The 125,086-nt window shown below is 41.7% G+C and overlaps 4 protein-coding genes across 7 annotated transcripts; 1 reads left to right on the top strand and 3 right to left on the bottom strand.

Moving 5' to 3' along the window:
* Positions 1–5,449: 5,449 nt before the first annotated feature.
* Positions 5,450–48,715, bottom strand: psmd1 (proteasome 26S subunit, non-ATPase 1). Its single transcript, XM_022740654.1, has 25 exons — positions 48,550–48,715; positions 47,002–47,045; positions 46,350–46,423; positions 45,690–45,859; positions 45,176–45,384; positions 44,704–44,847; positions 44,055–44,281; positions 43,499–43,559; positions 43,239–43,367; positions 42,973–43,061; positions 42,785–42,863; positions 42,504–42,677; positions 42,221–42,332; positions 41,719–41,915; positions 41,162–41,257; positions 40,627–40,691; positions 25,081–25,195; positions 21,475–21,591; positions 20,126–20,228; positions 15,447–15,616; positions 12,050–12,142; positions 11,609–11,695; positions 9,785–9,958; positions 7,612–7,777; positions 5,450–5,533 (listed from the first exon to the last, which is right to left on the bottom strand). The coding sequence occupies exons 1-24, from the start codon at positions 48,563–48,565 to the stop codon at positions 7,631–7,633; spliced, it is 2,892 nt and encodes a 963-aa protein (XP_022596375.1). The 5' UTR covers positions 48,566–48,715; the 3' UTR covers positions 5,450–5,533; positions 7,612–7,630.
* Positions 30,344–39,075, top strand: htr2b (5-hydroxytryptamine receptor 2B). Of its 4 annotated transcripts, none has more exons than XM_022740859.1 (4): positions 30,344–30,775; positions 31,258–31,854; positions 35,584–35,721; positions 37,149–39,075. In XM_022740859.1, exons 2-4 carry the CDS (start codon positions 31,593–31,595, stop codon positions 38,105–38,107), a joined length of 1,359 nt encoding a protein of 452 aa, XP_022596580.1. In that variant the 5' UTR covers positions 30,344–30,775; positions 31,258–31,592; the 3' UTR covers positions 38,108–39,075. The 4 variants fall into 4 exon arrangements, with proteins under 4 accessions (XP_022596580.1, XP_022596499.1, XP_022596741.1 ...); XM_022740778.1 differs by having other exon boundaries at positions 35,584–35,784; XM_022741020.1 differs by having other exon boundaries at positions 35,584–35,765; positions 37,149–37,283.
* Positions 48,716–49,864: 1,149 nt separating the features above from the next.
* On the bottom strand, positions 49,865–53,615 carry LOC111240316. The gene is made up of 3 exons (XM_022770283.1): positions 52,790–53,615; positions 52,012–52,125; positions 49,865–51,257 (listed from the first exon to the last, which is right to left on the bottom strand). Exons 1-3 carry the CDS (start codon positions 53,565–53,567, stop codon positions 51,160–51,162), a joined length of 990 nt encoding a protein of 329 aa, XP_022626004.1. The 5' UTR covers positions 53,568–53,615; the 3' UTR covers positions 49,865–51,159.
* Positions 53,616–107,682: 54,067 nt separating this feature from the next.
* Positions 107,683–109,502, bottom strand: hes1 (hes family bHLH transcription factor 1). The gene is made up of 4 exons (XM_022768833.1): positions 109,208–109,502; positions 108,921–109,016; positions 108,709–108,796; positions 107,683–108,515 (listed from the first exon to the last, which is right to left on the bottom strand). Exons 1-4 carry the CDS (start codon positions 109,313–109,315, stop codon positions 107,974–107,976), a joined length of 834 nt encoding a protein of 277 aa, XP_022624554.1. The 5' UTR covers positions 109,316–109,502; the 3' UTR covers positions 107,683–107,973.
* Positions 109,503–125,086: the final 15,584 nt, after the last annotated feature.

Here is a 125,086-nt window from a genome sequence, read left to right as displayed (position 1 = left end):
AAGGTAAGGCATGTCATAGCATGAAAAGAACATAGTAGTCATAAAAACGACATAGTAAGGCATAAAAAGTCATAAAAATAACATAGTATAGTAAGGCATTAAAACACATAAAAATGACAGTATACTTAGGCTTAAAAAGTCATGAAAATTACATAGGTACAGGCATAAAGATGTTACAGTATATCAAGGCATAAAAGGTCATAAAAATGTCATTGTACAGTATGTCATAAAAACTCATAAAAACGTCATAGTAGAGTAACGTTAAAAATGTGATAGAACTGACATAGTACAGGAAGGCGTGAACACGTCATAGTAAATTAAGTCATAAAAACGACATAGTATAGTAAGGCATAAAATATGATAGAACTGACGTAGTATAGTAAGTTGTGAAAATGTCACAGTATAGTAAGCCATGAAAACAACATAGTATAGTAAGGTATAAAAATTCATAAAAACAATATAGTATAGTAAGGCATAAAAATTCATAAAAACAACATAGTATTGTAAGGCATAAAAAGTCATAAAAACGACAGTTTATTATGGCATCAATAGTCATAAAAATGACAGTAAAGTAAGGCATAAACACATCATAGTATAGCAAGGCATAAAAAGTCATAAAAACATCATAGTATATAGTAAGGCATAAAAAAATCATAAAAAATGTTATAGTATAGTAAGGCATGAAAACTTCATATTACAGAAAGGAAGAAAAATGTCACAGTATAGTAAGGCATAAAAATTTCATTATATAGTAAGGCAGTATGTAAGGCATAAAATGTGATAGAACCAACATAGTATAGTAAGCCATAAAAATGACATAGTATAGTAAGGCATAAAAAGTCATAAAAACGACATAGTATAGTAAGGCACAAATGGTCACTAAACAACATAATATAGTAAGGCATAAAAAGTCAAAAAACAAATACATGTTAAAGAAAACAAATATTGGCTGATATTCCATTATCAGACTTTTTCTTTAAACTCTCAAGAGGTATTGGCTACAAAAATCTAATACTGTAATCCAAATATTTGTGAAGCTTGAAACAATGAATGTTTAGCAATTTGTTTTATAAACGACTTAAACATAAATCATAAATCCATTTTTTGGTTGAAAAAGTTTCCACTGATAAACTAATTAATTAATTGCCTGAGTAACTTTTAAAGAAGTGAACCTGTGGCATATCAACACACTGGCTAAGAAGAAACAAGTAATGACAATACAAAAAATACTCAATGTGTGTATAAAAGTCAGCTGGGATTATTATCCCAAGAACTGTTTATATCAACTGTCCTCCAAGTTGCTTCAAAGTCTGCTGCTTTCCTTGTAGGAGGTCTATCTTTTCATCATCGAAGATAGAAGGAAATTTACAAGCTGCAGGTCACTGGGCCAAAATCCACAACATCCTGAGTTTGTTCAGTGTGAACCTCCATCCAGAGGAGACAGAACAGTCTGCCTCGTCCAGAGCTCCATCATGGACCAACGGCACATCACTCGCTGGTCCTTGAGTCCAGCCAAGAACTCTCTGGGACCTGTCTGCAGGCCACACACTCACTGACCTGACCAATGAGCTCTCTGGTGGGTCTGCTTGTTTGCTTCAACGGACAGCTGACCCTCCATGCTTTCATCGACACCGTCACCATCACTGCATCCACAGACGGTGACTACATGCTCTGACTGCTCACACAAACCATCACCCCTCTCCCCTTCCTCTGCCTTCCTTGATGTTTGCTTTTTCAGGTTACTGACAGACGTTAGTCGCTGCTGGTCCACTGCCTGCCTCCAGCTCCCTCTCGACAGCTTAGTCTGCACGATTGGACGCAACCAGGAGGCAATCCTTTCGCCTTGTATGGTGCTTTGCACTTGTGCTCATTGGGGAATTTCGAGTGACAATCTTTCACACATCCTAAAATGCACAAATCCAAGCTCAGAGGTAAGTCATGGATTTGTAAGCACAAGGTCACAGGTTTGATGTGATTAATGGTGGTATTGAAGGAAAAATTATGTCATTAGGATTCATCATCTCTGAACCATGGATATCTGAGCCAAATTGCAGAGCAATCTATCCAATATTCATTGCGATATTTGGACCAAAGGTGTGGACTGGCCCATAAACATAGTCACACAGCAAACACAGCTAAAACAGGGCTACAGGCCTGTGTTGAAAACTTGTGGAGAAGAAAAATATCTAAATTATTTCAAATTTCTTACAACTGTATTTTTAGTTTTTCTAGAATTGCTGCCTCGCAATTGTATTCCTCCACCGGCCACTCAAGTTGCAGGAAATATGGCTGAATTACAGCATTGAATAATGGCCAGAAGGGCTTTTGGAGAACATTATGATGTCACAGTGAAGTTGACCTTAGACCGTTTAGATATTAAATGTCATCACTTCATCATTTTATCCTTTTAGACATTTGTGTTACATTGTGTCATAATTAGAGTATGAATTCTTGTGTTATGGCCAACCATGTTTTGTGAGGTGACCTTTGATCTTCAAATTCTAACCAGTTCATCCTTGAGTCCAATTGAACATTTGTGCCAAATTTGAAAACATTCCTTCTGAGATATCACGTTCACAAGTATGTACAGACTGATGGAAGGGCAACCCGAATGCTTCGTTTCTGCATAGCTCCGTATGGGTCTTTCAAAGTCCATTCATTCCTATGGGAAACTTTGTGATCTCTTTTTTTCATTCTGGCTTTGTCCTGAGTATTTTAAAAACTTTGAACTTTAGTGGCGGACTCTTCATTTGACTATGAAATTCTGTAATTGTAGAATTAACTAATTAACTATTAACTATTACTATAACTAATGAATTAACTATTTCAGTTAGTTTAACTATTAGTTTAACATTTCTATACGTTTTGATCCACCTGTAAAGAAATACATTCCCTTACGTTGAACACTAGAGGGCGTATTTTGTGAATTATATGGAATTATGGACACATGTGGAAATGAGGCAGTAAACTTAATGCCTTCGGTCACTGTCGTGGAGGCATAAAAACTGCTGAGGGGTCTGAATAAGAGTTTGCATAGAGCACCAACACATCCAGGACCTCTACCAGGACATTCATCTAAAAGGATACTGGCATCTTAGATGTAGCAGAATGGCGCTAATGGAGGATACAGAGCTGCAAAACTGCTTTCCTGTAAGAAACCTGAAAATGATGGAAAGCTTTGCAAGGTTCTTTGGTGGATGAATGGCTCCTCTCACCTGTTAGTTTGCCAGGCAGAGAAACAGAGGAATGAGGATGATGTCCACTCCATCATAGAAAAATGTGTGTAGTGTACAAGTCTTCAGTATGGGACATGGCTATGTGGAGAGGGAGATTTTCCACACCCAGACAGATAAATCTAGATCCCACCCGGGTTTCACAGGGACATACGGGAAATGAAGGCTGCAGCAGACCTCATCTCATTTTAGCTGGAAAAGAGTGTGGAAAAGGAAGGAGGGCTTTCAGTATGACTAAACATTCCCTCCTATGGGGACTACATGGTGTTACAGCATCTTCAGGAATGTGATCCTGTAATACAAAATTCTTCCATGTGGACTCAGAAGTCTCTATATTTAGGATGTGTGGAATCAGATGTGGACCTGCTTGATGAGGGTCAAGCTCTGCATCAGTCAAACAGCAGATGCTTCTTCTTCTTCTTCCTCCCTGCATCACATGCTGAGTGATAATGATGATGGATTTGTTTGTTAGGTTCAAAGTCAGAGACCTGAGACAATCTCATTCCTAGACGACCAAGATGAGGAAAGATTCGGAAAGACTGTGGAGTTGTTAAACTGCCCTACATGACCAAATATCTGGGAATGTGAAGGGAGGAATTGATTAGACTAAATGTCTGGCCAAAATGTACATACGCTGGTTTTCTGATGGGAATCAACTAGCAGCAAATCATCTTTGACGACCACTTACTTCACAGCAGAGACGTTTTTCCACCAGTCTTACGCATTAAGAATCAAACGAGAGGCATTCCAACACATTTCATGCAGAAAGCAACTGCCTGTGTTATCATTTGCTGATCACCTCCCAAACCACTTTTCCACATGAAGCTTCATTTACCAAATATAATCATACTTAGGTTGAGGAAACTGGTCACTTGAAGAGGATAAACTTGATCTCGGGTTAAAGACCAAAAACCACAAGAAAATAAAGTAATTTCTCCTGCAGACTTGAGTCTATTTATAAGGAAGATGTTTGGATTGAAGTTTTTACTGGTGGTGAATTTTTCGATCTATATACCCAAACTAACACCTCAGCTTAGCCCTCTGTTAAGCTTCTGTTCTCTTATAAAGGGCATTGTGATAAGGCCGCACAACTTCAGTTGCAAAGAAACAAAGGAGTTAAGCATTAGGTTCAGAAAATAATTCTATGAAAGGAAAGAGAAAAAAATAAATTTGACGATGAGCCAGTTTAATGAAGACATTATCATTATAGAGCACTGAAAACACCACCTCAACTGAAAAGAAACTTTGGCACTGAAAACACTTAATAATTTCAATTTAGTAATTGAAAAAAATTGAATTGGCAACAAAGAAAAAGCTGCACTGAAAAATACAACAATCTTATCTTATTTTGTTTTGATTTTGTGTTTTTCAGTGACGATCTTCTTTTTTTCTAAGATAATATAACTACCAATAATAAATCAGATAAATCAATTAAAAAATTTAATGTAATTCATTTTTTTTTTATTGAAAGTTTTTTTTTTTTTTTAACACCTGTGTTTTTATTAAGTCTTCCAATGCCAATGTGTTCTTTTTTCTTTTATGATAAAAATTACTCTGTGGCAATTGCTTACACAATTAAGTCTTTATACTTAAAACTGAACTGGTTTTAAATACTATACTCCTTAATTTGATTTCAAATTAAAATCTTTTCAAAGGTTTCAGACAGAAGGGCTCACATAGAATAACTCACTGAATTAATCTAAAGTAGAAGTAAACAAAAGACAAAATTAATGTTCAAACAGAGAAAGTGTCTTGAAGTTTTTCTTTATGTCTCACTGGAATGCATTTCATACATTTTAGTAGCACAATTTTAAAACTTGTAAAAACAATTGTTTTCTTGACTTTTGACCTTCAAGATTCCCAGAGAGTTATTTTCCTGGAGGCACCCCCCCTCACCACCACCACTTCCCAGGGTTGTTTAGTATATATACAGTAGACTAAGCTCACTGTACAGAGAGAGACTGCTGGGTGGACTGCAGCAGCTGCTGCTGAGTGCAGAAAATGTAAACCAGTCTAAATGTATGGGATTAGAAAGATTCCCTCACCGCATGCCTGTTGAAATATCTACTCAAATAAACACATACTCTCCAGTCTCTCCAATATATATCATTTTTATTTTACGGACAGAAAATTTTACAATTTGAGAATGTAAAACATTCCTCGTCTGGCAAATGAGGAGCCAGAACAGGAAAGAAACGTGTAAAAGAGAAAGTAAAGTGTGGGGTGGGGTGGGGTGGATAGATGGATGCACAGAGGGGAGACGCTGGACCAACATGCTGAGATCTCACTTCTTCTTATGCCTGAGGAGGAAAAGAAAACATGCTGATTAGAGGTGATTTACTCTATTTGAATAATAAAAAACCCAGAAAAAAATATTAAAATTTAAAGCAAACATTTGATTATTAATGATGACCATGTCAAAAAAGAAAATGTTCCATCCCTTATTGTGAATTTAAGCCATTTGACATTTTTGTTGGAACAAAATTTTCTGAATAGATGACAAAAGTGGGACCTGTTACCTTGGCTAACATGAGGATTTCATGTTTGTTTGGTCTTCAGACACTTGGACCATTAATGGGCATTAAGTCAGGAAGCTTTCAGAAAAATCTGAGTTTTCCAGTTATAATAAAAATTTCCACTTGGGATGGATGGGACATATCCCACTCACTTTTCAAAATTCCATTTCATTAACAAACTAAAACAGCGCTAACCATGTCCTCTTAACAGTCTAACCACCAAGAAAAATCTCTGAGTTGATCATAATGTTCAAATGCTTATCTGAGTTGCCTTCAGTTATTACTCACAGCATTTAAACTTTACACGGAGAACTGAGTGATTTACACAATTTTTTTGTCCTGGACTTGGCTTTTAAGCAATATACAAATTGCTCTAGCTTTTTAGTGGAGGTTTTTCAGTGGAGGTTGTTGGGGCTGTATGCAGCTTATCAGGAAGACCGCAGACTACTATTACTACTATTACTCAAAAAAAAAGGCTCCCAATTCCAGGTAAAAAATTTTAAATATTCAATTATTTAATATATAAAAATTCTCCTAAAAAGATACCAATACTGATCATCAATCAAAGATAATGCAGTAAAAGACAGTGCTCTTTGTGGTAAAAATAGAAATAAAAACATTATTTATAGCTTAATATAATAACATTTATGAATTATAATATTTATTAATACGTATTTATTGAGTTAGTGAATTATAATGCAGCAATTTCTTTGGCATGTTGTATACTATAAATAATTTATTGTTTACCAAATGACAAACTTATATTAATGAAGAAAATAATATTTGTTGAATCTGCAGAGTTGATGTGATTGTTGAAAAATATAAGAGCTGAAAACACCACGACTGTGTAGGGGCTTAAGAACCAGAAAACATTTGTGCAAGGGCACTGTGACTGGATATATTTGGACTCTGGGCATCAAACCTGTGACCTTCTAACAATGACTCGGTCACTCTAACCACCCGCTGTGCTGCCTAACCCATAAAGTCAGCCTAACACTGATATCTGCAGTGTTTAATCTGTCACACAGCACTCGAACCTCATAAAGAGATGACATAGTGTGCTCAGAGGCCCTTTTTTGGTCATTGACACCTCATCGGTCTCATCACACACCATAGCAAGTTCCTTCACAGGAGGCAGGCTGCAGCCAATCCAACACAAACTTGATAAGCAGCCAGGAATCATTAAGCACCCAGCTTCATTGGTGAGTGCAGTGAGAAGGTTTGCCTTGTGAGCTGGTGTTTTGAGATGGCAGAGGCGTTTACATTCCTTAGTCAGTGAAGGGTGAAACTGGGTTAGGCTTAGAACCAGCAGGACAGACTTGCATTATGTGTTATCACGTAGAATTACTTCCTAAGAAAAATGTCTGACAGCTATATGGGAGTGTCTTCAAGCCAGAACAGTATTTGGAGATCAGTGACACACCATACACACTCTGATTGGTTTCATTTGCTTATTGTGAAGCTCATGCTGTTGTAAAACTCTGGCTCTGCAAGTCTCAGCTTTAATGTATGACTGAAGTAATGAATAAATGGAAAATTAAGTCAGATTCAGGTTAACCTATATCAGCTGACATTTGACTGGGATGGAAAACTGTCTCTGAACCACCAAATTTTAAAAACAAAACGTTATATGTAACTGTGCTAAAAAGCTTTAAAGACCTTCAGTTAAGATCAAATGATTTCAAACTAAAAATGTAAGACATTTTGGATCTTTTTTTAAGATTATCCAAACACAGTGATGCAACAGGTGGGACAGACAAATGTGGAAAAACAAAACCAGTGTGGTTAACATCAGCCGACACTTCTTGTTGCTTAAGTTATGAATGAATAACAAGGCTTGGGAATGGTTTCTGTGAACATACCTTCACTGTGAGAACATTTCTACTCGTCAATGTACTCGAAAGGCTCAGGGGGCTCTGGCTCCTGCTCTTCCTCTTCGATTTTGGGGCCGTGAGCCGAGACGGGCTCCACCAGCTCCTCCTCCTCCTCACTGGTGTCTTTCATGATGATGATCCCGCCTGTATGGAGCTGGTGACAAAAGTACCAATCAGCATCGAGCAAAAGGACCAGATAGGCTGATATATAATTTTGATATTTATGTTTAAAGTATCCTCGCTCAAAGTCAGAAGTAATTGTTTACATCTCACTTTTCACTGTTGGTAAGTTATTTCATGGTTATGTAATAGCTGGAAAGAAATTTAACTCAGCCTTTTACAGTTTGCTGTGCTACAGTCTGGCTAAATTACAATGACTAAGCAGAAAGCAGGTGATGCAGCACACAAAAAGGTAAAGTGGAGAAATTTGTCACAGCCGTAAGAATTTCCTCTTAAAGTATTAACATTGTTTAAAACCCTGGCCCAGACTAATCTTCAACGAGGCACAGAACCAAAATGAGCTATAAACTACTGTAACAAGAAATGTAACGATGCATAATCCACAGTATATACAATATTTCAATTTAATATAATAGTACAACCATAAAGCAGGTAAACAAATGTGGACAAATGAAAAATACTGACAAAAAAAGGATTTGGGAGGATTACTTCATTCAAAAGTAAAGGTCATAAATATGTGTACTGAGTGGTTTTGAGGGCAGTTTGTTCTGAATGAAACTCTAAAGTGGAGTATAAAAATAACAATTTGTGAAGTCTTTCAGCTCCAATGAAGAATCAAAGACAGGAAACTTTATATTAATTGAAGTTGATTCACATAATAGGCTTTCAATAAACCTCTTGACATTGACCAGATTTCAAGATAAGTCTGTAAAACCTCTTCACTTCCTAAATCCGTCTTTGAGTGTAAAAACAAAGCCTTAAAAGGAGTACGGCATTACAAAACTTTAGTCAAGCAAAGATACCATTTTGGCACTTGATACAAAAGTCGCACAATGTAATACTCTGAGCAAAGCTTACTGGACACAAAATCAAACAGTACTTCCTTTTTACAGGACTGGGGTGAGTGCTCATTGGGTGACTGCACGTCGTTCTGCCATTTACTACGGAAAACTGTTAACATTTACAGCAGGACGGCAGTGGTCTGGTTTATAGGCCTGAGGACAGCGGAGTTTCTAGACTTGTAGATACTTGGCAGAGGCCAAAACCAACCAACAGGCTTGATCGTGATCTGAATGATTAATTTTAAAAGGGATAACGCCTCTCAGAGATAATTTTACATTGTTAAATATCATTAAACTCATGTTAAGTACATTCTGGTTGTTATTGTGTCTAAATGTTTTAATTCAGGTGCCTCCCCTAGAATTCTCAGATATAATGGTGCTATGCATAATAATAAAAAAGGTGGTAGAGAAGTAGTAAAAAGTAGAATAAGTACATTTAACACCTTATTTGGGAAAGCCATGGTATTGTACTTTAATTAAATTCTGAGATGATTTCTCCATAGATGATTGCTGTAAGTCATTGTTACATGCTGATTCTTTTGAGAAGCATTTTCTCTTTGATGCAGAAAGTTTGGCATTGTCAAAATTTGACATTTACTGTTGACATATTAGAAGTCGGTTTTATAATATAAGGTATATTATAAAACCAAGTTAGTGGACCTAGATATTAACAAGACAAAAAAATGCCAAGTTCTTTAAAAATTCAAAAGCTAAATGACAATTAAATCTATCTGCTGGTTGATGTCTTTTAGTACTTATTCTTTATGAGCAGGTTAATTTACACATACAAGTTCTTTAAAGAGCAACTCCAAAAGTCTTTAGTCTAGATCACGTGAACCAAACTACAGGTATGAAATCGTCCTTTCTGGGGCCTTTTTCAAAATTAAATTAGAAATAACGTCTTTGTTCAACTAAAAGTTATTCTGATAAGGTGTTTAAATGTTCTAAGATAGCCATTTAAGTCAAATCGACAAGCTCTTGGTGGTGACACGTTATTTCATTAACTTTTTATTCGAACAACGTTTAAAAACCATTACTGTCTCATTTGAAGCACTCTTGGTGAGAGACTTTTTCTAAGGCCACTTAAATAATTTTTAGCTGGGAACACAAACACATTGGCAAACAAAGAGTGCTGTTACCGGTTTGAAGGGCTGGTATCGGCAGGTCTCTGGCATGTTGAGGACTTTGAGCTGAGCTGGCATCACTCTGGCCGGATTTTCCAGGAGCTGGAAGTTTGGTTCTGCTTCTTTCTTCTTCTCTTTTTCCTTCTCTTCATCCTTCTTCTCCTTCTCCTTCTCACCCTCCAGGACCTCCTGTGGCAGAAAATCAGCATTCTGCATCAGGGCTACAGTGCTTACTTGTACTGTTCTTGTCCCTGTTGACTCTGCAGCTGTATTGCCCATTTCTGTGGTTTATATATACATTTTATTTTTTACATTTCTCTCTTTTAAAATATTTTATAATTTGTATATATTTGTGTACAAAATACCCAAATCAATTTCATTGACGAGTATAAATCCACCATACTTACACCACAATGAGAATCTATTTTTCTAGTATAAATTTGACATTATTTGCAGGAGTTATGAGCAATAAATTCTGGTTCATGTTGTGATTCAGTCTTTTCCTGCGCCCTGGTGCCCTTGATGGCCGGTGATTTGTTGGATTATCAGGTCAACACTGGAAACCCATAAACAAGACAATGAAGGAGATGAAATGCCACGGGAGGTAGTGATAAAAAAAAAAATAAAAAAAAAGTTTTGTATTTCAAGACCAAACTACATCATCTCCTGCAGATGTTGTGAGACAATGACACTGTCTTTTCTCCTCTGACTGACATTTTAAGGCTTCAGACTGGACAGTAAGTGTACTGATTAAATCTGTGTTTCAACAGGTCTGTCTGGCCTTTTATTATTCTCACTACCACCAGCCGTGTGTTACTAGATCACTTATTTTATTAGAATATTCTGATCCTCAGACGAGTACATGTCATATGTTGTTATAAATTGTGTACATACATTTTTTTTATTTTATTTAAAATGAATGTACAATATTCATTTTAATACTGTGTATACCACATACGATCGGTATCCTACATTTTTCTTTCTCTTTCCATCTCGACCATTGTATTGAATATATTTTAGTGTTGATAAAGCGAGTGTAGAAATAAGAGAAGAAACAAGAGAGAAATGTAGAAATGACAGTCAGCTTTATAAAACCATCCAGAAAAATAACAACCAGTGAATTGTGAACTGTTTGACCCAAGTTTGAAAAGGCAGCTGAAGGAGAGGCTAACGCTCAATGAGTTAAGCCAAATAAAATCAAAAGCCTGAGATGTGAGCACGCTGGACATTTCCAGGATTGTCTCTCAGCACCAGAGCTGAGATGTAGCGTGGCAGAGTAGATCAAACAGGCTGCTAACGCCCAGAGAAAATCCCAATGAAAGTAACACTGGCTCTGGACTGACAGAGTCTGTCGTAACACTGGGCGTAGGGGAGTGAAAAGATTAAGACAGACTTTGAGAAAAGAAATAAAGATAGGTGTATGTATGGTGTCGAAGAGCAAAAAAAGACTGTAAAAAGTGCATGTCATTTACCTACGATACCCCATTAGGTATTCAGATAGTTGTGATTTTATCTGAACCAGAAGAATGATTTTTTGCACTCAAGACAAGGTATGTGGTGAGAAAATAATGCTGTGGCACACAACGCTTAAATAAAAAACACCACCTTTAGACACAAACAAACAAAATAAAATTAATGACTTTGAATATTACTAACAATGGACAGTGTTCAGATCAGGACTCTTATCAAACATATACAGTTTGTGGAAGTTTGGACAGTATGTGCTGGAGTTATGAAAATGTCATAAAATGGAATGAGAGAAAACAAATAAAGAAATAAAATAGGATCATTAGTACTGAGAGAGAAGAGGGTTTTTGAGTGTTGGGCATTTTCACTCACCACTTCCATCTTCTCCTCCTCCTTTTCTTTCTTTTCCTTCTCCTTCTTCTTGGCTTTGGCTGTGATGGAGAGAACAGCAGTGGATACCTGCCATGCAGAGAGAGTGTGGAGACATTTCCACAATGTAAGACAATATCATAGACACTCAGAGCTTCTACAAACATGGCTTAAAATGTACAAAACTAGTCAACCACAAAATAAACGCTGCTTGGTCTTTCATTACTTTCTTCAAGAGCATCTACGATTGTGAAATGAAGCTGAGAAAAATAGGCCAGAGATGCTAAAATAATAAACATAATGGGCAAGAAAATGATGAGTCTGACAGGAAGGGTTTGAAATTATTCACAAATCAATATGAGGCAAGATCAACTTTCCTCAACTAATAATTTCAGTAAAAGGAAAGCAAAACAAGCTGATCTGTTGTGGCGCCTCAGTTCTCACCTTCTCCTTCTCTTTCTCCTTGGGAACCTCCAGGGCTGGTGGGTAGGCGAAGGTGGAGGGTTTACAGTTGGAGCGGTACTGCACCTTGGGCATCTGAACAGGAAGACAAAAAGATGGTCACACTGTCCTATGCACTTTAGGGGGGATGGACCTCTAACATCCTTTCAGGGAGTGAACTGATATAACTTCTGTGGCGATTTTTAGCCACACTTCCATCCCTGGTGCAGCTTTGGGGTTGGAAGTGTTGGTTGGTCTAACACTTTTGTCAAAAGTGAAATCTCTCTGAAGCTATTGGATGGATTGCCATGAAAACTTGTTCAGACATACACAGTTTGTTCACCAGAGAATAAATTCTGAAGACAGGGTAATCCCCTGATTTTTAGTCTCGTAGCCACATGAGATTGACGTGTTGTTTGAAGGGAAATGTTTAAACTAGCATGGTGAATGTGATAAAAAATTATTCCTGCTAAACATCAACATGTACAGCTGAAACTAAGGACCATTTTCATTATCAATGAATCTGCTGATTATTTATTTTATTAAGTGAAAATTGTCCATCACAAAGGTGACCTCTTTAAAAATGTTCAGCGTGATAGCACAGATGACAGAGAAAAGCAACAAGTCTTCACAATGGAGAAGCTGAAATTGGTAAATGTTTGTCATTTTTGATTGAAAAATGATTAACTGATTTAAAAATAGTTGCTGATTATTCATCTATTGATTGATTTGACCGATTAATAGACTAATCCTTTCAGCTGTAATTTTACACATTGTTATTGTAAGTATGTTTATCATGCTAATTTTGAAGGGTTAGCCTTGGGGAGTTTTCTTGTAAACGACAAACAAACAATAAAAAAAGATATGTTTACTTTCAGTGTTACTCCTCAAAACACACCATGTGCATCCTTGAGATATAACATGAAGAATGCATTTCCTTCCTAATGAAACATTTGCAAAAATTTTTAAAGAATTTTAAATCATTTCCATCCCTGATTACTTGCTAACAAGGCGGGGACTGTAGAAAAACTGCTCCGTAGTGATACTGGAGGTCAAAATCTCCATGGGGAATCTTAAGCTAAGACAGACTAAGACAGATCTAATGATCAGTGCTGTCTGGAAACAATCATGTAAATAAACCTTAGTGTCCATTTAGAGGCTAAATGGTCCTTGAGGTGAGACTGTTTTGTCAAGTACCGTTTCCATTGTCAAGAATGAACTCTCAAACTCAACCAGAAAGACTTGTTTGTCTTTTTTTGTAACCTTAACACAACTTTACTAAACACTGAAATAAACACAGAGCTGAGGTATGGCCTCCTCTCCTAGCTAGCTTAATTAACTTCCTTGTTCCGTGTTATTTTCCATAGTTTAAATGACGATGCAGCACAATAGGAAACACACATTTACTGGAGATGAGGATATGTGCAGAATCATATTTCAGCTTTACAAAAAGTCTGATGAGAGAAATTCTCAAAGAGAAAACCCACTGAGTTATAGACAGTAGTGGGACACAGGCAAGCTGGGAAAGGGGGTAGGACCTCAGCTCTAGAGTCGAACTGAATACTAAAGTTAAATGTGAATTGAAAAAAGCACAATAATAGACAGTAGTTCTCTTTCATTTTTGTATTTTGTAGCAGAAAATGTCACATCAAAACCTGCTCTAAAATTTGGCATGTCATATTTCAGTGCTGATTTGATCTTATTTTTGCTTATTCTGGTCACACAGTCTATTTTTGTTACATTACAAAGGACCAGTAAAACTGTATGCTTCTTTCATATCCATTCAGTATTGGCTGAGCTAATGTTTTCTGTTCTCTAGTACCATCTATCCAAAAGGTTTTTGCTTTTTTTTCCTCTTTACACAAGAGTTTTACCTGCCTACATAAGTCTGCTGTGACCATCAGAACAGGAATGAAACAATGAGACAGTGATAATTATTTTGTCTTGTCATGGAATGGAATGTGTCTTGTCTAGACAAGACTTGGCACTTCTTGCTCCTGTAGTTTGTGAGAAATTGAATTAATTAAAATAAATTTAATTTAATGGTGAATTAAGTGTTAAAGGAAAGGTTGGAGAAGGAGATACCCTGGCTTTGTTTAGTTGGGTTTTTTAAATTATATTTACATTTTAACTGTTTAACCAGCTAGGCAAAAGAGTTACAATGCTTTTCTTCTAATAGCTGCAACCTTATGTACAAATGAAAAAGGGCTTTGTCAACTTTACCTAGACAAACATGAAAGAAGATCTCCAGCCACAGCAATACCAGATGCCTTCTGTTTAGTGTGAGCCTTCAAATTATAACAGTTCACTGAAACTAAGTGATTTAAACTGTCTCTGAGGTCTAACAGAGAAGCAGTGCAGCACCATGTGTGACCAGGGGGACGTCTTATTTTATATTCCCTCATAACTCAGCTGTTTCACTGCATTACGGAGGCTGAATAGCAGCAAAGGGATTTTGCTTGTATAGCAAGGGTCTGGAGGCTAAGGTACATGTTTTTTGCCAAAAAAGAACAATTGGTAAATGGCAAAGATGTTCTTTGTAAGGTAGTGACAGTTAAAGTCTGTGAAGGCTCGTCCTGTGTAGTTAAACAGGTGCTGACGAGCCTTGGCAGGATGCAGCACAAGGTCTGTTAAAACCTGTTGCAACCCCACCCCCTACTTTCCTTCTGCACACTATCTCTGGTGTATTTATGTTGGGCTTTACACCAAGTATATTCTTCAGTGCCTTGTTAAATTAGGGATGCACAATACACAAAAAGGTGTGCATGTGTCCGTGATGATGGGTGCTGCTGATTCGGGTAGTAATGAAGAGATAATGCCCAGCTTATGCCAGTTTAAGACCCTAATATGTCACACTGATCCCTTGGCATGAGTGTGCGAGTGGCGGGGGGCCAGAACAGGCCCACAGTCAGGACGGCCTCATTATGGATAGGCTGCTGGTGACTGTTGTTATCAAGACAAGAAGCTAAATATTTTCTGCAACAAAGGCAGGTGCCAAATACAAATTCAGTAGCCAAATTTAGCAGCCATATTTTTACCCCTCAGGTCAACTGTAGTTATGTAGTTTACACGGTACAAATGCATATTATTATGTATCAACTGCTGCTATCTGACAAATCTACAGTACATGCAGGATAATCTGCTCCACCCTGTGCCATTACTGAAAATAAAGCACAATGTAGAGGCTTGCCTCTGTTGAGAGCTTGTCATAAACTTTCCTTACATAACATGTTTACTGTAGTTTCTACAGACATTCATTTTAGCTTGATATTTTGAAGCTCTGAGAATGAAAATTATCTCGTGTTAGAAAACAAAGGTGAGGTTTTATGGTTGCTTTTACACACACATACAGACATTCCTTCTGACAAATCTATCACAACAAATCTAGACGCTTCAGTACCTTGAGGTCCTTGTTGAGGCCGATTATAGCAGTTGGTGTAAAGGCCAATGACAGGAAGTGGGAGAGCGGGAACCAGAACCAGAACTGGGTGAAGACCAGCAGACCGACCACTGATGGCATGTGAGTGTGACCTGTCCTGGACTGCAGAGAGATGGTCACGTTACGTCCACCTGGACAACAGAAAGCATGAAGGTTAGAGAGGGTTTGACAGCTATATGATGGTCAATTGCCACATGAAACTCTACAACGGCCCTACATTCATACGGTCATACTTCTTACATCCCAGGAAGACATTCTTATCCGTCAGTCCATAAATAAAATGGCTATCCAATACTAGAGTTGCTTGTACAATTTCTTTTTTTAAACTAAGATGAAACAACTATGTAGTTCTGAGCCACAACTTCAGTGAACATGAAGCTAATTTTCACTTCACTTTATCTGCACAAATTGTGTCATACACTTGTGTTGTGATATTTGCACTTTTTTGCTGAAACATTTTAAGAAGCTTTGTACTTGTTTCAATGCGCACCACTTGTCTGCTACCATCTTTCCATTGACTTGGTAAACAACCACATGTTCTCTACAATTCCAATAACTGCAACAGAAGATTAACAATTTAATCTTTGTCAACCAGTCGAGGCGGACGGCCACCCACCCTGAGTCTGGTTCTGTCAGAAGTTTTATCCTGTTAAAAGGGAGTTTTTCCTCTCTACTGCCAGCAAGTGCTTGCTCATTGTGGGAACTGTTGGCTTTCTCTCTATCATATTGTAAGGCCTTGTGATAATGTATGCTATGATTTGGTGCTATACAATTAAAATTGAATTAAATTTAATTGAACTTAAGCCTATACACAAAATGATCCACAATGCTGGTGCCAAACTAAGAGGGTGATCAAAATGGATTAAACACATTGCAAGATATGTATGAGCCTTAGTGGTGATCAGTTAAATCTTTAAATTCTAAAATTTGCGAGCACCCAGTTTAGAGAAGCTGTGCAGTAGTGTTACCTTTTTGACACAACAGACTTGCTGCTGCATTATGTACCAACAACTGATGAGAGAATTTTGACAAATTGCAGGGTTTTGTACAAAATGTGAATGAGGTCAGGGTTGAAAAGGAGCATGCATACTCAGCAAACCTCAAGCAAGCTGTACGTATCCCTGATATACAAAAGTTAAAACATACTGCTCAGATGTCGACAGTTTCATCATAGGGGCAAAATGTACTCAATTTTTACTTTTTAGTTTGGTCACATGTGAACTGTGGGTGAAATCATTGCTAGGGTTTACACAATGAGTCCCAGTGGAAATCAGCATCTAAAAAAATGTAATGGTTAAAACAGCTTTTTCTTTGATGTGACAATCATTACTGACATGAACTGTTTGCAACTTGGCACAAGAATTGTGCGATGAGGAATTTGGAGCTTAATCACAGTGTAGACCAGGATGGTCACCACCCTGTTAAGGTTGTCTTTTGGCTTCAACTTGTCTGATATATTGATCCCAAGACAGGAGTTAAATTACAGACACACGCTGGCAAGCCAATTAAACCCAGGAATGCATTGTCTACAACATCCTGCATTTTTAAATTTAAAAAATAGGATCTATTCGTTATCACTAGATTGGAGTTACACAGGAGATTCATAATTTATCTAGATCACAAGAGGTGTGTCAGCTGTCCCAAAAATAACAGATGCCTTTCACAGCTGCGGTGAAGGAGTTACAGACTATATAGCACTCCCGTTCAGCTTGATATTTAACAAAAAGTCTTTTTCCCCCAAAAAAGGTAAATCTAATTTTCAGTCATGTTTATTTAGACTTTGGACCAAGGTCAGAGAGGAAGTCTTGTGGTTGGAACTAAGCATAGAACTAAGACCTAAGCATACTTTATTAGGTATTTATTTACATTTATTAGGTACACCTCACTGAGATGAATGCAGTCAAAAAATAGTCCTGCAATAAAAGCTACCATGAAGGTCATAATGTTCGGTTTTGTTGAAACTTTTAAAAGAGGCATTCTTTCAACTGTACGGTCATTCTTAAGACTGCAGTTTGTGGTATTAAATTATGGTATATTTAGAAGTGTTTCAAGTGTTATGCATACTCCATTGATATCAATGCGAGTAAACTAAATTAACTAAATTTGTTAAAGGTGTACCTGATGGTTTGTTTCACATGAAGAACACATGTAGTTTGCAAAGTCTCTTATCATTATGTCTTATCATTCCAGAGAAATAAAAGGCATCCTTTGGGATTACTGCAACAGTGTTTCCAGATGCAGATGTTAGATTAGGATTTGATTAATAAATTTACCAACGAACTAAAAAAACAAAAATTTCTTGGGGTTTCTGTACAATAGTTAACTTCTTACCGTGGCCGTGACTCATGGTGGAAGTGTGTGCTCTACCAAATAAGAACTTGGGTCAATTAACGTCTGACAGTGGAGCAGACTAAAAAGACAGTGATAAACAGGGGTCAAGGGCCCCTTGAAGCAGTACAAAAGAGTAACACACACCTCCGTTGGTTTTCTGGGACAAACAGAAGGGAGGAACCGCAAAAGGGAAGACAGAGGGAGGAGGAGGAAGAGAAGATAGCATCTATGGCCAATCTGTCATTTCTAGGGGGATAAAAGGAAACGTTCCTTTAAAAAGGGCTAGGTGACTAGGGAGTAGTCGTTCTGACTAAAAATGAAATCAGCCTAAACAATACCAGTTTCATCATCTGCCATTGTCTTGCTTTGCACCCACTCTTTTCTGAGGTCACCGAGATGATTTAATAATGGGGCCTTATCTCAACATCTGAGGCAGTGTTGAAACCATTCCAGCCAGACAAACTGAATGTTGGCCAAAATGAGTCATGAGGTCTGCTCGCTGGACTACAACTGGGCGCTTAAGAGTCTCTTAAAAACTTGAGAAGAGGTTGAGAGCACTTGACTTGCAGGTTCCCCCCACCCACTGTTTTTGCCAACTCTTATTTTGGTGGAGCAATTTTCATTCCAAGGAGTTGGTGAGGGAGGCACAGGGATAGCAGTGATTCCTCAAAGCGGTAATGGGACAACATCAGCAACTGGCCTACTTGTTGTTTTAGTTTCAAAAGATGAAACAATGGGACATGTTTTACTAAATGGATGAGAGAAAAAAACTCTAATTAAAGCTAATTAATGGACTGTATCAATCAGTGAGGGAAAATCTATAAAATCTATAAAAGGGGGATGGACATGCAATGGTGAGAGAGAGATTGATACAGAGAGTGTGAGAGAATGAGCAGTGCCTGACATTTCCTTGGTAATGAGCACCAGAGATCATGAAACTGCTCTCTAATGGCTTCCGCCCATCAAATTAAATACAATTACCTTTGCACCTCAAATGCTCCTAACTCCCTACAAGAACCAGAATACTAAAACATTCACACTGCATGAGCTTGAGCATGTCTGACATTGAAAACCAGAGTGTTGAGTTTCCTGCTCAAATGTAATTATTAAGCTGTAAGCTACACACTGAGCTGAAGTTTGGCTTTGAGAGCAGGAGGGAGAGCTGGGAGTGCACCTACAGCCTGAAAAAATGACACAGGTGGTAAAGGCTTGTCTGGATGGTCTCACACAGAGTTATCTTGGCATGTTGGCCTGAGTTTATTGCAGTTAATGTGCCTGATGTGATATATGATTGATGTCCTGTCTGTCATGAAGACGGCTAATCTGCTCAGAACCAAATCATCATCAAATAGTGCTGCAGGAGGGGCGGAGTTATTCAAGAGGCAATTTCATGAGTGCTGAAAAACAGTGATGAGTCACAACATTGCAAAAACAAATACACTGCACTTACCCCTTCAAGTTGTAGTGCAAATACTTGAGATTGTTATTTGAGAAGCCTATCAGGTCCTAGAACTACCACAAGGTTGCAACACCTGATAGTGTATTTAGACAGAAGTGTGTAAATAGAGCTGGTTTCTTTCTGGCTTAGCACACAGGGTCTTATGTTGGTGCTAGAAAATGGGTTTCTGCTTCTGCCCGCATTGAAGGTTTGTGTACACATGAGAATATGGGTGTGCTCTCTGTGTATGTGAGTGTGCAGCGCTCCATGTGATGATGTGCAGCTCTCTGGGACCCCACACACACACACAAACGTGTGCTTGTGTCCACAAACACCCGCACAGACACACAAACACAGAGACTATCAGACAAACAGTAATCACCAGGGGGAGACCAACAGGCCATATGGGCTGAGAGCTGAGCAGAGCTGAGGTAGGACCGCCAGGCACTAATGCACCTTAGCATGATCTGTTCCAGAGACACAGTGCACGGGTGGGCAGCCAAAGAAGGTTACGCTGTATTTGCTTGAGCATAAGGAGCTTGCGGACACACACACACACACACACACACACACACACACACACACACACACACACACAACCAGAAAACCCACATTACAGTTAGGGCAGTTCACTTGATTTACTGTGTAATTAAGAATGTGGGACTTTTGGGATACTCATGATGAGTGAAAGCACAGGGACAGGAAGCAGAACCACATACCATTCTGATCTCTTGGTCAATGACATAAAATGATAGACCCAAGCCTTCTGATGAGATCCAACTAGTGTCTTTCCAGTTATCAGTCCATATTTCTAACTACCAGTCTGTATAAACAGGTAAATGTGTCTTGTTGTTACCGTTCGGCTACTAACCTGCATCGAGGATTCCCTGGGCCAAGATGGCGCCGAACTTGGCCATAACATCATCATGTTTGTCATTGATCACCTTTGCATAAAGCTGCCTGAACTGGTTCACCTAAAAAAATGCAGGGATGGAGAACATGTTGATGAAAAGCCCATAGCTGCTGGTGTGACACTAGTGGCTGACCACAACATTTTATTTGTGTTATGCTACTCTGGATCAACAATAGTTTGCTTTCTTTGAATTCAAGAATTGGAGTACATAATAGGGACTTGAATTTCTCGAAATACATCAATAAAAAATAATATATTTGCTAACTAGCAACATTTCAATCTAAACAAAAAACACTGACTTTAAACCTTGACTCTGGGGAATCCTATGCAACACAGCTCTACCAAGTAAACCTAGCTTTTTAGAGTGAATTTTTTTAATGCAATTAATATTTAAGAATTCCCTCATGCTTTTAAAAACTACAGAAATAGTATATGGTTGGGTTTTTTAAATGTCAAATCAGTCTGTGCCATGTTGTCAGGGGTTTCCAAATAAAAGGGGAAGTTATATGTTTAAATGTGTAATGTAATTTGCACACTAACAGCAGAACATTCACGACACAGCCATGACACCATTGCAACACCCATGACGATGGTGTAGTACCCATGACAACATAACTCAATAGTCTGAGTGACACTTAGTAAACACTGTGCTGGTTCATTGTCAGTCAAATAGACCAATTTACCACCCTCAAACTAGAGATCTAAGACTGTTGTCTACAACTGCTAAACAGAGTTGGAAATTACAAAGACTGGCACTTTGAAATAAACAGTCATGGATGTAATACCTCTTGATGTTCCACAGTTTGAACAAAAAAGTGTCTCTTGCACAATCCTGCATACCGCCTTGAGCTTTAAGGAATGTTGCTTTGCAGATGAGAGTCTTTGAAGATGTTCATGGCATATCTTCTCTATGACAAAGTATGAGGCACTTCAACGGTCAGTGCATAAATTTATGCCTGGACTAGTCACTGGCCGTTCTGTCTTCACAATTCTGATGCTTTCTGCTTTTAGTCAAACCTTTCTTTACCCTCACTCTTTACTCAGGTCTCAGTGGTACTGAGCATCACTCTCAGAGACACTGAGGCAGGCTTGTTTATTTTGCAGATAACCAACACGTCACCAAGACATAAAACAGGGTAGTATTGTTTGTACTCCATACCTTTTTCATAAACTGGGTCACATTCAAAAAGGAAATCCTCTAGTGTTTTATATTTATACACTACATTAAATCTTTGACCAACTCTGTTATCGCTATGATAACTGAGAAGCATGTCAGACAAATCTTCACCAACAAAATACACACATACCTTTGGACATGTGACTTCAGTCTGTTGGATCATGATGAGGGCAGAGGCAATAAGGGCACCCTGTCTCACATAATTTACTGGGTCATTGGTCATGGGCTCCAGCAGATTGATGGCCTCCTGTGGATTGAAAGGCATAACATTAAAAAAAGATCAAAATTTTAATAAAATGAGTTTCCTATGTAGGGGTTTCAAGAAAGGATAAGGCCCAGCTCCTTGAAGGTGGAGTGGATAAAGAAACTGATCTGTCAAGACTCTGCCGTATTCATTTGACATCTTCGCTGAAAATTAGGACCAGCAATGGAGAGCAAAAAGGAGAGCTGTGCACTTGGCTAAAGTTTTCTTATTACAAAATAGACGAGGCAATTTCACTGGCCAAGTGCACATAACTCTTTAAATTTACTTTACTCTAGAATGTACTTCAGACAAAGATCTAGAGTAATTGCAGACCTAATGTGCCACACTAGAAACTATGTCATCTAAAAACCTGCTTGAGGGCGAACAGGCACAGATTATCTAAATATAAAAGAAAGCATTTTATATGAATGGGTCATCAGCTGGAAAAAACCTTTGTGAGATAAATAAGTGAATGATGATCATCCTCTGACTACCAGTGACACAGTGTAGGAAATGGGACGTAGGGCTGTGTTAAGAATGATATATTAATGGCTGAACAGCTTTTAGAAGTTTTAGAACTGGTTGCCTGGCTGAAAACCAGCATTTGGTTGCTAAAAGCTTAAGGCAAAATGGCTCCATATTTTTATGTTGTAATCTTAGAGTGATATTTCAGAGGTGAATGGTTCATTTGTTTTTGTCACTCACAAACACACTGAGGAAGAAATAAGTAATTATAATACTAATTAGTATAACTTTACAACAACAGAATAATGAGCTATGTTAAATCATCTGTAGTCTTGTAGTAGTGGTAGCCACTCCCAACAGAGCAGATCAGTGCAACAGGGGCACTTCTGTTTGGTTAAATACAGGAAAGGGATTATCAACAGAGGCAACCAGACCATGCAAATTAATGACATTAGTGTCATCCATATCTGGTTGCCTGGGACAACAGTAACAACAGTTACGAAAAGCCCTGCCTTCTTCAATTTCCTCCCATGATCGCTGTGAATGAAGAAGTGAGTGAGGACCACCTACTCTTTTCCCTTGTAATTCTGCTCTTTCCTCTGCTCTTGCTGAGCAGTAATGGCTGTAACTCATACCACTAGACTCAGAGGGGGGCGTCAGCTCCACAGAGGAAAGAGAAACAAACTAGGATGATGACAGTGGAGGTAAAATAAACCATGTTTCATCAATGCTCTCGACTCAGCTGGCTGAGAAAGCCTCGTACAGGGATGATAAGTCAGAGTGTAAAGCCAACACCAGTCCACCACATCCTGTTCCTGATAGGTTGTCAGGGGGTTTAATTGAGGGTATTTACTGTCAGGGCCAATCAGCAGAGCAGGTCGACACAAAATGTGGTTGCTTAAGATCCTCTTAATCCATGTACAGTTGTCGACCGTTTTCTACAGACTTTTGCCTCAATGAGAGTTGAGTCTTTTCATAGGTTTCAATTCAGTACTGCTAAAAACTGGCTAGAGGCTTGTGTAAATAAATAGAACCGTGCAGAACATGCTTTACCACCACATAATTTCCATTTCAATACATATTTATAAAACCATATCACATGACAGTGTACTGAAATGGTTCCTGCGAGTCTGTTTGGTGTTTAACATAAAATTTACAATGGTGAAAAATGTTTCCATCTAATTCAGCGAACAAGCTGAACTGTTCAGTGAAAGGCCAAAATCGCTTTCCTGTGCAGTTTTTTTTTTTTTTTTTTACGTATACAACAGATAAGGACCACTTGTCTAGTAAAAATATCCAAAGCCCAAGGTGTAGAAATGATGGCAAAGGAATATGCTCCATCTAAATAGGTGACCCACTTCTCCTGCCACAACATCATTACTCTCACCAAGGACCTAATGTGCTTATGGTCTTATTCCGGAAAAACCAAGCAGTAGAGCTTTGGAGCTGATCAGCTCTGTAGAACGCCTCTGTCTGATCTGGTCCAAAACACTCAATCTAGTGCTCCAAGGCTCAGGGTGCAATGAGCCATAACTCTACTTGGGCTAAGCCACCTGAGACTCATCAACCCACATAGTTAAACAACTCAGCAACTGGCAGCACGCAACACTTCTGTCTTCTTCACTCTCCTTTTCAGACTCCAATGAACCCATACATGATGACAAGATACAGCCTGACGACTGTGAGCCAATTTAGGCCATTTTATCAGCAAATGTTACAAGAACTTTCCACAATTTATAAGTTCCTCTGTGCTGACCCTCTATGCAAATCCTTGCAAATTCCAGTAGATTTAAAGTAAAGTAGGTGCTTTCTTTACTTTGTAATGGTTGAAGCATTAAAAAGGCAAAGGCTTCACCCTAAATGTGCCAGGATTTGAAAATTGATTTGAGGTAGGTCAGCTTCAAAAGCAGTTCATATGCTGTGTCTCAGATCGAATACTTGAGTCAGTACACTCACATGTAGTACATTGTACACACAGTATACTCGCTGGCGTAGTGTGTGAATTTCAACAGGATAGTGCTGTCCCAAATCAAACACTGCCACACTTTAGCACAATGTCGATGTGTTCTCCTTCCGCAGTCGCTGTTTTCACAAGTGTCAAAATACAGCTTGTCCCTCCCATTCCACCACATAGCCAAGATGGCGACTGTGGAGGGTGCGAGTGTGAGTATGGAAGTATGTGAATTGAGACAGCAATAGTCTTGTAGGATCATCTGGGGATAATTACAACCTGTATTTGAGCCACACTCTCACACCCAGTTCATGGTTTCTAGTTTTTGTACAGAATTATTTGTTCTGAATGCATCACTACATCTGACAAGAGAAAAGTAACAATCTTTTCTCAGCCAATTCTGCAGGGGCTAAATAAAGTGAGTCCCCTAACAGAGGAGTTTGTGCAGAATAGGTGATCTTTGCATCAGTGATGCACATATTAAGCCAAAAGACAAAGAAAGCACATAATAAATGAGGACAGCAGGGCCAATACTGCTTTTGTGGATGAAAAAAAAAAGCTATCTAAGCATTTCTGGTACACAGCCTTACACTGATTCCAACAGGAGTATGCTCTTGTGCAGACATGTTATTAAATAAGAACTCATTATTTATAACTTGGAAGAGATTACTAGCAAAACAGGCTTAAGGCTATTTGTGTGGTAATGTGATGCAACGTTTTTTTCCGTACAGCTCACTCTTGTGTATTGTGTCTTTAATGGGAGCTGAAAGATCACAGACATCATAAATTCTCAAATAGTGGCCAGGCCTTTTGAACCTCAACTAACTAGAGAACCACCGCTTTATTAGAAATATGCTTTTATTATAGAAAGGTCACTAATTTTATTTCACCTTTCTTTGTGTGATACCAATGTGAAGCTGCTGGCAAAACTCAGAAGTTCCTGACTTTAATTGTGAGACACTTTAACGTTGAGTTGGAATAAAGGCAGCTGAATACCATGAGAGATAAAGGTAAGGTAAGGTAACCAAGTTAAGTAAAGGGGGGTGGGGGGGGGGGATTAAGGAGGAGGCACTCACCTTGTTGCCTGTCCCAGCGCAGCAGATGCCCAGAGCCATGGCAGCACCACAGCGAACATGAGGGTTGTAGCTCTCTGACAGCAGAGACACCACACTGGGACACTGCTCTGGGGTCCTGAAGAGAGACAGAGAAACATAGAAAAATTGAGGCTTCAGGATTTGAGGAGAGAGGACAAGAGCATGGGCTTCATCTTACCCTGTGATCACTATATAAAACATGAAAAGGGGAAAAAAAGAAGATACAACCAGCACTGATACCTTGGATTAAGATAAAACAGTTAAAAAAAACTTTTCTAACAAAATATTACTGCAATTTGGAGAATAAATGTTTGGAGGATAAATGTAGTTTTTAATTAATCACAACATATGTTTGAATGTGGTACAACACGTGGAGGATGCTTTTATAAATTAAGCTGATTGTGCCCACAATGATGAGGATGTGGGTTGCATGCTTGGGCAGGCTTTGAAATGCCTGGGATTGGTATCAATATGGTGCTAATTTGTACAACATATTAAAACATATAACATATAGAAGTGCCAATAACGAAATACAATAAACACATACATTTTAATTCCACAGCTGCATTCACCCTCAGATCTATAGGCTCACTGTTATTTTTGCTGTATTCAGAAGGTCTACAGGTAATATATGTCCAAATGGAACTGTATGAGACAGAGATAGAAAATGTAATGTTTTTGGGAAAGAACTAGACAAAGTGTAGAGAAAAGAGAGAAAGAGGAAAAGGACAGCGAAAGAGTTGGATATGAAATATGCAGCTTTGATTTTTGTCTCTGAAAAAGTCCTTATGCCTTTTCTCCCAGTGGTGCTGCTGTTGTCGAATAAAGAGAACCGAAATCACACAGCCAAACTATTTCAGCCAAATCTTTGGCTCGAGATATAATTGCATGCATATTTTATACCATATATATATATGTGGATACTTAAGTGAACTTGATGGTGCTAAATGATATTCTTGAGCACAGTGCAAACACAAACACTCAAATTTAAACTGCCCTGTTTTTGCTCTCCAGTCACAATGAGAGACTCTTCAATCAGCAACACTGAAGTTAAGTCCTGTTGTATCAGCTTTGAGTCACTAGGGGAAAAGGCCAAGCACCCATTAGGTGGTGTCCTGATTTCAGAAAAGGATGAATACATCAATCATTTTAGGATAACCCTACTACAATGTGTTGCATTTTATAATTGCTAGAAACTTTTAGCCATGTTGTGGGTTTTTCTGTTAGTCCTATAGAGATATTTCATTTGAAAGCAAAGGAAAAAAACAAGTATGTGGATGACGTAAACTGTTTTTTACCACCAACCTTATCTGACAATTCACTTGTGAAAGCTTGTGCTGATAACACTGACTGGGCCTGACAGACGAGTTGATTGGTGAGATTACTCAGTGCCTTTGAATTTCACAGAAAGGTTTTATCTGCCTCAAACGACCAGAGGAAGTGAATCAACAAACTTGTAATCATATCTAAAATTTGTAGTTTCAGTCAGAAAGCCTGCATCATAGTCCATCTCAAAGATCACCAACAGTTGAATCGCAGTGTGGATCTGGATCCAGATACCATCCTATCTGGATTGAGATGTCTAATGTATAGATTACTGAGAATTATTACATTTTGTTGGTGCGCTTCCATTTAACCAGTGCAGCTCTTCTAGCCTTTTCAGCACGGGTCATATGATGCTTCTACACCAATCATTGTGACTCAAGTCATTCAGTCAGTGAGATACACACACACACAGGTTGAGAGATAACTTTGGAGAAATAAGTGGGGAAAGTGAGGTAGAACAGGGAAAGAAAGAGAAAACGATGTGTTAAAGCTGTTCAGTTGTTAAGATGTGTTGAGATTGTTTATTGTAAAAATGGTTGAGACTGTTGGTTAAGTGTTGGAGTTTGCCATAAAGAAAAATGGAAAATCGAGCTACACTTTATTTCATTTTGTAAAATTAAACACTTCATTATAATTTTTCAAAAGCCCTCTGTTGTGTAGTCACTACTTATTACAGCCGTTATTTACCTTGAAATGCTACAACTAACATTTCTGACCTTTGGCTGAGGAAACTTTGTATAACTTGATCTATTTGAATTGATAACCCCCCCTATCTGGTTTCCTTTGCCATGTTACTAAAATGTCACAATGTACCAAGTGTTCAAACACTTTGCTCCAACTAAAAGTGCTGCCTTTGGTTCTTACAAAGAACTAAAAGCTCATTCATCTAATGAAGGAAAAACAAGAGATGGATAAATCACCTAGCTGCGTTTAGAATAACTGGTTTATGAGCAAAATGAAAGGACTTTTAGAGTGACAGCTTTAGTAAAGACATTAGCTTCTACTTGCTATTTGATTTCACGTAACTGGGCCAGATTACTAAAAACCAAATAAAAAGATAAACATACTACAGAACAAAAATAAATGCAATATTTTAAGAGCTACAGCTACCTTATAGTGACCCATCAATTGTTCATGAAAGAATAGAAGGTGGCCAAGATGTTCACATCTTTCTGTCTACATTCAACTTTAGAGACAGTTGCCTAAATGTAGACAATGTCCAATAAACAGATACTACTAGGATTTAAGTTAACCCTCCACCAGTTCTGAACCAATAAATACCCTCAATAAAGTCCTGAAAATGATGTCCTAATAAGTAAAAACTTTCCTGTGGTTTGTATTTGACTTGTATGTGTCATGTTCTCAAAGCATGGTTTGTTTGGAATTCAAGGCTTGGCTCAACCACTACATGAGGATTTAACTAGATCACAAATGGCAATCATGGCAACATCTAGCCTGCCTTTCAATTTCACCTGCACGGATTGAGTTTATTCTATTATGGTAGTCAGATGATTCCCTTCAATCCATACCTGGATGCTGACAAGATTGTAAGGCCCTCAGAGACAAATTTGTGATTTTGAGCAACATAAATAAATCTGGCTTGACCTGACCAATATGTAGGTTGTGAGTTGAGACTGTGAATTCTCTGATCCCAGCATTTGCAGCAAAAGTACAGCATGCTGTGTATCCATTATAGAAATAAAAATGTATGGCACGGGCCATCAAAAGTTTAAGCACTTTTGATACACTGAGAACTTATGATAAATTTTGAATGCGATAGGGGACTACAGTAGCTTGAGACACAATTGAAAAAACTTCGCTGTGGCTTTTGCAAATAGTTTAAGCTAAAGCCTTTTCAACCTTTTCAAAGTTAAAGATAGGCCAATTACCTTCAACCACCAGCAAAAATGGAAGAAGAAATCAATATCCAGCATTTGTTTCATCCGAAAAAGCAGTGAAGCAATGATGTCTGTATTTCAAGCCACACTTAAATATCCTCTTAATGTGTTATGGCCTTACAAACCTCAGAATGAATTGCAATACTATTGAAAAAAGGAGAGATAAAAAGAGAAAGAATAATAAAAACTGAAATATCTATCAAAGACACTTGTTAAATGTAACAGCAGACAATTAAACTTTCAGCAGTGCGCAGTGATGCGGCTGTACTCAAAGACCATTGTATAAAAGCGCAAAGACTTTATTGGTCATATGCAGTAGGATTAGAAAAATAAATATTTACTTAAAAAGGTCACAAAAATGCAATAGGCTTTTACTCCACTGATTAATTTTTCTCTATGATCATATGTCCATACCTCACATTTATTATGGTGTGAGTGACAGGTTGATAAAGGTTTAACTCCCCCTAAGAAGCAACATACATATTGAAAGGTCAGCGAAAGACGCAGGAATACAGCTTAGCCAAACAAATTACTGATAGGTTTTTCCACGTGAAATGTGATCTTGGCAGTTATTAATGCACTCTAACTGCAAGAGAGCAGATCTGATTAGCTTGCTTCCCGTCTGTTACAACCAGTCAGCCAAATAAATCATGAAAGCACCTGGACAATGTTAATATTAGACAAATTAAGAAGCTGTGTGGCTTTTATACATGCAGTTGACACTTATAAAAAAAAATTAAAAAATCAAGCAATGTATGGCAAATGGGAAAAGGGGAAGAAAAAAGCTGTGAGTAACAACAAATGTGCTGATCATAAAAGGGAAAGGGAACTGATTATATTGTTGAAGTGATAAGCCATTGAGAAAATAGAAATCATTGTATGATTAAAACAATTATCTGCTATGATATATGGTGTTCAAATAATAATAATTTCACAAGAACAAGAACTGCTGATTGTTACAGCAAATAAGGTTGCAAGCTGAGCCAGCAAGATTGGATGTCATTCTTAAAATGTGCCTGCGTGGCAAGTATTTCATGTGATGGCAGAGGTCAGCATACCTTTAGCAGTACACCAAAAGCTGCCGCTGGCATCACAAAAATCAAGAAATTAACAGAAAAATGAGAAAAATCAGTAGATGTTAGATAGGTGACATCAGATCTTTCCTGTAATAATTGTGGGTCAGCTTAGAGTCTGGTTGTTAACACTAGCTGCCTCAAATTAGACATGCACTTGCTTTCTTCTGAGACATTAGAATTTTAACACCACTCCATCTAGATCCAAAACTTAACTAATTTGAAAAAGATGATCAAAGGGAGCCTATGCAGGACAGTACCATATGAGGATAATAGCATTGTAAGTGAATTAGGGAGATTGATTCAGCTAAAACATTTGCTCTTTGGACAGTTCTTCACTGGGAGACGTAAGGATATACAGATCCAAGTGGGGGGGTTACTGGCCGTATTTCTCACATTTTCTTGTAAGAATCACTCAGCATCATCTGGTTACTGTAAACTCAAGAGCTTGTTTATTTCTACATGTTTTAATGTCTTGCATCTGCTTTTAAAAGTATAACAATGAGTGCACACAGAGAATACACATTTTGACTTGTTAAGGCAGGGAGATCAAAGGAAAAAAACAAATATGGTCTAAATTTCAAATTTAATCATCTAAATGAAATTAGGATTGTATTTAAATGACTTTTGCAGCCTGAAAATGTGAGCTCATTGAGGACAAAATGGAAAATCTACGGTGTACATGCACCTCACCAAAACCCCAAAGGTTTCTCCCCATAAGCCACTACTACCTCCCCCAGCACTGCTTGCTTCAAATAGAGGAGAGAACAGAAAGTGACAAATATAAACAGTGGGACGGCTGTGTTGAAGGAAATTACCTCCCAGAACCACTGGCATGTTGCCAGCATGAAGACATTCATCTGTTTTGTACAGAGTCTGACTCACGGGCACGACAGAGAGGAGGGAGGGGAGAGTGAGAGAGCGAACAAGACGGGAGAGAGTGCGAGCTGATCACAGGCTGTGAACAAGAGGCAGCGAGTGGGAGAGAGGCAGACGAGCCACAACATCTGAAAGTTTTAAACCTGTGATCGCGGTAGGTGATGCGAAACAAGACTGGGGGTTCCTCCAGCATGTGGAAGGAAAACAAATTCCACATCATGGACTACTTCAGACAGAGACAGATTTAGGTTTTGCTGCTGAGGGAGGGCAGTCTTTGTCACATTCTTATTTAAGGAGAGTGGAAATATAAAGATGAGATAGGGGATGTTAAAAAAGATAGTAAACTAAGTGGTGTACAAACACCGAAACGCATTAGGTGTCTGGCTGCACTGTGTTCCAGCGCAAAATGCTGCTTTAATGTTTATGAAAGACGTAGCGGCTTGGGAAAACACTTCAAGAATTGAAACGTCAGAGACCAACAAACTTTACCCTCAGGAGCAGGTAAGCAACTTTTGCAAAATCACGATTAATGGCAATTGACACTGTGTTGTATTTTGTTATTGCTTAAGTGTAATATTGTGTAATCCATTCCAGATAAAGGTGTGTACATTTTTTAATAGATGCACATGCTTAGACTGTCGACAGCGAGACAAGTCTTGTACCTTTAATATAAAATCTGACGGAGGTTTTTAAGTAATTTTAAAACCAACCTCTGTTTTTAAAACTTTTATAAATTTGTTTTATAATTACTTTAAACTACTGAGTAACACAGCAGAAATGGAAAAAACATGTAAACTACTATATCCTATATTTTCCAGCTTGGTACATTTCTTTTCCATAATGCGGAAACAGTAATAATCACCACACAGGAAAGACCCTCTTCATTTGTAAACATAAACATCTCATTATTATGTCCACATTCAGACAATTAAAGCAAATGGGTAACAAGGTATCCTTTAACTGACCTGTTTGTCCTTTTTAAGGGATGCACCGGATGTCAGAGTTTCAAATGCCTGGGAAAGTGAGGACCCCTGCTATCATTTCACTGTGGAATTACTAATCGTGTTGGGATTACTGCCAGCACTGGAAGCCGTAGTGTTGGACCCGTTTTCGGTGGATCCTCTACTAATTGTCAGCTATTGCTTTTGGTTTGTACACTAAACAAGGGATGACATACCCTGTTCACTGGCCCTGAGCTGTCCCACCCTACCCTCTGCCCTTGCCTGTGGGACCCAGTGACCATGCTGACCGAGTGTCCAACACCAGGAAGATCAGAGCCCCGATCCACGCTCAGGCCTGCTGTAACCTCTGCAGCAACATGTCTCAGGCAGTCGCGGCTCTACTCGGGACTAACAGCTCACGGTCAGGAGAAGAGTCCGGGGTTGAGCTGAAATGGGCTGCCCTGCTTATTGTCATGGTCATCATCCCCACTATCGGAGGTAACATCCTGGTCATTCTTGCTGTGTCCCTTGAAAGGAAGCTGCAGAACGCCACCAACTATTTTCTGATGTCACTTGCTGTGGCTGATCTGCTGGTGGGACTCCTAGTGATGCCCATTGCCCTCGTCACTGTTCTCTACAGTAAGTTTAGACTGGGGCCTTTGCGTTTGAAAACCTGATTTTATCTCTAATCTTTGAAACAAGTCTTAGCCATACAAAAGCAATAAATACTTGACTCTGCTGGGAGAGAAATGTTCAATGCTCAGATCAATTCCTTGACACCATTCTGATGAAATGTTAAAACAAATGATGAACCTTAACCTAACACCTTGCTATGTTTGAACTGTTTTTAATCCCTATTGGCTACAGAAGTGAGTGTGTCTGTGGGATGGGGACATAAGCAGCTGCAGAGATTTTAAAATTTTCGATTTCATCTGAAAATTGTATGTAACTTTAATTAGCCTTAATAATCTACCAAGAAAAACAAGCCAACATGCGTGGGGGTAGCAAAAGTGGATAAAAATAGTAGGTGAGGACACTAGATACAATCACAACGCTCTAAACAAATTACTCTAGATGAAATATAACAAGAGATAGTGGGCAATAAACATGCTACTTCCTCTGGCAGTGCTAGGGCAGCAGTTGCACAGCTTGGATTAAACTACTGGTCTGGGGATCATTACACAAAGACAAAACATGAAAATGATAACCATTTTATTTTAATTCCAGTGAAAGTGCTGTTTAAAAACAGCTGCAAAGAAATTTATTCAAATTCCTATTGTCTATGTTTTTATACTACTACAAAATACAAGCATTTATTCCCCAGTAATTCAAATGGAGGATGATGAGCCAGATCATAATTATGTCTCACACACACTGAGAATATGGTGCGAAACTGGACTGATTGTTGTCTATGCATGTTATCCATGAGAACTGATGTGTTACACTGATAGGCCTGCACAAGTCAAACTGTGCATCTTATCTTAATGCAGAAGTTACATAAGCAAGAGCCATACAATTAATTTACTATCATATCTATACTAAAAAAGGACCACAACTGACAGGGTTTCGACATAACATAGTGAATATATTTAACCTAAATAATAGAAAAAGGAATAAACTCCGCTCTTCAGTTTCATGACTCCTTAAATTTTTTCCCTTTTAAAGATGCTTAAATTGAAGGGGCTATGAAGGCTGAGGGATTAAAACGTGCCCTGTATATCATTTGAAGAAACATAAAGCTCAAAAGACAAATATGGAAAAAAAAAGGTAATATGAAGTCCTGATCTGTAGGTTGGGAACCAACGCAGTGAGATGTAAAAGCATTCATGCCTATCTCTGTGACTGAGAGAAGCGCATGAGCACAGTTTCATTAAAAGCATAAGAGTACAGCTTTATTAAAAAATAGAGCAGTTTAAATTTTTTGGGTTGGTAGAGGGCCAGTGCAGAATTTGTTAAAAACTTAAAAAGTTTGAAAGTGATTATATTCTCTTACATGTAATAATTAAAAACAATATTGTATAATAATATGATGTATGATAATATATATTATCATACCTAATGACATTTAAACATAATGATTCACTGTATCAATGCAATAATTATGTCGGCTAATGTATTTGGGGGAAAAAAATCTTGGAAATATATTCTTCAGTAGGCAAATATTTTGTCAGACTCAAGCAGCTGTCATTACTCTCCTTTTTAGGGAGATGAAGCTCACAGTACTGAGGTGAGAAAGGAGAGGTCATGGGGACATAAACATGCACAAACAGTGTTTGTGTGAAAGGCTGGTGTGAAGCATAGCAGGGCTATCAACAGTATGGACATTCAAACTGCCAGACAGGATCAGTTTCTCTTGAGAAGCACAGAGTAATTCAGTGCAGGACAGGGTATACTGTCTATGGTTAACCAGCAGAACATCACTGATTTACGGCCCCAATTCCCAAAACTGGCAGAGAATGGCTTTAGATAAAAGATCAAGGTTATTGCAAGGCCACAAAGCATTCAATATTTAATGGTAGTGTAAACAGGGTTAAAGAAAATGCTTCAATTTAACCTGAAAAGCCAAGACAAGAAAGTGACTGGATTACAGTTACACACCTGTAAGAACTGCCAGGCATTTTCCACATCTGCTAGACAGATGACTTCGATGCATACAGGCAAACCTGATATTTAAAATGTGAGCAGTGTAAAATATTGTACTGGGTGACAAAAAACTATCAACAAGAATTTTTTTGAATTGACAAATGATTTGGTTCTCTACCTCTGTAATTGCTTCTCTTTTATTTAAAGAGCTGTGGATCAGAGGATTTTTTTGTCTGTGTAATGCACTACACTAATTATATGACTATAAGTATAACTATAAGTGACTATGAGTTGATAAACAAGCCACAAAAAAGAAAATACATCAAACCAATATATCAGAACAAAAATACTACAAAAAAAATAAATTGTTTGCTTATAAACCTGAGCCTATTCCTTTCAAAAGGTCTGCACAATAATGTCATTATTTTGAGTGTGACTTATCTTATTGTGACACAAGAACATGAAACTAATACCTCCCACGCATTGGAGCAAGTGAGGTTGTGAAATTTACATGTGAAATAGATTTTTGCAGAGGACGTCTCAATTTAATTAAACAGAATAAAAAGATGTCCATTTCTATAGCTATTTGGACCTTGCAAGCTACAGTGTTAATTAAATTAGGTATGGGACTAAACTCTTGTGTGTGTGTGTGTGTGTGTGTGTGTGTGTGTGTGTGTGTGTGTGTGTGTGTGTGTGTGTGTGTGTGTGTGCTGTGTGTGTCTACTTTGAAAGTGGTGCAAAGTATTTATCAATGAATAAGCTAACCAGATGAAACCTAATCAAAACTATGACTCAAGAATTCCCCCAAAAGTGACAAGAAAGTGGTGGAAGGAAAGGAAGGGGAGGGTGGCATAACAAAAGAAAATTATGTAAAGGAATATTTCCAATAGCAGTCTTTTGCAATGTTAATGGGTGACAGGACAAAAGCCAGAACAATTACTTGCCAATTTTATGCCTGGAACAGAAAATAAACACTACTGTTGAGCATAGTCTCCACATCTACATAAAGAGCTTGTAGCTCCATAAACAGTCAGTGAACCCTCCTTTTTCCAGTAAAGTTCTTCCTCACAGAGATAAACAAACACCAATCTTTTGCATGAGTGTTACTTCTAATCTCTTGCCATTGTGGTACATCTCCCATAACCAGCAGTGTGCAAAACTCAAGTTCTTTTTGGAATGGAGATGGGTTACACATTGTAGTTGCACATCATGAGTTACTAAATGTAGAGACACTAACACAGATAACCGATGATACAAATGATATATAAAAAAAACTAGATACTAGGTTGTGTGCCTCCCAGTTGCAGGAAATATGGTCACAATCTCCACATCTGTGTGAGTGTTGAATAACAGCCAAAAGCATTTATACAGAACATTGTGATGTTACAGTGCAGTTGACTGGTGACCATTTGGATATAAACTGTCATCATTTCATCCTATTTGACATTTGTGTTAAATTGTGTCAAAGTAGTATATGAGTTTGTGAGTTGGGGCCAAGAATGTGTTTTGTGAGGCCACCATGACTTTGAACTTTGACCTTTGCCCACCAAAATCTAATCAGTTCATCTTTGAGTCCAAGTGAATGTTTGTGCCAAATCTGAAGAAATTCCCTCAAGGCATTACTGAGATATCGCGTTTATGACAATGTGGGGGACAGACGTACGGACAACCCAAAAACATAATGCCACTGGCCCTGGCTGTCACAGGTGCAGAGGCATAAAAAACAACTGCAAGACAACAGTTTAAAATCTTACAGGATTCATTTCCTTCTCATCTTCTCTTTAGACTCTGGCTGGCCTCTTCCGGAGTTCCTCTGCCCCATATGGCTCTTCCTTGATGTGCTGTTTTCTACTGCATCCATCATGCACCTATGCGCCATTTCACTGGATCGCTACATTGCCATCAAGAAGCCAATCCAACACAGTCAGTACAAATCCAGAGCCAAAGCGATGGTGAAGATCGCACTGGTGTGGCTCATATCCATTTGTAAGCACATAAATTCAGATTTAATTTAACTCCAATTCCTTGACATAAAATCAATGGGCAGACCTTGTTTATAGACTCAGAAATATTTGCCAGATGCAATTAAAGGAGATACTATACAAACAGCAACCTGTAAGCTACAACATACATGGGAAATAATTATGGTGGGTGAGGGGCATCTGTGACAGTGAACCTTAGAGATGTTACTGATAATATCCTAAGGTGACATCCCAGTCAATTTTCATGACATTGGAGTTTTTCCAAAGGTCAATGTAGTTTGTGCAGCCAAAGCAAGCTGCACTATTGTGGGTAATTAGGTGTAAAAATTAAAGTACCAACAATAAACTAACAAAACCAAACAGCACAATATGGTTACCTGCAAACCTGACAAAATGGCTCACATTTAGCAACAGCTAAAATGTTTGGGTGGTGTTTATTTCTGGCTCTATCCAAGTGGCCTAAAAAGCTGAAGGAATTGAGTTATTTCAAAACGAGGGAAATTAAAAAATAATTAAAAAAAAGTTCATATCTACACTCCTGCATACAAACAAAAGCTACAAAAAAGAGACTCTACAATCTGTATAGACTGGGTCGCCACAGGCTTGCACAGAAAATTAAATGTGTCGCTTTATAGTTTTGAGAATGAAAGTTTTAAGAATAGAAAGCATTCCTCCTTTATAGTCCTTTTGATCATCAAAACTCATAGCAAGTTAAGCATTTTTCTGCATTTATCCTCCATAGATCTCTCTCTTGAGTGTTAAGGTTCATTATTCAAGATTGGCTAATCGTTTTAGCTTTCCCATAAGAAACTAAAGAGTAAAAATTTTGGCCATTTCACTGAGGCGTTACTGCTCTGCGCTCAGTGCCCAGTTCTCAGACCACTAAAAGCGCAGTCCGTTTGGCTGTCGGGTTTGGTTTCATTTGAGCTGCATTTCATGAGTAAAACCAGAAGATCAGATGGAATGAAGGGAGCAGCACTTAACACTGCTGACAGCAGAAGAGCTTTTACCCTGACTGTATACTGGTGCTCTGTTTAAGAGGCATCATGGCAGGCCATGGATGATTGCTTTACTTGATTTTAAAAAAACAAAAGGAATTTCTGCAACCAGAACTTGCCTTGGTATTCGTTACATTAACCTTTTATTAAAACATCAATCTTTTTTTCAATTACTGCTACTACCATATTTATGAAATGAAAAATGAATCACCGGAACATTTTTCCCTCAGATGAAAAACAAACATAAATGTAGCTGGTGTTGAGAATATCAAAAGTAAAATAATTCAACTGTTCGTAGCTCATTAGCAGTTCATCATTGTTATAACAAGTGCCAATTGTTGCAATACTAACTGTTGTTGTCATATTACAGGTATCGCAATCCCGATTCCAATTAAGGGGCTTAAGGACTACCATCTAACCAAAAATGTCACCTTCAACAGTAACCACACATGCCTGCTGAAAACAGACACCTTCCGGGAGTTTATCATGTTTGGCTCCTTGGCAGCATTTTTCATCCCTTTGACCATCATGATGGTCATCTACCTGCTTACTGTCCAAGTGTTACGCAAAAAGGTTTATTTGCTCAAGTCAAAGGTGAGCCAGCGCTTTAGCTACCCGACAGTCTCCACAGTTTTTCAAAGGGAACATGGTGTGACCTCACCTCAAGCAGAGCAACTGAAAATGCTAGACAGCAGACTTCCCAGGACGCAAGAAAAATCAAACACGGTAACAACGAACTCTCCTACAGGAGATGAAATGTCCTTTCGCAGAATGTCAACAATGGGCAAGAAGTCAATGCAGACTCTGAGCAATGAGCAGCGTGCCTCAAAGGTGCTAGGCATAGTCTTCCTTTTGTTCGTGGTAATGTGGTGCCCTTTCTTCATCACTAATATTACCTCAGTGCTGTGCACCAGCTGTGATGTTAATGTAATCGCTCGCCTCATGGAGATCTTTGTTTGGGTTGGTTATGTGTCATCAGGTATCAACCCACTTGTCTACACCTTATTCAACAAAACCTTCAGACAGGCATTCGCACGTTATATTACCTGTAATTACAAAAGCTGTGCAAGTCATAGGCCAGGAAGGCACCCAAGGGCCTCAAATGCAGATCGGACCTTTACACGAATTTCATTCAGGTCTTCTATGGCAGAAAACTCTAAACTGTTCATGAAACGGGGAATGAAGAATGGCATTGGAGCAGTGAGCTACCAAAGTCCACTAAGGTGCCGGCAAACACCTGCACAGTCATCCACTGGTGTTGTGTTAGACACAATCCTTCTGACTGAAAATGAAGATGGTAAGCAGGAGGAACACGTTAGCTGTGTATAGAGCTATTTGGAAAAATTATCCAATTAAAAAGGGAGCACTTGAAGTGGATCAGATCTACGGTGCAAACTTTACATCTCTTTAAAGACAAAATGCTAGCTCTATCATCATAATTCAAAATGCATGATTGGAAGCTGCTGTTGCACTCACTTTGATATAAGGTCAGGACTTACAACAAAATCTAACCCGTTGGTGTCTGATGTTGCTGCTGTTTGTTTATATCAGCAATGTTTTTTTTAATAACAAAAGCAGGAAAAGGCAATATTTTCAAGTATGTCATTCTGGAAAAACACACAAAATGTTACTTTTCATCCATAATTAAAATTGCTCCATTATATCTATGAATATATATGGGGAAAATATCACTCGGTGGGTTTTTAAAAACAGGCTACTTCAACACTGTGAATTTTCAAAGACAGCGTTCATAGACCGTTCATAGCGCACACAAACAGAGTTTGAGGATGTGAAAGGTCTATGAAAGGTCTAGATTCAACAAAGTTCAGGCCACCAGACAAAAATGTGAGGAATGAAGACATTATGACAAGCCGTAAACCCTATGACAGTATACAATATATTCCTTTGCTGATCCTTTCAACTTGGGCTAACTAAATAAATATGCGGTAAACCATTGCAGACTACATGCTTATATTTTCAGACAGCCACAACTATACGTTTCAAATCTCTTTTGCAACAGACACATGCATTGCACAATGCATTGTTCTCTTGATATGATTTATTTTATTACTTACTTATTTTATTTGCTGGACCTATGGGAAGCGCTTTTGTATGAGTATTGCAGCCTGATGTTTTAACATGCTAAAAGATTTCCATGTTAAAGACTGTATATAAGAATGAACAAAATCCAGAATAAATGGAAACCTAAATGTGTTCAATAAAGTATTTTCTGTGTCGATGAACTGAAAGAAAACTGTACCAATTTTGAGTATGTGTTCTTTCACTGTTAATGTCTACAGTCTTATACTATTTCAATTTAAGTACAAATGCCTCACTCGTGAACCACATTGATCAAAGCGCAATGAGAGATAACCATACTGCCTTAGAAGGCAAATACTGTTACTTAAAAATGACTCAATACAGCTGAATATATTTTTTTCTATAAACGCCAGCAGATATTATTTAATGAAAGACTACTATAACATATCCCTGGGATTGTAGATTTAAATGGGCAAGTAGGAAAAGTGTATGAATGTGTATTCAGCAGCAATTTTTCCAGTCCCTTTACCCTTATCAATAACAGATTGTAGTATTTTTTTTTTTTAAGCAAGAGCACTTCCAAATACATAATAATTAAATGGCCCAAATTCAACCTAGTAAACAAAGTATGAACTAAGTGTGTGATTAATGCTGCAAGAAATACGAACTTTAGATAGGGCTCCTTGCATTTGGTATGTGAGTTTGGAGAGTGTCACTGTTCTATTTTTACATAGAGCACACCTGTCTCATTGTTAACAAACAGGAACTGTGTTGATTTAGACTGAAAAGAAGAAACGTAAGACATTTACATATGGAGGTGTCCTGCTTCTGTGCAAGTGAGCATGTTTGAAGAGTGGAGGGAGTTATCCTTGAGCCATTAGGGTGGGAAGCTGGAGAAGAGGAGGCCAACTGAATTGTTCTGGTTCAGAAGTCTTTCTAAACACTGCGAAGATTTACACAAGGTTTATCTAGCGGCCAATTGATCACAGAATATCACATAGCCTTTTTTGGGCTTAAAAATGTACACCAAGATATTTGTGCACTGGCTAGGCTCTCTGTTTAACACTACTCTAGTCTCTGATGGCTAAATCCCTATAAATAGTCAGGGAAGAAAATGTGTGAGTGACAATGACAAGAACGTCCAGCCTCCGCTGACAGAGGAATACCTTCCATAAAGACCAGGAAGTTATTACAAATTCTAGACAACAGTGTAACAAAACTAAAAATGTGTTTGATCCTGGCCCACAGAAATCATAATAAAGAACAAATAAATGCTTCATTTAAAAATAAAAACAGGATTACAAAGGTTCCTGAATAAGCAGTGCTGTGTCCACAGTGTGCTTATGTCCAGTCTTGAGTGTAGCCAGTGTTTTTACCAGTTCTAATCAAATAAGGTTAAATGAGTTTGTTTAAGTTTTTTATGGAAAGCAGAAACTGTAAAAAAAAAAAAAAAATTACAGTGGTATATTTGTGATAAACTCATTAGACAACCTAGGAGATTACACTGAATATTGTACAATGGAGTCTATTTCAGAAGTAAATCTTTAATAAAAAGGTTCCTCTATTGCTAGTCGTTTCCATGCTTTACCAACATGAAGCGAATTTTTCACAAAACTGTTTTTTTTTTCACAAAGTGAGCCAAACTACACAAATGCATCAGCATTCGCTCAACAAAGTGGTGTGTGTTAGTATAGGAATAAGAACTGCAATTTTGGCCAAGACCTTGAGGTTTCAAAAAGAGAGGCCTCTGGTGGATGTAAAGAAACTAAGCAGTGTTCATAGTTCAAGTCATTCAGTCTGAATCTTACCTGAACAGGATGAAGCCGATGGACTCGACAGCAGCCCTTCTGACGTCATCATTCACATCACTCACCTTAATTGAGATAAGCAAAGCAGTCAAACAACCAAAGTAGATACTAACAGTCATCAATTCCTGCAAGTAGCCTTCATGATACAGCTCCCTTTTAGCTCACAGTATGAGGCACATGTGCCACTATCTAATAGCTTTAGCTTGTATAAAGGCACCACCTACAGGACAACAGGCTGAACTGTTCACACCTCTCAAGTACCATATGTTGTGTTTGCAAATATAGCCACTGAAAGCACACTGAATGACACATACATGAATCCTTAAATTAATCCTTAATCATTTAAGGATAATCAAATCTTTCCCTTCCAACAGAAGATAGTATCAATTGTATTTAATAAACATAAAGTAATATGAATTATGATGCCAGCTACAGTTACACAGGCCTGGTCATTGCGCTTGGCATCTGTTTCACTACCAGCATGATAAACCTGTCTTTCACTCAGTGAAATACTGTGTTGTGAAGAAAGACTCACAGCGACATGTAGCAGGCGTCGAATGGCCTTGTTGTTCCCGGAGCCGCAATAGGCCATTCCCACAGTGTACATACCAGAGCGCCGCAGGATGGGGTCCTATCATAGACAGTGAAAGGAAGCAGAGCTTTGAGTCTTTGTGTGTGACTTTGTAATGTACAACTAAAATAAACATAATTTGAGTCATTTCCCATATCCAGCTCTTATAGAAGGGCTTCTGGCACACAGTACAGAGGAAGAGCCTCCCATATGACATGAAATACACAAACAAAACCTGGGGTTGTATGAGTACGTGCAGGACTCAGTGCATCAAACATTAGAACTTGTCACTGCAAGGTTATGAAGTGCAATGACCTTATAAGACACTGAGTTTTTTTTTTTTGTAATACCCTCCCACCTACATTTTCTTTTTGAATTAATCCAGCCATTCCACATGTATCGTGCTACTATAGGCATAAACTGTGCCACAAAAATAAAGAAAATCTTCATTGTTGTTGGAAAATAAAGCAACTCTGACCTTATGGTGTACATGATTTGCTCTGAGTGCATTCCAGCCTTACCTTGTCCCTGCAAAGGCTTTCAATGAGGGCATCAGCCTCCTCCATACGTCCATACATGACGAGGGCAATTCCCACTGCCAGGCCACGTAAGATCTTCTCGTGCTGTGTCTCCTGAGCATAGCCTACCATGTCCTCAATGGCCTGGGCTGACTTGGAGCCCAGCATGACCAGACCCAGAGCCAGGCCTGCAGCTTCACCTGGGAGGTTACATGATATTGTCAGAATTGCTCAATCAACAGATATTTCTTAGTGTACATTACTACACTAGATTAAACAGCTATGCACATTATAGACATGTGGCAAAATCACTAGCCGTAGTATACAGGATAAAGGAGTTTGTTAGTTCTTGTTTTTATCTGTTTGACCACACATCATTCATTTCAGTTATTAACAATCTGGTCGAGACGAGCAGGAAGTAAAAATGCTTATAATAGATTTTTGTTAAAAGGTTATTTTTAGTAAGCACAATGGTGAAGACCAGAACTGTCGACTGCCTACATACCGGTGACAGCATCATCCTGGTACAGGTTGGACTTAAGGAGGTCGTAAACATCCTGTCTGGCTGTGCCCAATGCAGCCAATCCAAGGCCAAGGGCACCACCATGGCGAACAATCTGTGCAAAAGAAGAAAGCAGACCATGAGAGATGGAACACAAAACATAAAACCAACCAGCTGACAGAGTGATTTCAACTAGCTGCAGGTCTCAGCTAATCACTTTGTGACTCACATTCAAGTATATATTTGACAATAAACCAGCATTCAAAGTAAACATCAAAATACTCACATCATTGCTGGCGTTCTTGAGCTGACTGAGCAGGTAGTCAATAATGTCCCCACCATGGTTGGCATGAATGAGTCCCAAAGCGTACAGGCCTCCTCCCTCCTGGTAGGCTGAGCCAGGGGAGGTGTCTTTGGGCAAGTAGGTGGCCATTAACTGGAGCGCCTCTTTCTCATGGCCCTGAAAAACACAACATGTTATGTTCAAAATTAAATACAGAATCTGGAATAAAATTAATTATGTTTTTTGATTCGCAATATATTCTCATCATTGTGACATAAATTTACCTTGTGGATGACACCCAGACTTGCTGTAGCTGTGAACTTTGCCCAGTTGGTGGCTCTTGCAAGCCATTCCAAGTTTTCTCTGTTAAGTACAAGCAAAAGTTTTAGTCTAAATGTCACTTGGAGTAAGTATGTTTTATGTCTCTCTATTCAAGCTATGGAATAAGATTGTTGTGTTCTGACACAGTTACCTCAGGAACTGGTCACTTGTGGTTCCCGTGTGCATGAAAGAGTTAGCTATTACTGTGGCTGTGTGGCAAACTGAATTTCGGACTGCATCCTGGAATGATGAAGAAAAGAAAAAAAAAAAAAAGCTCACATGGAAGCTGTAACAACACATTCAGTGACACAATCTGCAGTTCATCAGATCAAGCAAACAATAGTTTGTTATGTTTATTTATAGTTTATAATCAATTATATTCTCTAACCATTTCATCTTGTTGCTAGCCTACATTACCTTTGTGTTTTTGAGGATCATTAGATCTGTGTTGTTATTTCGGATTAGGAACTGCAGGTGCAGCTCAATGGCCATCTCCCCGCTAAGGATTTTGATCATCTTGGCATTCTGGTCTTTGGGCTCATCTTTCTACAAAAACACAGGAAAGCAATATGATGATCTGTCAAATAAATCAAAGTTGCTCTATTTTGACAGAAAAATGACAACTGGCACCTGGTATCACAAAAGTGCTGCAACACAAAACAATCTTAAGGGCTTACTGTTTCTGCTGGCTTCCCAGCGGGGGAGCTACCAGCCTTGTCATCTGTCTCCATTGCATCACTGCAACACACAAAAAACAACTTAATCAGTGCTGACAAGTAAAAATAAACTAAAATATTTGCCTAAAATAAGCCCAGTCGAGTTTAAGTTAGTACCTCAGGTCCCATATATTTCCTGTACTTGACCTCTTGGGCCATTTAAGTTCATTTCAGCAAGTATAACTCGATGATGTACGAAAAGGCTACACACCAAAGCATAAAGCCTGTGGGGCTAAATATTCTGACTGATTATCTTAACTTGTGTACTGAATCTTTCTACTCGTATGTTCAATGTTCTGCATACTGCCTGATGACTTTTGGTACCTTACTAGTGTCCTCATTTACTGTATTCACTGTTGTGACTAATTATGAGCAACACCATATAGGTTTGCAGACTCACAGAGAGTCTAAACAGAACCATAAGCAGTGAAAAAGCCCTAAGCTCTTTTGACGGGAACCATAGACACAGTGCATCAACCTAGGTACTAGAGTGTTGTTGTTATTTTCCCCTTCCCACCTGTCTTTGTCAGGCGTGGGCACAGTTCCTGTATTTGTAGAGCCAGGAACTGCGGGAATAGGCGTTCCAACAGTCCGCAGGTTCTGGATGACAGAGGAGAGGAACTGCTGGCTGGCACTCTCATACAGGTCAAAACAGATCTGATAAGCCATCAGCAGGTTGTCCTCCTTCACTAGTTTCTCCAGGATGTCACTCACAGCCTGCGGGTCATCCAGGAATATCAGGCACTACAGAGGTGAGGAGAAAAAAGGATTGGAGATGGATTTTAGGTTAACATTTTTTGGAAAAAAGAAGAAGAAGAAGAAGTGGAGCAATACACAAGATTAGTACCTATAACTGCTAAATAATGCATGAAATATATGCCGTTGGTATGACTCAGGACTATAGTAGCCTTAGCTAACAAAGAGAAATAATATTTTATATGTTGAGCATCAAGCTCATGATAATATACAAATTATAATATAGCAGCATCAGTACAATAGATGCTCATCAAAAATACTGCAAGTAATCAAAGAATTCAGTAAGTTAATAAGTAAAAAGTGTAAAAGTATATGTTAAAATTCCCCAACAACCAACGATTAATTGAAAAAGCACCAAATATAATTACATAATTACAATAATTCTGAATTTCTTTACACTTTATGTTTACCTGGCAGACATTGATGAAATCAGGCTTTTCCAAATTCATGTAGAGTTTGACCAGCACTCGCAACACCTCGTTACGGAATTTCTTATTCTGCATCAGGGACATGCACACCTTCAGGCTGTAAGCAAGGAGGCCACTCACATCATTCTGCATGAGAAGATAAAGAAAAAAGTAACAGTTATCAATGTGTTTTGTGACATGGAGGGAGTACTTCTAGACAGTCACCTGCAGTAATCAAAATCTAGACTCTTGTATGAGAATAATGCTCGTACTAGTAATGTAGACCAATTCTAAGCCATCTATTGTATTAGAATAAACTGATTCTCATAAGCTCTATCAAGGTTTATAGGGTATTATCGTGCATAGTGTGCTACACTCTCGTAAAAGACTTAGAGCTATTATGTTCAGTATTAAAGCTAGCAGGAGATATTCCAAACTAATGTCAAATCAGCTGTGAGTAATAATAGCTGCTGACCGATTCTAAGATGGTCTTCTCAAACATGTCAAGGCGCCTGGTCTCCAGGGCAATGCCAATGGCCTGCTTGTACTTGTGATCGTCAAGGCAACGCAGGAACATCTTGTTGACAATGCCCTCAAGGCGAGGGTCAATGCTTTTCTTCTCCTCATCCTCTGGCAGCTCTGCATTCTCCACCCGCAGCTTGGTATAGTGGTCAATGCATTTGGCTATGAGACACAAAAAAGGGATGAAAAGAGGGTCCATTTCACTCCTGGAATCAGCAATGTAGTTCAAGTCAACATCTTATTCCGTATGTCATTTATTAGCTTTCTCTACCAGAAAACCCTGTCAGTTTTGTAAGCTGATGGCAAGAAAGAATTTGTTTATTTTTCCATTTAAGTTACTTTTTTTACTTCACGCTAGCAGAGGATCAGGATCACGGCAGTCTCCAAGCAACAGAAATGTCACGAGATCACTAAACAAGCAGGTAAGTTAGGTAAATGAGGTCAAGTGTTTTTGTTTTATCACTCACCAATAATGGTCTCCACATATTCCGAGTCATCTGTGACATTGAAGAGATCTCCAGCACCAAGAGCATAGTTCAGAGACTCCTCAAAGGCTCCGAGGTGGTAGAAAACCTTCGAGGCCACCAGGGCAGCAAATTCCCTGCTCCGGAATGTTTCATCCTCATACAAGACCTCACTGTGAGTGAACAAATGGTTAGATAAGACTGAAAATTTACACTAATATGAGATATTTTTCGGTTACAAATTAATACAAATACATAAATTACATGTATTACAAAAGCTACACAAGCTGTGTTTTCTATGACCCACAGAGCAGTTTGTGCCATAGAGCAGTAACCTCTTACATTCGGAAGGAGTAAGAGATCTGCTCGAGAAACCCTCTCAATCATACCCACCACAGGGATATTCAGCACTCTGCTTCTGAAAATGAGGCACATTGCAAACTGCACTGCCCTGCTACATTTGTCTGCATCTGCTGTTGTGTGCTAATACTGTGTTTAATGTGTCACCACTGACAAGGCAGGTGATTTTGGCAAGCACTTGGTGTGTTTTGATTTAAAGTAAATCCTTCTCCCTATTGCAAACACTGAAATAAAGAAGGTATGAGCCTAATGTAACATTCTCAAGTCAGTTTTACTTTCCAAGCTCATAGTATTGGTACTTACATTTTATCTACTGATCCTGAAATCTCAGCCCAGAAGTCATTCACGATGGAGTCTAGCTTGTGCAGAGCAAACTCCTGCAAATGAAATAGATGTTGCATTCACATAATTTAATACATTTACATATTAGCTTGTGTGAGATTGAAACTGTCTCATTATTTAACATCAAGCTCAGTTTTTTCTCAATATCTTCTGTCCATGAAGAAAGTTGATGTGAAGGTTCATTTCATACTGAGCTTGAACTTCTGTGTTATATTATTCAAGTCTTACATGAACGTATCAAAGCTGACTATAACAGCAATTAGAAAAGGTGAAGCTTTTACTGCATTTGGTCCATCATACATTGGAAGTGAAACCAAAGAATGCACACGGAGAGCAGACGGATCAATATAACTCTTTACTATCCTTTATACTTTATGTGCCTCCTTTTCTGTACAGAGGACTTCATGCCACACTTAAAAGGACTAAGGAAAACCTCCAGAAGTCACTTTTGTTATAAAGCAGTTCATAAGGAGCTAGTACCCTACAACTTGTGTGCTTTTACCAGTAAGTAAAAACACATTTGCATGTAATCTCTATAGTTCTGAATAGCGTTATGACATGCGAGTCTGCCATCTTCAGCCAACTGGTCCACCACTTATCAAGCAGTTCTTACCTTGAGCTGTGGCTCCTCCTCATCAAGGAGCGAAATAATTCCGGCTAAAAAAAAATTGAAAACAAAATTGATTAAGTGGTTTTTTTGACTCAAGAAGTTTATACACCTTTTTCATCAATATACAGATTTTAAATATCATACGTTTTTACAAGACATAAAATGAGTCACTTGTACATTATATTGAAAAGCGGTCTAGTGAATTACATAGCATTAACATACAGAGGCTGTAGTGCTTTTCTCCATAATGGTTTCCTCATTAACCCCATTAGCCTCAGTGGAATACTGCTGTGCAGACTACTGTTTTAGTAAGGTTTTCACACACACTAATTGGTTTATGTCACTGTCAAGCAACATGTCATTAGCCCTGGTTCTATAAGCAAAATGAGCTATAAAGCTTGCTATTAACCCTCCATTGTAAGTCATTAATGCAATCAAATTGACACGAGAGCATCAAAGTTGTCTCACATTCAACTTAATTGTGAAAACGGCCATAAAGACGTCACTGAATAGTTTTCTCTGTTATTAAGTCGTTAATGTTTTCGTTCATTTTTGTAATTGACGCTCTTGACCCTTTGAAGTCAGAATGGTTAGTGACACAGTATGATTTGAGTAAAATCTGAGTAAAAATTACTAGGTGTAACTCTTCTGTTGTTTCACTTTATCAATTTTAGCCTATTGTATTTCTTGGTTATAAAGCCGTTGTCAGCACACGGGTTCTGTCTGTTTCACTAAAACCCTTACACATGTCACTGAGTTCTTGCATTACTGTTGTGTTTATCATATCTGTTATCATATGATCAATTTTCAAATTTTATGCTTATTGGTAAATTAATTGATAGTCTCAGCTCTCAAATGGAAGTAGCACAAGTTTTTTGGTCTGGGGCTCAAAGGATAACAGACATTGGAAGGAAAGTGCCTTTAATTGAAAGTTTGCCATTCAGTAAATTAATAAAATAAAATGAGAACATATATACATATATATATATATATATATATATATATATGTATATATATATATTCAAATAAGGGGGATACCAGCTATATTTAATGATACAACTCCAAATCTGATTTAGAAATTCTGATTATTGTAACGAGGCAATAAGAGCAGGGTAAATGATTAAATTTGAACATGTTTGGAAAAACTCAGTAGGATGTATTAAAAGGGACAGATGGCGATATAACACCTGTTTCTTTGCGAACCGTTACCAAGACGAAAACCATTCTTATGTTTTCATAAAAACGAACTTGAACATGTTATTATCTGAGAAGCAGAGATTCTGTACAACACAGTTAGCATTATTGTTACTACAGCTTATAATGAATTCCTATATTTTAATATACTTTAAGTGGTTAAAATCGTTGCCTCATTACAGCAAAGACACATTTCAAAGAGTTTTTCCTTCGTGAATAACATTTTTGGTGGATTTATTATCTGTCACCGGTGAACGGCTGCCTGCCTATTGCTACATTAGCTGTGTGACTCAGCTAAATCAATGGCAGCTAGCTAAAGCCACGGCTACCAAAATAAAGACACTTTTTAAGACTTACCGGCAGATGTTATCATGACTGGCTCTTTATTCCCTCCTCAGCCCCAAGATCCTGGTTCGACGGTGGAATTCCGTGCGATTTTTTGGGGGGGAATTAAAGAAGATACAATAGTTGTAGTAGACCGAAGAATCAGATGCAGCCGTTGCTAACTTCTTTTTGTCCAACACCGCCGCAAGTCCCCTTCTAAAGGACCTCCGGTTTTGCTAGGCCTCATTTGCGCCTGACTAAAAAGACACAACGAACTATTATAATATCCGCTATATCTTCATCCATTGGACCAACCCGTGTTTGGTTGATTAAGTCTAATATTGTCTCACAGTTTCTCATCGTATTTAAAAGGAATTATGAAAATATTGTAATATGACGTATTTATGGACCGGCTTTTCTGTGTACCACACATCCATGCTATTTACTCGACTGACTCGACTGGAAAGGATCATGTTATAGCCTATTATCCCACAAATATATGATCAGTAAAAAAATAAAAGTCATAATCTTTAAATTGATTCACAGATTCAAGCCATTATCTTACAACCATCTCCTTAAAACCATTTATATTGATTATGGTTTTTTTCCCAATGACACTTTCAGCTGGAATTGTAAGACAATTCTACATGATCAATCTCATCATTTGGTCCAAATATTATATCCACAGCAAACCTTTTTTTCTGGCTCTGGTTAATGAAATTAAAGCTACATCTCTATTATTTTGTAAGGTGCAAGTAGTATATGTATGTTTCATCATGTTGTTATTTAAAGATGACCCTTATTGGTAAAACTGTATGTAGCATTCCTGTGGCTCTACTTTATTATGTTGTTTGTTTGTATAATAGTACTTTTATTGGTATTATATGATCTTGACCTCATATTGACTAGTGTTGCACACTTCTATGTGCTTCTTCTGAGTTTTCTAATAAAGACTGGTGAGTAAAAAGTTTTAAGAATATACTCACATTGTGTACAATTCACTTAGCAACAATTCATATTTGTCTCTTTTGCTGTTCAAATTATGGTATTTGACTTTGAATGATATATATGTAATATATGATGCCTTTTTCATCGTATTAGCTTAAGAGTTCAGTAAAGGAAAAAAAGTTTGCATATCATGATACTAATTGAATTCAGTGAGGCTGTCATGTTGGCAAAAGTAGCACATAGCAGTACAGTGTTGTCTGAAGGATGTTTCCACTTATACCAGCTGCCCTCTAAATCAATATCTGACTTTTAGTCTGGTGCGAGAACAGGGAAAGATTGTACTTTTTCAAAAGAGATGAGATGCACACAAGTTTAAATGTGTTTATTTATAGGACCTGTTTGTAACCTACATTAAAACTAAAAGTGAAAAGCAGACTGCACCATTGCTGTTAAAGATAATGCTATAGTCATAGCACTGATCTAAGGCACAAAATCCTAATAAATGAAAGTTTAAAAAAAAAAAAGAAAAGAAAAAGATTCACATTGTTTGACCATGGCCAGAACAAAATTAAAAGGGCTGGGTCCCTTACAAACTCATTACTCCTGTTCTCTATGCAGTGAGTACAGTTTTAGCTGACAGGATTAGCTGTGCGATAATTTAACAATAACATAGTAATATGCAAAATATACACACTCAGTGGGCACTTTATCAGGGACACATCCCAAAGGTGTTCTACTGGATTCAGATCTGGTGACTGTGGATGTGACTGAATTTCACTGAACTAATTTTCATGTTCAGGAAACAACTTCTGCTTTGTGACATGGTGCAATATCAAGCCGGATGTAGCCATTAGAAGATGGTAAATTGTGTAAACAATTATACTCAGATAGGCTGTGGTATTCAAATGATAATTAATTGGTTTTAAGGAGCCCAAAGTGTGCCAAGAAAACATTCCCCACACCATTACACCACCACAGGCCACATTTTTCCCCCATTCTGATGTTTGATGTGAACATTAACTGAAGCTCCTGACCTGTATCTGCAGGATTTTATGCTTTGCACTGCTGCCATGTGAATAAACAGGTGTTCCACACACAGGGACCCTTTTCAAGATAAGGCTTTACAGTTAGGTACAATAATAAGGTACAACCCGTCTCAAGACCCTTATAATGGTTGATATTGTGCTTTAATGGTGTATATTCCCAAATAAATGTCCAACTGGTTTACCTCGCATTAAGCAGTTGATACAGTAACTCTTGTGGCCCATGGATCAGTTGCCCTCTTTGTCCAGAAGGTAATCTTGACCTGTGTTTGACTATGGATCATGTTAAAGGAATACTTTTACGTAAAATGTCGCTATTCTGCATTCCCAACCTATAATAAGCTAAATTGCTGTTAATGTGATACAGCTTGTATGACTGATCTGCACATACACAATAAATCCCTTTGTAACTAACCATTAGATATCAAAGACAACGTGTAAATCAGCAAGATGGCAACAGAGTTGACCATCAAACAACATATTGCTTGAAGACAGGAATCGTTTTGGCTCAGCAGTGAGGATATTAAGCACCGTTAAGAAATACTAAATGCACTAAAGTTCTGTAGCACCATGACGCAAATTTTTCTCTTCACAGTAAAAACAGGATGGTCCACCACATAGGCCTGCAGGCCAAAGGTCATGTGTCCTGACATCAGCTGTTCCCTCCAGCTGGTTCTCCATCCACATGACGTCCAACAGTAATGGAACTGATTTTCAGAGGGGTGCCTTCCTCTACACTTCCTGTGTCACCTGAAAAACAATTCTATAGTTACTTACAGTGGAATTGAGTTCATACATACAAGTTAATACAAATCAGATTGCAGTGGAATTCAACTATTCCTCTGTTTCCTACAAGCAGTATTGTAGCATTTGCCTTCATGGCTAAATGGTCAATTCAACATTAAAATGCTGTTACCCTGTTGTGCAAATATTGAATCTGATGATCAGTCCATTACAGAGGTTATTTTGTTTTAAGTGTTTCAATTTACTTTTTGTTTCCAGAGTTTTTCATTTGCACATTACCACCTGAATCTGGAGAGGCAGTGGTTGTAATGGGAAAGAATTTCTTTTTATTTTCTGAATTTCTGAAAAAGTACAGAAGTCACTGTTTTATATTTATATTTATAAATATTTTCCACATTGCATCCTGGTAGCGTATATTAAAGTTGGTCTTTTCTGCTTCTGCTCTAGTGCAGATTTGTACATAACAGTTTATCATCACCATATGAAACCTGAACCAAAGAGAAGCTCTTTGGAGAGTTAATGTGTGAATGTCTTTGTCTGTCTGTTGGCCAGGTGATAGATTGGCAACCTATATCCATGCCTTTTGCCCAAATAGTGCAATCCTGGGATAGGCTCCAGTCTTGGGCTCAGGAGAACCCTGAACAGTGGGACTAAGTTGTTGTATAAAATTGAAAAAAAAGGAAAGAGAAAAGAAAAGAAAAGAAAAGAAAAGAAAAAAAACGCGAAAAGAATCCAGCTTTGGGATGATGCGTGCAGCTACCTCTTTGCCTGGTGATTGCAGAGTTGTTGGCCTGGCCTCCAGCTCCTCTTCGTTGAGGCCAGAACAAACATTGGAATGGCCAGAAAAGCGGGTTCCCTCTATCCCCCGTATTATCTAAAAGGCAATAATAAAGTCTTTAACCATTTGGCAGCTTATGTAAGAGACTGATTGTGTCATGAATGCTCCCTTTGTTCCTGGGTCTTTGCAACTAAGCCTGGGAAGAAAAATGTGTGCATGGTCTTGTGAATGTCATGGATTGACCTACATAATGGAGTGCACTAACACAAATTAGTGTTTGCCAAATATTTCTGCAAGAACTTCCACTGTGACTACCCATGAATGGCTTTACAATTATCCCATCATAAACAAAGGTATTTAATCTACCGGGATATCACTATAACTGCCATTTATATTGCTTTGGATACTTTGTGATTCTATGGTTATATAAAGGTCTGGTGAACTTATTTTATTTCCAATGGCACTGGATATTGTGTGATATCTGTGCAGTAAAACCATCATTTAAAGTGTTTTTTAAAAGTGTCAGAATCTGTAGCCTGTGTTCATTTTGGCTGTCAAATAGGCCTAGTGTATATGCATCACCAAAGCTGCATGGTGGCCAGGGTTCAAACTTCACGTCAACAAGCATCTGCCCTGATGACGTGTGCTCCAGCAAAAAAAGTTCATGTGTGAATCCAAATTGAATATTTCATAATTTTTACATTATATTACACGAACTACAAGCTACTTCAAATAACATGGACAATGTGTGTTATTACACCTGCTGTTTGAGATGAGTGTATGACTCTGCACGTGTTTTGCTTGATGCTGAGAATTTTGTCCTCTGTCTTTGGGATGAAACAACCGGCCCATATTGCCTCCGGCGGATGTTTGTAGAACACTGAGCGGATCAGACTCTCCAGGAGTTGCACACACTGATGCGTCTCGGCGCTCTCCTGTCTGGCGCGTATTAATCCAATCAGGGCTGGTCGGGCGATTGTGGCACGTTTCGTACGTGCCTTCACGTCCTTCAAGATCTCTTTCAAGCACACTTCGTTGGAATCTTTGCTGACAAATGTCTGTCTGAAGATGAAAATGATGATGGGAGAGTCTATCGCTCGCTTTATGCTGTAAATGTTTGCCCTCCTTGTTGCTGTCCTCTGAGCGTTGCCGTTGTGCGTCGGCCGCTTCTCCTTCTGCCTGTCCTCTCCCAGCGGGCACGCTCTCAAATCCAAACCCTTGGGCCTCACTGTCATAGGTATTTCGTTACATTTGGCTGCCTCTGTCTTGCTGCAGCCGTGGGTTGCACTTGCAGCGTCGTCGTGATTGCTTGAATTAAAGGAGCAGGGCTGTCTGTTGCTGTTCGCGTGGCTGCTGCTGTGAAACATGTCACGTATGAACTCCTGCAATATTCCGGCGTCATCCGCGTCCACCTCTTTACTTTGACAGGCATCGCTGACCAAATAAATCCTCTCTTTGCCACCGATCAGGGCTATAATCCTCTGAAACTCCCTCTCCTCCTCGGGCAGCGTGTCCTCCAGGGACTCTGGGTCTTCCATCCTTGCGCAATGACGGCTGCGCTGATCCGTTTTTATTTACAATGGACCGCCAAGTCATCTATCGCTGCCTTAGTGACCGGTGAACTTCCTCACGGTCATCATGAACACCAGTAAAAGGGAGGGAATAAATGTTCAGCGCGTATTGCTATTGGCTTATCCATTTAATGGGCGTGGTCAACTGTCAGTCGCTGCATGGAGCACAGGCTTGTCCCAAGACAATGTAGTTAATCTTTAATGGTTAATTAAACACAAAACATCGGTTTGAAAATAAAATTTAATTAATTTCCTCAAAAAGATCATATAACGTGGTCTTCAAGAAGACATAGCATTGTCCTTATTTCATTAAGTTCTCATAAGTAATGCAAAAGACGTGGTGTAAGCTGTGGATGATGAAATCTCAGGCTGTAGAGTTCACTTTTTTTATTCCCACTATTCTCATGGAAAAGAGTCCTGCCTCCCCTCCAGTGCTGTAGATTCCAGGCTTCCCACAGAAAAGAAAAAACAAGGACACGACAGTCATAAGCACTAACTTCAGCACAAGAGCTTTAATTGTGTCTCCTGCTTCTTCCACATATTTGTCAAGAATAGTTTCAGTAATGCTTGACCTTTTGAATACCTTCCACCTTCCACTACATCAAAAGTCAACAATTGAGTTCTCCAGACTCTAATCCTTTAATCCACTCATGCCTCCGTTGTAATTAAAAGGTGCTGTCGGTCTGAAATGCCACTAAGTTCATGGACTTAAAGACAAATGAAATAACTTCAGTTGCTGAGTGTGTGTGTGGGATTGCCTCATTGTTTACCCATGAATAAATGATATACCATACAATCTGACCAACACACAGGTTTCAGCCTTTGACCTTTAGACTCTGCGATCATTGATTAGTTGGGCAGTGACTTTGTTGTTTGGCATCTCTTCAGACAAAATCTCCATGCGCTGGTTTCTCAGGTCATTACAGTCTAACTGATAATATAGGCTAATTGCTTCTTTGGGTTTTTACTCTTAAAAAAATATATATTTAATTTTATTTACTTTTCTACCAATATTGATTTACTAAAAGCTTTATTATTTGTCTTTAAAAGAGTTACTAACCTCTTTGCTGAGGGAGAGGAGGAGCTGAGGGTCAAGAAGCTTATCTGGTCCGCTGAGAGATACACGGAGACCTAAATGAACTTTAAACCAAAGAAGAAAAAGAAGAAAGAAAGAAAGAAAAAAAAGTGAAGTTTTCATATGACTTACACTAGAAGAATGACACAAACAACTGTTTTTACAGCTAATATTCATATTTAGGTTAAACAATTGTTGCAAGCTGGGTTACACTGAACTGACTTTAGCCTTTTATTAAATATCAGATATCAACCAGTCATTTTGTTCTTCCTTGAATTTTCCCTATTTCAAAGGAAAATAAAACCATATTCATTTTCACATTTTTTCCATTTCATGCTTCAATAATATATTGGAATATTTTGTATTTTTAACTTATATCTTTCTTATATAGAGTTTTTCACTATGCCTTGTGGGGTCAAGCCAGAACACATTTCTTCCAAACTGTGAGACAATGTCTTTCCTTGACAGAATGTATAATCCAAAAGGAGCAAATGAAACATAAAAGGTGATTGAACTGGTTTAAGTGAGGACTTTTTTCACTATCCCATGATGGTCTGCCTAAAGGGATGTGGGCGGATGTGTTAAACAATGGCTGGCTATACACTCTGCTTCCTTCTTTTTCTCCCCCCTCTGGACACCACTGTTATTTTTAAAGTTTCTGGCCCTTTTGACAGAACACACCTGTTCAACAATATTTTGCTTCTTTACTTTGCTTTATTTTACTTGCTCCTGTTGACTTTCCTCCCATTTTGACTCAGTGCAAACACAAAATGAAGATGAGTCTGTTCATGTGAAACAGTCTTATTCATGTTCATGCTTTTCCATCCAGTTGCAATACCTCAGTGGAAACAGTGAATACTTTCAGCAGCTTTGGCATAAAAATATTCACATTTAAAAAGTAGCATCCTAGCTGAAAGTCTTTCTTTTGCTGCCATCTTGTGGTTGAAAGCTTTACCTGAGTGGATTTTCTATCCCAACCACCTAAAGTTACGCAGCAGTGAACTACACAGTGTTTCAACCTCTAGAGTGTAACAGCGCTTTTGGTTGAATGTGTTATTGCTCTTCTTTTGTTGCACAACATCAGTACCAGTAGGTCTATAAGCCTTCAAAATTACACTTTAAAAAGACAAAACAACTAATGTGAGCCAAGGGATAGGTGGCAGCGGGTAAGTGGAAGTTATTGCATCCGGAAACATCAGATAGGGTCAGGAGGGTTGTGAAGTATACCAGAGTCTACTAAAATTAACTACTATAATTATTATTAAAACTCTAACTCAATGCCTTACACCACCCAGCTGAGGTTATTTTAGCTTTCATAAGAAAGGCAGTGCAGCTGTCAGGTTTGATTGAGGAGTTTTGTGATCACAGATAGAGCTGATACGAATAAAGCTAGCACAGAGTTAACTTTCTTTTTTTAAATGCTAAATTAAGGCTGATAATTTTGCCTTGTATCTACCACGAGAGCAGAGTGACACAAAAAAAAAAATGTAGTAGCTGGTCCAGCTCATCTTCAGGTCGGATAACATTTCATCATGCTGTGGGGAGGGTGTGGGGCAGCTGCGCAACCTGTGATTTTCTTGTCTGACACCAGGTCTCTGAGAGAGGAGAGATGAGAGGCGGTCAGAACATTTGTAGGCAAAACAGAGTCTTCAGTGTCAGCAGAGGCAGAGCTTCTCCTCCTGTGGACATTATGTTCTGTCAGGTTGGTGTCATATTGAATCTGCAGTGGCACTGGCAAGACTGTGGGCACATCACAGAGAAGACAGAACATTTAGTCGTGAGCTTTTGGTTTTAAAATGGTTAAAAAGTAAAATGTTGGATGAATATGTGGCAGGAATGCACTAATATTAACTTGGCCTGGTTTCCTCTTCAGGCAAGTACAGAGAAACATTGATAACCTGCGGCGAAGGAATGCTGTGGGAGTGGTTGTTTATCGGATGACCTGGAGGCAGTTCCTCTCCACGGCTCAGATACCTCTGAAGAAACTAAGACATTTTGTTCAGTGAACATTAAACCAACAGAATACAGACAGAAAAAGAGGACCTCTCATCCTAATACTGTATGGTTTGTCACTGTTAAAATTAAAATTTCAGAACAGAACGGCAACACAATAATAAGTTAACAACACTGCAGATACTTGTGTTCACAGAGAAATTCTGATGTTCAAAGTCACAGTGATCAGCTTTATTTAAAGATAAAATCCACCCAGCAATACACTCACACTGTTAAATATCATGATGTGATATTAACTGGATTTTTTGTGTTCCCACTTTTCCTCAGGGTTGCTTCCCTTTTATTTTGTGGTTTCCATTTTCCAGAATGACCTTAAGCACCGCACAGAGAAGGGATGCTAACTTTTTCCATGTCAGTCAAAGTAACTGGTTGGTGATAATTGGTGATTGTTGATCTTGCCAGTATTCTGTTTTTCTCCAAACACATTTTGTCTTGTTTTCCAGAAATGGAAAATATGTCACAATTTTGAATGTTACAAAGTCAATGGTCTTGGGTTAAGGGGTTAAGGGTCATAATCACACCTTATCCTTTTTTGGGAAACAGAGAACAACAATGCATAGCACATTTCTGTAACATTTTTATGCTTAAGCAATCACTGTGTGTTACACCATCACAAAATATCAATAACAGTACACCACAGTCATGTGTGGCAAACAACACTATGGAACAAAACAGTTAAATTATTTTTCATGCATATATTTTTAGTGTAAATGTGTAAATTTCTTACCAGCAAATACGGTTCCAAGAAGCAGTAAGAAAAGCAGTTGACCAAAACCAATGATGGTCCAGCTTCTCAGCCCCAGAGCCACAAAACAAGCTGTCGTCATTGTCAGAGTGAGTAGAAAAGAAAATCCAGCTCTGGAGTTGGTGTTCCTGGGAAGAAACATCATAATGCCCCAGTTTTAAACCACACACAAAAGCCCAGATCTGGAATAATAGGTATTGCATTTCAGCCAGGTTTCATCTCTTCACAAAAGCTGTGACAAGGGGGAGTGGTGGCCCCATGAGGGGAAAAATGGCAAAAATGGCAAAAAAATATATATCATTTTATAATATCACAATAGGAACGTTCGCGGAACGTTCCCCGTACCACATATTTTACCTAAAATTAACGTTTAGTAAACTTTTCTGCATTACCTTAGGGGAACGTTATCGCACCCTTTAGCGAACCGCGCGGAACATTTTCGGAACCGAAAAGTCTATAGTATTTTATATACTGTGAAGTGTCATCTTATGGTGGACTTGTCTTCCCTTGCTTTCATAAATTATGGAGAATTGAAAGCAGCATTGTCGCCATGATGTTAACCACATTCATGACCTGACTCTCTGCTTTCAATGATCTAATGGTGATCCTAATGAATAAAATGAAATAATGTAATATACTGGATATATTGTATTAACTGGTGTAAATGGTTACTGCCACAGATAATCTGCATTAGACTCCTGCTCCTTATTGAGGATACTATTTGTTTCTATTGGTTAATATTTACAAATGCATGTAGTTGTGGAATTCTTCCACAAGAGGGCGCACCAGTGAATGCAGATAAGGAATTCTGGAAAGAGTATTCTATTCCTGGAAACTTTGATATAAACGTTTGGCAGTAATCCTGTAAACTATTTTCTGCTGAACTCTACTTAGAGTTATATCTCAGTAAAATAAATAATAAACTCGCGCGCGCGCGACACACACACACACACACACACACACACACACACACACACACACACACACACACACACACACACACACACACACACACACCGGTTACCGGTTACCGGTGTCACTGACAGTAGAATAAAGTGGCACTTGAATAAATATAGTACCTTACCATGTTATAAATCTAGTCTAAAGTTACAGCACTGCAATTACACCAGTTCACTGATATTGCACATTAGATACAATAAGATACTAATTTATGAAATGCTCAATACAATCTCACTGATTAAAATAAATTAAATCAGTTATTTACAACCATTCTTTGTAAAATATTGTGGAAGTATAAATTTTAATACATTAGAACAGTTTAAAACTGTACTAGTTTTGAAGACAGAAGGTTGATATGTGTGAAAGTAAAACTACTGCCCTCTAATATTATTTAATACTAATATTCTAGATTGAAAGTGATTTAAACATTACTCCATCCCCATCACCAAACTAAATGTGTCAGTTTTTCTTTCCTTTTTAATATTATATATTTGCGTCATTTGAGATACTGTAGGCCTATATACCTTTGTTATGGTAAGGGTCAAATGCATTTTTTATTCCCTTTAAATTACTGATGCAAATTTTATTACAACCATAATAAACAAGATTAAAGGCAGAACAAAAACATTTTCATTTTGTGTTTTAGAGCCTTTTCTACAATGGACATCTCCTGTCCATGACTGATTTTCCAAACCATGATGCGTTTTAGGTTTTTGAATGTGTTTTCTTTCCTTACATGTTATCCAGTCATTCTAATACCCAATCACATCCCTCTTATTTTTCCTATTTGAAAATGTAGGTTTGCTGTGCATTTTTATACAAACTTTAACATGGATTACTACTCTTTAGTTGAGGGTACATTACAAATTAATAATGTGTACTTTAATGCCTTGCATAAATTATTACACAAGGACAAATCATTTACTAATTAGAGTGTTACCAAACAGACAGTTTCATCAGTGTCTCAAACAGTTAAAGAATAACCTATAGATGGCAGGATTGTATAATAGTTGGGGATTACCTCTTCAGTTACCTTTCTGCAGTAAAAGCTTGTTCAAACCTTCATCCACTAGATGGCAGAATTTTCCTACTTAGAGTGATATTTTTCACTTGCCTGATCCTAAAGTCTGAGCCAACCCAAGTCCCTGGTACTGCCATCCACGGAGCAACATGCACTGTGTGTTATTGAATGCATCCCCAACACCACAGTGCACCGCCAAATATTCCCTCACTATCAGCATGTCATAACAAAACAAGTTCCTTTGGGAGAAGGGTGAATGATGAATATGATGAATAGGATTACATGGGATGTGTTCTCAGTGTTAGGGCCAACTCTTCTTGTTTGCAGTGTCATTACTACAAGGATGATGCATCCCTCACTGAGAATTCCTGGGTGTGTGTGGACACCGCAGCACCATCTGTTTAAGGCTGTGGGACATGGCTTAGCTGGTTAAGCTGCTGATTTGTACACTGATCTTCAGAAATGATTCAAACCACACAGACGTCACTGATTTCCCATCAAAAGATGTTTCTCAATACAACGGTCTACCTCGAGTGTCAGTCACATGTCAGCATGCTGACACAGTGAAGGCTGTGGCTGTTTGGTGAAAACTATAAGCATATGAATGGCTGGAATATAAATGAGCGTGGTAGATTTGCACTTGTACATTTGCTGACACGGCTGCTGCTAAGGATTCAGGAACCTTTGACAAGATCATCTTACATCTGGTGCTTGATGTATCTGGTGCAGTCAGCTCATCATTCAGAGAGGCTCTGTGCTAACACACACACACACACACACACTGAAAACACCCCAGTGGTGGAAAGTAAGTACATTTACTTGTACTTGAGTTCTCCACTAAATGTGTCACATAAATTTTGAACTTTTTAGCTCCACCACATTATTGTACCTGCTGTACTAGTACTAGTTTGTAGATTAACATTTACATGCAAAACATTTGTTCACTATATGAAATTCGATGCACATTATTATGGAACAAAGTAAAACAGCTGATTTTTTTTTTGTATTTTCACGTTTTGCTGATAATACTTTATAAATAAGTAAGTAAGTATCTTTATAGTGTGATATTGATACTTTTACTTCTTCCACTACCTTACATAGACCTGATCAGATGAATCCATGTAAAAGCTCCTCTCACTGATCACACCTGTTCAGTCCACTTCACATATGTTCATCATCATGCATTTTAGGTGGCAAAAACAAGCTCAATATTCTCTGTTCAGACGGAGTTGTGCTCATCATTGTGCATATGTGTTGCCAGAGTTGCAACCTCATGTCATGTATCGGTTACAGGATGTTGCCATCAAATGTTGATGATTTCCATATTTTATAGGAACTTTAAATGTCAATCAGCGGGCTACAGGCTCCTCGTGGGTTCAGAAAATTCTACTACATGTGGTTTTTTTGTAGTATATTTAAAACCCATTAGATTCCCTCAAAATGCATAGTTGTCAAGTTAAAAATAAGGCTACTTTTCTTAGTTTACAGTTTTAATACAATGCTTCAGTGCAACATCGTCATTAATTTGTCTCAAAGTTTTTCTTAAGCAGCTTTGTTTGTCTCTCATCTGCATCCCCTCATCTATACTATGTATACTATTTATTTATTGATTCTTGTGTTTTAGCATTTCATTCTTTAAAATAGTTTTTCATAATCTCCACTTGGTGTTTTATCATTTTAAACTGGCTAAAAGAGATCGCACGCTCCTGTAAATACACATTAACAGTTTAGAATTCTTCTGTACACAAAACTGATATGCTTAATTTATATTCATTCATATATTCATTTATTTGTTGTAATGTAATGACTAACATATAAAGTATATCCTTTAATACATTGGTTGCTTGAAGGCTAAAAGTTCACATACAAGCGCATGCACACACACACACACACACACACACACACATTAGTAAAGTAAAGTTTGTGAAACAGCTATTGTTCTGTTTAGAGACACAGAGTCAGGGGTCACTGGGTCACAAGTTAACTCGTAGGTGCAGATAACCACAGTCCTCTGGAGCACTGTTAACCAGAAAGAAAAAACACAACACAAGGGTCCTCCAGGAGCCCTGCTACTTCTCTGTCCATCCTTTCTCCAGGACTGAGACATTTACAAAGCCAAACAAACAGTCCACTGTAAGCAACTTTTCCAGCCCAGTGGGCCTGGACACAGAGGACTTGTCCATAGAGAGAGATGAGGGGTGAGGTGGGTGGGGGCACGGCACAGATGGTAACACCTTGAATACGTCAGACTAAACCCACAGTGCATGACAGGTCAGAGGTCACCAAAGTCGACAAGCTCCACAGAAACGAGTGCAGGATGAGGCGAGGTAATTAAAAAGCCTTGAAAGGGCCTGTAAAATCTTTCTAGACACAACAACAGTTGCAGCTTCAGAACAATCACAAATGTTAGTTGATAACTGTACATAATAGATTTACTAGATTTCAGTAAAGATTGACTAGACTTATGTCTGTACTCTTAAGAGCAAACTCCATAGTTTCATGTTGAGTTATACTTAAACTAGAGTGATCATCAAGATAAGAATCTTGCCTCTTGAGTGAAATAAAGTTTTGCCGAATTAAGTTGAACGTTTTAATAAAGTATCTCTGTTATTTTTCTCTGATTGTACTCTGGGAACAGCTCATGAAAACCAACCAGGGCCAAAGTGACTTTCATGTTAAAATTTGGCAGCTTTTCATTTTCCAAATGAACGAATTTTTATCAGCTATACAACTGACAAACATCCTTCACGTAGATCTTTGAAGTAGATTTGAAGTCATCTCCTGACTGCATCCACTGTGCTTTCACGGAACAAAACTTTGAGGTAACATCTAAAACTTTTAACAGACTCTGCCCTTGTATTTTGTAACAAGCGGTGTAGTTATGAAACATTTCCATGAGCAAACAATGGGGACATCTTGTTGTCGAGGTAACCTTGTCTGAAAGCGAATGTATATTTCATTTTTCCTATCTTAACAATTTAAAAGCTGAAAACGTTCAAGGACCTTCAGCTGTGAGGCAGAGTTTTATGATGCAAATCTCTCAGACAAAAAGGCCAAGTTTTGAAATGCAGGCCTTGGCTGCATTAATTGAATTATCTCCTCTGAACTGCAGGCCTGGAGCCATGTAAAGAATGGTGTTAGTGAGAAATAAGAAAAGGCATTTACCATGGCCAAACCTCACTTCAGCAACAAAATATCCGGGCAGTCACTTCTGTGTTTTCAGTGGTGCACAGAGAGAGAAGTGATGCCATGAAATGAATGAATGTAGTGAAGCAAAACTATTGACTGAAGAAGGTGCTGATCGCACAAGTTCTCAGCTGCTTGGCTTCTTGTCCACCCGCAACCCATAGAGAGTGAGAAGGAAGCAAAGAATACATGTAGCAACATTGCTAATTCACCAATTACTACCTCTAATTGCTGCCTCCTGAGGAGAGGTTAAGGAGACGAGTCAGTGCCTCCCTGGGTGCTGCTGACTGGCTCTCTGCCAAAATGTCATCCATCCTGGAGCCTAATCAAGTTATCATATCAACAAATCTCCCATCAGGGGCCCCAGGGTTGACACTACCAAAAAGACACCCAGAGGGAGACAACAAATTTCTAGCAGCGGGACACTGGCCTGCTAGGCAGCCATGAAAGCTACCTGCAGCTCCTGGTCAAGCTCCCCTCTGAGGATGACACTTAAAGTGGACACTGTCAACTCAAGCCCTGCAGCCCTGGAAGTGAGCATGAGAACTACGGGACGTGGAATGCACATTATGTAGCGATGCACACAATAGTCTAAGGGGGGAACACAATGTGGCATCTTGCAGAGTTTGGAGGGGAGAGTGGTGACTGCGGACCCCCTGTGGTGGTGTGAGGGGACATGGGGTCAGGGTTTAGGACACACGCTGGCCTCGGCCAGGGAGAGGGTTAATGTACTAATCTGAGGTCAGGGATGTCCCTTCACACTCATACATCACCACTGACAGCACCAATCAGTGATGACTACTGGCACCAATCCTCCCCTGTCATAAACACTACACATTGGTGCTATGTAGCAAAATGACTCTCTGTGTCCAGAAAAGAGCACTTTCTCTGTTCTGCAGCTTCCCTCATCCAGCTGGATCATTCAAATGTGTTAACAACTGAAAAAAAAAATACTGAACTCCTGAGAAGAAAAGACGTTGTACAGCTTTTTAGAGGAATGTAACCTGTCATAAACATTTAATATGATCGCCTTTTAAATGGATTGACCGTGTTTTGTTGTATTTTCATGAGCTGAATAGGTATATCAATAGGTTAAACAATATATGAACATAAATAAGAGGCCAACACAAATACATGGCAAATGAATATCTCATTAGAATATCTCTAATATTGTATTCCCCTTAATAGGGGCTGCACTGCGGACCGATTTTAAATTGACAATGTCATCGCAGACAGGCAAAAAGGACAGACAGAGACGAAACCAAACAGAAACAGAAATGATTTGGTCTGTGTTTCATTGTGGTTACTTACTCAATACATACGCATCGCCCTCACACACATTGCATGTACTGATGAATGACGAAAGGTGGTAATGATGCATTGGTTACATCACTACTGATGGCCTACTTTAGTTCATATATACAGTATATCGGTATATTGTTGTTGTGGGTGTGACAAGGAGTATTGAAGTGAAAATGGAGCTCAAAGATCAAACAAATTTCTTTTGGTAAATTCACATAATCACACAATGTTCTCGCAGCACACTAACCTTTCCTAAACAGTGACACAAAGCAAAGTTACACCCAGCTATGAATGTCAACAACAGGATGAGGATTTGATTTTCATTAACTGTAATTTCATATTCCACAGTTGGTCGGCGCTCAGCAGGGCTGCCTATTAACCAGAGCTGTATGTTTGTGTTTGAAGTGCTGACGGTGCATGGAGGCATGAGAGCGAGCATTCCCTGGATGCACAGGGGTGTCAAGATAAGGCAATAGGGGTGGGATCTGGCTCAGCAGAGATCCAAATGTTTGACATGGTCTTTCACCATCCTGTTGTCTCCAAAAGCATACTTACATATCCACACACGCACAGCTGTACAGAGCCCTGCACACACACACACACACACACACACACACACGCACACACACACGCACACCATCTTATGACTCACACCCTCATCAACAATGCTGATAGCTGAGATGTCATCAAAAGGTTTTTGTTTTGGGTCTGCGATAAGATTTTTATCCTGCTGAAGTGCTGAGACGTGGCCTTGTAAATTGCCGAGGAGCCTCTGACCTGCCTTGCTCGTTACTTCCTTTCATGGGCCCATTAATCGAATTATCTATTCATCGAAAAAGTGGAGAGTGCACTGAATTAGTCTCTCCGCTCTGCTACTTCTCAATCTTAAGAGTCTCCTTAGTAGCGAGTTGACTGGTTTCCATTGTATGATGCTGTGTCTCCCTGGGCCTGTGAGAGTGGAAGGGGGAGACAGGGCAGAGCAGGTATGGAGCAGCCCACAGGGGGGCTAACCTTTGACCCTGTTCTGGAGAGGGACTCTGGTCTATCCAGCAACACAATACTTCCAACATACAGCCCTCGGTGGCTGCCTGCTGCTACCCACAATGAAGCTCTTTGCTGGGGTCTCTCTGGGCAGAAAGGCCCCCTGGTGCGCTGACTGCCATCCGGAGATCTTTCACCGCTTTTTTCCCCTCTCTACCTCCGGCCCTCGCCTAGAAAGAGAGGAAAAACTCAATAACAGAGGAGATACAAGGGGAACAATGGTCTTTAGAGGGCATCTTAACCCGCAACAAACAGTGTCAACATCTGTGGGGAGCGGATAGATAGACAGACACTGTGTCCGCCACAGACAGAAAGGGCCCTTTCCTTGTGGGCAGTCACAGTGAAAAGGCTACAGTGTTGTTTTGTTGTGTATGAGAGGGATTTGGTCCCCGTCCCTTTTCAGCTGTAGTTGAACCACACTGTGGTGCCGGAGAAGCGATTTTGTCTCGCTGGAGAGCCGGGGCAAAAGATGAAGCAAAGCCTCGAGAGCAGGGCCTTTCTTCCCATGGCCCGCTCTTTTGGAGGGGTGAAAAAGATTATTGTCGTACACATCGAGTAAAAAAATGCATCAAAGTCGGCGGGGAGCGTGGCCCAGATTGAGAGAGCGAAGGGTTGATGTTACGAGGAGGGGATGAACACGGACACATGTGGCGTGTAGCATGTGTGTGTGTGTGTGTGTGTGTGTGTATGCGGTGGCCACACACAAGCCCAGACGCGTGGGAGTGTATTGGATTCTCATGGGCTGTCTGGGAAAGACACTGTCCCTCTCTCCCTCTCTCTATCTCATTCTCTCTCAAGCGTGTGGTCTCCTCTCATGTGAACACACTGCCAGAATAAAGGATCTCTTCATCTCTCTCTTTCAGATTTCTTTTGCAACCTGATGTGAAAAGAGTTCATTCACTTGGCCCTGCAGTCTAACTCCCACTCATCCCAATTTATCAGTTACCGCCAATTGGGCCTAACTGGGAGCTTGTGGGAATCCAGGTGCTTATCATTAATGCTGTTTCACTGTGGTTTGTGAGGATACGCGGGAGGAACTATGTGTCATGTTCCTGCATGTCCGCAAGGGCTTCGCCAAACCGTGCTTCCCCTCTATACACTGCATCCAGACACACACGCCCACACATGCAGTTACATATAGGGAGACATGCCTGTGGTGGAGCTTCCGCGGACTGTCTTTTGTCATGCCAACGTGTACAGTAACACATAAACTTAAATATCTCTGTAGTATTAAAGGTATAACGTCACTGCATGCTGATCCACCAGTCTCATACTTCTGTTTCCTCACTGACATGTGTTTTTGGTCAGTTTATCATAATATTGTGATATCATTAACTGCTTTCAACTTGGCTAGGATAAGTATATAGTTTCACGTCTGAATGCAAAAACACATAGCATTGGAAACCATCAAAAGAAAAGGGGCTAATGACAAACAAAGACAGTCTGTGGCTGACTGTATCATGTGAGATCTAAATCCTCAAGAAAAACCACATCCCGAAAACTCACTGCCTCACCAAACGTATAACCATGGCTGGACTTCCTGTCAGAAGTTTTAGAAGTGACACACATAGACATATTCATGCGGAGATCAAAGCGCAGGTTCTGTGGGTGTCTGAGCAGACAGAAAGCTTATGTTTGGTTTGTACAGTCAGCATCTGTAGTCTCAGAACAAATGGAAGACTTTTAACACCCTAAATGATTTACAAAAGCAGTGCATAACATATGACAGATTTCACCGATGTTTACGTCTCAGTCATCATCGTCCTCTGGCTGAACGATACGTCACGAATCGCGAATCAATGCGGTGTCAGTCATTATCCTTCTGAACAGAGGGATACGTATGTTGCCACTCAAAACAAGATGTAGGCAGCTGGACTCAGCTCTTGAGGCCTGTTAGTGATCCCCACTATTGAATCTGTGCTCTTCGGTCGCAACAGGGCATGTCAGAAAATTAGATTTGAGGGCAGAGGATATGCTGCAACATAATTATCTGATCTTTGCAACACATAAAGACTGAACACACGTGGCTTCATCCACCTCTCTCTGTGAACACTTCAAAAAAAAACTTCAGTGGCACATGGGAGTAACACACACACACACACACACACACACACAATGACAGAGTAACACAATCAAGGCGGGACATCCCATTTCCTGTTCCATGGACGATAAGAGGATGGACACTCCAAAAAAGTGAAAGGCCTTTAAAAGAAAACACTTTCTTTGAGGGTCGTCGTCCTCCTGAGAAATCACTGGGGTGGGGGGGTGGAGGGGGTGGGGGGTGCCAGCGCTGAGTATCTTTAGCTTCTCAGTGAACCAGTCTGTAATGTTCATTAGCAGACCTGGGGAGAGAGTGGGGGGCATGAATGGAGGATACACCTTTGTTCCGTAACCCTGTGCCAGGAGAGGTCCGGTAACATTAGATATGGCTGACCTGAGGTGAATGTTGGCCTCGGTGAGGGAAAAAGAGTGCCATAGCAGGGGGTGAGGAGAGGAGGAGAAGCTGTGCCCTCCAACCTGATAATCTCTTGTATTCCTTCCCCCATGGTGCTCCTTAGTTCCAGCACCTCGCCCCATTTTCCTTCCTCTTGTTGGGTAAGCTACTTATTGCTAAATTACAATTATTGCATGTGGAGGACTCCCCCACAGCGCACACACTCACATGCAGATACACACTTCCTACCATCATAGGGTCCTATTGGTAAGGGTCTGCAGATGAGGAGCCCCTAATGCATATAGTGTTTCATGGAACTGCATCAATTGTGTTTCATAAAAAGTGACTCACTGGAATTTTTTCATTTTCTAGTTCAGAGAAGTAAGAGATTACAAAAAAATTGAAAAAGAACAAATCCTTTTTTTGTAGATGGATGTCCGTGTCCCGCAGCATGAATTAAACACCACATAGTAAAAACACGCATATGCTAATGTAATACATGCAGGTTTGGGAATAAAGGAGAAAAAAAGAAAAAAAGTGCCGTAAAAGGTCACATACACAACAACACAAATTTGGTGGTCGTGATGACTGTAAACATTGGACTGTAAAACGCTGTCTAACGTTGGGAAGAGAAACTATAAACGTGCCAGTTGTTTCTGGGGGTATTTTATATGCCACAACAAATGGCAATTTGAATGCCTGAGCATGACAACCAACCCAGTCTCTGCCTCCTTTCCCCTCTTCCTCCCCTTCCAGGCAAGCAGCTAGCAGTTTAACGCGTGTTCACACAGGCTGAAAATACACACTGCGTCAGACTCAGTTCTCAACCGCAAAGAGCCCTCCTGTTAGGGCCGACCCTAATGAGGCAGGCAGTGTGTATGTGCATGCGTGTGTGTATTTGTGCTCAGGCAGTGGCTAACACCTGGACCAGCTGCTAGCCATAAAGCACTAGCGCTGTCAGGGACTATTAAAGCACCTTGCGGGCGACCATCTTTCTTCCTTCCCCTAAATCTCCAGCGAAGCCGCTAAAAATCACTTAACAGCATCCTCCGTTAATTGGCCTCCAACAGGCTAAAAGTGAGGGAACACATTTGTACGTACACATGCACATTCAGAACAGCAGAGTCCTCTCTCCCTCACATGAAGCCACACACACACACACACACACACACACACACACACAAGCACACCCTAAGGTGAGTCAAACACCGCAAACACAAGATCTCCTTTTTTTTCCCCGTATTTAGTTTCTCACAGCAGAAGCAGCGGGTGGCAGGACTGAAAATGTGTGTGTGTATGTGTGTGTGAGAGAGAGAGAGAGAGAGAGAGAGAGAGACAGTTTGAGGAAGAGTGTAGAGCATGCTTATCGGGCTCAGCATCAGTATTAGGACGATTTGCTCAACGTCAGCGCTGTGTGGGTGCAGAGAGAACGCCTTTGTCCATATGGCAGAGGGCAGGCTGGGATCCTGCCTCGACAGCCACCGTCACAGTCATTTATTTACCAAGTAGTAGAGGAATTTATCTTGATTGTGTTTGTGCAGAGGCATACAGGCAACTAATGGTGTGTTGTCTCTTCTTTTTAGGACTGGTTCCATCACTCATGAAGTCATGTGAACATACAGTAAATGCACCACTATCAAGGATTGGTTCAACAAGGACAATGTGGGAGGCAAAATTTGTCCACCAGTGCAGAGGTGGCATATCATTATAAGGTATCTTTATGAATATTTCTTAAACACTTGTCAAGGGCAACTAACAGTGACTAGAGAAGAAAATTCATTCACACCATTGCACCCATTTCAGACTGCCACTACAAGAACTTTTTTACATGAAAGCTGATGGCAGGTGAGCAATGGAAACTACACTGAGACCAAGAATGTGCGTGCAAGCTAGAGCATCATACAGTCACTAAATGAGAGCAGCTTTTCTATTGAAGGGTTTCATGCTGTACAGGCAACAGGCAAAATGTACCTGGCCTCAAAGCATAAAACCAGTAAAATAAAATATAAATTGATGACAAAGACTTACACTAGGCGAGGCTGTGGGAATTCTAGGCCCAACAACAGATGGACATCTGTACTGGTTGTTAATGAAATGGTGTTTATATTTTTTTAATAGTGAACACACAAAGAAGTTCAGGGAAAGATTATTCTAAAATAAAGCAAAATACTGTACATAAGCCAGTACATCCCATAATAAATGTTATAGGAAGATCAGGACCTCATAAACAGTAAAAGTATAAATTCTGTAGTATATGTAAATACTTGCTATGGTTTGTTTTAGTATGATTAGGTGCTATACGTGTTGAGTTTAGAGCCCAGGGCAATTAGTAATTACAAAATACTTTTCTGTTGCCGTCTAACATCTGACCTTACGTGAAATGTGGCAAACCCCATCCACCTGGCTCTCCGTTACTGAAAAACAAACACTGAGAATTATTTACAAATGTTATTTGACTCTGATCTGCTCAGCAGTTCGGCTGGGTGTTCGCCATCCACAAGTACATGTCAGCATGAGGAAGATTTACTGCCTCTGAGCCAGGGGCCCGTTTAGCCTGGGAGTGAGAGGCTGATTGACTGAGTATGTGTTGGACTGCAGAGTGTGTATGTGGGTGTGTGTGTGCCTGTGTACGTGTGCATTTGTGACAGTGAACATGCGTATGAGGGAGTGCGTGTGAGAGAGTCTGTGTGTCTGTGGGTGACGTGACGTCTGTATGTGCACTTGGACTACCGGCTGAAAGAAATCTCTTTCCTGAACAAACGTATGCATTCCATTGTGTATATATGTGTGTGTGTGTGTGTGTGTGTGTGTGTGTGTGTGTGTGCGTGCGTGTGTGTGTGTGTGTGTGTGTGTGTGTGTGTGTGTGTGTGTGTGGTTGTGAGCTTGTATATATTTGTACTCTCTTGGAAGCCAGGCAGCAGGGGTTACTGTGGCGCTTTGGGCTGGAGCAGAGTTAACAGCTCATTAACACCAATTCATTACGGGCCACTTCTCCATCCCTCGCGGTGCTCTGCATTAAGACACAGCCAGCCGGCTGCTTTCACACACAGTGTAAATCACTGAGGCCAAACTCACAGGCACAGAGGTGGAGCTAAGCCTGCTATGTAGTCTCCTGGTGAGAAGTACTACCTGTGTGTTTGTGTTTTTTAAGTGCAAGTGCGTGTACACATGCAGGGCTGCTGCTAGAAATTCTGGACCTCCAGGCGGCAGCACACTTGTGACACTTGGGGGCTAAAGGTTGGTCAAAGTATGAGACTGAAAGGTGTAAGACAAGAGATGGTTGGGGTTTAAGTGGATGTGAGTATGTGTATGTATTATACAGAATGCTATGCAAAACAATGTTGAGTCGTCTGGTAGAAAAGCTGAACCAGGTTTACGATGGCAAATCAAATACATGCAGGCGCACATTCATTTTAGATTACTGCATAATGTGAACACCATGTTTCTGCTGTTTACCTCGTGACTGTGATGATGATAGATAAAATAGCTGCTGCCATAATAACTTTCCGGAGTTGTAAAATCCTGTCTTTGAGTATTACTGTTTGAGTTATGTTTTTGGGCATTTTCTGCCTTTATTGACAGCCACAGTGAGAGAGGGGATGAAATGCAGCAAAGGGCCACAAGTCGGATTCGAACCCGTGGCCGCTGCGGGTAGGGCTGAGCCTTAATGGTATGCGCTGTACCAGGAGAGACACCAGGGCACCCTGACCAATAAGACTTTGGACTATGTAGCTTGCATTTCATGTCTCACCAAAACTTAAACAACATGTCCCCATCAACGCAGCCCCCTGTGCCGTTTTAACACAGGTCTGAATCCCCACTTAAGATGTGATGAGGTTTTGCTCTCCATACATTTCAAAAAGGGACAGGGTGAACAGGGTTGCCTTGCCTTTTCAAAATGTGTACTTTGTGTGGCAAAATCTCATCTAACCACACCTTTGGACATCTCGAAAGAACAACTAAAGTGAAGCGGTCAATTTATCGCCTTTTTTCTGACCGCAGAACTGATCATTTCAGGGTGAATACATTATTTTGAATTTGTACTCCACTAGTTTGAGCTTTTTAGAAGGATTTTTCTTGATATAAGTTGGACTGTGCATACTACATATCCAAACATTAGTTTATGACATTAGTCTACCATAATGGCTGCATTGCCACTGAACATAATGAAAGTGATTATTTTTCCAGTTGAAACATAATTGGCAGAACTAATTAGCAGAATATATATAGGGAGTCTAATATAGAGTGTTTCTCTATGAAGAAAGAATAATGCAACATCTGCTACACAGATGTAATTTATAAATTCAATCAGATATTGAAATTGTCAATATGTTTTTGTCAACTTACATTATTTTGTGCATTCAAAAGTGGAAAAATGACAGGATCTAACAAGCCTATGATTGTCATTGTCAAAAAACAAACAAAAAGAACAGACAGTTCTCCACTGAAGAGCTGTGATGTTGAGAGGATTTGTGGCACAGCTGTAGGGTCTCTGTGGGCAAGAGGATGAGTGACGGCCCTAAAACGCAGCTGCTGGAGGTGTGGAGAAGCACTGGAGGAGTATCTCTATGTATCTGTGTGTCAGCGGTTTGGCCCTTGATATTTTGACCCTCTCAGCACCTTCATTTGTAACACAAGACAGGTCCATACAGAGAAGGAGCAGAGAACGGAGATCAAAGAGGTAAGAGGGGAGTATCAGATGCAAAGACACATCTAGACTAAAAATTATGAACAGCGTGAAAGACTTTGACCCCTAACTTTATTAGCTCTCTCTTTATTTAATTGTCACAGCAAATAAAGATACAAAAACATAACCTTAATCAGTAAGATCTTGGTTCATTTAAATCTTCAAACATTGTTGGTCACAACCATAGCTGTGTGGGAGCATGTCAGGAAAAGAGGTCAAAGGTCAGGCTTCAATGCCTCCAGGGAGAACAGCCACTTGCAGAGTAACCACATGTGCACACTCCTTACCCACAATGCACAGGAGGCTTTATATCACTGTCATCGGTCCAACATTTCAGGACATCTCTCAGTTACTACAATGGCAGCCGATGCCACTCTTGAGGACTCTGGCTATCATCTGCTCCTGCTTCAAAAGCCGCCCATTGTGGAGAGAGTATAGAAGAAAGACACACAATCCTCTTATTATCAGGCAAATAAATAGCAGCATATGGACAATCCCTTTCCTAGCTGCTTTATGTTGGGCTTTGGCCACAATTTCAGTGCAAAACGTATTTAGAATTTAGCAGAAGGGTTGATGAGGTGAGGGATCGTTACCTCCTCAGGATTTCCTTTTGAAGGCTCCATTTCTCTGACCTCTAAAAATGGGAGAGAAGAAAAGCCATAAAACCTATTTTCCATCACGTCTCTTTAAAGTGGTGCCCGCAAGTGAAGGGATGGAGGGACAGAGAGAGAAAGAAAAACTGGCTTCTGGATACCCTTTACATCACTCACATGTCAATGCAAATAAGGTGATCTGGCCGCTCAGCACTTCGTTTGCCCCCAAACACAGAACAACAACAAAGTTCTTTGTATCTTAGATGGTCCGGTGAATGTGTTTTTACCCATATATCTCTTCTCTCTCTTAATTACAATAAGTTGGTGCCATAATAGGATTGTCAACTACCAAGGAGTGACAGCTTAAAAGAAACGCTTTCCAGTTGAAATGTGCCTTTGAGGGCCGATTTTCCAGAGCTTTCTTGCTTCACTTTAAAGCTCCATCCAATTCAGCAGCCCTTTCAGTGTAGCTGGGATACAAATCCATGCCACTGCAGCTATCACAGGGCCAGAATGAGCATAAAAAAGCTGCATTACATCTTGCTTCGTTTTTAAAGGTTCTCTTTGGCTTCTCATGTGCAGGGGCCTTCTATAGCGCAAAGTGGCCCACTTTGGTCTGCCAAGTGTCTGTGTTACTGGGATTCGTCATAGGGAAGTCAAAGAATCGCTATAAAGACAATGCAAGCGGCCACCATTTCATCGTAGCTCAGCCTCTCTATCTTATTTCAGAAACACCATTGTCATGCTGCTGCCTGCCAAAATGCGAACCCTAGGCCAGTTACCAATCAGCCGTCTGCAGGGGTGATTTTTTCAGTTAGCCATTGTGCTTTCACAGTTCTTTACAATTACTCCATCTCTCCCTCCTATTTATTTTCCTGTTGCAGCTGACAGTTTGACAGATTCCAGGAGTGCTGGTGTTTTAGCCAGCGTGTCTTGGAGGCAGTGGCAGCGGATGCAAGTGATAACCATCCCCAGCCAAGGGCTACTGCTGTGCCTTGAATCCCTTTGTGGGTGATTTCAAGGCACGCTCACGCCATCCCGCACCATCCGCCCTCCTAGAGCCTCTTCACAAAAGGGACACATTTTGCAACCTTCCCCTTAAATGTTCCTACACTTTTGTTAAAGAAGAGAGAAAAGAATCACATTTTGGTGTCTCCTGAAGGAAACCTGCTGATGATTTCCTCTGGTTTAGATTTAGATTGGGTCAAAGCAGAGACAGATGTAGGGAAGGAGAGGTAATAGGGCATAGTAGACCTGCCCTGTGGTGCTTCCTTGTGCTGACCACACAAGTACAAATCCAAGAGGATATCTCTTTAAATTGTCTTGGGAAGGAGGTACATACGATATATTTGACCCTGCTGCAACATCAGCATCAGAGGACACTTAGCTAGAACAAAAACTCCAGACGATTCAACAGTAAACTTGACTATCCCAGTGCTCACTTCAACATTTGCACTCACTACAAGAACAATCAAACAAATACTTTTTATTTGGAATATTTTTTTGAAATCAAAATCCATAAACGAAAAGCAATGAACATCTATGAACTTTAGTTTACCCGACTATTGAAAAGGAGGAGGAGGCCCTCTTACTACAAGAAGCTATTACATCAAATGCTGTTTGAGAGACTTTACCATCCTGGCAAAAATCAAATTCAGGAAGAAAACATTGCTGTGGGGACGATATACAAGATGCATAGTTAACCAAATCCCGTACAACATATGTTTCAGATAAATTCTTTCTACCACAGTGCCTGTATAAACACAAAGAGGATTTGGGAGAGAAAGTTCCCAGCACCTCATTCACCTCTCCTCACCTCTCGCTCCCCTCTTTCCTCTCCTTCCACAGGTCTGATAAAGCAGGGAGGCCCAGTGGCTGCACTGCTCTCCCCAACGAGCTAGACCTGGGAATGAGAGGGGAACTCGTAAAAGATAATCATGCTTTACGAGGGCCCCTCAAGAGGTCTGCTGAGGGAAAGGCCATTTTTGCCTTGCAGTTTTGCTCCAGTCTAATGGGGAGCAGGAGACTAGAGTGCTCAGGCTATCAGAGATCACAGTCTAGCTACACAGGGGATACCAGGGACAAGGTATTCCCCATTAACAACCTGAATATTCCCACTTTTCTCAGTCTGCCTGTACTGTTATCCACAAAACATTTGAAAACCCGTTTCATCCAAAACCACATTTTAAAGGGAGGCCTGTCTCAAGCTGTTTTTTTTATTTATTTTTTTTACAGAAAATATTAATAGAAGTTAATTCAGGTTTTAGGAATATGACAAAAACACATCACTCCAATTTGCATTTCAATTATTAAATTACTGCACCACTACTTTTTGTAAATAATGCGGAATAGACACATACACAAACTCTCAAGACTGTGCTAGTCCTATGCTCCTTGAACATAATCTTCTATATCAAGGGTGTTGTATTAGGTTGTTGACTTTATATAAACAGAAAAAGGTTAAGATATCCATGTTATGAGTTAAATTTTTTGTTCTAACAAAAGTATGTATCATACAAAGTTATGTCTCTGGTTTCCCTGATGTATGCTGTTAAAACACATATCATATATCACACCTTTTGTGGAACAAATCTCAAGTCCCTTGAAATAATCCAATCAAACAAAATTAGCGGTAATGAATCTTATTTTCTGTCACAGCAAATTTTACAGAAATTAATTTCACTTTCAATCTGTTGAAAATCAGATAACAAATCTGCTGCTTGGTGGAGTTCATATATTTCTTTATGGACAGACTTCAGAGACCCTCAACAAGGCTGAAATAAAAATGGATTTAAAATAGACAAAACTTTCCTTTGAACTAATTGCTATCAGCAGCATATAACTTGTATCAATCCGAGTGGCAACATTTGCATTTGAAATGGTCCTTATACACGGCCAATCAAGAACGATAAAGGGAGACAAAGGATAAAAGAGGAAGGAGGGCAAAAATGAAAGGCAAGGCGCTGAAAGAAAAGATGAGCAAACAGAGAGGAGTTAGAAGGGAGAAGTACGTGAGGGAGTGGTAAACAAAGAGAGCAGCCAAAAAGGAGAAAGAGAAAAAAAATTGACTGCCTGAGTGAGTTGGTGGTGCTGAAGATGAGCCAAACCCTGCGGCCCTCACCTCAGCCACATCTTCATAAGCTGCAGTGCCTCCCTCTCCACAGTCCAGCCTCTGGCCCTGCAGTAAATACATTTTCAATTACAAGCACAGGGGAACAAAAAGGAAGAGAAGGAGGAGAGGAAGGAGGAGGGAGGAGGGCCCTTAAGGAGTCTGAGTGAATCCCCTAGATGACACCTCTGGCCACAAGGCTCAGATGTGCTACGGTGGAGGCCCCATCATCGTGCCCCGGCACACGCGTGCAGTCTAATCAATGGCTGGCTCTTTGCAGCCAGTCAGGCATTTAACAGGGCCAGAGTCTGAGTCCAGAATTGCACCAGCCAGCACTTTGATGGAACACCTGCAGTGAAACGGGATCTTTACTGGATGCGGTGCAACCTGAACCCCACACAGATGGAGGGCTGCGGGACAGGGTCAGGAGCATGAGCGTGTGTTGGACTCCAGACATACCACCACCGATGCCTTTGAAGATTATTATAGGTGGCTGTTGTCAAGGCTAATATAAGGTTTACGTCAGTGCCACTGGATACGAGGGTGATATCAGACTCCACTAAAACCTCTGACAGTGTACATCGCTGCTATGTATCACAGCTTGTGAATATAGACTGTATCTGGGTTTAGGTTCAACCTGTTTTTTGCTCTGCAGATCAAAACAGTCTGAACTGAGTTCAGACACTATACCAGTAGAATGATCAAAATGTTTGGAGATGATGAATTTTATACAAATTATGTTTTTGCATTTGTGTCATCTGATCCAAATACAAACAGGTTTCACTGGGTGTAAAAACAAGACATCAGCTGTCTGCAAAAATACAAACAAAAAACAGACTTGCTTATTTAGAACTTGATGACACAGCAAAGATGTTAGAGATAGCTCTAACTGCTATGGCGGTTCATACCTGGAGGCAAAAACAACAGTATGTTAAGCCACATAGATCTTACGACCATACGTGGATGACAGAGGGCTATTGACCTGACAAATTCAGATTATAGGAGTTTAAAAAATAAAATTTGACAGGAAAGAGAGGAAACTGACTTGCATCACACACAGAGAAAAAAAAAATCACAGGAGCACTCGCAAAACAAGGTTGGAAAATAATGATATTGTGAGTGTCACTCAACTTAACTTCATCCCTACAGTTGAACCACTTAAACACTTGTGGACACTTTGTCAACAAACATGCAGGCAAAACCAACTTCATGGTGGCTGGTTGTGTTGCTGTGGTTGTCTTTTCCTCTTTGTATTCAATTTGTCACTCATTGGTTATTGTGCATCCATTAACTGCCTCAATTTTTGCAAATCTCAGAAGGGTTTGCAATGAGTGCAGCCCTTGATTGAGTCTGTAAGCAGCCATTTTTAACCATGGGCTACTCACATTATTATGGATATGACATGTCAATCATCTGTGTAAACTCCAAATAAGAATCCACCCAGAATGGCAAATCAGGGATAAACATCCACAATAAACCAAGAATCAATGGTGTGCCATTATTACACAGTGCACACAAACCCAACATTTCACCACACTCCATGGGAATGTTGGGGATCCCCAATGCGACACAATACACCAGTCGGCAGGCATTATAGTCACCAAATATGGGCTGATGCGGAGAAGTCAGTGATGAATTTGTCGGCAGGTCTGGTTTCAGCTGCACAAAACAGAGTGCCGCCTCAGCTACATGGGCTGTCACTGTGCACCGCCCAGGGTCACGGTCTCTGTTCTGAGCACCGTGACCGCTGCGGTAATTACCCAAATTGGCAAAGAAAAAAAAAAGAAAAAAAACTTCAGCATTCCAGGAGTGTCAGAGGGGCTGGGTTTGTGTGGGCAGAATGTGAGTTGGATTCTCTGATTCCAGGGTGGATGTGAAGGGATTTAAGCACTCAGGAATTTTCCCCTCTCCTTATGCTCTCCTGTCACCGTCCCACCCATCACCCCACCCACTCCTTGATCTGCCCCTGCCTCTCAATAGGGGAAGAGAAAGAGGGTGGGAGGGGAGGGACGCGATGGAGGTCAAGAGAAGTATGTGGTCAGGCCTCCCTGGTCAGGACAGGTCAGTGGGATGGATGACTGCATGGTCAGCTGATGCTGTCATAGCGGCTGATACTGTAACAGGAGAATGAATTGCTGGCTGGGGTCAGATCAACTTATTAACTGTTTATTAAATGATGGGCTTATGAAGATGTAATTAATTTAGCGCTGTAAAAGGCTAAGTAAACCGCCTCTGCTTCAGTCCTTGGCCTCAGAGCTGGTTATGTTTCACCTTTCCTTTCCGAGCCTCCTGGCAGTAGCAGCAGCAGCAGCCAAGCGTGCTCCCCAGAGACGACGAGCTAGCTAGCGTCATCAGGGCTAACGAGGACCACGCTTTTGCTGTTTCCACCAGGCCTGCCAACAGTTCCCAGACAGGGCCCCATTTCACGGCTGCCTGCTCAAGGTGTGGGACCAAGTGTGGGCCCCATGGCTGGTGGGGGGGCTGTGAAAGAGAAATAATGTGTTTGGATTTTTGTGCATGTGTGTGTGTTAAAGTGTTCTGACTTATTAGACTGCTGTAGCTATAGTTTTGGTGTGCATGAGAGGTTGGTGTATGGCTCATAGTGGAATTTCCATGTCATTTCCCCTTTATCCAATCAGCAGGCCTGGGGGCCCCAAGCCTTGTCTGGCAGGGGGTTGTGGGAAACGCGGTCTGACTGCAGGAGTTGATGTGATTTAGGCCTTGCTTGAAGGGAACGCACGGCTATTTTGACAGACGCTGGCCTCCTGCTCAGACTGAGGTCTGCAATTACACAGGACATAAACACGGTGCGCTGAGGGCAGGCTGGAGTAAGACAGGCTGGAGCTCCAAGGGCCCCTGGGAATGGAAAACGCTGCACAGCTTTGTGGAGGCCGCAGAGGCCTTGGCATGTGCCCACAGACGCCCATCGCGTGACTATGGGAGAGGGATGACTAGTGTGTAACGCTGGGGAACTACACTGGGAAAGATTAGCTGTGTGAGAAACATCCAGAGAAACACACACACACACAAACACATGAAAGGGATGTCTCATGCAGTAATATAGGACAGTGGTGTACATATAAATGCGCATGTATGTCACTCAAACATCTAGACACAAATAATCTAGGCGCCACATGTTGTACATACATACTGGATATATTTGGATATATAGGGTACATGCAGTCACTTCCCACACACACACTTTCTCTCTCAGCTCAAACAGACCACTTGTTAACCAACAACTTTTTCTTCTTCTACCCCTGGAGTCCAGATCAGGCCTCACTTTTCTCCCTGTAAAACAGCTTAAAACCACCTTCCCTCCAGCTGCATGCTTCCTCCCTCCTTTACCCCCCCCGCACAAGTGTGTGGGTGAAAGTGCTCCACCACACTCACCAGGGTCCATGTACGGTTTCCTACGCAGAGAGGAAGCTCCACTGGTCCTAAAACAATTATCCATTTAAGTGTTCTAAATCAACTTGCATTGCGGAAACAATGCCACGGCTGCCACTGTTATTTACTGTAATGAACTGGGCCCCATTGTGAGTATGGCGCTCTTTGGGGACCTCTCATTGAGCCGGGCTGAATGCAACAAGCCCTGAATGGATGTCAGGCTACATAAAGGTTTTTGAGCAACAGTGAGAGTGTTGCCTTGTGGATAAAAAGAGTGGCGGTGAGATCATATTTACCTACCATTCAGCCTGCTTTATATACGCCCATCGGCCACATCCTATTCGGATAAATCAGGGACAGAGGGAGCGGCCGGCAGACGAGAGTGTATTTTCCACAGTCAATTCAGAGCGGGACCTGACACAAGCATGGGAAAGCAAATAACCCGGATTAGACTTCTTCAAAGGCCTGGCCCTGTGAAAGATGGGAGCAGGAGGAGCAGACAAAGGTGGGAGTTAGCGGTACACACACACACACACACACACACACACACACACACACACACACACACACACACACACACACACACACAGCCACACACACACACACACACACACACACACACACACACACACACACACACACACACACACACACCCCTACTGTTATGACAGTAAGACACACACACACAGAAAGTTGAGATGGTGTATGAAACTCCATCCAGCTGAGTTGTGGGTTTGTTTGGCTGTTTTTGCGTCTTTATAAGACAAAGGATCAGGGACAGGAGGACGAAGGTGTTTGGGTGTGTGTGAGGGCTGGAGGGGGTGGAGGGTGGGGGGTGGGGTGAGATAGGGGTAGCATGAGGATTGCATGTAGAGGCATCTACACAGCAGGATCAGACTTCACCTCACCTGCTTGGTGCGTGAGCCTGATGCTCAGCCAAGCCAAAGCCAGGCTTGCCAGACTACCACTGCCAGGGTGTGTGCGCACGTGCATTCGTGTATTTGGTGTGCGGAAACTTCTTATCCCATCTTTGAGTGCAACAAAAGTTCAACCAAGAGGATGTCTGTGTTTCATTAAAACCATCAGTGTACCTCAGCTGCAGACAAATGTGGTTCAGTATAAAGCTAGTTTCTCCCAAAAACGTGAGGGAATCTGAGTCTGCCGCAGCTTTGAGGAGCTCACTGAGACTCTCCACAGCAATTTTAAACATACACACCGTTTAGCAGCACACGCCATACATTACTTCAAACCACAACAATATTAATGGTGCAGCAGGCTAATTTCTCTGTGACGGCGCAGTTAAGAGTGTCAGTGCTCCCCTGACATGAAATCATGTTACACACATGTTGTAGGTACAGACTTTAGTGCTGACATGACTTGCACCCAAAGACAACCCTATTCAACAGCAGGAATGTTCACAGCTGTGTGTGTGTGTGTGTGTGTGTGTGTGTGTGTGTGTGTGTGTGTGTGTGTGTGTGTGTGTGAGAGAGAGATGGGTGGGGGTGGGGTGGGGGTTCAGAGTTATTTCCTCCTCTCTCCATGCTTCAGTCTATTTTTCCCTCCTTCATCGCCTATCTTTTCATATCACAATGCTCACCCTCTTTTCCCAAGAGTCACGGTAGCCTCCCAAATGTACACAAACACACACTCTCGTACACACACCACATGCACACGCACGCACACTTACACAAGCAGGCACACAGCAGTACTCTCCCTCAGGCGGTCTGGCTGTAAGATGATACCTCGTCTCAGAGCATTTCGCACATGCCTTCCCGGACAGTTCCCACACTCCCAGCCGCCTCAGCCTGTCTGACCTTTGCCAAGCCTGCCACCCTCCCCACTGCCCCCCTGAGCCTCCTTCCTCCTTCCCCAGCCCTCCCTCCTTCTCCTCATCTTCTCCCAGGGCCTGCGGTTTGGACAGCTGCGGCCAAGCTGGCTGCTCCGCTTGTGGAAAACATCCGCCACACATGGAGGACTGCGCTGATCCTTCTTGGCCTCTGCTGGCTGGCTGGCTGGCTGGCTGGGTGACTGACTGGCTGGGTGACTGGTTGCCTATTTCCCAATCCCACAAACGCATTATTTGACCCATACACCACTACTTCTGCCGCTATGCCTCATCCAGCTCCCCAATGAAAATAATATGTATCATTTTAGGGGCCATTTTTCAGGTTTAAGTTGAGAGCAACCGAAAGCTGTGGGGACAGATGAGAAGGTGGTGACATAAACTCCCTTTGTTGTTGCGGTTACATGGGTTGCACTGAACACCACCGGGAACCCCAGCATGAACCTATATCCTGAAATTAACCTTTCTTCATACAGTGAAAGATGGTTTATCACATGCATAGCCTAGCTTAGCTTAGCTTCACCTTTATCATTTCTAGCTCAAGAAAACCTTTTTTTTTTTTTTCCTTCTTCTTTTTCAGGTGAAGGAATTCATACTGAATTCTTCTTCTGGTGACTGACTGCATCAATAATCTTCAGTATATTAAGAGTACGTTAAATATACATTGTCTTCTGACATCTGTTGTGATTTAAAATTGTTTCCAATGCAATACAATTTACAAACTGTTTTATAATCAGCTAACTGGTGGTGTGAACTTCTGAGAATTTGGATTTTCTTCTAGTAATTACTGAAAATTGTTTAATCTATACTGGAAGCTACATTGCTCTCTCTCTCTCTCGCTCTCTATCTCTCTCCTACAGACTTGTTTAACATAAAATTTGTTCTCCAGACTGGATACAAGACTAAAAGTATTGCTAAGATGGTTATTTCTTGCACTGCAGGCCTAATCCCCAGCAGCATGGCTCCAATTTGAGGCCTTTCCACCAACATAGTGTGGCACATAAACAGGCCTGGGTTACAGCTCACCCCCCATCCACCTTCTCCCTCACTACTCACTACTCACTACTCTCACACACACACACACACACACACACACACACACACACACACACACACACACACACACACACACACACACACACACACACACACACACACAAAGTATGCAGACCCTCTATCACCACCACCACCTCATCCAACCTCCACATATGAGACTGATTTTGTTTTGGATCTGGACTCTGGCCACTGCTTGGAGCTTTTTTCCTTTTTATGCGTGCTCCAGAGTTAAACACACACACACGCACACACACATACACACACACACACTCTGTTTTCTGCTCGAACTCCCTCTCTGAGCGCCCCTCTCTGATGGTGTTGCTGGCGACATTCTCTCTTTGTTGCACATACAAACACAGTCAAGTCTTTCCTCCAGTTTCCTCACCTTCCCTTCTTCACACAGGGATGAAAAATGAAGTGTGATGAATAGAGGGAATGGTGTAAGATGGAGGATTACACCCCTGGATGGAATTTTGAAGGGAGCAGCTTTACTGTAAAGACAGAAAAATACAATCTTGATGGTGTTGCCGACACCTTGCATCACATTTCCCCCTCTGTTTGAGACAGGATTATGGTAGGGAACCAGAGTCTTGGCAGGGCGCTTGCAGCCTGACCTGAGAATCAGGGGATTCCTCTGTGTTTGCGGTTGAATTCAGCCACGGCATACACTCTCAAACAAACACACTCTAGTCTATTTGCTGGGCCACTCAGTGTCTCATACCAAGAGGAGAAGAGCAGAATAATGTTTCATACAGTTTGAATTTTAGTTTCAAAACTTAAAAAGCCCTTATATTTTGTCAGTTAGCTTCTGTTTAGTTTTTGTCAGCAGAGCTCTGATGTTTCTGTTTATCACATCCATTGCAAACACATTTTTATGCTATTCCTATATTAGTTGCAGCAAGGCTTCTGAAAGTTCAAGACTGTTTGTGTGTATTACACAGTCTGTGGTGCTGCTGAGAGGTGGGGTTAATTATTTTACACACAACAATAAGTCTAGTTAAAGATTTCTACCATCCAAAATAGCAAAACCTGACAATTATATACCTGCTAGGGGGTTAACAGCTCTGCTGACAGATAATACTGACCACACTTGAGTATGCAATTTTTGTTATGTATAGACAGATGGCAAGAATGTTTTTGTTGAACTGCAAACAACAAGACACTTTTTCTGAAGTGATGCATTACATTACATCTTGGCAGAGAATTTGTTAAACCAGTAAAAACTGGTTAAACTCATCTTTAAAAAAAAAAAAAAAAAAAAAAACCCAAACAGTTTTTAATCAAACTGGTGAACTCTGGAAACATTTCCCCTGATGACGTCATGGAGACCACAACATTTATAAATATATAAATGACTGTTGTGAACAACCTTTCACATACATAGTTAGGGGATGGAAAAATATGAGATATGATGGCAATATGATAATAATGATAAATGATAATGTGATGGCAAAATGTGAAATGCTTCATGAAGAAGGACTTTCAACTCTGAGTTAGATTACTCACAATTCAAACTCTGCTGCACAAACTGGCTACGGTATATTATGTTGAATCACAGTCAGCAGAATTTGCCTTGAAAGCATCTGGCAGTTTGGTAAGTGGATGTTCAACATAAGATGAGCAGAGCTCCAAAGAAGTTAAATCATCTGTCCTGAACTGGAAATGAGTACAGGTGAAAACAAACAACAGATCAAGTGGAGCAATCAAAAAAAAGAAAAAAAAGAAAAGAAGAACATATTTAGTATGATGGGACTGTAAATGTTGCCAACTGTCTTTCAAATGAATATAAAAGATTTGTAGCCGTGTTTGTGATTCTCAATAACATAATTTTGTCCATATCTTGTACATAACTGTGGCAGCTCTTGTGTATTTTTGGAAAATTGCACTCACAAGCTTTTACGCCATAAGCCATTATGAATGGGACAATGTGGCAATACAATTTGGGGGAAAACTGAAGACTTTCTTTAATTTAAGCTCTGAAAACAGATTTAAATCACTGTGTTCAAACATGGGATCGGGGGTGGGGGAACGTGGTAGCATTGACGGCAATAAGAAAAATTGCACACCCACAGACTGCATCCCCACAATTCACACACACACACACACACACACACACACACACACACACACACACACACACACACACACACACACACCTACATAAACACACAATTCTCTGCCCATCCTTTTGCCCTCCTCCTCCTCACTACTTCCATCCATCCACCCGTCTCCCACGAGGAGCTCTTGCTCCAAGGCTGCGGTGCAAGCGCTTATAAAAGAAAAAGAAAAAAATATTGCTTGCCCTGATGATGGAAAAACCGACACCAAAAAAAGCAAGAGAGAAGAAATGTAGTAGGAAAAAAATGTTAAGTTGAAAAGCGAGCATTTTCTCTCGCTCTGAGCTCTTGGTCCAGGCTCAGAGCATCCCTGGACGCCAGAGTCTTTCATCATTTGGCAGCCTGGCTCTGCAGTTCAGTTTTACCTCCTGGCTGGAGGCAAGCAAAGCACCATTCGCTCTCCACACAGCAAGCAAGAAGGAAAGAGAGAGGGAGATGGAGACAAAGAAAGAGTAAGAGAGAGTGAAAAAGCAGTCTTTCATGCAAAAACAACCTCTGGAGTCATCCATAGCATGGGCCCCTGTCTTTTTATGCTGTGCTCTTCCCTCTGCTCCTCCATCTCTCTCCTCTGTTTGCTTCATTTTCTGATGTGCTTTAGCTCCAGAAGTAAAGCGCTTGTCATTATATAATATGCAGCTGCAGATAGCTCCCAGTGATGGAGATGTTGAAAGCAAAGTGGGGGAGATGTGTGCTAGCGAGGCAGAACAGAATGACCCCTGATGTCCTACTCTCCTTTTTGGAAGGAAGCAGAGTCTCGCTGGTATCATCGCTGAAATACCAAAAACAGCCATGTTTTGTGCTTGAAGACTGCAACGCCTTCGTAGGCGATTTCAAAGTACACCTGCCACCCTGTTTTGCCCGTTTTCTTCATGAGCCTCTCTGAAACCAAAACTCAACAGCAATACTTCAGGCTGTTTTATCCCTCCTTACCTTAGTACTTTTGTTTTTTTGGTTGAGTTATGAAACCCTCAAACTTAGTTCTGCTCAAAACCACCGGAACTTAGAGGACTGTTTTACAGAAACCCTATTATTGACATTCGAAATCAATTCATTGTTGTGCGATGATTGAGAATTAAATAAAACAAATACTTAATAACACAATTACATACACAGGAGGGAAACTACACGCAGGGAAATAAGATCACAACCTCCCGCCAAGCGAGTAAACTGCACCAACTGCGCTGACAGTCTTTAAATGCTCTCCACCGCTGAGAGTGAACACAGGTTCCCACAGGGCTTGATAAAGCACCCCTACCATATGCATTCTTTCGCCATGGATATGCCACCATGAACAAGACACTTGGGCATGTCAGGCCAGGCTGAGAGGAAGACTGATGTGTCTCATCATTAGGGCCGATGGCCTTCCCCTGCGGCGAGTTGTATGTTCCTACTGTGGCGGCCCAGCGGGACTTCACTGGCACCCCGCTAAGAGTTCTGGGAGCAAAGGCATCTGGCGGAAAACGTCTTCCTCCCACTCAGACTCACAGGGCCAAATAGGAAAATATGCAGATATCAAACACACACATATTCTTAAGTGTAAGTGCATTACATAAGTATATGTGATATAGATTTTAGAGGACACACACATATTTATGCAGACACATACACAAAAGCCTGGTTCAAAATGGGTGCAATCTGGCCCCTGGGGAGCCTGCCCGCCGCCCACGGCCCCTGCTGAGTTTGCCCAGTGGGAGCTCCAGCGCTAGCTGCTAGCTGCACAGCGGGGTGTCTGGGATATGTGGTCCTGGAGACTATAAGACAAGGAGTGGTGTGGCGACCATGGAGGCCTTGTCCCTCAGACAGGCCGCAAAGACAGAATGTTTCTCAGGCCCAGGCATATGCTCTTAGACATGGACGATTGTGTCGATTCCCTTTGCAACTGCTGTTCCCATGGCCTTAACCTGGAGGGTCCTGAGAAATTATTTCGGAGAGCTTAATCATCGTTTTCATCGTTAAAGCCCATGGAGAAACCAACACTGAATAGACTTTATGTCTGAAAGCGACTGCTGGACAGATGTGTCATCTCTGGTGAAAGTTTATATGATGCACTTGAATTCAACGAGAAGGACAGAGGAGCATATAAAGAACCTTAAAGAGCAAAGGTCTATGTCATTTAAATTGTTTTACATCTTAACATTTTAGGTATGTAACAATATCATAACCATCACAAACACTGAAAGCAGCCAATAATAAAAAGTAAAAGGTTATAATTCTGGCATCTCAACAATAACTCTCTGATTCAATAAGTGAATGTGGATGTTCAGAAATAATTCAAACAAGACTGGGGAGCCATTTAAAAAGTTTCGAAATACTTTTAAAAAAACACAAAAAAACAGGTGCAAGAGCAATTAGATTTTTCCCGAAGATTGACACATAACATTCCCTCTGGAGAAATGACTCGACTAGAGAAAATATATCTTTTGTATTATCCTCAATAAATATCAATGAATTCAACAAATTACTTTGCTCTACTTTCAGACGGTAGAATTTTCTTACTCTGTTCCCACCTTCTGAACAAACTGGACAGCAGCAGCTTGTGGCAGTTTTTTAACAAGCGTGTCCAGAAGGTTGGCATTTTGCATCACTTAACTGTTTTTAAAAAGATGAGTGATTATAGAAAACTGTACTCATCGTCATTAACTACCTTAAGGGTGCATTTCGTAAAGTGCCATGGGATTTCTATTCCCAGTTGCTGCTGAGTTACTAAAAACTAGAAGACAGTTCCACATGTGTAAATATGTGTAAATCAGCAACTTTTTACACGTTAAATCAAACTCCTGATATGAAATCCAAGATTAGCTGATGAGAGATTTCATAAGCGTGCTCACTGCAAGTGTGTTTGGCAGCTCCATTTATTTTGTGTGGCCTGAAGATGATTATCGGGGGAGCTTGTTGGAGGAAATTAAACTTGTAATTAATGAATTTTGAAGTCAAAGACAAAACGTAGGTTTACATTCTTTTCTGCCTGAGAGGATGGCAATGAGCTGTAGGTGTATAATCAAATTAAATATAAGCCACTGTTTGAAAAACATCACATTTAGCTTAATCACAATCTAGTTAAGTTTGGCCTGACGAAACTTGAAGGCCTGTCTATTTGTGCACTAGACAGTACTAAGTTTGGGTTATTTTAGAACCATGTGATATTTGCAAGACCTCTCCAATATAAACCAACATCCACAAGCTTATAAACTCTGAATCAGCATTTGGCCACATATTACTGCTGTCTGTTGACCTCAGGGGTCTTTGGTGCCTGTGTCAAATCACCAGAGAGGGTTCGCTGGTGATTGATGTTCCATCTCATCATGGCCACAGTTACCTGCCACAGCTCAGAGAGGACAAAACCTTTGGGACGGGCCAGAACTAACTTAATTCTTGTCATCCGCCCCTTTGCAAGGTATGGGAAAAATGGCCTGGACTGAAGAGTTTGGGAGATGAGAGAAGTGGGACTTGAATGGAGCCAAAAGGAGAAAAGGACTGAAAGGAAAAGGAACTCGGTCAAAGGAAAGGGGGCAGGAAAGGCTGAATGCACCATTCCGTGGTCTACAGTGTTGATATTTCTCTCAATGGTCTCCTCTAAAGTGAGCGATTTAAGCCACCCCGACACACTAAATTTGCCCTTTGTGCATGAAGAGGCCCCTAGCTGTCGTGATGCAAGGTGAGGAGGCATTGGGGGCAGATGGAACCTGCTTGTCACCTCAATGGTCTCCTTTCTCCTCCCTGTATGCCCTCCCTGGCCCGCCCCGCCCATCGTCACCATTCACCCAAAGCTCCAGTGGGAACGTCCAGGGACCCCGCGCTTTGGGACGGCCCCATATAATGAGCCCCTCTGGATGGCTTGAATGTGGTGCCATTGTTCTACCCAGGGCCATTAAACCACCTCCTGGGCAAACAAGAGCGTCCCTCTTCCTTTATGGGGCCCAAGAAGGCAACAAAGAGAGGAGTCATTGAGACACAGAGGGGCCGCCCTTTGTTTGGTGTCCTTTTTGCTGCTCCTCAATGCCTGGGCTGGGAAGGGGAGGCTCCTGTTGGTCTTTAGCGCTCCTCATATCACCACAATCCCTTGTTTGGCCAAAGTGGAGATGTGAACTTAATTGACTTGAGTGGCCCCTGTGCACCATGTAGCAAATAACCTGGAGGAGATACAGAGAAGGTATTGTGCACCTCAAAGTGTTTTTGGCTGTCCTAACTGTGGTGAAAACCTGTGAGGAAAGTTTTATGGCCCCTGCGATTCCAGCTAATTAAACCCTGGAGAATTTTATACCATCTGATTTCATCAGCGAAATGTAGCTGAACTGCAGTTGATAACAGCACTCTAGAGGGATGACATACTGAAAGAGATCACAAGACTCCTGTGAAGTGATCTGAAATTATGAGTGACAACGTTTTTAAATCATTTTCACAGGTAATTACGATAAATTCCTTCTGCAATGAGTTCAACTGGAAACTGTGCATCCCTTTCATACCAGTGGTAATGAAATCACTGAGGCCTACCTCACATGACAGACAATTACAACTGTAACCACTTACATGATAGACCTAAATAGAAAGTTAACTGAACGCCTGCTTGCTTCTGCTAAGGATTCTTTTTCAATGGGTTACATGGTGAGACACACGTTTCAGATGCTTTCCCTGTGTGGCGCTCCTCAGTGGCGTTGCAGACTTGAGATGTCCTGAGGCTAAAAGGCTGTAGGCTAATGTCAGGTTGCACCATGCTTCACATCCAAACAGGCCCTGACCTCAACCTTTACTTCGGCCACCATCCCGGGCAGTGAGGCTTATTGACTGAAGGCAGGTGCTGAGCGCCGGGCTCCTGAGGAGAGGTTAAGGAGAAGAGTCAGCACCTCCCTGTGTGCTGCAGACTGGCTCGCTGCCACCATGTCATCCATCCTGTAGTCTAATCGAGTTATCATATCAACAAATCTCCCATCAGGGGCCCCACAGCTGACACTCCCAGAAAGAAGCCCAGAGGGGGCCGACAAATTTCTAGCAGCAGGACACTGGGGAAAGGAGCCAGCCTGCTAGGCGGCAATGAAAGGTACCTGCAGCCTCCGGTCAAGCTCCCCTCTGGGGACGACACTCACGCTGGGCGCCATGCTGGGGCGGTTATTCGATTAGGCTGCGTGCTATGTGGGCAACTCCATTCTGCAGCCCCCATGGCCGAGTGAACCACCCACTGGGAAAACTGTTCGAGTTACCATGGGGAGAGAAAAAAAAAACAGTCTGGGATAAAAAGCATCCAATCTGTCAGAAAATCTACAATATGAAAGCTACGGCTGCTGTGGGTCAAAGATGTATCTGATACCACTTTCCTCCTTCAAAAAAAAAAAATCAAATCTTTACTAAATTTGGGTTTCTTTTTCCTCGTGCGGCAGTGGCTCTGTCAGGCAGCACTCACACAAAATAAAGTGAGTGCATCAGATCAAAACAGATCAGATTAAAAGGTTTTGAAAACGGGAGCAAACTAATTAAAGGTGCCGAAGCTGTAGCTGCAGCAGTTTATTTAACAAAAGATTTAAATTAGTGGCTTACTGTGAATTCTTCTCTCCTACATCACACACACATGCACAGTATTACACTTTCACTCTTGCACAGAGAAACACTCAGCAGGGGTCAGTGGGAGAAGGGGGTAGTTGTGTTGGCCCGAGAGTTGACCTGCCACTCCATTGCTACCTGCTGCTAAGGCACAAAGGAGCCCCTTGGCGAGCCGCGTCAGGAAGAAAAGCCAGGCGGAGAATGAGTCAACTCCAGCTCCACAGAGAAGAAGACCTTCGTCTATCCTCCATGACCACTCTGTCATCCATGAATACTATTTACGCCACGGGAAGTCTTTTCTCTAATAGACCCCCCTGTTCCCCTCTTCTTCGCCTCGCGCTCTCGCCACATTCACAGGGACCCTTCTTGTCTTCTCTGTTCTGCCTCATCCTTTTCTCTCTCTCTTTCCCCCCTTTTTTTTTTTTTTTACAGGCTAAATCAAGAGAGATGCTCCCCAAGCATTGCAAATTGATTATGGTGCTGAACATTTATTACATGACGGCTGGGGGTCTGCACGGTGGAGATGTGAGAGAGAGGGAGCGTGCTGGGGAGAGGAATGCGGGCTCATCCTCAGGGTCATCATTATGATCACACACTCCGTCACTGTCATGGGGGACGGCTACTGCACACGCGTTTCGCAGAGGAGCTGTTTGAAAACTAGGACACACTATAAACGCAACTGACTTATGTCTCATTAGGCATGTGGATTTAATTTCACTATTTCATTGAACTGAAAAAATGCGATAAAACTGATGGAAAATGTAGGGGTTCAACACAATAACGGCATCATCCATGCAACATAATGCAATCCAACACAGCAGCCTTGCAATGAATACTTCTTTTATGGAGAATATAATGTTCCTTGTTTTGTTAAAACTGCCCCCAAAAGGCTTTGATAAACCATGCATATTGAATTATATTGTAATGTGTTCTTGTGATTTTCATCCCCTGCATGTAGAGGGGATGGACAAAAGAAAACATCACAAACTATATCGTCAAAAATCACCATACATTTAAATCATTCTCTCTCCGACAAGGACTAAAAAACATGTCGACCACCGTTTCTTTTGATAACCATATATCTTACAATGAACTGTGTCTCTAGTGAATGCGAAGTTTGACTACTGCAAATGTAATAATGTCATCATTGGGCTTTTTCTCTTGACATTTTTTATGGCATCTCTGTGAGTCTCTGTAGAGAAACTAGAGACAGCGTGGGTGGAGAACGTTACTAGTATTCTCAAGAGATTTTCCAGTCAGGTGGCAGTCTGAATCTTCTGAACAAAAGCAGAAATTAGTCAGTGTCACTGCAACGTAATTCCATTTGAAATCTGCAAGATTCTGTTCAGAAAATAGGAAAGTTTTCATGACTGTACAAGAATGAATAATTGCTGCGTGGCATCATTAAAGTGATATTGCAAAATAGGCTTGTGTTTGTGTAAAACAATAAGGTCACTAAATTAGATTCAGTTATTCAGTGGGTGATGCAGTTTAACAAGGATGTTAAGTATACTGTGCATTTTGTGGGTGCATTTTCATGGCCATACACACCCTCGTGTGTGTGTATACGAGAAGTATTCTCACACACAATCATACATGAGCACAGTGCTCTGGACACATTAACATACCAAAACCATTGCTAGTGCACACATAAACAAACACAACCACACGTACACACTCATAATCTCTCAGTGGTCTAAGATTAGTTTTCAATTGGTTTCCATTGCACACTGGCTGTATGTGGCTCCTGAACAGGAGAGTGAACGCTTAACCACTCACCCTATAGGTTACTGTGGGTACTAAAATTAGATAAATATTTACATTAAATCCATTAAAACACACAGAAACACAACCTCTCCGCCTTTTTACCACCCAGCTCTCCATGCACATACAGCACCAGACGGGGAGAGGGTTAGATTTTTGGGGTGACCCCTATTGTGGCCGGCTTTAATCCTGGCCGCGGCACCTTCCAGTGGGACAAAGGGATTGTGAGCGGCAGGATGCCAGTCCTCAGTTCTCCTAACGCTCCACACAAAGCTGCTGCCACCGGGTTATGATTAGAACGTCAGTGTCGCCCACAGAGCTCTTGCTGGGAGGGATGCGAGCTTAGACCCACGCCAAGCCAGGGCTCCGCCAGCACTTTGAAGAATAGAGAGCGGGTGAAAGAGAGGGCCACAATGAATACCTAAAAACCCCCATTCAGCCAGACCTTGAGAAGCACAGGTTGCCTCTGTGGTCGGTCCTCCTCTGTTCTCTGTCTCCTTCTGTTCCCTTCTTCACCTTGGGCTGAGAATTTGCTGAGGTCTGCGGCTTCCTCAGAGACCTCTTACAAAGGGAAAGAAGGACAACAAGACGGGGGGTGAGACTTTCACAGAATAGCTCCATCAAAAATGGCGTGGCCCAGACCTGGCCCAAGATGCTCACACTACTCCGCTAATAGCCCGCATCAGCAAAAAGACAAAAGGAACTCTGCAATTATTAGACTTAAGGGCTGGCTTTAGTGAATGGGAAAGTCCAAATGAAATCATTGTACGTTGATGGAGGAGTCGGGGGTTAGCTGGGGTTCAGCAACAGACCAATACCCAGGCCTGGAATAATTAACCAGAAACAGCTATTAATCTTGACAAATGACAGTGCCTGAAACAATGGGGACTGACCAATCATTGACGGTAACATCCACTCTGAGGACCTTGGCTCACAGGGGCCTTGGTATTTTAACCGCAATATATCAAGCTCACTGAGTACAGTGATGGATGAATTGCAGTTCTATGAGGAAAGTGATTGAAAAACAAATCTCACAAAGACTTAACTTGAATTTTTCACTGACAATGCAATTTCCTTGTTTTTGTAACAAATGACAATGGTGAAATTATGAGAAAATAATGGACAGATGTGGAAAAAAATAGCACCAAAGTGACTATATATAATATTTCTGTGATCAGCAACTGACCGCGTGAAAACAACACCAACAATCAGCACCTGTCACAGGTAGTATAATTGTATTTTCCACTGTAGTGCAGAAGCAAAAGGTAAAGTAACATCTGACTGTGGACTTTGGTTAATGACACACACAAGGAAACAGGCTACACCAAAACTCCTTTAACAGTGATTACACTCAATATGAGTACACACAAAGGTGGGAGGTAAGGTCACGCTAAAATGGACACAGAAGAAAAATAAGTTTAGGTTCAAGTCTATGCAAGCTGCGCTCTGTGATAGAAAATATGAGAAAAAAAAGCAGCAGCAGCAGCAGCAGCAGCAGACAGGTGTCAAAACCAACTGGTGAGGTAAGAACCCTGCAGGAAATCTGCACATGTAGAAAATCCACACCCTCTGTGCTGAGTTTATCCATTCACACATAATTATTAAAACATACATGTCGAAATTTGCTGCTCTCTAATGTGCATGCAAATAGCCTACAGCAAGTCATCAGAAATATGAAGCCAGAGTAAAACGTGGCATGGACAGAAAACTCTCTCACACATTCAGATCCAAACCATATGAATGTACGGGAACCTGTTTGTTTTTCTTTTTTTTGCAGTATTTCTTAAAGAGAGAGAGTATTAGCTGATGGCTCACACTGTTCAAAAAGTATAACTATTGTGTATGCAACAATTGTATTGCTAATATAGATTCCTCCTTAACTTGCCAGCTTGATTCAAAACACCAAAGCCAGCAAAACTAAAAAACTGACAGCTCCTTTATATGTATTTATTTATTTGTTTACAGTTTGTGTCAAAATAATAGGTACACTTACCAATCCTAATGAATAAATAACAGAATAGTGTATTTACTTTATAAGAGTATTTATAATATTTCTTGGCTTTGTTTGGGCCTTGAGCCTTGAGTATGATGCATAACAAGGTTGTTTTATTGTTGTTTTTTTTTTACCAGAAACTCGTTAAAATTGAACTTTTGTCGGCCCACTTTGTCCACTTATCTATACATTTTAAACACACACAATTAGGCGATTGTCATAATTTTTGAAAGAGCAGTGGTCAGACTCGGGAGATCAGTAAATATGAACAAACTGCAGCTGCAGCTGACACCGTTTTATCTGTAGGGGAGATGAGTGACTGAAGGAGGACGAGGAGGGGGAATGGAGGCATCCTGAGAGACAAAGGCCAACAGGAGGCAGTTATGGGGAGGTGTGTAGGGGTGACAGGGTGGTGGTACAGTATGTGGCAGACCCCTGGCACACACGCCAGCTCCACTTTCCACGCTGCTCACTCTCTTGACGCTGGGCTCCCCCAGTGCCCCTGCCCTCCTCCCAGCACCGCTTTGTCTGCCCACATAATCTCCCAGCAAAGAAGGCGACGCAGGTGGTCCCATCCCAGTGAAGGCTCACCTCCCCCTCCATCCTCTATCTCTCTTGTGCTCTCACCCTCTGCCTGTTCTTGTCTCTCTCTACCCTGGCTGCCTGCATCCTCTCCCACTTCAGCCCACGGCGTGGCGACACAAAGAGACACCTCCCTGGCAGAGATAAACCTATTTTAGAGATGCCGAGGGGGAACCTGACGCTCCCTGCCTCTCCTTCCCTTGTTCCCTTCCTCTCTCTCTCTCCCTCTTGCTCTTTCTCCCAGGGAGGGCTGCGCTGGGCTTCAAGCACCATTTGCGCCTCAGTGGTGTGTGTATTCTTGTGTTTATGTATGTTTGTCTGTTTCCTTGTGTGTGTGTGTGTGTGTGTGTGTGTGTGTGTGTGTGTTGAGGAGGTTCAAAGAGTTCCGCCTCTATAGTTCACCAGTCAACCTGATCCATGGGGGACATAGGAGGCAGGGGGCGACAGCAAGGGATAGTTTCAGGGTTTAAGTAGAGGTTGTCCCGGTTAGTACCGATGTTACCCCTCAACCTGCAGGATGGCCTTAGGTAGGTGATTCATGGTTTTCATGGATGAGTGTTTGATACTTTCCAGTGAGCAACAACTAACCAATTTTTGATCACAAAGGTCCTGAAGCAGCAGAACATTTCCTCAATATAAATCTCAGGAGTATGAACATGTAATGCTCGTCCTCAAACCTCAAAAATCATCTATTGTACAAAGGTGAAAAGGGTATGCCAAAAGTCAAAAGAATTTGTTTAATTTAGGTAGACTGTTTCAAAAATGGGGGTGGGTGTCGAATATTTAATACAGTGTGTGGCCACAGTGACTAAAGTTTAAAGGTTTCAAAATGACCCTAAAAATCATACAAAAACCACTTGCACACTTTCTTTCTTACCATCACATCTTATTTCCAGCCTCAAACAATTACACCAAACTCCTTTAGAGCAGAAAGGGAAACAAACCCTCCATTACTGCATGAGAAGTAATTACCTACTTCAAGGATACAAGGACAAACTCCATATCACTCAGTGGGAAAACACTAACATGGTCTCTCCTCTGCCCTGACATCATTGTTATCACACCCACCTCCCCTTCAAACAAATCAGACATGGAAAATTGTCTGGTATTCCCCCCTGGGCGCTCCCAATCACAGCATCAAAGGCATGACGCAAGGCCGGGACAAAATGGAAGCCATTATGGCTAATTAGCTGCTGCCCTTTAAAGCACAGGGACTCGCCGGCTGCCGGGGCTCTGAGTGTGTGTCAGAGCAAACGCCACTGACAGCTCCCACGCTACAGAGGATACAGGGGGAGGGAGGGAAGGGTTAGAGAGGAGACAGGGAGAGGCAAAAGTAAGAGAAAAAAAAGCAGTGTGAGGTGGCTTGTGAATGAGCTGGAAAGCATGCGTTCAATTTCTTTTTAAAAATGTTTCCTGCAAATAATGGAGGAAGTGAGCAGCAGTGAGTTACACGTGATGAAAGGAGTTCCTTCTTTCTCTGCCAGGATCCACATGGGCATTCTTCAAGCTCACCCAAGCAGAACACACACACACACACACACACACACACACGCACACACGCACACACGCACACACGCACACACCCACACACGCACACACACGCACCCCACCCACTACCATAAATTTCACTTATGCCCCTTCACATCCTCTCCATCCCACCTCAACTTATCACACACCTGAAGGTCTGCCTGCTGCCCGATTACCCAGCCTGCCGCCTGCCCTCCCCTCCGCTCGTCTGTCATCATGCTCCTATGGTTACGACAACCCTAAACCACGCATGCACACACACATACACACACACACAGATGGGAATAGATAAGGAGAAGACACACATGGTCACACACACAAACACACAATGAAAGTCAAACACATGCACACTTAAACACTGCATGCTACCCCCCACCCGGCCCTCAGCCTGTATGTGCAGGTATTAGGGTTTAATCACTTCTCCATTCAGTGTCTTTATTCCTTTCACCATTTGTTCATTTTCATTTTGTTGATTTTATAGCAGCTCACTGTGAAGTCCCATCATGACCTATCATGCACAGTAAAGCTGCTTTTCAACTTTTCTAAAATTTTGTTTTGACATATAATACAATATAATTAACAAGTAAAATGTAAAAATTACATAAAATAGTCAAGTGGTTTATCCCTATGTTATTTTATTTTGGCATATCTTACGTGTGCATACACATGAAATTTGGGAGCAAATTTCAGGAATGTTCTTCTGCCCAAATTTAAAAAAAAAAGAAAAAAAGAAACTCAGCAGTGAGTCTTCTGTTAGACATAGAAACCTAAAAGATAACTCTTCTTTTCTCTGTGTTTTAATTTCCCTCACTGTGTATTGTGTAATAAATATGACTATGCCCCAATTCTATAGCAAACTGTTATTAGTCAACATTTTAGGAGGGATTCTCATCCCATCAACATATTCTACTAAGTAATAAGTATATTATAGTTAAATAAGTAAAAATAAAAGTAAAACTTTAACTACAAGACCTCATCCCTTCATCACAGTGCCATACTCAAGTACAAAATGTTCTTTCAATTAAACTCAAAGTCTGTACTTGCACAACAAATATCTTACGGCTTAGACCTGAAAGAATTCTGCCATGCTGATGATTAAGATTTCATTTAATCTCATATTTTTTATACGGCATGCCTGCTTTTCACTGCATACCACTGGGTTTGATTGTTTATTCATTTCCTCCCAAGCGCAGACTTAACATCTCAACCAACACAACAGATACTAAGACGACCAGAGGTCAAGGCCTTGTCCTCCACCCACATATCCAATCTGTCCTTCCCAAACAAGCGCCGATGGACAATTTCCTGCGCACTGGAATCCTTAACCTCTTATTCCCAGCTCCAAGGCTGGGGAGGGGTTAGAGGTCCGGCATCTTTTCACACATCTTTGCAGACATAAAGAGCAAACAAACCTCAGGGTCTTTATCGCTGAAATCTAACCCCCTCGGCTGATTTCATGTCTGTGGGCTGAGGCTGGCGGACACAGCGATGACCACCTGTTCTCTGTTTCTCATCGTAGTCGCCTTTGTCATTGGCTTTACATTCTTTCAAAACATTACAGGCCCAGAGCGAAACTTAAGCTTTTGCCAATTTCTCCCTTGCCGCCCCATATACGAGAACCTATACAGTCTGCTTTCAAAGGCTGCTTAGTGTGAGGGAAATTAAAACACAGAGAAAAGGGTCATCTTGTAGGTTTCTACAGGTCTTACTGTTTCAGCATGAGTATCACAAGACTCGCTGCCACTGAATGATATTGGGGAGTATTTTTTTTTAAACAAAAGCATTCATTTACAGGGGACTCTCCTTTGTGCCAGTCCATTGAAACAAACTGTGTCATGGAAGCATTTATTGAAGGACTTTGGGGATTTTAATAGGAGACAGTGAAAAGGGCTCCTCATACATATAGATTCCATCAACCAGCTATAAAAACTAAGGGGAGAGGAGTCTCATTTATGAGGTAACATGGTTACATTTTACTGCTCTGTGGCACTGAGGCAGAGGAGGTAGAGAGGACGCCTCTTTTGTTTGCTGCACGGCTGCAGCAGACAATGATCGAGGCGTGTGGAGCGCAGGAATGTCCTTACTGTAGACACTCTCGGAAGTCGAGTTCGAGCGTGCGTCTGTCTGTCGTTTTGTCCTTGTGTCAGTGTGTGTCCATTTTCATGACAGATAGGACTGTGGGAAAAGTGCCCTTACAAACGGCGACTATTGTATACCCGCCATTTATTTGCAGTCCAGTTCATTCCTCTGATAAGTGATGGAGAGAAGCGTAAATGAAACAAATTCAATCCACTGCAGCATTGTGACTCGCTTACATGAATCACTTCTGATTAGCCTCAAGCTGGCATGGCTGAGCCGTCAGTGAAACTGCACAATCACACAGGGACCTCGCGAAAATCAGGAATCTCCATCCCATTGAAGACCAGTCACTTCTCGGACTGTTTGGGTCTCACTACAGAGCCGTTCATAAACCACTGTCAGGCGTCGTCACATAGTCAGTCATAATGGGCTCTGACTATTATTAATACAGGGCCTGAAGCACTCCCAGCTACATGCAAGGGCTCACCATAAAATATGTTAATCAAATCGGGCCCCTGGGGGCCCCTCAAAGGGAGCTTTAACACAAATTGAATATCACTGATGGCCTCAGAGGAGGGGTCGGTCTCAAAGGGGGGAGGCCCTAACCCTTTTAGTCACAGGGGTCGGGGCTCAATGATGCTGCATATTTCCAGTCACTGTCAATTACCCTGATATCGTCTGTGGAGGGTCGCACGCAGCCGGCACTTCAGGGGGAAAGAGAGGGCGCTCAGCAACTGGTGGCTGATCCTGCGGAGCACGTGGGAAAATCAGAGTAGGTGTGTGTGTGTGTGTGTGTGTGTGTGTGCGTGTGGGAGAGAGAGAGAGAGATATTTTGCGATCTTCAGAACTAATCGTCAGCCCCTGTCAGCCAAGGACGCCACACGCTAATCACGCTAATGCCTATTGGCCAAGTTAAGGAGGAAGTGAACATGCCAGCTTTAGATTAGTGGATCATGTAAATTATCTGATTCCGCAAATGTATGACAGCTCTACCACTCAGTGTTCACAGAGACACTAATTATGATGGCTGTAAAGGTTTCAACTTGGGTCTATGGACAATACGTCTATTCTAAGAAAGAAAGCAGCAGAGCAAAAGGGACCATTTAAGCACGGGACACACAAAGCTGAAAAAAGTGATCTGATGTGCAGTTAAACGTCTCTTCCTGGCAGTAATGAAGCGGCTCTGAGGCTTGGAAGGAGAACCCTGTCAGCTGACAGTTTACTGACATACAGTGTGAGTATTGAATTGCTTCATAGTCAGGAATACTTTGAGGTTCACATGATTGTGAAACCAATGAGTTTTTGTCAGTCCATCTAGAGAAGGAGCAGCTATTGTTTTCTGCCATGTTGGGTAGTGTTAGTGTTGTCAGTCTTACCAGTGAGAAGGCCAGTAAGGACAAGCCAAGACCATCATCTGACACCAGAATTATTTGCTGTCCTATGAAAGCCCATCTGAGACTTTTAAAGCGATGCTGCATCAAAAATTTACAGACACTCTTCAGCCTCCTCCAGCAACATAATCAATTTCTCTGCTGTCAAACTGCTCGCTAAAACAGTCAAACTCAAGTCATCATTTTGCTAAAGACAGTGCAGCAAGCTGTGTATTCATGCGTATGTTGGGGAAAATATGGGTGAACCTGGGTGACAGCAGATGAAGTAAATTTCAAAGTTTTTCGAGCCACCTTTCAAGGCTAATGAGTAGCTAAAAGGTAAGATCTTGGGTAGAGTGTCACTTTAGCAGCTCCTCAATAAACCAACTTCATCACAATAAAAGGGCGATGATATTGTTACTGACAACTTTTTTAATGTCCGATGCTATTGTTTTAAAAAGAACTTCTGTCGACAACATCTGCACATGACAACTATGGAACAGTAAATTTGGGGGAACTGTAGTGACTATGGCAAATAAACTATGGTTTTGAGGCAACCAAAATAAGGTGGGAAATACATGGGGAAGGACTGTGGTTATAGTTATATATATATATATATATATATATAACATTGCCAATGTTAACTGTTGTGATGGGATACAATTGATGGTCACACTACATCCTGCATTGGCACTGAATGTTGGCAGTGAACGTAGAGTTAGACGGACAAGCTCCCCTACAGTGTATAGTATAGTAGCCACGCTGTCTTACTCACTCAGTCATCTTTTTCACTGACTTATCTTCGCTCTCAGGGATGACACACACTGCTTCTTCCCTTAGCTACCGCGAGTGAGGAAAACAAAGCGCGCCGAATGCTCTGTGTATTTGACCACACAACACAATAACATCAGAAACACGCCACTTATTCTTCTGAGGTCTCAGTTCCTCTGCCCACTCTAGGTGGCTGCATTACAGCTTCAGGGATAATCACATTGGACCCATTTCGCAGAGAAACCGGGGTTTACAAGTCCACGACAAGCTTGCCAGTACCCCAACTCAACACACATAAACAAGTACACATACACACGGACATTTGTCTCATTCATGATGCAAACTGGAGCTGAGATAGCAGGTGGGAGGCAAGAGACACACACACAGAAAAAGAGAGAGAGAGAGTGTGAGAGAGAGAGAAACACGGTCAATCTAGTTTAAACCCACACTTCGGCTTTGACAGCGTGTTTGGAAGGCAGATAGACAAGCAAAGACACACAAACACACTCACCATCACACACTCTAAATGACATGGCCAGGCTCTTTATTGTGCACACCCTCAAACAATTACACTCTCACACACACACGGCTTGCTTTGTGTCTATAGCGTCTTGTGGTCGTATCTCTGGGGCCAGCTCTTCTGCGGCTCCCGCCACTGGCTCCAAAAAGGGAAAGAGGATTAACTGCTGGTCCACGTCACAGTTTAGGCTGCTTTTGCGTGGACGGAGCAGAGGGAGGTGGGATAATGCTATTTCATGTCTCTGAGCACCAACATGATGCAATGTATCTCAGCGGTGAAACACTTAAGTGCAAAGGAACAAACGGTGACCAAACTAAAGCTAAAGTAAAACCAAGAGAGACAAAGGAGAGAGCAGGACCAGGATGGAATTGAGGAGAAGTGCATCCCTGTGAAGCTGCTAAATTTTGAGTTGACTCAATATGTTGCATTGTATGTCACCATGGCTGCTTCATTTAAATGTGGACATAAACACAGCATAGATAAGTATGAAACACTCTAATTTACATTACAAATTAAGAGCGTTGTGTGCCCAAAAAGTTCAACTTTCCAACATAAAGTTGCCAGTTCATTGTATACCATAGCAAAAAATACGCACCATCAAAATATGTAACGTCAGATGCAAAAAAGGATCAAAATTACATATCCATACGATGGTGAAAGATGTTACACTCTGTCGTACTGACAATGGCCCTAAGAAGAAGTTCACTTTTTCACACGTTGTCTTTAGCATAAGTAATAAACTGATACTTTATGCATCAAGTGCTTTTGTCAGTGTTTTTTTTTTCCTGTGTTATGGGACAATGTAACTTACATGCTCCTGATATTGCTTGAGATATCTTAATTCAATACCCTTTTACACTGATTATTTAGGTGGGAATGAATGTCACTTCCTGCAGTATGAATACAAATTTTCTCACACACAACGTTGAATTTAATATACCTGCCCTGCATCGTTTACACTTTGCATGTGTGGACAACTTCAATGGCAATCGCAGGTGTAACATTAAATTGGAAATGCTTTGTAAGTGCAAGGCAAAGAGCAGAGGCACGTGAAATTTATGACTTTAAAGTAAAAAAAAAAAAAAAAAAAAAAAAGGTACAGGAGCCTGGACTACAAACAGCCTACAGAGCAGCACACACACAGCAGTCAAACACAACATTGCTTTCTCCACAGGATTTCTTGTTTGTGGAGAAGTTTCTTCTTTCAGAGCATATTACCATCATTTCCCCACGCCGAGGTGTGAGCCATGAAATCAAAGAGCAGAAACACAACTGTTTCCACAGTCGAGACTTAATCTATCATTTTCTGCGCCGACACCTCTCTGCTCCGTATCCCGTGTTCCTGTGTGTGTGGCCTTGAAGTTAACATTACATCATTAACACCATCATCATGACTTTACAACAACAATGGCCAATGTGTTGATTTACTGACATTAAACTAGCTGACTCCATCCCAGCTCCATCAGCGTGAAAAAGAGCTGGACATCCGGACCCGTTTGATGTATTCAAGGGTCAGAAAATCTGGTTTCTCTTACCCTTCATCTCAGAGGGGCCCGAGCCGCCACGGAGGGGCTGTTAAAAGCAGGAAAATAAAACCAGCCACGCGAGGGCAAAGCTCGTAGATCATACCGCCAAACAGTATGTAAGTTGAGTGCGTTAAGGGTGTGTTTCACTCTCCTGCTGCACTTCACAAGTCTCCCTGGGCCACATTAATTGATCTCAGCCTTGGTTGCATGTGCAAAGAGACACAAAAGCCCTCACAAAAATGATGATGTAGTGTGAAAGTTGTAGTTGGTAAGCTGCAAGCATGCTCACACATACCTGAAGACATACATGCATACTGTAGATGAACTCAGAGCAGTTACCTACTGTAACCTCTCTTTCTCACACACACACATATAGCAGCACGAAATGTAGCAGTAAATCATCTCAACATTCGACCATATGAAAACACACTTATGGGAACAGATTCAGACTGCAGCTAACCCTGAATTCTGACCTTCTTGTGGAGGCAGGCAAGAAAAAGGCAGTCACTGCATCATCCCAAGTAGTTATTATTCATCTCCAGGGAAAATATCTCCAAATTTGGTGATTTACATTTTTTCAGGCAAGGTAAAGGTAGTATTAACTATTACAATTCTCCCATTTCTTAAGTTAAATAAACCATTAAAAAACCCAGTTGATAACCTAAAAGAACAGGGCTTTTTTTTTCTTAGCTCATGAATTGTTTTGTAGATACGAGATGGTAACAGGACACAGGGTGAATATCCTCAAATCCCATACTACAGCATAAGCTGTATGACTACCATAATAATTAGTCATGCAGATCTCAACATTTGCAATTTGAAAATTGATCATGATAACATGGTATGATTGATCAGTTTACTCATTCACTTAAAAGATAAAGCAACATAACATGGTTGAATTAGATTACCTCCACATATGCACACATTGAGTAGCTCCCAAGGAAAGCATAATATCATAGTCATAATGTATAATATGCACTTCCGTTTTACACATATCAAATTAATGACGTTATTGTGTATTATAATCTTTTCTTTTCGATAAAAGTTTCCTGTGTTTTTCTGGGGGCCCTGACCCCAAGGTTGGGAAACTTGGCTTTGAAGGATGAAAGCGAGAGGCTCAGAAGTGCTTCATGAAGAACCTCTTTGTGTGATATCAAAACCAACCAAACTGTCACCGTTGGCAGTTGTTTGGACGCTGGTGTGGTGGGAACTTGTTTGCCTGGTCTATTTGTTTGTTGTGATGGTCGCTGAGGGGGGAAACCCTCCCACTCAATTGGCCTTGGGTTCCAGAGTAGCTGGAGGACAGGTCATACAAAGGCGCAGTGTGATGGGGTCATCACTGTCAAAGCCCAGAGTTTGGGGACGTGCCAACTTTGTAAATGACGGCTTCGTATGGTTGCCATATCCTGCTCCCCTCAAGTCATCATGCCCTGAAACCATCCACCAAAACCACTCAACAACATGTTTACGAACCAAAACTGGGAGGATAGGCTATAGGGATGAAAAAGACTCTTTGTAAAGGCTGGAGACTATAAAAGAAACAATCATCCAGCATCACAGGACCACCTTTGCTGGAGTTCTTGTTTTTGAGTATGTGTGAGAGGCTGGGCTGGTGAGAAACACCGTGGATTTACATAGCAGTCTGCGACTTCAAACGAGGTGGCTGACATTTGAATGGGCTGGTGGTGGGAGCCTCTGGTGGGGTTTTTGTTGCCATGCAGGGTGAGCCAAGGAAAGTGGGCACGCACACTGCTTGGATTTGTGTGTAGACAGCTTGTCCTGTTTACTGGGCCCACAGGTTACCATAGGAGCTCCCTACAAACTGAGTGTGTGTGTGTGTGTGTACGAGACAAAGAAAGAGTGTGAGAGAGAAAGATAGGGAGACTGGGAGATGGAAGCAAAGGGGGGGGTAACGCCATGTAGAGTTAGATAGGTACTGAGTCACTGTGTATGCTGCTAAGAGAGGACAGAACAACCCTGGTGAGTAACACACTAATAATAGGAGAGAGGAGATTGGGACCATGCGATGTGGATGCCCTTTTGTAAGCAGTCGCACATCATTTGAAGCTTTCTGACTCTGTCCGTGACTACAGTAGCTTTTATGGATAAGTGACAGATGTGAGCCAAGTAGTACATTGCTGTTTATTTGCTTCATGTGACTACATATTTTAGGACCAGGATTGGAACCTTGTCCATCCTCTATCATCAACTGTGAAATTTCACTTTACTCACTAACTACGCTATAGTTCCTCTTCCTACTCTCATCTACATATACGTGAATGCACATAGTGATAAAACATATATCAATAGTGTGAAATGTACAGTCTATTGTGTTTAACGCCTACTCACTTGACCAGAAACTGAAACTTGAATGCCAGTAAGTCAAATCAACAGCCGATAGCATATGTCTCTATATCACTGCTTCCCAATCTGGGGTCATTTTCTCTGACTTCCACAAAATTATCTCAGGCTTTTCTATAACTGACTGACTTTTCTGTGACATACTGGATTTTTCAACTCTCCAAGTCTCTAAAACTCCTTGAAATTAAACAATTAGAGAAGGAAATTTCAACTGCTCACAGCTCATCTCTGCACTAGGGCCGTAAGCGGTGATGAGAATCAAGGAGTATACATTGCTTCATTTCAAGAGGTCACAAGCCAAAAATGTTGGAAAGCGTTAATGTTGATCTCAACATGTCATGCTGATGCAGAACAATGATTAAAAAAAGATCCTAAAATACGTCTGGACAGCTGTGGCTACACTTCTGACCACGTCCAACCAAAACAGCGTCAACTTCAGGAGGAATAAATGTTAGTTCAGCACACAGGGAACCAAAGGGAAAAACCCTTTGCTCCTGACAAGGAACACCTGTCTGAGTGAGTGTATACTCTGGAATGAGTGTAAGCCTCTGGGACAGTGGGAGGGAAGCATGTCAGTGAGTGTGTGCATGTGTACAAAATCTGCGCAAATAACCAGTCAGGGTCATACATGAGTCTCATGTAAACTTAAATTACAGATCTAGCTTTCCATTGTATTGTACACTTGGGTCAGGATTCAGACTGTATACACACACTGATCCACTTCCGCCCACACGGATCCAACACTTCTCTCTCCCCTCCCGCAGCTTTTCCTTTCCCTGCCTGGCTGCTCTGCTGGCTGGCTGACGAGCCGTGCTGCCTGGCTCGGTGGCGGTTGCCCTGTCTATCAGTCTATTTCCAGGCTCAGGGCCCAGCGCAGAGGCAGTCAGTCAGGCGGTGTGGTGGAGGGCAAAGGGGTTGATGCGTGTGTCAGAGAGGCGCTCTCCCACATTCCCTCGGCGGCTGGCAGCAGGCCGGGCCTGCGGAGGGGGGTTCGCCTCTTTCTCACGACCTCTCAGGTTCCTGCGCTCATCTGGGAGCTATTCATTTCCTGCCAGAAAACAGCCTTCCCCTGCAACTGCAGGAGGAGGGAGGGGAGGGGGGGTGCAAGGGGATGGGGGAGAGAAGGGGAGGGAGAGGAGTTTGGCTTCAAAATGAGTCCAGGGCTTGGTACAGCAAGCCCTGGGCTTAAATCATAAAGCTCTCGCTTGTCTGGGCTGCAATCAAAGACAGCCCCAGTGACGGGCCGGGAGAGAGAGGGAGAGAGAGAAAGAAGAACCATGAGAGAGAGAGGGAGAACAGACCATATGGTAGCACTTAGGGAGCCAAGGAGGAAGCAGAGGGGCTTTTTTTTCCCTCCTTTCGCTCCCTGCATGCACGCGGAGTGTGGGAAAAGTTAATGGACACGCATGGCAGCTAACCCCCTGGTCGTGTTGTGACATGTGTGCGGTCACTCCGGCAGCTCGGCCACTGCACTGGGTAATTGGAGAGGCTCGTAAAGCTGTTCTCCAGAGGGGAAGAGACCGCTGAAGATGTTGGTGGGTGGGGGGGAGGAAGGGAGGAAAGGCGGAAGAGGGGGAAAGGTGGTGAGGCGGGGTGGGAGGGCTCAGCAGCTGGGTGTTGTCCGGGTCACACCACGTGCCTAACAGACGTCCCGTGTCCAGCTGTGGCCCCGGGGCTAAGGGCAGGAAGCTCGACACTGGTCTGAGCACAGCTGGAATGCTGTGGGAACGTTTTGTGTATGTGTATGTGTGACGGTGTGTTTGTGTGGAGAAGCTCTGGCTCACAGGAGGCCGACTGTTCCCGTGTGGTAGGCCTTTCCTTGAACCCCCTCCACCCCCACTTAACTCAGCACTACCTCACCCATTGTGCCCTTTGGCCAGGCATGTCCTCACCCAGCACCCTCCACAAACACACACACACAAGACGTATGCACGCACAGACACGAGCACACACATGGCTTCAATCAAACAGGGATACACGGCCCCCCGTAAAAAGGTGTGATGGAAATTCAAAATGATGGCACTTATCCACACTTTGTGCCTCTTAGCGCACTGATAATTGCAAACACCTGCACCCCCTCCCCACACACACCCCCTTCAAAGAAGGGCCACACTCGGATAGCTGGAGGGGGCATACACACCTGGGCAGAGCAGAGTGCTACCACATGGCTCAGTGGTGAGGTGTTTAACGTGTCCTTCTGCTGTCAACCCCCCCTGGCATCAAGGAACTCCCTCAGCTCTGATTAAAGACGCAGCCTAGGGGCTCCTCTCTGCTCCATACTGTCGATGTGGAAGCTGACTGAACAGCGGAAATCCTTATAATGATAATTGTTTTAGGAGCTTGATCACTTCAAATTATTGGTTGGCTGTTAGTATAATAAATAATCTGCTACTTAGAAACTTTTGAGTGGAAGGGGCCACTGCATCATTTGCACTGATGAATGGCCATTTAGCTTTATGTCACAATACAATAGGTTACAAAAAAAAGACAAGAAACATGTGTTTTGATCAAATGTTCTGAGAAGTTAATTCACTCAGAGCTGCAACCTCAAGCCTCTCCAACAAAATGGCTTTACTTATAGAATAATAATCTGAGCATTTTCCTATTCCCATTACTCTCTGAAATGAGACACAGGCTGTGCTCGTTTTCATCTATGATGCACATCCACACCAGCCACTCACGCTCCACTCATTGATCTCTCAAATACCAATCGGACTGCAATGCACTTCTGCGCTGCTAGATGGCGTGAGTGACCTCTGTAACGCTCCAAAGTTTCCACCAGGAAAGGTGAAACTGCTGGGCTATCAGCCTGAGAAACATCAACTAGCTCCTGGTGTCTGATAAATCACAAAGCCACTGTCTCCTGCCCGACTCGCTCGTTCAGATAACAGAATTACAATTAGCCTTACAGTTTACTGACAGTCTGGTCCAGCGTGACCAACAGTGAACGAGCATGTGCAGTATTTTTGCTCAAAGACACTACAATCGTATTGCTATGCCTCGTGCCAATTAATAAACATCCCAGTGATTTTCAGGAGACTGAAGCATAAACATTACTGCTCAGAGGATGGACTCTCTCATCCAACAGATACTTTCTTTTCTGTGTTTACAACAACGTGTTATTACTGATGCTGTTGGCTAATAAAAATGTGTTTTGTAAACAGTTTCTACACATTTCTTTCCCTTATTAAGTGAGAAATGGAGTTTTTAAAACACTTGTTGATTCCATGTGTAATAAACCCACTCAATAGAAAGTTAAGTTTTCACATAACACACAGAATAACCGAATTGAAAAGTTTCTGGTAGCCCACTACATGTGGGCCACTCTCAGTTCTACTTTTATGCACACAGAAAACTCTACGTCATGAATTTTAAGTATCAACTAAACTACATTTGCAGGCGGGAACTGGTAATATTTGCAGCTTCACGTTTTTTTTTCAGGAGAATAACGCAGAAACAGGCGCGTGTTTTTTAATATCTTTACAAATTTATTTGTCTTCCAAAACGAAGAACAGCGTAAGAGCATTGAACATATCTTTGGCATCACACAGTAAAAAAAAGACAACTCAAATATATAAAAATGCAGTGAACGGACTTCCACAATACAAATCTCATTTCAATATGAACTTTACTCCCTTGTTAGCTGTACAAATATAGTGCATACTCTTTCCATTTTACAAGAAAACAAAACAGATTCAAAAAAAACTTTTCTAACATTGAACGAAGAGAGAACTATTAAGTGTCATTTTAAAGTCTTTATGAACCTTTTACACTTTTCACCAGGGTCGCCACACTGAGTCCGTGTTGCCTGACGGGGCTCCTGGGGAAATCGCAGCCGGCACAGGGACCGGCGTGCTGACGTTGTTGGCGTACACGGGGATAACGGGGCCGTTTGGCGCAAATGCCGCATTGGGAATGAGGAATGCAAACTGTCCGTCTGTGGCAGGCACGATCTGGAAACCGCCGTACACTTTGGTGGCGTCTGAAGGTAAACTCGCAGGCGACGAGCCGCCTTTACAGGAAACCGCGTTCATGGGCAGGACCTGCGGGGACGAGCTGGGGATCTGCACCATGGACTGGCCGAATGACGGGTGTGTTGGCCCGGCGGTGGAGGGGAGCTGGTGTTGGTGCTGATGCTGGCTGGGATAGTTCATTGCGTTAATCTGGGTCATGCAGTTGGCCAGGTGACCGAGCAGCCGCGTCCTGACCTCGGTGTTGACACCTTCGCAGGTGGACAGGAACCGGGTGACTTCATTCATGCACTCGCTGAAACCGGCTCGGTATTTTCCCAAAACAGTGGGGTCTGTGTTCAGGGCAGCTGCAGAGAAAACAGACAGGGAGAATTCAGTCGGGATATTCAAATGCACAGCTCGTTTAATTCATAGAATGATCTGCGAATACTCAGGACATGAGTCAATTTTTAGAACTGGGTGATGAAGCAGGAGCGTTAGAATAGATATGATCTATAACGCACAGTCATGAGGCAGAGTAGTCCGGGAAATGCAACTTACCGGTCATCTGAGCCCTCTGGAGGTTCCGGAGATGCTTCACCGTCATCTCCAGGATGTCCGCCTTCTCCAGCTTGGAGTGTCTGGAGCTCTGAGGAGACGGAAAACACACATGGTTAGGATTACGCACTCGCTTTCTCGCTGTTTGACAGGGACAGTGTAGAATTGCAGGTTAAAGAATCTAATAATAACCAGGATGACGATAGAGTACTTACATCTTTTTTGAGCGCATCCAGGATGAGAGTTTTCAGTTGCCCCAAGCTCTCGTTGATTCTGGCTCTTCTCCTCTTTTCCATAATTGGCTTGGATGACTACAGGTGAAAACAAAACGACATGAACTGTTAAATTTCTCTTTCTGGTTTAGTGCGTAAAATTGAAAATCCTTGATTTTTTGGGCAAAGAGCTTATGTAAAATTGTGTCCAAATAGAAATATTTAGGGCTTTTTTTATTATAGATGACAGTCAAAGTGAAGATGCTTTTATATAGAAGTGTTGTACCAACCTTTCTGTGCTCTGAGGCTGTCTTGGGTTTATCGGGAGTTGTGTTCATGCTTGCCGGGGTTGCAGCAACCGGAGAGGAGGAGGTTTTTTCCATCATATCGGCAGGCATCTTTTCTTATCGGAAATATCCCACAAAAACCACAGCAAATTACGGTCCACTGATGCAGGAAAGACGGGCGATGAATATTTGCAGCTCGCGATATTCAAAAGTCCCCTCTCCCACAAAAAGATCCTGAGATATGTATCAAGTTAAAATCCTTAGAGCGATGCGCAGCGGCAGCAGCGATCGGGAGCGGATGCGGAGTCTCTCTGTTGGGCTCTCCGCGTGTGGCTTGTATTTATATCTCGCACTGCACGCGAGCGGCTCGTGTGAAACTTCCCAAACTTTCTTTCCCACAGTAACTTTCCACCAATCAGGGCGAGAGACACGCGGCCCGAGGGAGGACGGCTCGTGGTCGGCGCCCTCCCATTGGTTGTTTGGCCGCTGAAGCTGGCGGCCAATGGCGCGCGGCCCGGGTTCAGGGCACAGCCGGGGAAACTGCCTTTAGTCTTCAATCATCGTACCGTTTACATATTAACAGTGGAGCCGCTGACTGGGCACCGCCACCAGGAGCGGGCAGAGGGACTTATTCATCTACCAGACAAGCGATAACAACACAGAATATTAGAAAGTAATGATAAAAAAATATAGAAACTAACTGTAAAAATGCCACAAATGCATACACATCAGCAACATAATTTCCCACACTCCTCCCAATCCCATATTAACACCCACAATCAAATCAACTTTTAATCAGCCTTGACCTGATTATATGTTGGCCTGTCTCCTTTAACAAAGTTAGCTTGTAACTCTTGCAGGATAGGTAGTGTAAAATTCAGTTATCCAAATTGTCCACAGTAAAAAAAAAAGAGAGGAAAGAAAGTAAATAAATCTGAAACACTTTTGTAGAGTTTTAAAACCACCAGTGGGAAGTGGTAGGCTATCAGGAAATCAGAGTTTCAGTCATGTGCCATGGAGGCACAGGAGGGAGCAGTTTTGTTTTCTTTTCGACCAAACCTCACAGTAGATAGTTATTGTTGTAATAGACTTAGTAAAATAAAACAACTGGGGATGACAACTCAAAACCACACGAGGAGACAAAACTCAGATCCAAACAAACACACAGCGAACACAATCTTTATATTCCTAGAGTAATGTCAACTTATCCTTCCCTCAGAGGGGTGGTGGGGGGGTGGTGGTGGTGGTGTGTGTGTGTGTGTGTGTGTGTGTGGGGGGGGGGGGTACAATTAAACTGCACACTCTGTTTCCATGTTATTTACCACTGGAGTCCCTAACTCTGTGGTACAAATTTTGGCATTTAATCATGTGTCGGTGTTGTGAATGTGGAGCACGTGCCAGGATGTTTTATGAGCACGGTGGTTGGAGGTTTGGCCGTCGGGCTGCCGGGGGGCCGCCGGGCCAGGGAGGGAGAGGAGGAGGGGGTGGTGGTGGAGGAGTGAGGGGGGGGGGCTATGTGGCGGCGGCGGCGGCGGTGGTTTACATTAGAGGGGAAGGTAAATAGCAGCTGCTGTTTTAAAAGCCTGGGAAAACCACGCCTACAGAGAGAGCTGGATCGGGCTCCCTTATCGGAATGTGAGCCAGAGCAGAGATATTTCTGAGCCCGGAGAGCTTACACGATCAGACCGATGCCTGCTCCTCCTCCTCCCTCTCCTCCTCCCTCTCCTCCTCCTCCTCCTGCTCCTCCTCCCCGCCTATCGCACAGCGTTCAAGGCTTTTTTAGATTTCAGGTCATAATTTCATTTTCTTATCTTTATTGCACTTGGAGAGACGCAAGAGCAGACGAGCAGTAAAAGGAGAGAGAAATAGGGCCCATAATTGCGTCTTATAACTTTACTGACGTGCAGTAGCTCTACATGTTTCAGGCTGTGCGACCGTGGACACAAACAAACAGGGAGGTTTAAGTGAACCTGCGCTCTCTGTAACACATGTCACCGAGTTTAGGAAGTCTTGCTGGCATTTAAAGTTTTGAATTGTAATGGCACTGCGTCCTCTATAACCCAAATAATATTAGTTTCAGAAAGAAATACATGCACTTCGCTACAGAGACTGAAGTCAACAGATTCCAAATCTGTCATTAAACTTCTGATGTTTAATCGTATCATTCTTTGTTTACGCGAAACAGTAGAAAATACCTTCTCCTAGTGGAAGTATTCTCACGACTTTCTAGTTATTTTATTCCGAATAAAATTAGGAAAACAAGAATATGAACCATGAGAAATTGTGGAGGCGTTCGGTGGCAATGTGGTGAGAGGTGTAGCCTAACTGTGGAAAGTAATGAAATTAGGTAACAAATCCATTACTTTATTTATTTATTTTTTTTAGAGTATACGGAGCTCTGTGCGTGGCTCTCCGCTGAGCTCACACACCTCCAGCTGCTGCGAAGACCGCGACACGTGGCGCGCAGGCGACCAGAGGAAGGCGCTCCTCTCGCCGGCTTGCCGCCTGCATCTGCGGGGCGTCGCCGGCGGCTGGCCGCAAGATCGTGAATTTGATAGGCAACGCGGTGCTGCACCACGGCTCCAGATACTCAGCTGAACACGAGAGAGGCGCAAGGATGGTTTTAGGTTCTCTCCAAGCCTACACTTGAGCATGCAGCGGTAAATTACAATGTCTGTAGAATGTATATGACATCACCGCCAGCAGCAGCTTGCAGACACAGATGAATTATGTTATCGGAGGACCAAAGCATCAAGTCATGCTTATATGATTTCAAACATTTTATGCTCCTTTGACCACACCGCTTTAAAGCTATTGTTCTTTTCCATATCAGCCAGATTTCAGTCCACATCTTGTTAAAGGTGTAGTTAAAATAAGTTTTACACTCTATCAGCTATAATTTCAGAATGAGTAACCGGCATGTGGAGACATCAATGAAAACACACGTGTCTTGTGCGGCAAACTTGGATTTTGGCAGGAGGGAGGCTGATCTGTACATGCTCATGCGCCTAAACCTGCTATAATCCTGAATATCCTTCATGCTCAACAATGCTTCTTCAGTCAAACACATCACTAATATGTCTCATTGTTGTGAGCTGCACACCTGAGTCACTTCCTCGCACAATGCCACTGAGAGAGTCCCAAAACAAATGCTCTGATGCAAGGGGAGACAGAGTTTAGGTTTTGAAACGCTCTCCGCCTGAATGACTTTCTCACGCTCATGTTGCAAGAGGTCTCCGACGGTGAACTGAGTCACGGAGCTTTGGATCTGTCGGTCCCTCCCTTTTCCTCTGCAAGTTGAACATCTTATCGGGCGCACCTGGCTGCCGGTCCCCTGAGTGTTACCTGTTGCCGTGTCAACTCCTCTGTCACAAGAAATCTGTGGGAAACAGGCTGACTCACGGCGAACACGGCTCTCTGTTGTAAAAGCTTTTGATCGTGATGTGTCGGATAACTTTACTGATGAAAAGCAAAATATGGCGATTGTCTGGCCAGCAGACAGGAAAACAAACCAGCATGATTATTTCATGATTATTTTTTTTGTTTGGGACACCCCGCCCTCACTCTCCAAATACTCACACTCTTGTTACCTGTGATCCCCCCCACCACCACCACCACCACCACCTCCCGTGTCCCATGCACCAACCGTCATCCCTCTTGATCTTATTCTCTCTCCTTTTTTTTATCACTTTTTTATATTGCACCTCCTCTCCTCCCTCCCTACTTTATCTCCCTCTTCCTCTTTTCTCATCCCACCGCTCCCAGTCTTTCCCAGGACTCATATCTTTATTGAGCCCTCTCGACCATGGACCTCTACACACTGCAATAATGCAATTAGGCAGGGAGATTGTGGTGCTAAAGTGTGTGTGAGAAAGTGTGTGATATTGTGCTCACAAAACAATCTGGCCCACTGTCAACCACAGCTCATGCCTTAATGTGTAAGCCATTGGTGAACAGTGCTACTGCCAAGGGTGCTCCTGGTGCCACAAGGGTGACAAGGTGTGTGTTAGGGGAGGGGTGGGAGGTGGGGTTGAAGCTTAAATTCCTATGCTGGCATTTAGGTTTCATTACTGGTTGTCAAGAAGAGTGGGAAGTAAGCAGGCAGGCAGGCAGGCAGACAGACAGGCTGTATGAAGGCCAGCCTTGAGGTGTCATGTGGCTGCCGCTGCCAAACTGAGGGGTGGCACTGTGTTGTCGCAGCCCGCTTTCCCAAGAGGCTACCACACAGTGGTTGACTAACTTGACTCATCCAACAGTTCACACTGCGAATAGCTTGGACAACAAGTTTCTAGAAATCTTTGCATTTCCAACAGAGCCGAGTGGCCAGTCACCATGAAAAGCCAATGAACTTTGCAGTTCTGCTTGGGAACTGTAAAAAAGGAGAAGGAGCTCATTACACACAGTCCAAGAATACCAGTCCTCTGCAACTTATTTGACAGCCTGAGCAAATTGAGGTTGCTCAGTTGCCATAAAGATGGTCCTATACTTGAGTCGGATGACGTAAGCATAGAACTTTTGTCACATGATAACCGGTGGTCAAATATGGGGAGACTATAGTACCAGCTAAGGAAGACTGAAAGGTGTGAGTGAAAGCAAGTGAACACCAAAACATGTTTGTTTGCGCCAGAAACTGTAGTACATCGGGTAAAGTCATGAATTGTCATAAATCATTAAGGCTCCAATTCCTCTAAACAATGCTACATAGAGATTTATCAAATTGGCAAAATACACATGCCTACATTTGACTTTGAAAACTACTGTATCTCTACAAGAAACCAGTATATGGCTTTTTAGAGCCTCTAGCACCACCCACAATCAGTCAGACTAGAGTGATCCGTCACCCAAGTTGCTCACAGTGTGAGCGCAGGGTTACAGCAAACAGAGGGTTGTGCGAGAGCGATAAACTCTGACAACTTACAGAAAGCGCTGGATGATAGCAGAGCCAGTCGTTACCGATTTTGGAGCGTGTGAGAGAGGACAGAGAGAGTGAGTGGAGCAGCGAGTGAGAGTGTTTGTGTGTGTGTGTGTGTGTGTGTGCATCATCCCAGCGTGGCATGAATGTGTGTTATTAGTGGGAGTGGAGTAGGACCTGTGCTCAGCTGCTGTTAGCGAGGCCAGCCAAGGCTTGGAGAGCAGGATCAAAGCGGGGACAAAGAGAGAGAAGGAGAACTGACAGATCCTCCAAGCGGAGAGAACAGAAGGAGGAGAGAGGAGAGGAGATGAGGGGGTTTGGAGGCTCTCCAGATACAGCCGCACACATCGCTTACCTCCCCTCACACACACAAACTGAGGTGCCTGGAGCAGCCTGGGAGCAAGGAAAACAATAAGTACAGTGAATATACTCACGCTTTCTTTTTTCTCTCTCTCTCTCTCACTCACACACACACACACACACACACACACACACACACACACACACACACACACACACACACACACACACACACACAAAAAGATCAGCTTGGGTCACTGCAAGCCTCGCAGACACAGGCGGCCGCCACTACCTCCCTCCACTTCTCTCCACTTCAGAGACCAAGACGTTCACACTTCCTTTAGGGGTCTCTCTCTCCTTTGCTCCATCTCCCTCTTGCCCATCCCACCCCCCCACCCCCCATCTCTCTCTCCACCGACACCCCCCCACCCCCACCCCACCAGCTTCCATCCTTCCACGTCACTCCTCCGTCTCTCTCTCTTCCTTCCCTCCATCTGACCCTCTCCTTTTCTCTGATGCCTCCTGGAACAGACCAGCGCTATTTGCATGTGTGGGGGAGGCGGTGTAGCGTCGAAGGTCAGAGGTCACGGTGAGTCAAACCCAGCAGCGGTGGAGAGGAAGCGGTTGGGGAGAGGACCAGCGAGTTGGCCTGGGTCTCTGGTTAGCATGCCTGAGGCTGGAGCAAACTGGGAATACGGCTGTTGCTGCTGCTGGTAGTGGTGCGGGTGGGGGTGAGGGCCAGTCATGCAAATGCAGTGTAACCACCATTTACTGGATGTTCTGACTGAAGACAAATTTGTATACAGAGCTCAAACTGTCAAACTAGAGGAGAGATAAAAGATAATCCAGCTTCAGTTTTCGGTCAGATGTTTATAATTTGCACTGGCATATACTTACATTTTGTACCTGAATTTAATAAGGTATCTATGGGCTCTGGGCTTATTGCCAAATATCCATTGTTTGCTATGTGTTTACTATCAGTTTTCAAGACCATAATCACCGGCAAAACAAGAGTGATCTTGGAAATATAATCAGTGTCTTAGTTAGTAATTTCCATTTGTCTCAAATCCAGTTTCCAGATTTTAACAAACAGAAGAACACCATTGAAATATTACATTTCTCTTTGAGGTCTGTCCCTTTCCTTTTCTATGCATTAATCATCAGGTCCACATAAAACTGAGTGGGGGAGAATTTCTAAGTGTCACTTGTTTACTCTCAGCGAGCACTGGGAGATTTGAATTACAGGTGCATGAAGCCTCCTCATTTCCTCCCGAGGAGGCCGTTTGTTGACTGAAGATAAGAGGACCAGCCTTTGAAGAGGCAGGAACGCACACACACATACATATACAAACAAACACACACACACACACACACACACACACACACACACACACACACACACACACACACACACACACACACACACACACACACACACACACACACACACACACACACACACAGCTCCCTAAACTGACAGCTTGATGCTGTGAATCATTATCTCTAATAGGGCTAGTTTAGTGTAAACAAACACATGCAGAGCATCGATGCAGATCTTTCTGATGCAGTGGCTGATCCCCTCCATCATCACACTCAGATAAAACATGTCAAATTCAATACACTCATATTTGCATAAAGGTGCTCTGGTGAAGGGTTATGGTAAGAATGATAAAACCGTTTTGTCTTCCCTACTAGGTATTTCAAATTCCAGAGGCAGTGTTTTAGGAAATTAGATGGGATGGTCCCCTACAGCGACCATATTTCATCTTAAATCGGGACAGTGACCCTACTGAAGACGGCAACTGGTTGAAGAAGAGCTGAAGAAGAGTTAGGTGTGCTTTGACAGGATGTATAGGTGTATGAAATGGAAAATGGATCAGGAAGAGAAAACAGATCTTATAAAACACAAATCTATAATAGATATATATATATATATATATATATATATATATATATATATATATATATATATATATATATTCATAAATAAATAAATCAACAGAACAGTGTGGATTTTTGCTTGGAGAGACTGTTTGTCAGGTTAATGTCCCATGTCAGCAAGGCCCCGCTCAACTAAAGTGTCCTTGAGCAAAGCACCGAACTCCTACTGAATCCAGCTGTTCTGTACAATAGCTGTCCCTGACCTCCGAACTCCCTGGAGGGAAGAATGCTGAGAGAGTTTCACTAAGGGAATCAGTGGGGTATTACATTGTTATCACTCAAATGTGATTATAACTAATGACTCCAGTAATAATTCATCAAATCTCTACGTTTTGCTTCTGAGCGAACCTGGCAGAGGGCAGAGCTGTCTGCAAGGATGCCCTGGGAGGCCCCAGAGCCCTTTTTCTCCTCCTACCTGGGCCAAGGCCAACCTTATCAGACAAGAGGGCCCGAGGATTACTCTCCCCCAGAGCATTAGCCTCCCTCCTGGAGAAAAAGGGCAGCCATCTCTCCCTCCTCTCTTCCACCTCAAGCCCTCATCTCCCCCCCTTCGGCCCTCAGCACTCCACCTTTCCCGTGGGAGTTTGCAAAGCCAGGATAACCTTGAGACCTCAGCTGGTCCGCTGCCAGAAACATTAAAGAAATTCCCTCCTTCCCTCCTTTTCTCTTTCTATCCTCACCTCTCCTGTACACCCCACCCCACCTCACCACCCCTCCAGCCCTCCTCCTGATCACCGGGACATTATTCTATTTTTTTTCCTCCCCGCGCCCCCTTTTCTCTCTCCCTCCCTTCATTTTTAGACTCCCTTTTTTTTTTTACCTTCTCAGCCTCCTCTGATTGTGACCAAGATTAGCCCTTTTTCTCTCTGTCTCCCTCCCTCATTTCCTCCTTTCTCGTCTTCGACAGGAGAGAGAGGGTGGGGGCTCGAGCGAAGTGAAAGAAAGAGCTGTTCACATGATCTCCTGCGTAGTTGACTATTATCTGTAGATTGTCGAGCTGCCAATTTCAATTTAGCCAGCCCTGTTATCAGGCCAAAAATAAACGCCTCATTTGAAAAGTGGAAATCAAACTGTCCCGACAGGACGGATGACTGACATTGATTGCAAACTAACTGTTTTGGTGGCAGCCTGCACTTTGTGTGGCTTTTGTCTCTCGCCTCTCGCCCCCCCCTCCCTCCTTTGCCTCTCTACCTATTCTTTCTGTCGGCTTCACGGCTGTCATATTCCTTTAGTGCTGGAAAGGTCAAGTGCTGCTTGCTGCCTGTGAGATCTGAGGGAGCTCAGGGATATTCAGTTGCCCCCCTCCACCTCGCTTTGTGGCAACAATGCTTCTTGCTGCGAGCTCCCCTGCACTGCCACCGGCCAGCAGCGGCAGCAGCAGTAGCAGGCCGGTTTGCAGAGGAATGTGTTTATCCCCTGTAGTTAGCTCCCTCCTTTCATGTTCCCAGCTCCTCCAAGTTGATCTGTTTTCAACGCACCACACAGAAAGGGGCCCCATGCTCCTGCAGGACAGCAGCAGGGATCAATTCACAATGTTTACGGTCATGAGAAATGATAAGTAATGAAGACAAGAGGGAGACAGAGACCGAGAGGAAGAGACGGGAAGAACATCAAAAGAAAAGTAATGATTTACATCTTGTCCAAGTTGGAGTACATTTTCACTCACTATTTTCTACTCCGGTCTGGTAATGTTACAGTAGATTCCCCTCAGACAAGCTGTGTTTTTATTCAGGAGTTCAAAACTGAGGCTTTCATGTGGCCCTCAGATTTCGACAAGGAAATGGAGAGAGTTTACAAACAGCCGGGATGGGCTTTGTAATAGTTTCCCATGACATCACTACTGATGGGGCCTCAAGGGGCTGTGAACCCAATCCTTCTCCGGAGGCGGTCCAACCGACAACCAAAACACAAAAACAAACCACAACACTCTATCCTCTCTCTACAACACAACACAACACCCACCACACCACACACACACCACAACAACAAACAACACACACACACACACACACACACACACACACACACACACACACACACACAGGTATGACCTCATCACCACCACATTCCAGGTTTCACCTTGCTGTCCTACATCGCCACCTAAGTCTCTCCCTGTCGGCCATGTTAACACCTTATCTGCCCCTCAACCCCACCCTCCCCCCTAATTGCCACACCCATCTCAGGCTCCATTGTTCCCCATCAGAGAGCTTCAGTTTTCAACTAGGAGCTAACTACTTCTGCTGTAAGATTGCAGGCCTGCTGGCTACAACTCTCATCCTCACACTGGTTTCAGCAATCAGTTTCTCTTCTCCACCCACTCAAGTCTGCACGCAGTCACTGCTGGGCAGAGGATTATGGGAAAGGCCATTGACATATAAGTGGTCGGGCTGGAGTCAAGTGTTGGCTGCTGCAGTGTTAATTTCAGTGATCTAAAAGGGGTGGTTTGTCCACCATAGCTCCTCAAGGGCCATTAGAGGTGCTACTTTCTTCACAGCACGGTGTAACAATGAACGGAATGATATCCAGTGTACATAATCTGTATTCATTCAACACAGAGCCACACTGTGCTGACTACTTCTATTCACACCATCCACTTTTCCACTCAACTTAATCCATATTGGATAACAAATTCTTTTTAAGTCACTTAAAAGCACCACCTCCAGGGCTAGAGTAAACTGACTGCGTCAACATGTCGAACTTTTTTGAGAGGCTGATAGCATTATTGTAGCAGATCCTCTTAAAGGCACAGTTCAGCCCAAAATGAAATTCAGTCATTATCTGTTGAAACTTTGCTGAAATACAACTGAACTTTCCAGAACAACCAAACACAGCGGGATAGAAATTGCAGTATGACCTGGCCTAACTTTCTGTGGGTTGTAGTGATCTTCCATTCAGTGGCATTTCAGGTGAGACGTTGATGAGATGATTGTATTTGGAGGGGTGGGGGTTTACCCTATAGAGTCCTTGATGGTAAACATAAACAAAAACATAAACACTCAGCTGTTACTGAAGAGATGCTCTGCTTTAATTCTGAAGGGTCAAAAGATAACAACAAAAAAAAATAAAAATTTAAGCACAACAATAACCACAAGCCTTTTCTGTGGATGCAAAGAAGAAAAACATAAAAACACTGCACTCTCCCTCTTGCAAAGTATCTAGGGTATGTAAACAAAAGCAACCAGGAAAGCGGTAATTTTATGCCAAGGTCTTGTTTACAATTCTAAAATATTTCCGTGGACGGAGGCACTACCTGTCCTTGCTCTCTTTAGCTAAGTAAGAAGATATTCTCATTTGTTGTTATGCAGCTATTCTGCCTGTGGCATACTTAGTGTGGCTAGCAGGAGGCGCGTGTACTCCTGGTCTCTCTTCAACCTACTGCATTGTACTCTGACTTCACTGTGTGGTTGTTCACATTTTTCCGTTCCATTTTATAATTTTACTTATCCAAACAGAGTTACGACAAGTAACTGGGGTCAGTTCAATGTCAAACTTACTGACTTTTCAGAAGCGGAGCAAGACAGAACATCTCATATGTGGATGGACACAACCTGCTTCTCCAACTTCAAGGCCAGTGAACTAACCACACATGCTCATTGCACCACATTTATTTTTCATAGCAACTTTTACCTCCTTAAGTAGGAGTAAGGTTAGGTAGCTACAACACCTGGTTAAAGTCAGAAAGAAAACTTGTGATCGCCGATGAGACTTGATGCAAACATGCAAATTTTTTTATATTTCCATCACCACCTTCACCTGCTTATCCTTTCTTAGTGCTGTCCTTCAGTATAGTAGTAGTAGCCACAATTCGACCAAAAAGTACCTGGAACTTTAAGTTAGGTTCCTGTGGCCCATTGTTGTCTGCGTTTCCACCGCGGCCTAATGTCCCGGGAAGATTATGCAAAATTATTACTTGACATTACATTATTCACAGCACTTTGAGGACATAACATGAACGAAAACACAGAACGATTTCGTATTATACATGATGGGTGGCAACCCTAGCCCCTCCGGTTGTTGTGGTACTTTATTTTTTTGTCCTGTTTCAGTTTTTTTTACTTCTCCCGAACCTGTCTCGCAGTATGGAAAAAGTCTTTGCTCACTCGGTGCTTGCTTGCTTGCTCCCTGCAGACTTTTAACCATCGTGGGTGAAATAAAATACAGCGGGTACTCGACCAGTCAGAAATGTTCAGCACTTCAGACCCCACCCCCCAAAGTTCCTGAACCTTTGGAAAGTACCCCCCGACACAGGGACTTTTTTGGGGGTCGATCAATTACCCCAGAACTAAATTTAGACCCTGGTTCCTGCGGTGGAAACGCGCATAGTTCCTCCAAAGGTTCCCGGTTCCTTGGGAAAGTTCCTGCGCTGGAAACGCGGCGTATGAGCGATAGTTCTCCCAGTTAGTCAGATGAGTTGTTTTTTTCTCTATTCTGGTGCAAAATCCTGACAATGAAAATGAATCATTACTGCAGAATAGTTGCACATATGAATTAAATATGTGGCAGACAGTGGTGACAAATCCATATATCATCATAGCTTAGATAAGATAAACTTGCTAGCCACAGCGAGGGGTCAAAGGTTCAGAGCAAGGGCGTCACTGAGGAAGCTGGGCTCATGTCCCGGAGCAAGGTGCCTTAACAGGATTAAACAGCAGCCTATCAGATCCATTTGGGATAACAACATCTGTCAAATGAACCACTTCACTGGCGGGCCTGATAACTGTCCTGCCTCCACTTATCTTGAAATCAACCCTCTTGTCGCAAACAGATCTGGAGCAGCTTGAAAGGGTTTGCCTTTGGCACAGTAAGTTGCAGAAGTGGAGCCATCTCAAGGCTATACAGAAGGCAAAGGGCATGGCAGGGACACAGTTTGGTCAGCCACGCTGTAAAAGCACAGGCTTTGTCTCCATGTGGCAGCATATTTTATGCTTTTTATCCACCTGTTGTAGGCAAGCTCAGTGCATCGCAGGTGCCCTCAGTAGAGCAAGTCACGCTTGGCAGGAAGTAAAAAGCCAGTCAAACAGGATTTAGTGATTCAGTGGCCTGTTAAAGGTCAGTGACCAGTGGGAAAGATATTCATGCAGTTATTGTGAACCCTGAGGAATATTGCTATACTGTGCAGTGATTTTGGCATGGTAGCTAAAACCTTAACTGCAGGTCACAGGAGACCCTCTTGCGCCAAAAAAGACATTTCGACGAGTAATGGTAAATAAAAAAGGTATTTGGATATGTTATGCATTTTTATTACATTCATGAATTACTGGGGTGGAGAAGTACAACAGGGTCATGGTTTCCCACACATCGACCAACTACTCCTCTGAGATGTTAGCTAATCCGCACCCGCCCCAGCCAGGCATTTGCCCACCCAGACCCTACCCTGTTCAACCCTTGACTCTCGGGCCAAAGCTTATGCTAAAAACCTCACTTACAGAACAATATAAAAGCTCCAATGCCTATGAATTATCCTTGCTCCGACTGAAGTTAGACATCCTGTACGCCCAGCCCCAAACTCCCACTCTTATCTCACCCACTGCCTTATTTCAGCACCCTTAGACACAGTTCTAGTCAAATCCTCTGACTCATTCCCTGATCCCCTTTCCCTCCTTTTCTACCCAATCCCCCTTCTTCCACTGAGTAACTTTAATTGTCCTGGGAAAGTCACGGTTGGTCCGCGGGGCACAAAGCACCAGTTTATAATTAATGTTACAGAGGAGGGATTACAGGAAGCTCTGGGCAGCCTGATCTGAGAGGCCATGACAGAGAGTGTGTGATCTTCCTGCCTGAGCCAGACTTAGAGGGCTTGCATGCACGCGTATGTGTGTGCGTCTGTGTGTGCAATCCATCAGAACAATGGGGGAGCTCCCTTCCTTGCACAGGCTAATTTATGCCTTCATCACCCAGGCCATCTGCACCATACACACACACATACGCATATATATGGAACATCCTTTCCCTAAACTGCAGTGGAATGTGGACAACAGGTTTCATTCAGACCTGAGAGCGCTTTTTATGTGACTGAAGAACCCAAATGGGTCTTGCGCTGTTTACCACTGTCCCTCCCTCTCCTGGGTGTAGAGGGAGGAAGAGGTGGAGCTGAAGGTAAGGGGTTTAATGGAGGAATCAGAGGAGAAGGGGTGGGATCAGAACTCCTGCCAGGCCAGGTGTGAGGCTGGGGGCTATGCACGTAAAAACATGAAACACTGCACGTCACCACATTGAGCGAGGCATTAACACAGAACTACATACTGCATATACAGAGAGTGTTCATTAGACTATCACTCAGTTAATGCACAACAAATATTTTTCCTTCTTATTTCGATTAAAAGTTCTCAAATCATCAACTTTAAGACCTTAACTTTAGACCTGCTGATCGCCGGTGTCTAGAAAAATCCAGTTAAATGGAAAACAGAGGAACCTGGCTAGAAGCCGTTCAAGATGAGAAAGGAAAATGGCTAACGCAATAAAACTGTGGTAAAATTCAAATTATTTCAATAGTGATGAAGATGGAGGAGGAGGAGGAGGAGGAGGATCAAGAATCAGCAGGTTCCTATCAGGTCTTGCCCTCTGGCACTAAGACAGGAGCCCGGCTGCCTGTCTTTCATCATCAGCATGCAGGATCAGAGCGTGTCTTACACATCAACTCCTCTGTGTGTGTGTGTGTGTGTGTGTGTGTGTGTGTGTGTGTGTGTGTGTGTGTGTATAAAGAGAGGGCACGTAAGGGCCCAGACTGCCTGCAGGGCCCCCCACGCAGATGAGCAGGGGCACAGTAGCGCTTGGCAGGGAAAGGAGAGAAGTGTGTTCATGAATGTGTGTGTGTCTGTGCATGCTTGTGTGTACTCAGGGGGAGAGGGAATATGTGTATTTGTGAGTAAAGGAGGGAGATAAGGAGGGAGTGAGTCAGCCAGCCTGGGCCTATTTTGTCTCTTCTCCGCCCTCCCTCCCTTCCTCCTCACCTCTCATTTTGTTCCCTCATCCGTCCGTCTGCTAGTCACTCATTTCTTCCATCCTTCTATCCGCCCTCCCTCCCTAACACACACGTATACACACACACACACACACACACACACACACACACACACACACACACACACACACACACACACACACACACCACAACACCACACACACACACACACACCCCCGCCGCCTCTCATTCTCAGACAGTAGCAGCCGGGGGCCAGGAGCCTGCTGGTGGAGGCTGCATCGATCTTTTCCCAGCTGTGGGGGCGGCTGCAAACACACACAGACACACGCACACATCAGATTCCTAACCTTGAAGTGGTGGCGGTGGATGTGAGGGGGCTCGGGGTTCAACCTGGTGTGACACCCTGAAATCTGCCAGGCTTTCTTCAGCTAACCCCTGGAAGCCTGTCCAAAACCCACGTGTGCACCCACACAAACACTTAATCACACACATGCAAACAGCCAGGAATATTTAGACAAACATGGACAAACATAGCTGTTGATTTGAATGCTACATGGTAGACTTTTCAGGGCAAACATCTGTGAACTGTTAACATGGTCAATAATAATTCCAAAAAATAAATAAATATTCAACTGGCAAGATGATTCAGTAAGACTAATCTTGTCTTTTCACCTTCAGAAGATGCACACTCATGCATTCATTAGGTTTCTAGCCTGTCCTATCCCTTTAATAACTCTTGATGTAAATCATCACACTGGTAAGGCTGGTGAACATTGAGTTTACTTTGTGACATTAATTATTGGTTTTAAGGGGCTTAACATTTCAAAAGTTACCTCTTGTTGTCATTTGTGGCTCCCAACACAAATGGTTACCAAATTTGTAAAATGCAAGCTGTGATTTGCAACATGAGATCATTTCCTCTTGTGGTAATTCTGGCACGTTTCACTAATCAGCACAAACGGCATACTCGCAATTGTGGAGTATGTGAGAGCCCCATATGACTCGCTAATTTAGTAGTGAGTTTTCTAGCAACAATCATTTCTGATGTTGCACCACTGGCAATTTGCATGTATGCAGTTGAGTACAATTAGCCCCATGCAGGTTTCAATGGGACATACGAAAAATAAACAAAGAATTTTGAGACAAAATGATGCTTCAGTATGTAAACCGTAAAATGCACCTGTGTAAAAGAGTTTTAGATGAGTGTGTGCGTGTGCGTGTGTGTGTGTGTGTGTGTGTGTGTTGTCATCAGAGACGCTCTATTCAACAAGGCTGCCCAGGTCATCATTTAATCTCTGCAATATGTCCTGTAATGGTTCACTACTTCTCATTCATAGCAAGGAGCATAAGAAAAGGAGGCTTGGGTGGTAATGGTGGGGGGGCGGGGGGGTCTTAATCCTCAGCAAAGCCCCAATCAAAGTGAAAAACATAGACGAGGGAAAAGACAGGGAGAGGTGGGGGTCTATAGAAAAAAAAAAGAGGAATGGCGGCACTGATGAAAAGCCAAATATGCGACATTCACAGAAAAGGAGGCCCTTGTTGATGTGCGGAACCTTTGAAGAAGAAAGAAAAAGCGGAAAAAGGATGTGTGTTTATGTGTGTGTGTGTGTGTGTGTGTGTGTGTTTGTGTATCTGCGTGTGTTTGTGTATCTGCATGTCTTTGCAGCTTCCAAAACTTCAGTTCAATTTGATTAATTTCATTCTGGATCACTGAATCCTCAGAATCAAGACCAGCACTGTCTAATTATTTGGAACTCCTTTTTCTTTTTGTGTGTGTGTGTGTGTGTGTGTGTGTGTGTGTGTGTGT

Source organism: Seriola dumerili, unplaced genomic scaffold (genome assembly GCF_002260705.1).
Source record: "Seriola dumerili isolate Sdu_G_001 unplaced genomic scaffold, Sdu_1.0 BDQW01000002.1, whole genome shotgun sequence".
In the NCBI taxonomy this organism is placed as follows: domain Eukaryota; kingdom Metazoa; phylum Chordata; class Actinopteri; order Carangiformes; family Carangidae; genus Seriola; species Seriola dumerili.
This window is presented reverse-complemented; position numbering and strand designations above follow the sequence as displayed.

Coding starts and splice junctions, on each gene's coding strand:
- htr2b (XM_022740778.1), top strand. CDS start 31,593: ATGTCTCAGGCAGTCGCGGCTCTACTCGGGACTAACAGCTCACGGTCA. Junction 31,855..35,583: donor CCTCGTCACTGTTCTCTACA/GTAAGTTTAGAC, acceptor TCTTCTCTTTAG/ACTCTGGCTGGCCTCTTCCG. Junction 35,785..37,148: donor GGTGTGGCTCATATCCATTT/GTAAGCACATAA, acceptor GTCATATTACAG/GTATCGCAATCCCGATTCCA.
- psmd1 (XM_022740654.1), bottom strand. Junction 45,860..46,349: donor TCAGGATCAGTAGATAAAAT/GTAAGTACCAAT, acceptor GTTCACTCACAG/TGAGGTCTTGTATGAGGATG. Junction 20,229..21,474: donor CTGAAGTCACATGTCCAAAG/GTATGTGTGTAT, acceptor GCATTTTTTTAG/GTGAACCAGTTCAGGCAGCT.
- LOC111240316 (XM_022770283.1), bottom strand. CDS start 53,567: ATGGAAGACCCAGAGTCCCTGGAGGACACGCTGCCCGAGGAGGAGAGG. Junction 52,126..52,789: donor ACACTCATCTCAAACAGCAG/GTGTAATAACAC, acceptor ATTGCCTTTTAG/ATAATACGGGGGATAGAGGG. Junction 51,258..52,011: donor TGCAATCACCAGGCAAAGAG/GTAGCTGCACGC, acceptor ATTGTTTTTCAG/GTGACACAGGAAGTGTAGAG.
- hes1 (XM_022768833.1), bottom strand. CDS start 109,315: ATGCCTGCCGATATGATGGAAAAAACCTCCTCCTCTCCGGTTGCTGCA. Junction 109,017..109,207: donor CAGCCTCAGAGCACAGAAAG/GTTGGTACAACA, acceptor TTTCACCTGTAG/TCATCCAAGCCAATTATGGA. Junction 108,516..108,708: donor CCAGAGGGCTCAGATGACCG/GTAAGTTGCATT, acceptor TTTTCTCTGCAG/CTGCCCTGAACACAGACCCC.